At 35.4% G+C, this 119466-nt stretch overlaps 14 protein-coding genes, 1 long non-coding RNA gene and 1 other non-coding gene across 21 annotated transcripts; 4 read left to right on the top strand and 12 right to left on the bottom strand.

Annotated features, from left to right (window-relative positions):
• The first annotated feature begins 493 nt into the window (after positions 1-493).
• On the top strand, positions 494-7640 carry LOC107004852 (translation initiation factor eIF-2B subunit beta-like). Of its 2 annotated transcripts, none has more exons than XM_015203233.2 (11): positions 494-648; positions 721-787; positions 881-1035; positions 2220-2507; positions 2774-2903; positions 4184-4291; positions 4417-4519; positions 4600-4725; positions 6027-6220; positions 6588-6718; positions 7204-7640. In XM_015203233.2, exons 2-10 carry the CDS (start codon positions 744-746, stop codon positions 6676-6678), a joined length of 1239 nt encoding a protein of 412 aa, XP_015058719.1. In that variant the 5' UTR covers positions 494-648; positions 721-743; the 3' UTR covers positions 6679-6718; positions 7204-7640. The 2 variants fall into 2 exon arrangements, with proteins under 2 accessions (XP_015058719.1, XP_027769005.1); XM_027913204.1 differs by having other exon boundaries at positions 7189-7640.
• On the top strand, positions 4732-5733 carry LOC114074938. Its single transcript, XR_003575320.1, has 2 exons — positions 4732-5055; positions 5187-5733. It is a non-coding gene; the product is annotated as an uncharacterized LOC114074938 (long non-coding RNA).
• Positions 7641-8073: 433 nt separating the features above from the next.
• Positions 8074-11219, bottom strand: LOC107005079 (F-box protein SKIP5). Its single transcript, XM_015203567.2, has 5 exons — positions 11011-11219; positions 9429-9573; positions 9270-9348; positions 8933-8991; positions 8074-8643 (listed from the first exon to the last, which is right to left on the bottom strand). The coding sequence occupies exons 1-5, from the start codon at positions 11129-11131 to the stop codon at positions 8250-8252; spliced, it is 798 nt and encodes a 265-aa protein (XP_015059053.1). The 5' UTR covers positions 11132-11219; the 3' UTR covers positions 8074-8249.
• An 18635-nt stretch (positions 11220-29854) lies between these two features.
• LOC107002920 (ribosomal RNA small subunit methyltransferase H) lies at positions 29855-33910 on the bottom strand. 2 transcript variants are annotated; one of them, XR_001454572.2, is made up of 6 exons: positions 33489-33910; positions 32589-32840; positions 32163-32231; positions 31123-31315; positions 30424-30936; positions 29855-30298 (listed from the first exon to the last, which is right to left on the bottom strand). XR_001454572.2 is itself a non-coding variant. In XM_015201128.2 (5 exons), the coding sequence occupies exons 1-5, from the start codon at positions 33864-33866 to the stop codon at positions 30512-30514; spliced, it is 1317 nt and encodes a 438-aa protein (XP_015056614.1). In that variant the 5' UTR covers positions 33867-33910; the 3' UTR covers positions 29855-30511. The 2 variants fall into 2 exon arrangements, 1 of the variants encoding a protein (XP_015056614.1); XM_015201128.2 differs by having other exon boundaries at positions 29855-30936.
• Positions 33911-34331: 421 nt separating this feature from the next.
• Positions 34332-39664, bottom strand: LOC107003117. Of its 2 annotated transcripts, none has more exons than XM_027912644.1 (5): positions 39581-39664; positions 37992-38102; positions 35234-35304; positions 35025-35111; positions 34332-34946 (listed from the first exon to the last, which is right to left on the bottom strand). In XM_027912644.1, exons 2-5 carry the CDS (start codon positions 38050-38052, stop codon positions 34671-34673), a joined length of 495 nt encoding a protein of 164 aa, XP_027768445.1. In that variant the 5' UTR covers positions 38053-38102; positions 39581-39664; the 3' UTR covers positions 34332-34670. The 2 variants fall into 2 exon arrangements, with proteins under 2 accessions (XP_027768445.1, XP_015056864.1); XM_015201378.2 differs by having other exon boundaries at positions 39499-39649.
• Positions 39665-40114: 450 nt separating this feature from the next.
• LOC107005000 (cellulose synthase A catalytic subunit 5 [UDP-forming]) lies at positions 40115-47959 on the bottom strand. 2 transcript variants are annotated; one of them, XM_027913032.1, is made up of 14 exons: positions 47068-47959; positions 45947-46139; positions 45635-45864; positions 45437-45539; positions 45178-45340; positions 44419-44685; positions 43922-44267; positions 43666-43803; positions 42973-43098; positions 42666-42878; positions 42311-42584; positions 41997-42190; positions 41563-41913; positions 40115-41136 (listed from the first exon to the last, which is right to left on the bottom strand). In XM_027913032.1, the coding sequence occupies exons 1-14, from the start codon at positions 47155-47157 to the stop codon at positions 40552-40554; spliced, it is 3273 nt and encodes a 1090-aa protein (XP_027768833.1). In that variant the 5' UTR covers positions 47158-47959; the 3' UTR covers positions 40115-40551. The 2 variants fall into 2 exon arrangements, with proteins under 2 accessions (XP_027768833.1, XP_015058936.1); XM_015203450.2 differs by having other exon boundaries at positions 45647-45864; positions 47068-47958.
• A 6306-nt stretch (positions 47960-54265) lies between these two features.
• TRNAH-GUG lies at positions 54266-54337 on the bottom strand. The gene has a single exon. It is a non-coding gene; the product is annotated as a tRNA-His (tRNA).
• A 1852-nt stretch (positions 54338-56189) lies between these two features.
• On the bottom strand, positions 56190-62748 carry LOC107002924 (WD repeat domain-containing protein 83). Its single transcript, XM_015201132.2, has 8 exons — positions 62501-62748; positions 59997-60099; positions 59421-59528; positions 58524-58633; positions 58305-58412; positions 58167-58212; positions 57876-58007; positions 56190-56704 (listed from the first exon to the last, which is right to left on the bottom strand). The coding sequence occupies exons 1-8, from the start codon at positions 62707-62709 to the stop codon at positions 56621-56623; spliced, it is 900 nt and encodes a 299-aa protein (XP_015056618.1). The 5' UTR covers positions 62710-62748; the 3' UTR covers positions 56190-56620.
• A 1494-nt stretch (positions 62749-64242) lies between these two features.
• LOC107003637 lies at positions 64243-66701 on the bottom strand. The gene is made up of 5 exons (XM_015201956.2): positions 66405-66701; positions 65482-65777; positions 64932-65353; positions 64634-64850; positions 64243-64548 (listed from the first exon to the last, which is right to left on the bottom strand). Coding segments are annotated over exons 1-5 (1104 nt in total). The 5' UTR covers positions 66407-66701; the 3' UTR covers positions 64243-64381.
• Positions 66702-67246: 545 nt separating this feature from the next.
• Positions 67247-79287, bottom strand: LOC107003636. The gene is made up of 6 exons (XM_027912859.1): positions 79021-79287; positions 78370-78579; positions 75039-75334; positions 68319-68704; positions 68019-68235; positions 67247-67928 (listed from the first exon to the last, which is right to left on the bottom strand). The coding sequence occupies exons 3-6, from the start codon at positions 75331-75333 to the stop codon at positions 67618-67620; spliced, it is 1209 nt and encodes a 402-aa protein (XP_027768660.1). The 5' UTR covers position 75334; positions 78370-78579; positions 79021-79287; the 3' UTR covers positions 67247-67617.
• Positions 79288-81230: 1943 nt separating this feature from the next.
• On the bottom strand, positions 81231-82472 carry LOC107004286. The gene has a single exon (XM_015202515.2). It carries the CDS (start codon positions 82298-82300, stop codon positions 81467-81469), a length of 834 nt encoding a protein of 277 aa, XP_015058001.1. The 5' UTR covers positions 82301-82472; the 3' UTR covers positions 81231-81466.
• Positions 82473-84525: 2053 nt separating this feature from the next.
• On the top strand, positions 84526-85507 carry LOC107004204 (citrate-binding protein-like). The gene is made up of 2 exons (XM_015202444.2): positions 84526-84813; positions 84987-85507. The coding sequence occupies exons 1-2, from the start codon at positions 84556-84558 to the stop codon at positions 85365-85367; spliced, it is 639 nt and encodes a 212-aa protein (XP_015057930.1). The 5' UTR covers positions 84526-84555; the 3' UTR covers positions 85368-85507.
• A 54-nt stretch (positions 85508-85561) lies between these two features.
• LOC107003546 lies at positions 85562-86101 on the bottom strand. The gene has a single exon (XM_015201883.1). It carries the CDS (start codon positions 86099-86101, stop codon positions 85562-85564), a length of 540 nt encoding a protein of 179 aa, XP_015057369.1.
• A 738-nt stretch (positions 86102-86839) lies between these two features.
• LOC107005026 (TOM1-like protein 5) lies at positions 86840-98532 on the bottom strand. Its single transcript, XM_015203483.2, has 10 exons — positions 98278-98532; positions 94476-94592; positions 93512-93590; positions 93260-93358; positions 93021-93134; positions 90817-90974; positions 89708-89783; positions 89059-89144; positions 88149-88310; positions 86840-87331 (listed from the first exon to the last, which is right to left on the bottom strand). Exons 2-10 carry the CDS (start codon positions 94574-94576, stop codon positions 87001-87003), a joined length of 1206 nt encoding a protein of 401 aa, XP_015058969.1. The 5' UTR covers positions 94577-94592; positions 98278-98532; the 3' UTR covers positions 86840-87000.
• Positions 98533-103815: 5283 nt separating this feature from the next.
• Positions 103816-106602, top strand: LOC107004965 (probable mediator of RNA polymerase II transcription subunit 26c). 2 transcript variants are annotated; one of them, XM_015203403.2, is made up of 9 exons: positions 103820-104455; positions 104538-104606; positions 104700-104782; positions 104914-104987; positions 105105-105166; positions 105335-105368; positions 105463-105593; positions 106097-106187; positions 106309-106602. In XM_015203403.2, the coding sequence occupies exons 1-9, from the start codon at positions 104063-104065 to the stop codon at positions 106416-106418; spliced, it is 1047 nt and encodes a 348-aa protein (XP_015058889.1). In that variant the 5' UTR covers positions 103820-104062; the 3' UTR covers positions 106419-106602. The 2 variants fall into 2 exon arrangements, with proteins under 2 accessions (XP_015058888.1, XP_015058889.1); XM_015203402.2 differs by having other exon boundaries at positions 103816-104455; positions 106097-106601.
• A 4874-nt stretch (positions 106603-111476) lies between these two features.
• On the bottom strand, positions 111477-117473 carry LOC107003356. Its single transcript, XM_015201674.2, has 3 exons — positions 116933-117473; positions 115106-116471; positions 111477-112818 (listed from the first exon to the last, which is right to left on the bottom strand). Exons 1-3 carry the CDS (start codon positions 117321-117323, stop codon positions 111669-111671), a joined length of 2907 nt encoding a protein of 968 aa, XP_015057160.1. The 5' UTR covers positions 117324-117473; the 3' UTR covers positions 111477-111668.
• Between the last annotated feature and the right edge of the window lie 1993 nt (positions 117474-119466).

The raw sequence follows: 119466 nt of genomic DNA, 5'->3' as shown, positions 1-119466 counted from the left end.
GACGGTATACAATGTTGTTGTATTGGGCCCTTAATTATCTGTCAATTCTGTATGTTGGGCCCAAGCCTGTTAGGGCATAGCTTAGCACTATATATAGACGCTATGGCAAACCCTATTCTGTAATTCTGTTCTTGCCTCTCCTTAATAAAACTGCTCTCCCTCTTCCCGTGGACGTAGCCAATTTATTGGTGAACCACGTAAATCTGTTGTCTTGTTTTTAGCGTTTATATTTTCTCGTATTATCTCGAATTCCGCATAACAATAATTTATCGTCAAAATGACATAAAAGTAAAACTAGATTCATAAAAAATTTAGAAATCAAATCTCGCGTATATATTATTGTAATAAAACCTTTTTTTCCAATCCTAATATCTGCTTGATCTTAAATACCTGAACCCTCATTTTATTAGTGAAAATTCCAGTAACGGTGTCAGTTTTTTTTTAATATAAAAAAAAAGTAAAAGCAAAAGAGAGTAGCATACGCAACTAAGCTATTGTATAATGTGCTTCAATGCTTGTACATCGAATTTGTGCTAAACCCGGATCCAAATTGCTAAGGCACAAAATTCTCTGCTTCACTCTATAAACCATTACCCCTCTTACGCCATTGTTGAGCACAATCCCAAGCTTCAAGCACAGTATTAAACGGTAAGTTTCTTCTGAAATTACTCTGATTATTCAAAATTCACGAATTGCTTAAACTTTTTGGTGTGATTTCAGGTGTAAATTCAACAAATACGGACATGAATGCCCTAGTGAATGAATTCATAATCAAGCTGAAGAAACGGTAATTCCCGCTCTTTATCTATATGTATGTGTAATTATCTATGGAGGGATGATTTTTTTTTGTTTGCTGTATGTATTGAATGTTGTGGGGTAGGAAAATTGAGGGGTCGAAGACAACAGCGAAATTGACAGCGGAAGTGTTACGCTCATGCATATCGCAGCAGAGGCTTCCTCAAACTCACCAGGCTGATGCTCTTATTGATGCAATCAGAGGTATTGGGGAAAAGTTGATTGCTGCTAATCCAGTAGGTATAAGCTTCTGTTTCTTCTTTTTATCCTTTCCGTTCCACTTCTGTAACTATTAATGTTTCTTGTACTTGGATTATCCTATTATTTCGTTGTAGTAGTTACTATTCCTTTTTTAGTATGATCTGTCATACTTTCTTTAGTATTCTGTCTCGTCTTCTTCACTGGTGTTGATCTCTTTTTTCAAACTGTTGTATACTTCTTTTACTTGAGCCGGGGTCTGTATACCTCTCAAGGTAGGGGTATTCCACTTGTGGGATTACATTGTCTATGTTGTTGTTGTTGTAGTTAACAATGTCTGTTGAAGAAAAAAAATACATCAGAAGTGTCATCTTTCTTACAAATTAATGTTTTACTTGAGGTGGTACACACAATTAATGTTGAGTGTGTGCTGTGGATTTAGTTTATGTCTCTGTATGACCTATAAGTCATGGATTTGAGTCCTGGAATTAGCCATGGATGCTTGTGTCAGGGTAGGCTTCCTACACTACAATCCTTAGGGGCGCAGCCCACCTAGGACCCTGCGTGAATGTTGGTATGCTTCGTGCACCAAGCCCTTTTTGTTATATCTACATTTAAGCCTCAACCTAGCTTTCTGGGATCAACTATATGAATCATTAACAACCCTTTTGCTTTATTTGGTTCCACATTTTGATAATTTTCTTTTTGTGGGGGATAAGTTGATAATGTATCACCAACCGAAAAAAATAATAATCAGACATACTCGTTTTTTTATAACCGTGGTGTCTGCGCCAACTTGGGCACACCTCGACTAATTCCACGGGATATTCAACTTTGTCCACCAAGGTTATTACCTAAACATCTTTTGCCGATACATAAAACCCAGACCCAGGCCAACTAATATTTTCAGGTGAAGTGAGGGAGTAAACGTATTTGAGAAGTCAAAAATTCCAGGAAGTACTTGCTCTGGACACTAGAACTCTTAGACAGCAACTGATACCTTGACTTAAGTAATTACCAACGGTTAGAGTGTGTGTTTCCTATCCGAAGACTGAATAAAACAAGGATTTTGTTGAATGGATCTGCTAATATTTTGACTGAAGGGCTTATGATGTTCTGCTAGTTTCAATTTCTTATGCTGGAGGAGTTTATTTTTTGTGTTCCTTCTTCTAGATCTCCTTTCTTTTGCTAATTTAACTTTTGATGATATTGCATGAACATAACAGAGCTTGCCGTCGGTAACATTGTTAGGCGAGTTCTTAATATTATAAGGGAGGAGGATGTATCTTTGACAGCTGCTGCTGTTGGTGGGTTGGGTATATCGGCTGGAAGTGATGATGAAGATGATGTCAAGCAAGACGATCATCAAGGTTTATCTGCCGCTGCTGTGGCTGCTGCTGCTAGAAACACCTTGAGACCACCTTCCTTGCAGACCCTCCTTGAAGACATCCCACAATCAACAGCTGTACCTCGAACATCTTCTTCTGCTGGTGATTCTGAAGGAAAAAGCAAATGTAAGCTGTCTATAGATCATGATATAAAGCATTGTTTTTAGGGGACAAGTTAGATCATGACATTAAACTATTTTGAGGATCTTTAAGATGTTTTACTAATATGTGAGTCAGCAAATTACCACGAGGCCACCAGCTGTTGTGATTGGATTAGTGCTGTGCATGTATTTAAACACTTCATGTCACTCCAGATATTGTAAACTGTTGCTACTGGGATTACAAGAAATGAGTCTTGTCAGGTTGTGACTTGTTTCACATTTTCTTTACAGCTGCTGATAAGAATTCAACGAGCAAGAAACTAAAACATAATGTCATTGAGGCTGTTAATGAACTTATTCAAGATATTGCTACTTGCCATGAACAGATTGCTGAACAAGCAGTTGAGCATATTCATCACAAGTATCTTCTTTCTCACTCTTTTGTGATTTGGCTGTCATTTTTTCCCCTATTCATATTTCTGATATTTGGTGTCAACTACCAAGCTGATTGGGGTCGGCTATATGGAACTAACACAATAAAATCAGCATAAAGTGCTTTACAGGTCACAGCACTTAAAGGCTGTCCTTCCATTTTCAAAGGGTATATATAATAACGCCTAGAATCTGGGAACTATAGTTTACTTAAAACTGGTTGTTATAAAGCATCAAGTAATTGGAATTATTTCTTTGTTTGAGCCTTTGAGGTCAAGTTCAAATATAAGTGCCACATTCTTGTCGGTTATCAATGATTATTGACCTATAGGAACACAAGCAAAATCAGCAAGGCATTTCAATATTATATGAAGTCTTCCATCATTCAGTATTCTTGGACTTCTGCCAATATTTGGTTACAGCAAGAAACAATCCCCATTAGTTGGGGCAGCACTAGTATTTTTGTGTAGTTCTCTCTCTTTCTTGTTCTTTTGATCTGTCAAGTTTATTATTACTTATCCAATTGCATAGCAGGGGCTTTGTTACCCAAGTGGAGGCATTAGAGTGATGGTACAAGTATGAATAAACTACACAAAAATTACTATCCAATTACAATGTAATAACATAACCTTCTACTGATTCTCTTTTTAATAAATAGCCTTTTAATAGAGCTTTGCAAGAGTCTTATGTTAAGCCTGCCTCTTAGATCTTTTATTTCATGTTGAGTATAAAACTTTCTGGTAAGGGATTGCCAATGGGATTGTCAGAAATCTATTGGTGAGATCTGCTTTAGTAACAATATTTTCTGTTTATCATGAAAATGACAACAATTTCAACCAGGGTCTCCTCTGCTACCCGGGGATCGTATTAGTAGTGGTTATCTAGAATTATGATGGTCTATGGTAGCCCCTATACGGCATGCCTGCAAACTAAAAGAATAAGAAATTCAGTTTGGTTGACCTATATGTTCAGTGAAGTCAAACAGATGTGCACTCAACTAGGTAAGTTGGACTGACACATAAAGGGAGCTTATTGTCGCAGTGTCACATTCAAAATTATTTTCAAATACATTATTTAAATTTTCATATAAAATTCTCGCTATTTCTAGTAGCTGTTTACGGATTGAAAAGTATGGGAGGTTGACGCTTTCCTCTCTAATCCAGTTATATGTATTCCAACTCTTTCTTCTCTTATTTATTGCATCCAGTTATATGTATTCCAACTCTTTCTTCACCTTTTAATTGTTGTCTGTTCCTACTTTCTTTTCAGTGAGGTAATCTTAACTTTAGGCAATTCAAGGACAGTGATGGAATTTCTATGTGCTGCAAAGGAAAAGAAGAGATCTTTCCGGGTTTTTGTGGCTGAGGGTGCCCCAAGGTTGGAGAAGTGGCTTATCTTTGATCATTAAGTGTTGTAATACTGTACGGTTTCTGTAGTTTCCTTCTTTTATAATTATCTGTTTCTTCTACTTGTTTGATTGTCCCTCCTCGGTTTTACTTAAGGTACCAGGGGCATGCCCTTGCAAAAGAATTGGTTGCCAGGGGTCTGCAGACCACAGTGATCACTGATTCTGCTGTTTTTGCTATCATCTCAAGAGTCAACATGGTATGTTGGTGCTGTAACTTCTAGCATTTAATAATGAGGCCATAGTCTTTTACCTGAATTCTGATATTTCCTGTGAAAAGGTGGTTGTTGGAGCTCACACTGTCATGGCCAATGGTGGGGTTATTGCACCTGTTGGAATGAACATGGTGGCTCTAGCAGCTCAGAGGCATGCTGTTCCCTTTGTTGTTCTTGCAGGCACTCACAAGGTAATTTAGCATCACTAAGGCATTGGGTTGATCCTTCAGGCAATCAATATATTTTACTCCTACTTCTAGTTCTTTTCAAAATTAAAGAACTAATTCCATAAAACAGATTATGTATATATTGGAATTATCTCCTGCTGACTTTAATGTAGTCCTTGTAGCCTAGAATCTGTTTTTGATGCTGCAGTATTAGCACCTATGATTTTGCCTCTGGAATTGATGGATAAAAGAACTATTTGAGTTTAAGTAGAATTTTACTTGGAAATAAGCAGGAGAGGTTCCCTCACTGGTCAAAGCATCATGGAGAACATGAAGTGCTCTAATTAGACTAAGGTATAAAGAGAGGTCTGTCTTGGTTTGATTTTGTATCCATGAAAGGTCTAGAGCATTTCTTAAAAGCTTTGAAGAGATCATTTTGGGAGCTGGAGTGACCTAATAAAAGGTTAATGTTCGCTATTTAACAGTGTTGTCTATGCAAAAGGATGTCAATAAGCAATCAGTGAATGCAATATTGCATTTTGGTGACATCCATCCGGTTTTATTTCCCACCAAGTATCAACACTGAAGCTGACAACTACAGGACTACCAGGACACATCTTGGCTCCTCAATCCTTACTATCTTAGAACCACAAAAAACACACAAATGCATCTAATCTTCGTGTCATGCCACTATTAGTCTCTAGCCGATAGCCCAATTAGCAGTGATGCCTAAAGAACTATTCTATATATTTCATGGTTGAAGTTGCATTGCTCTAGGGTATTGTTCAATGGGAGGATTATCCAATTATGATATGCCACTACAGAAAGGTAATGATTATATCTCACAAGTCATATTAATAGTTTAAAATGAAACCAGAAACATGAAACTTTATGGGGAAAGGGAACTGGTTTGTACTCTACTACCACTTAAGAGTATAGATTTTACAAATGCTAACTGAAACCTTGCAAGTACAGAACTACAAATTTCCCACCTCGAAAGAAATATATCGTATATTTTAAGCATCATACTATGGCAAATAGATTTGAAGAAGATTACATACCTATTGAGATGGATAAGATAAACAAGACTCTTATAAACTGGACCTGGGCGCATGGAGAATGAAGAAGGCAGCTAAACAAGTCACACTACCATTGTAGGACATGGGTTATTTTGAAAGGCTACTTGGTATTTCTTGGTATTCTCGTAGTTTAATAGAGGAAAAACGATAAAAAGTTGTGAACTGTTTTTCTCAGGACAAATATCTTTTCTTACTACATCTGCTTTAACTGAGAATCATTTGTGTAACTACTTGTTTGTGCAACAGTTATGTCCTTTGTATCCACACAATCCAGAAGTCTTGCTAAATGAATTGAAATCACCAGCTGAGCTTCTGGACTTTGGAGAATTCTCAGATTGCCTGGATTTTGAGAGCAGCTCTGGTTCCCCTCTACTTGATGTTGTTAATCCCGCATTTGATTATGTGCCACCAAATCTTGTTAGTTTGTTTATAACAGACACGTGAGTTCCCCTTACTATTAGTATTTTTGAGAATGTATTTCTTCATGTAAACTCCTTGGTGAATGCTAATTGACGATGATGTAACCCGACCTTAAGATGCATGAGATGAATTTATAACTCAATATGCTTAAAAGCAAGAATAAATATCCATGGGAAATCTGTCTGATCAATATTGAGTGTGCAAACTGATAGTGTGTGAAATATTTTATTTTCTTATATTTTAATATGTTCCCTTTTTGGCAATACGGAATCATATAACGGTGTTTGCAATATCGGTTCTCTGATTTGACTACATGATCTTTTATTACATTTCTGCTTTCTGTTCCCTTTCTTAAAACTTTGCGCTTGTTCTCTTTTGCTGTTTCAGGGGTGGACATAATGCTTCATTCATGTACCGGCTCATAGCAGACTATTATTCTGCTGATGATATTGTGGTGAAACAGAAATCGATCTCTTGAAATAGTATCAAGCTTCAGCTGTCCTAGAAATATTAGCGAGGTATTATACTTTTTTGGTTAAGCTTCTTAGCATCAATGCATTTGTCTAAGTGACGGTGTCCAATAATTTGACTCTGTAGTAGGTCTGTGATGTAGCAACAAGGCTACGTGTGTGGAATTGTTGCATGGAAGGCATTTTCTTTTTCTTTATTCATTTCTTCCTCTTAATTGGACTCACACTTGAAACATCTACTTTTCCTCTTTTATTTGTTCATAGCACTGTGATACTGCAGCCTTGAATCGCCTATGGTAAACCTGTCTTCCACCTGAATGAAATATGTTATTAGCCTTGTTCAACGTTCTAGCTAGTATTGCAAAGTAGTTTGAGCGATAAAAACTGCTGAAATAAGAAAAAGCAAAGAACTTGAATTCCAAGAAAGTCTGTGAATATTAAGTAGTTTCAGCTCAAAGAAAGTCTTGTTAGGTATTGCATCCGAACATTTTAGGTTTCAGTACGAACTAATCCTATAGTTAATTGATGTTCAGGTAACTCATTCAACTGAAAAACAAGCTGCAGAAGGAGTGCTCTCCTTGGATTTATTACAAGTACATGATACAACCATATTCTTCTGTCAAACGTCTACCCAGATGTTCCTGTAAAGACGCCTTGAACAACTGGCGTTATATTAAATAGCACAAGTTCAGTGGTCATATTCCAAGAGACTACACTTACATTGTACTGACTGCAATAAACAGATGAAGAGAACATACCGATCTTGGAGTGTAGATTGATTCTGGAGATCAGATTTGTGCTTAAATTTTGTGCTTTGGGATTATATATGACTTTTTTTATGAGCTTGTTGTGATATTGTCGTGCTATTTGATGACTGAAGTTTTGTCCATTGGTTCATTCATTTGGGTTATCAACAATTTAAACGGTGTTTTGATGAGATTTTGTTTACGTGAGAAAAATGTTTGATTTGCGCACTCATGTGGTTTTTTTTGTTTGAACAGAGGCCTACACACAAGTAGTTTGTATCCAATTATTGGGATATGAATTCGTGGTGGGACGTTCCCAGGGCCTCTTCTAGGTCATTTGGAACCACTTTAAGGCTGTTTATTGACTAGAGTAACACAATGCTTAGTGGTGGGGCGCGAGAAGCTTCCTCTGCGATTGTTTTTTTCTGGCACTTTACCCTTTCTACACATATATGCTTTGATGTCAAGCCCAATACTTTTTCTGCACTTGTACACTTCTCTCTGTCTTTGATGTCGAACCCGATCCCAGTCTTTAAGTCAAGCCTAGCTCTACTAACCCATTGGATTGGATTTACCCCTTGGGTGAACTACATGTGAGAATAGCTTGTCACTTGTAAAATTCAGGAATAAATCCTTATAAAGGAATCGATAAGCTGATGCGGGCGCCATTACCAAGTTGTTATTGAAGAACAAAGAACTCTTGCACAATGATACAGTAAAACCGAGTACATAATTTGAACAATATGTTACAACCAACCCTCTATCAGCCCCTTTCCTCTTTCCAAGATAGGTGGCAGAAAGGATACAACAAATGGAATGGAACGGCAGATTGACTAACTAATTGGCAATTCAACAGGTGCAGATTGCACTGTATTTTTGTCGCTGCCTTCTACCTCAAACCAGAAGAAGAGTGATGTGCGAGTATAAATGACTCGTACTCGTTGCAATGAAAGTGTCCCACTGGTTAGGACAGCTTTGGCACCTCCTTCAATTTGAGTTTTCAGAACCGAAACACCATCACTACAAGTTTTGAGTGCTGAGGGGATGACCTCAGCCGCACCAGCAGTACTGATAATTGCATAGGAGAGATGGTCAAGAGGGTTCGACTCGCACTGAAGAATGCACCCATCAATTGTGAGCTTCCCGCTTCTATGAAGCAAGCAGCAACCAAGCTCTGTCCTCACAGTCAAATTGGCCAGCTTACATGTGGACATGAACTCCAATGCGCTGTTCAGAAAAAAAGAACACACATGCATACAATGGCAAGTGAAAACAGTTCCAAATATCAGAGAGCAAATTCAAATTTGGGTCAACTGTTCGTGTACACACTTGGCAATAGTAGACATCTTTAAAAAGCATTGCATAGACAGAATTGAAGATCAAGTAATGCAATATTGTTATGGTTCGTTTAGTATTTGATCAGAATTGCAAAAAGAATCTGATGCTCTAATTCAAGGCACAACATCAAGTTGATCAAGGAGAAAAAGAAGTAGAAAGTGATGAAGGTCTCACAAACCTGTCTGAGCCGCGGGAGCAAATAAGGGTTGTATCATCAGGACTCTCACCTGCACCAATCTGTAAAAAGGAAGTTGAGGCAGCTAAAGACTAGTGCTGTCTCATATAACTTACATGCATTTATTTTACTCTTGCAAGGCATATGCTTATATGGCAAGGAAGAAAATTTTCGACCCAAGTGCATCATGAGTGGAAATAGCTACTATGTAACTTCATATAAATATATAGCTTTAAAATAACTATCAGAAATCTCAGAAGATTCAAAACACATCAAAAGACCCAACATCTTGTACGCTTTAAGTATATAAAGTAATCTGAGGTTAACATTTTGAAGTTACCAAGCAAAGTGGCTTTTCAATCTGAATATTTGACACATGATGGCTGCCTCCTGCAGCAATCAGTATAGTGTCGCCAGGCCTGAACAGCATCCATATATGAAGCCAGCTTGTAAGACGAAGATCATAACAGAGAAAATAAGATAAAACAAAAATGCTAACCTTGCAGCAGAGACGGCCATCTCAATGTTCGGATAAACTCCAGGCTGAGATAAATCCTTCACAGCACGGTCTACTCGCAACCAAAGCCGAGGATGGCATGCCAAGAATCGCCATCTGTGGCAAACGAGGGCGGTGTTATACCGATCTGCAACTCAACAGCAAGTTGTGACAGAAAAAAAATCACATAGCACTATGAATGTGGTCTATAGTTAAATCTAAAAACAGATGGTTGGAGCATGCTAGAAAAAATGAAGCACAGTGCAAATCCAAAATGAATCCCCCAGCCCAAATAAAACAAAATTAAAAAGTAACAAGACACAAATGACCACCGACACCCACAAGAAGTTCTAAAACTAAGAATGAAATTGATCTCGTTTCTGCTAATCCAATAAATTAAGATAACAGTGGTGCTCGTGCTTAAAAACCACTACTCAGTACTCACTGCCTGTTAGGGATATGAGTACACAAGCTTTTCTATTATTTTTCTCCTTTAACCAAGTAACGATAAGAGCTCTTAAATTTCATTGGCCGCAATAAGACAACTTGCACTATCCAAACCTCAAAACAGAAGTAGATGCATATGGTGAAGTGTTCAATTATATGCTCCTACAACAACATTGAGCTAACACGTTAAGGTTAACCTTGCCTCATAAATGCCTGAGCTTATAAAGCAACAAGGATATTTCACAAAAAGAATATAGAGAATGGAGAAAAAAAGTAAAAGAAAGGTGAGTATACATTCAGGTTATTGCGGCAGCTGGTGAATGAAGACACAGAAATCTATAGTTATCTCTCTCAGAGAACCAATAGAAAAAGAGAAGATGAGCACAAACTTACAGGAAAAATCAAGTTGTTCTCTTGTTTAAGTGCTTCAAAGCCTAAAATTCAGCTATATGGACGGAAATGGGGGAAAGACATAAGTACCTCCTTAAACTATAGTCGGATTTTCAGTTGCACACTTCATTTGTGCAGGTTCAACAATTTTAGAATGGAATTAATAACCACCTCAGTTGATGACCTGTCAACAAGGTCGAATGTACACCCTTTACGGCGTGTGATAAGTGAAATTAGATCTGCAAAACTTCTCTTTGTTGGCCATGTGAATTCGAATTTTTGGCAGCCATTTTCAATCCTTTGAAGCCTTAACTTCGTAACAATATGATTCTGAAATTGTTTTTTTGATTGAAGAGGTAAATCATTTCGGTGCGAATCCTAGTCTTATTATATATGTTTTTCATTTTTTAAGCAAATAAACTACCAACTAAGCTCAAAATTAACAAGGATGAAGTCCATCAGGCCTCAATGCACAGAAAAATCCAATCTTTGCAACTTCTTATTGAGTTGGGTTTTGTAAATCAACTATGATGAGAACAATGAAGCGAATTATCAATTAAGATACTAAATACGAATAGAACTGAGAAACCCAAAAAAACAAAAAACAAAATCAAACTTTCGTAACCTTGAAATGAAGAAAAATAAGAACTGGGGTTTGCAAATTTAGAGCCAAAGTAACAGTAAATTCAGCTGAAACTTGAAACGTGTTTCAAAAGCAAAGGAAATGATAGAGGAATTTGTTTAATACCTGGAATTGGGGAGAGAAAACTGAAGATATGCATAAGGCAGCCATCATCAAGACTGTTGATAAGAGAAAAATCAGTGGAAATCTTAGAGATTCGCCTCCATTTCCGCTTCTGTTCCTCCATTCAATTTGTTTTTTTTTCTTTCTGAAATCTGAAAAAGGAAGGATGATTTTGATGATGAAGAAGACCCGACAATGCTCTACCTCAGTCTTCATCCACTAGTGGGCTTGAAGTTGGACTTTAATAGCATCAAATTAAAGCCCAATCAAGGCTTGATATTGGACTTGAATAGCATCAAATCAAAGCCCAATCAAGGGTATTATAGTCTTTTCGGATAGCTATTTTTTTTGTTTGAAAAATTTAACTTAAATAATGGTCCATCTAAAGATTATTGGAAAATTACGCATAATGATAAACATTTAGAGTATATTATGTAATTTTTCAATTTGTGGCTACAATTTCACGAATTGTTGTTATTTGATTTGTTAATTGTATAAATTCAGAATTTGCATGATTCGGTCTCTGATTATATAAATCCAGAATTTATATAATTCTGAAAACAACATTTTGTATACCGTTCCCCTAACTATTTATACATGATTTACTAAAATTCATAATAAACCCCGAAGCAGGTAAACCACCAATTTTATTATTTTTCAAGTACTATAGTCCATGGATTTTTCGTAATCCAGAATTTCGATATTATTTTGCCCAATTTTTTCGTGGACATCCGTTAAGATGTTATCTATGGAGTCAGTTGACCCTGACGATCAAACCGACCCATTTTCAAGGTTAAACAAGCCCCGAAGCAGGTAAACCTCATTTTACCGATTTTCGTGTATTATAGTCTATGAATTTTTGGTGATCCGGAAAGACGTTAGCTATGGATCTAGTTGGCCCTAATGGCCAAAACGGCCCATTTTCAAGGTCAAACGAGCCTCGAAGCAAATATACTCTATTTTGTTGATTTTCGTTTACTATAATCTATGGATTTTTGGTGATCCGGAATTTTGACGTCGTTTTTGCCCAAATTTTTCATAGATGTCCATTAGGATGTTATCTATGGAACTAGTTGGCCGTGACGGCCAAAACGGAACATTTTGAAGGTCTAACGAGCCTCGGAACAGGTAAACTTCTCATTTTACCTATTTTCGTGTGCTATAGTCCACGATCTTATTTGATGATCCAGAATTCCGACATCGTTTTTGCTAAAAAAATTTGTGGACGTTTGTTAGGATGTTAACTATGGAGTCAGTTAGCCCTGAAGTCCAAAATTACCCATTTTGAAGGTCAAACGTGCCCCGAAGCAGGTAAACCACCCATTTTTTCAATTTTCATGTGTTATAGTTCATGGATTTTTGGTAATCCAAAATTCTGATGTCTTTTTTGCCAAAAATTTTTGTGGACGTCCATTAAAATGTTAGTTATGGAGCTAGTTGACTCTCACGGCTGAAACGACACATTTTCAAGGTCAAATGAGCCCCGAAGCAGGTATACCCCATTTTATCGATTTTTGTGTACTATCATCCATGGAATTTCAGTGATCCAAACATATTTTTTGCCCAAATTTTTCATGGACGTCTGTTAAGACGTTATCTGTGGAACCAGTTGGCCTTGATTGCCAGAATGAACTATTTTGAAAGTCAAACGAGCTCCGGAGCAAGTAAACCCCTCATTTTACTGATTTTCGTGTGCTTTAGTCCAAAAGATTTTCGTGTGCTATAGCTAACCATTTTTTGGGTGATCCAGATTTCGACGTCAAAAATTCCAAAAATTTTTGTGGACGTCCGTCAAGACCTTGGCTATGAAGCCAGTTGGCCATCACTTATTTTCAAGGTCAAACGAGCCCCAAAGCGTGCATACCCCTATTTTGACTATTTTCGTGTGCTATAACAAATAATTTTTTTGGGTGATTCGGATTCGGATGTCAAAAATGCCAAAATATTTTGTAGAGATCCTTCAAGACCTTGGCTGTGCAGCCGGTTGGCCATCACGGCCAGTCCGATCAATTTTCAAGGTCAAACGAGCCCCGAAGCGTGCATACCCCCCATTTAGACTATTTTCATGTGCTATAGTAAACCATTTTTAGGGTGATCCGGATTCCGACGTCAAAAATGCCAAAATTTTTTGTGGACGTCCGTCAAGACCTTGTCTATGCATCCGGTTGGACTTTACGGCCATTCCGACCCATTTTAAAGGTCAAACAAGCCCCGAAGCGCGCATACCCCCATCTTGACGATTTTCGTGTGCTATAGCAAATAATTTTTTGGGTGATCCGGATTCCAAAGTAAAAAATGCCAAACTTTTTTGTGGACGTCCGTCAAGACCTTGGCTATGCAGCCGGTTGGCCCTCACGGCCAGTCCGACCCATTTTGAAGGTCAAACAAGCCCCGATGCGAGCATACCCCCCCATTTCGACAATTTTTGTGTGCTATAGCAAACCATTTTTTGGGTGATACGGATTCCGACGTCAAAAATTTCAAAATTTTTTGTGGACGTCCGTCAAGACCTTGGCTATGCATCCAGTTGGCCATCTCTTCCACTCCGAACCATTTTCAAGGTCAAACGAGCCCCAAAGCGCGTATACCCCTATTTTGACTATTTTCGTGTGCTATAGCAAACAATTTTTTAGGTGATTCGAATTCTGATGTCAAAAATGCCAAAATTTTTTGTGGAGGTCCTTTAAGACCTTGGCTGTGCAACCGGTTGGCCATCACGGCCAGTACGACCCATTTTCAAGGTCAAACGAGCCCCGAAGCGCGCATACCCCCATTTAGACGATTTTTGTGTGCTATAGCAATCCATTTTTTGGGTGATCCGGATTCTCACGTATGAATTGCCAAAACTTTTTGTGGACGTCCGTCTAGACCTTGGATATGCATCTGATTTGACCTCATGACCGGTCTAACCCATTTTAAAGGTCAAACGAGCCCCGAAGCGCACATACCAACTATTTAGACGATTTTCGTATGCAATAGCAAACCATTTTTTGGGTTATCCGGATTCCGACGTCAAAAATGCCAAAAATTTTTGTGAACATCCGTCAATACCTTGGCTATGCCACCGGTTGTCCCTCACGGCTAGTCCGACCCATTTTGAAGGTAAAACGAGCCCCGAAGCGAGCATACCCCCATTTAGACGATTTTCGTGTGCTATAGCAAACCATTTTTTAGGTAATCCGAATTCAGACGTCAAAAATTCCAATTTTTTTTGTGGACGTCCGTCAAGACCTTGGCTATGCAGCCAGTTGGCCATCACAGCCTGTCCGACCCATTTTCTAGGTTAAACGAGCCCCGAAGCTCGCATACCCTTATTTCGACGATTTTCGTGTGCTATAGTAAATAATTTTTTGGTTGATCCGGATTCCGACGTCAAAAATGCCAAATTTTTTTTTGGAGGTCCTTCAAGACCTTGGTTGTGCAGCCGGTTGGCCCTCACGGCCAGTCCGACCCATTTTGAAGGTCAAACGAGCCTCGAAGCGCGCATGCCCCCATTTAGACGATTTTCGTGTGCAATAACAAACCATTTTTTCAGTTATCCGGATTCCGACGTTTAAAATATCAAAAAAAATTATGGAGGTCCTTCAAGACCTTGGATGTGCAGCCAGTTGGCCATCAAGGCCAGTCCGACCCATTTTGAAGGTCAAACGAGCCCCGGAGCTAGCATACCCCCCATTTAGACGATTTTCGTGTGCTATAGCAAACCATTTTTTAGGTAATCCGATTCATATGTCAAAAATTCCAAATTGTTTGTGGACATCCTTCAAGACCTTGGATATGCAGCCAGTTGGCGATCACGGCCAGTCCGACCCATTTTCTAGGTCAAACGAGCCCCAAAGCGCGCATACCCTTATTTCGACGATTTTCGTGTGCTATAGCAAACAATTTTTTGGTTGAGCCGGATTCCGACGTCAAAAATGCCAAAAAAATTTTTGGAGGTCATTCAACACCTTGGCTATGCACCCGGTTGGCCATCATGGCCAGTCCGACCCATTTTGAAGGTCAAACGAGCCCCGAAGCAAGCATACCCCCCATTTAGTGGATTTTATTGTGTTATAGCAAACCATTTTTTTGGGTAATCCGAATTCAGATGTCAAAAATTCCAAATTTTTTTGTGGACGTCCGTGAAGACCTTGGATATGCTGCCAGTTGGCCATCACGGCCAATCGGACCCATTTTCTAAGTCAAACGAGCCCCGAAGCGAGCATACCCTTATTTTTACGATTTTTGTGTGCTATAGCAAACAATTTTTTGGTTGATCCGGATTCCGACGTCAAAAATGCCAAATTTGTTTTGGAGGTCCTTCAAAATCTTGGTTGTGCAGCCGATTGGCCATCACGGCCAGTACGACCCATTTTGAAGGTCAAACGAGCCCCGAAGCGAGCATATCCTTATTTCGACGATTTTCGTGTGCTATAGCAAATAATTTTTTGGTTGATCCTGATTCCGACGTCAAGAATGCCAAATTATTTTTTGGAGGTCCTTCAAGACCTTGGCTGTGCAGCCGGTTGGCCCTCACGGCCAGTCCGACCCATTTTGTAGGTCAAACGAGCCCCGAAGCGAGCATACCCCCCCATTTAGATGATTTTCGTTTGCTATAGCAAACCATTTTTTGGGTAATTCGAATTCAGACGTTGAAAATTCTAATTTTTTTGTGGACGTCCGTCAAGACCTTGGCTGTGCAGCCAGTTGTCCATCACAGCCAGTCCGACCTATTTTCTAGGTCAAACGAGCCCCGAAGCGAGCATACCCTTATTTCAACGATTTTCGTGTGCTATAGCAAGCAATTTATTAATTGATCTGGATTCCGACGTCAAAAATGCCAAATTTTTTTTGGAGGTCCTTCAAGACCTTGGCTGTGCAGCCGGTTGGCCATCATGGCTAGTCCGACCCATTTTGAAGGTCAAACGAGCCCCGAAGCGAGCTTACCTTTATTTCGATGATTTTCGTGTGCTATAGCAAATAATTTTTTGGTTGATACAGATTCCGACGTCAAGAATGCCAAATTATTTTTTGGAGGTCCTTCAAGACCTTGGATGTGCAGCCGGTTGGCCCTCACGGCCAGTCCGACCCATTTTGAAGGTCAAACGAGCCCCGAAGCGAGCATACCCCCCATTTAGATGATTTTCGTGTGCTATAGCAAACCATTTTTTGGGTAATTCGAATTCAGACGTCAAAAATTCTAAATTTTTTGAGGACGTCCGTGAAGACCTTGGCTTTGCATCCAGTTGTCCATCAAGGCCAGCTGACCTATTTTCTAGGTCAAACGAGCCCGAAGCGAGCATACCCTTATTTCGACGATTTTCGTGTGCTATAGCAAACAATTTTTTAATTGATCTGGATTCCGACGTCAAAAATGCCAAAAATTTTTTGGAGGTCCTTCAAGACCTTGGTTGTGCTGCCGGTTGGCCATCACGGCTAGTCCGACCCATTTTGAAGGTTAAACGAGCCCCGAAGCGAGCATACCCCCCATTTAGACGATTTTCGTGTGCTATAGCAAACCATTTTATGGGTAATTCGAATTCAGACGTCGAAAATTCTAAATTTTTTTGTGGACGTCCTTCAAGACCTTGGCTATGCATCCAGTTGTCCATCACGGCCAGTATGACTCATTTTCTAGGTCAAACGAGCCCCGAAGCGCGCATACCCTTATTTCGATGACTTTCGTGTGTTATAGCAAACAATTTTTTGGTTGATGCGGATTCCGACGTCAAAAATGCCAAAATTTTTTTTGGAGGTCCTTCAAGACCTTAGCTGTGCATCCGGTTGGCCATCACGGCCAGTACGACCCATTTTGAAGGTCAAACGAGCCCCGAAGCGAGCATACCCCCCTATTTAGACGATTTTCGTGTGCTATAGCAAACCATTTTTTGGGTTATCCGGATCCCAACGTCAAAAATTCCAAATTTTTTTGTGGAAGTCCGTCAAGACCTTGACTATGCAGCCAGTTGGCCATCACGGCCAGTCTGACCTATTTACAAGGTCAAACGATTCCCGAAGCGCACATACCCTTATTTCCACGATTTTTGTGTGCTATATCAAACAATTTTTTGGTTGATCCGGATTTCGACGTCAAAAATGCCAAATTTTTTTTTTAGAGGTCCTTCAAGACCTTGGCTGTACAGACGGTGTGCCATCACGGCCAGTTATACCCATTTTGAAGGTCAAACGAGCCCCGAACCGAGCATACACCCTATTTAGACGATTTTCATGTGCTATAGTAAACCATTTTTTGGATAATCCGAATTCAGACGTCAAAAACTCTAAATTTTTTTGTGGACGTCCGTCAAGACCTTGGATATGCATCCATTTGAACCTCACGGCCAGTCCGACCCTTTTTAAAGGTCAAACGAACCCCGAAGCGCGCATACCTTTATTTAGACGATTTTCGTGTGCTATAGCAAACAATTTTTTGGTTGATCCTGATTCCGACGTATAAAATGCCAAAAATTTTTGTGGACATCCATCAAGACCTTGGCTATGCAGTCGGTTGGCCCTCACTGCCAGTCCGAACCATTTTGTAGGTCAAACGATCCTCGAAGCAAGCATACCCCCCATTTAGACGATTTTCGTGTGCTATAGCAAACCATTTTTTGGGTTATCCGTATTCCAACGTCAAAAATGCCAAAATTTTTTGTGGAAGTCTGTCAAGACCTTTTCTATGCAGCCAGTTGTCCATCACGCCCAGTCCGACCCATTTTCAAGGTCAAACGAGCCCCGAAGCGCACATACCCTTATTTCGACGATTTTCGTGTGCTATAGCTAACAATTTTTTGGTTGATCCGGATTCCGACGTCAAAAATGTCAAAAATTCTTGGAGGTCCTTCAAGACCTTGGATGTGCAGCCGGTTGGCCATCACGGCCAGTCCGACCCATTTTGAAGGTCAAACGAGCCCCCAAGCGAGCATACCCCCAATTTTGACGATTTTCGTGTGATATAGCAAACCATTTTTTGGGTAATCCAAATTCAGACGTCAAAAATTCCAAATTTTTTTGTGGACGTCCTTCAAGACCTTGGCTATGCATCCAGTTGGCCATCACGGCCAGTCCGACCCATTTTCAAGGTCAAACGAGCCCCTTAGCGCGCATACCTTTATTTCGACGATTTTCGTGTGCTATTGCAAACCATTTTTTGGGGGATCCAGATTCCGACGTCAAAAATGCCAAAATTTTTTTAGAGGTCCTTCAAGACCTTGGCTGTGCAGCTGGTTGGCCCTCACGGCCAGTCCGACCCATTTTCAAGGTCAAACGAGCCCCTTAGCGCGCATACCTTTATTTCGACGATTTTCGTGTGCTATTGCAAACCATTTTTTGGGGGATCCAGATTCCGACGTCAAAAATGCCAAAATTTTTTTAGAGGTCCTTCAAGACCTTGGCTGTGCAGCTGGTTGGCCCTCACGGCCAGTCCGACCCATTTTCAAGGTCAAACGAGCCCCTTAGCGCGCATACCTTTATTTCGACGATTTTCGTGTGCTATTGCAAACCATTTTTTGGGGGATCCAGATTCCGACGTCAAAAATGCCAAAATTTTTTTAGAGGTCCTTCAAGACCTTGGCTGTGCAGCTGGTTGGCCCTCACGGCCAGTCCGACCCATTTTCAAGGTCAAACGAGCCCCTTAGCGCGCATACCTTTATTTCGACGATTTTCGTGTGCTATTGCAAACCATTTTTTGGGGGATCCAGATTCCGACGTCAAAAATGCCAAAATTTTTTTAGAGGTCCTTCAAGACCTTGGCTGTGCAGCTGGTTGGCCCTCACGGCCAGTCCGACCCATTTTCAAGGTCAAACGAGCCCCTTAGCGCGCATACCTTTATTTCGACGATTTTCGTGTGCTATTGCAAACCATTTTTTGGGGGATCCAGATTCCGACGTCAAAAATGCCAAAATTTTTTTAGAGGTCCTTCAAGACCTTGGCTGTGCAGCTGGTTGGCCCTCACGGCCAGTCCGACCCATTTTCAAGGTCAAACGAGCCCCTTAGCGCGCATACCTTTATTTCGACGATTTTCGTGTGCTATTGCAAACCATTTTTTGGGGGATCCAGATTCCGACGTCAAAAATGCCAAAATTTTTTTAGAGGTCCTTCAAGACCTTGGCTGTGCAGCTGGTTGGCCCTCACGGCCAGTCCGACCCATTTTCAAGGTCAAACGAGCCCCTTAGCGCGCATACCTTTATTTCGACGATTTTCGTGTGCTATTGCAAACCATTTTTTGGGGGATCCAGATTCCGACGTCAAAAATGCCAAAATTTTTTTAGAGGTCCTTCAAGACCTTGGCTGTGCAGCTGGTTGGCCCTCACGGCCAGTCCGACCCATTTTCAAGGTCAAACGAGCCCCTTAGCGCGCATACCTTTATTTCGACGATTTTCGTGTGCTATTGCAAACCATTTTTTGGGGGATCCAGATTCCGACGTCAAAAATGCCAAAATTTTTTTAGAGGTCCTTCAAGACCTTGGCTGTGCAGCTGGTTGGCCCTCACGGCCAGTCCGACCCATTTTCAAGGTCAAACGAGCCCCTTAGCGCGCATACCTTTATTTCGACGATTTTCGTGTGCTATTGCAAACCATTTTTTGGGGGATCCAGATTCCGACGTCAAAAATGCCAAAATTTTTTTAGAGGTCCTTCAAGACCTTGGCTGTGCAGCTGGTTGGCCCTCACGGCCAGTCCGACCCATTTTCAAGGTCAAACGAGCCCCTTAGCGCGCATACCTTTATTTCGACGATTTTCGTGTGCTATTGCAAACCATTTTTTGGGGGATCCAGATTCCGACGTCAAAAATGCCAAAATTTTTTTAGAGGTCCTTCAAGACCTTGGCTGTGCAGCTGGTTGGCCCTCACGGCCAGTCCGACCCATTTTCAAGGTCAAACGAGCCCCTTAGCGCGCATACCTTTATTTCGACGATTTTCGTGTGCTATTGCAAACCATTTTTTGGGTGATCCAAATTCAGACGTCAAAAATTCCAAATTTTTTTGTGGACGTCCTTCAAGACCTTGGCTATGCATCCAGTTGGCCATCACGGCCAGTCCGACCCATTTTCAAGGTCAAACGAGCCCCTTAGCGCGCATACCTTTATTTCGACGATTTTCGTGTGCTATTGCAAACCATTTTTTGGGTGATCCAGATTCCGACGTCAAAAATGCCAAAATTTTTTTTAGAGGTCCTTCAAGACCTTGGTTGTGCAGCTGGTTGGCCCTCACGGCCAGTCCGACCCATTTTGAAGGTCAAACGAGCCCCGAAGCGCGCATACCCCCATTTAGACGATTTTCGTGTGCAATAGCAAACCATTTTTTGGGTTATCCGGATTCCGACGTAAAAAATGCAAAAAAAATTGGTGGACATCCGTCAAGACCTTGGCTATGCAGCCGGTTTGCCCTCACGGCCAATCCGACCCATTTTGAAGGTAAAACGAGCCCCGAAGCGAGTATACCCGCATTTAGACGATTTTCGTGTGCTATAGCAAACCATTTTTTTAGGTAATCCGAATTCAGACGTCAAAAAATCCAAATTTTTTTGTGGACGTCCGTCAAGACCTTGGCTATGGAGCCAGTTCGCCATCACGGCCTGTCTGACCCATTTTCTAGGTCAAACGAGCCCTGATGGGCGCATACCCTTATTTCGATGATTTTCGTGTGCTATAGCAAACAATTCTTTGGTTGATCCAGATTCCGACGTCAAAAATGAAAAAAAAATTTAGAGGTCCTTCAAGACCTTGGCTGTGCAGCTGGTTGGCCCTCACTGCCAGTCCGACCAATTTTGAAGGTCATACGAGCACCGAAGCACGCATGCCCCCATTTAGACGATTTTCGTGTGCTATAGCAAACAATTTTTTGGTTGATCTGGATTCCGACGTCAAAAATGCCAAAAATTTTTTTGGAGGTCCTTCAACACCTTGGCTGTGCAGCCGGTTGTCCATCACGGCCAGTCCGACCCATTTTGAAGGTCAAACGAGCCCCGAAGCGATCATACCCCCCATTTAGTTGATTTTTTGTGTGCTATAACAAACCATTTTTTAAGTAATCCGAATTCAGACGTCAAAAATTCCAAATTTTTTTGTAAACGTCCGTCAAGACCTTGGATATGCAGCCAGTTGGCCATCACGGCCAGTCCGACCCATTTTCTAGGTCAAACGAGCCCTGAAGCGAGCATACCCTTATTTCGACGATTTTCGTGTGCTATAGCAAACAATTTTTTGGTTGATCCAGATTCCGACGTCAAGAATGCCAAAAAAATTTTTGGAGGTCGTTCAAGGCCTTGGCTGTGCAGCCGGTTGGACATCACGGCCAGTCTGACCCATTTTGAAGGTCAAACGAGCCCCGAAGCGAGCATACCCCCATTTAGACGATTTTCGTGTACTAAAGCAAATCATTTTTTGGGTAATTCGAATTCAGACGTCGAAAATTCTAATTTTTTTTGTGGTCGCCCGTCAAGACCTTGGCTATGCATCCAGTTGTCCATCATGGCCAGTTTGACCTATTTTCTAGGTCAAACGAGCCCCGAAGCGAGCATACCCTTATTTCGACAATTTTCGTGTGCTATAGCAAATAATTTTTTGGTTGATCCGGATTCCGACGTAAAAAATGCCATATTTTTTTTGGAGGTCCTTCAAGACCTTGGCTGTGCAGCTGGTTGGCCATCACAGTCAGTACGACCCATTTTGAAGGTCAAACGAGCCCCGAAGCGAGCATACCCTTATTTCGATGATTTTCGTGTGTTATAGCAAACAATTTTTTGGTTGATCCGGATTCCGACGTCAAGAATGCCAAATTTTTTTTGGAGGTCCTTCAAGACCTTGGCTGTGCAGCCGGTTGGACATCACGGCCAGTCCGACCAATTTTGAAGGTCAAACGAGCCCTGAAGCGAGTATACCCCCCATTCAGACGATTTTCGTGTGCTATAGCAAACCATTTTTTGGGTAATTCGAATTCAGACGTCGAAAATTCTAAATTTTTTTGTGGACGTCCGTCAAGACCTTGGCTACGCAGCAAAATGTCCATCACGGCCAGTCCGACCCATTTTCAAGGTCAAAACGAGCCCCGAAGCGCACATACCCTTATTTCGACGATTTTCGTGTGTTACAGCAAACAATTTTTTGGTTGATCCGGATTTCGACATAAAAATGCCAAAATATTTTTTGAAGGTCCTCCAAGACCTTGGATGTGCAGCCGGTTGGCCATCACGGCCAGTCCGACCCATTTTTAAGGTCAAACGAACCCCGAAGCAAGCATACCCCCCATTTAGTTGATTTTCGTGTGCTATAACAAACCATTTTTTGGGTAATCCGAATTGAGACGTCAAAAATTCCAAATTATTTTGTGGACGTCCGTCAAGACCTTGGATATGCAGACAGTTGGCCATCACGGCCAGTCCGACCCATTTTCTAGGTCAAACGATCCCCGAAGCGAGCATACCCTTATTTCGACGATTTTCGTGTGCTATAGCAAACAATTTTTTGGTTGATCCAGATTCCGATGTCAAAAATGCCAAAAATTTTTTGGAGGTCCTTCAAGACCTTGGTTGTGCAGCCGGTTTGCCATCACGGCCAGTACGACCCATTTTGAAGGTCAAACGAGCCCCGAAGCGAGCATACCCTTATTTCGACGATTTTCTTGTGCTATATCAAACAATTTTTCGATTGATCCGGATTCCGACGTCAAGAATGCCAAATTTTTTTTGGAGGTCTTTCAAGACCTTGGCTGTGCAGCCGGTTGGACATCACAGCCAGTCCGACCCATTTTGAAGGTCAAACGAGCCCCGAAGCGAGCATACCCCCCATTTAGACGATTTTCGTGTGCTATAGCAAACCATTTTTTGGGTAATTCAAATTCAGACGTCGAAAATTCTATTTTTTTGTGGTCGTCCGTCAAGACCTTGGCTATGCATCCAGTTGTCCATCATGGCCAGTCCGACCCATTTTCAAGGTCAAACGAGCCCCGAAGCGCATATACCCTTATTTTCGACGATTTTCATGTGCTATAGCAAACGATTTTTTGGTTGATCCGGATTCCGACGTCAAAAATGCCAACATTTTTTTTGGAGGTCCTTCAAGACCTTGGTTGTGCAACCGGTTGGCCATCACGGCCATTCCGACCCATTTTGAAGGTCAAACGAGCCCCGAAGCAAGCATACCCCCCATTTAGACGATTTTCGTGTGCTATAGCAAACCATTTTTTGGGTATCCGGATTCCAACGTCAAAAATGCCAATATTTTTTGTGGACGTCTGTCAAGACCTTGGCTATGCAGCCAGTTGGCCATCACGGCCAGTCCGACCCATTTATAAGGTCAAACGAGCCATGAAGCTCACATGCCCCTATTTCGACAATTTTCGTGCGCTATATCAAACAATTTTTTGGTTGATCCGGATTCCGACGTCAAAAATGTCAAATTTTTTTTGGGAGGTCTTTCAAGACCTTGGATGTGCAGCCGGTTGGCCATCACGGCCAGTCTGACCCATTTTGAAGGTCAAACGAGCCCCGAAGCAAGCATACCCCCATTTAGAAGATTTTCGTGTGCTATAGCAAACCATTTTTTGGGTTATCCGGATTCCAACGTCAAAAATTCCAAATTTTTTTGTGGATGTCTGTCAAGACCTTGGCTATGCAGCCAGTTGGCCATCACGGCCAGTCCGACCCATTTTCAAGGTCAAACGAGCCCCGAAGCGCACATACCCTTATTTCGACGATTTTCGTGTGCTATATCAAACAATTTTTTGGTTGATCTGGATTCCGACGTCAAAAATGCCAAAATTATTTTAGAGGTCCTTCAAGACCTTGGTTGTGCAGCCGGTTTGCCATCACGGCCAGTCCGACCCATTTTGAAGGTCAAACGAGCCCCGAAGCGAGCATACCCCCCATTTAGACGATTTTCGTGTGCTATAGCAAACCATTTTTTGGGTAATCCGAATTCAGACGTCAAAAACTCTAACTTTTTTTGTGGACGTCCGTCAAGACCTTGTCTATTCATGGAGTTAGACATCACGACCAGTCCAACCCTTTTTAAAGGTCAAACGATCCCCGAAGCGCGCATACCCTTATTTAGACGATTTTCGTGTGCTATAGCAAACAATTTTTTGGTTGATCCGGATTCCGACGTCAAAAATGCCAAAAATTTTTGTGGACATCTGTCAAGACCTTGGCTATGCTGCCGGTTGGACATCACGGCCAGTCTGACCTATTTTGAAGGTCAAACGAGCCCCGAAGCGAGCATACCCCCCATTTAGACGATTTTCGTGTGCTATAGCAAACCATTTTTTGGGTAATTCAAATTCAGACGTCGAAAATTCTATTTTTTTTGTGGACGTCCGTCAAGACCTTGTCTATGCAGCCAGTTGTCCATCACGGCCAGTCCGACCTATTTTCTAGGTCAAACGAGCCTCAAAGCGAGCATACCTTTATTTCGACGATTTTCGTGTGCTATAGCAAACAATTTTTTGGTTGATCCGGATTCCGACGTCAAAATGCCAAAAAATTTTTTGGAGGTCCTTCAAGACCTTGGTTGTGCTGCCGGTTGGCCATCACGGCCAGTCCGACCCATTTTCAAGGTCAAACGAGCCCTGAAGCAAGCATACCCCTCATTTAGACGATTTTCGTGTGCTATAGCAAACTATTTTTTGGGTTATCCGGATTCCAACGTCAAAAATGCGAAATTTTTTTGTGGACGTCCGTCAAGACCTTGGCTATGCAGCCAGTTGGCCATCACGGCCAGTCCGACCCATTTACAAGGTCAAAGGAGCCTCGAAGCGCACATACCCTTATGTCGATGATTTTCGTGTGCTATATCAAACAATTTTTTGGTTGATTCGGAATCCGACGTCAAAAATGCCAAATTTTTTTAAAGGTCCTTTAAGACCTTGGCTGTGCAGCCGGTTTGACATCACGGCCAGTCCGACCCATTTTGAAGGTCAAACGAGACCCGAAGCGAGCACACCCTCAATTTAGACGATTTTCATGTCCTATAGCAAACCATTTTTTGGGTAATCCGAATTCAGACGTCAAAAACTCTAAATTTTTTTGTGGACGTCTGTCAAGACCTTGGTTTTGCATCCAGTTGGACCTCACGTCCAATCCGACCCTTTTTATAGGTCAAACGAGCCCCGAAGCGGGCATACCCTTATTTAGACGATTTTCGTGTGCTATAGCAAACAATTTTTTGGTTGATCCGGATTCCGGCGTCAAGAATGCCAAATTTTTTTTTGGAGGTCCGTCAAGACCTTGGCTATGCAGCCGGTTGGACATCACGGCCAGTCCGACCTATTTTGAAGGTCAAACGAGCCCCGAAGCGAGCATACCCCCCATTTAGACGATTTTCTTATGCTATAGCAAACCATTTTTTGGGTAATTCGAATTCAGACGTCGAAAATTTTAAATTTTTTTGTGGACGTCCGTCAAGACCTTGGCTATGTAGCCAAATGTCCATCACGTCCAGTCCGACCCATTTTCAAGGTCAAACGAGCCCTGAAGCGCGCATACCCTTATTTCGACGATTTTCGTGTGTTGTAGCAAACAATTTTTTGGTTGATCCAGATTCCGACGACAAAAATGCCAAAAATTTTTTTGAAGGTCCGTCAAGACATTGTCTTTGCAGCCAGTTGGCCTTCACGAGCCCCGAAACGAGCATACCTTCCATTTAGACGATTTTCGTGTGCTGTAGCAAATCATTTTTTGGGTAATTTGAATTCAGACGTCGAAAATTCTAAATTTTTTTGTGGACGTCTGTCAAGACCTTGGCTATGTATCCAAATGTCCATCATGGCCAGTCCGACCCATTTTCAAGGTCAAACGAGCCCTGAAGCGCGCATACCCTTATTTCGATGATTTTCGTGTGCTATAGCAAACAATTTTTTGGTTGATCCGGATTCCGACGACAAAAATTCCAAAAAGTTTTTTGAAGGTCCGTCAAGACCTTGGATGTGCAGCCAGTTGGCCCTCATGGCCAGTCCGACCAATTTTGAAGGTCAAACGAGCCCCGAAACGAGCATACCCCCTATTTAGACGATTTTCGTGTGCTATAGCAAACCATTTTGGGTTATCCGGATTCCAACGTCAAAAATGCCAAAAAATTTTGCGGACGTCTGTCAAGACCTTGGCTATGCAGCCAGTTGTCCATCACGCCCAGTCCGACCCATTTTCAAGGTCAAACGAGCCCCGAAGCGCACATACACTTATTTCGACGATTTTCGTGTGCTATAGCTAACAATTTTTTGGTTGATCCGGATTCCGACGTCAAAAATGCCAAAAATTCTTGGAGGTCCTTCAAGACCTTGGATGTGCAGCCGGTTGGCCATCACGGCCAGTCCGACCCATTTTGAAGGTCAAACGAGCCCCGAAGCAAGCATACCTTCCATTTAGACGATTTTCGTGTGCTATAACAAACCATTTTTTGATTAATTCGAATTCAGACGTCGAAAATTCCAAATTTTTTTGTGGACGTCCTTCAAGACCTTGGATATGCAGACAGTTGGCCATCATGGCCAGTCCGACCCATTTTCTAGGTCAAACGATCTCCGAAGCGAGCATACCCTTATTTCGACGATTTTCGTGTGCTATAGCAAACAGTTTTTTGGTTGATCCGGATTCCGACGTCAAAAATGCCAAATTTTTTTTTGGAGGTCCTTCAAAACCTTGGCTATGCAGCCGGTTGTCCATCACGGCCAGTACGACCCATTTTGAAGGTCAAACGAGCCCCGAAGCGAGCATTCCCTTATTTCGACGATTTTCGTGTGCTATAGCAAACAATTTTTCGGTTGATCCGGATTTAGACGTCAAGAATGCCAAAAAAAAAAATTAGTTCTTCAAATGCTTGGTTGTGCAGCCGGTTGGACATCACAGCCAGTCCGACCCATTTTGAAGGTCAAACGAGCCCCGAAGCGAGCATACCCCCCATTTAGACGATTTTCGTGTGCTATAGCAAACCATTTTTTGGGTTTTCCGGATTCCAACGTCAAAAATGCCAAATTTTTTTGTGGACGTCCGTCAAGACCTTGGCTATGCAGCTAGGTTGCCATCACGGCCAGTCCGATCCATTTTCAAGGTCAAACGAGCCCCGAAGCGCACATACCCTTATTGCGACGATTTTCGTGTGCTATAGCGAACAATTTTTTGGCTGATCCGGATTTCGACATCAAAAATGCCAAATTTTTTTTGAGGTCCTTCAAAACCTTTGTTGTGCAGCCGGTTGGCCATCACGGCCAGTCCGACCCATTTTGAAGGTCAAACGAGCCCCGAAGCGAGCATACCCCCATTTAGACGATTTTCATGTGCTATAAGCAAACCATTTTTTGGGTAGTTCGAATTCAGACGTCGAAAATTCTTAAAATTTTTGTGGACGTTCGTCAAGACCTTGGCTATGCAGCCAAATGTCCATCACGGCCAGTCTGACCCATTTTCAAGGTCAAACGAGCCCTGAAGCGAGCATACCCCCCATTTAGACGATTTTCGTGTGCTATGGCAAACCATTTTTTGGGTTATCCGGATTCGAACGTCAAAAATGCCAAATTTTTTTGTGGAAGTCTGTCAAGACCTTGGCTATGCAGCCAGTTGTCCATCACTGCCAGTCCGACCCATTTTCAAGGTCCAACGAGCCCTGAAGCGCAAATAACCTTATTTCGACGATTTTCGTGTGCTATAGCAAATAATTTTTTGGTTGATCCGGATTCCGACGTCAAAAATGCCAAAAACATTTTTTGGAGGTCCTTCAAGACCTTGGATGTGCAGCCGGTTGGCCATCACGGCCAGTCCGACCCATTTTGAAGGTCAAACGAGCCCCGAAGCAAGCATACCCCCCCATTTAGAAGATTTTCGTGTGCTATAGCAAACCATTTTTTGGGTAATCCGAATTCAGACGTCAAAAACTCTAATTTTTTTTGTGGACGTCCGTCAAGACCTTGGCTATGCATCCAGTTGGACCTCACGGCCAGTTCGACCCTTTTAAAGGTCAAACGAGCCCCGAAGCGCGCATACCCTTATTTAGACGATTTTCGTGTGCTATAGCAAACCATTTTTTGGGTAATCCGAATTCAGACGTCAAAAACTCTAATTTTTTTTGTGGACGTCCGTCAAGACCTTGGCTATGCATCCAGTTGGACCTCACGGCCAGTTCGACCCTTTTAAAGGTCAAACGAGCCCCGAAGCGCGCATACCCTTATTTAGACGATTTTCGTGTGCTATAGCAAACAATTATTTGGTTGATCCGGATTCCGACGTCAAGAATGCCAAAAAATTTTTTTGGGTTCTTCAAGACCTGGACTGTGCAGCCGGTTGTACATCACGGCCAGTCCGACCCATTTTGAAGGTCAAACGAGCCCCGAAGCGAGCATACCTTTATTTCGATGATTTTCATGTGCTATAGCAAACAATTTTTTGGTTGATCCGGATTCCGACGTCAAAAATGCCAAAAAATTTTTTGGAGGTCCTTCAAGACCTTGGCTGTGCAGCCGGTTGGCCATCACGGCCAGTCCGACCCATTTTGAAGGTCAAACGAGCCCCGAAGCAAGTATACCCCATTTTGCCAATTTTCGTGTACTATAGTCAACGGAATTTCGGTGATCCAAAATTCTGACATCTTTCTCGCCCAAATTTTTCATGGACGTCCATTAAGATCTTATCTATGGAACCAGTTGCTTTGATGGCCAAAACAAACCATTTTGAAGGTCAAACGAGCTCCGGAACAAGTGAACCCCTCATTTTACTATTTTTGTGTGCTATAGTCCACAATCTTTTTTGGTGATCCAGAATTTCAACGTCTTTTTTGCCCAAATTTTTTGTGGACGTCCGTTAAGAAGTTAACTATGAAGTTAGTTGGTCCTGACGGCCAAAACGACTCATTTTGAAGGTCAAACAAGCCCCGAAGCATGTAAATCCCCAATTTTACCAATTTTCGTGTGCTATAGTCCATGAATTTTTGGGGATCCAGAATTTTGATGTCTTTTTTGCCCAAATTTTTTTTGAACGTCCGTTAAGACGTTAGTTATGGAGTTAGTTGGTCCTGACGGCCAAAACGGTCTGTTGTAAGGTCAAACGAGTCCCAAAGCAAGTAAACCCCCTATGTCATCGAGTTTTGTGTACGATATATAGTCCATTGATTTTTGGTGATCCGGAATTTCGACATCTTTTTTGCCCAAATTTTTCATGGACGTCTGTTAAGACGTTATCAATGGATTTAGTTGGCCCTAACTGCCAAAATAGACCATTTTGAAGATCAAACGTGTCGTAGAGCGAGTCCACGATCTTTTTTGGTGATCCAAAAATCTGCTTTTTTTGCCCGATTATTTTGTGACCGTCGATTAGGACGTTAGCTATGGAGCCAGTTAATCCTGACGATCAAAACAATCCATTTTGAAGGTTAAACGAGGTCATTCTTTATTTTCTTAAACTTCCTGCCAAATCAAACTAGACCATTCTTTGTGAAATGGAAGTAATTAATGACGTGACCTATCCATAATTAACCACATTAAAAAATATTTTTCAAAACCAAAATTGTTTTCAATTAACAAATAATGACATGAAAGAAAATAATGGCATGAATGAGTGTTTTTTCAAACAGAAACATGATAGACTTAACATTAAATGAATCGAAGTAATCTCAGAAGGCCCGCAATTGCTTGGAATTAATGCATATTTAGCTAATGATATCGTAGGGAAAAAAGGATGCATATATAAGTGATATATACTAATACTTTAAATTCGTGTGGAACTTTTATTACCAGCTTTAGTATTTTTAGATATTTTAAAAATATTTTCACATTATATTTGTTTGTTTGATAGTGTAATATGAGCTTAAATAATGAAATGACCATTCATATTTAATGTAAAGCACATAAAGCACATTAAACACAACAATTGGAAGAAACACAGGTTAGAGAAATGTAGTCCAAAAATGAAACCATATGCCAATAGTGAAAATTCGTAAAAATACAAAGCTCTCAATGAGGTACCTGTTCAAGTGTATTCAAGTAAAGCATAGATCAAAACCTCATGCTATGAAATCACATATCCAGAACGCTGATTTCAAATGTTCAAACCTTCGGGATAATCTGAACTACTCAAAATCAAACATATCTAAGAGCTTGGAATGACAGTGAAGTTCCTTCCTTGCATCGGGTAGAAACTTTCCTCGATCATAAATTTCCTATTCAATTAGTATGCACGTCGATAATCACCAGTAACCTACGGATTGGTGTTTCTGGAATGCAGCATATCAAGGTGCAGGCTTGAACCTTTAAGCTTTGATTCCATAGTCTTAGACCTTGGTTGACGATAAGGACTACAATCTTTTTAGTTGTAAATACAGGGCCACCATTTCCTTGATCGAACAATGTATGACAAGTTCAGAGGAGCTAGAGCTTCATAAGGCTTAATTGCTTGTGAGGAAACTTTTCACGACGAATAAAGCTGAAGGACGATCAAGAAAAAGTTGTGATTACTTACTTTAAATGTTGAACAATTGGTAAAGCTCCTCATCTTCGAGAGTGAAATATCTCCTCAAGGTCCAATACGTCTATGAATCCACCTTTCTTCAGGCTTTCTGAATCACTCTAAGTTTAGCACTCCGACTTCGAGGATTCAGTGTTTCCTCCTTTTCAGATGGTGTTATGGGTCTTTTTGTAAGGATAGTTCCATTTTGCCCTTGTATTACCTGTTTAATCCATACTTCTTCTTTAACAGTATCCAGATTAATTTTCCTCAGCTCACGTAAGCGCTTCCCTTCTTCATCTTCAACCCCACCTCCATCAACTTCACTGCAGTTCATAATATTGAGAAATGCCTGCTTTACTATTCTGTCCTCCAAACTGTGGAATGAAATTATGGCAAGCCTTCCACCAGAAGTGAGAGACTCAAAGCAAGCACGGATGGAATCCTCCAAAGTTATGAGTTCATCATTAACAGCTATCCGCAATGCCTGAAAAACTCTTGTAGCCGTCTTAATCCAACCCTGCCTTCCTGCTTAAGCAAGTATCCAAAGTATGATCACATTTCTTGTTTCCACGTACAAAACTGTGCAGAAGATCATTAAGAATGAAAAAGTACCTACTACACCAATTCCCGCTAGTAATGGTTAAGAAATTTATAAAATTTTAGACTATTTAGAATAAGAATAGCGACAAAGCCACCTAGAACTGAAATCACCTTTCATCCTAGAAGTTGAATTCTGAATAAGGTCTACCAGCTCATTGGTAGAATGTAACCCTCCATGTAGACGAGCCTTAACAATTCTGTTTTGAAGAGAGTACCAATTGCTTTCTTCTCCATATTCTCGCAGAACTCGCCCTACTTCATCAGCTGGCCAAGAATTCAATATGTCTTCAGCTTTTAGAGTTGCCTGTCACAGTCCTCTGTCAGTTAATCAAGGAAACCTCTATGAACATTTTCTCCACATCTATGAAAGATATATAAGAAAATATAGAATGAGAAGCGTTTACTCAATCAGATGTCTTGACTCTTGACATTAGACAAATAGTGACATCAACAACGAAAACTTAATAGGATGTGATCGTGATAACTGATAATTGCTGTAAAGCTTCCTTGTAAATAGTTAGTGTGTGTAGTGACTAGTTGTGTTCAAACATATCCCTACATTTAGAAAACAAGTCTTACAATGTCATCTTGGAATCCATTTTTCTGGAAAAGAGGTCCGATTACATATCAGCGAGGTGACATTTTTTAATCAATGGAAAGAATATGGTTATTAGAACGCGAATTTGAGTACTCACTCAATCCGGAAGATACCTATATCGACGAATACACCCATTTCATGAGGAAAGAATGGAACTACCGTGTTGCAAACGAACATAATTTGGAGATAGACACATATGTCGTCCAAAACGCCGTGCAATTCAAATGTTAGAGCATCTCAGCGAAGAAGACAACCAAATCGTGGGAAGTTGCACGACTCAAATAATGAAAGGGAATAAATTTCCTTGTCTCGTCATGTCAATGTGAAATCAACAGATGTGCAGATTTTTTCTTCTTATAAAGTGTGGTGCTGTACATGCCTTAGCATTAGCAAAGGAATAAAATCACAAAATCAACATAATTTTCCAAAGGGTGGATACTGGAACTCTTACATGAGCCAATGTGAAATGCAGCCTAAGATACTAGTAGCATTTGAGAGCTAGACAAATCAGAATTGACTGTCGAAATTTACACACGATCTGGAAAGAAATTACCTTTGGATTCATTCTCATGTCAAGAGGTCCATTCTTCAGCACGCTAAAACCTCTTCCAGCATCATTTACCTGAATAAAATATGGGGAAAATTCAAGATATTGATATTATTCTCAGAAATATGTATCCTGATAGTCTCTACACATTTCTCCAATATGGTTAACAGGAAGAAATACATTTCTCTGACCCCACCGTGAGAGTAGAAGTCAGTTATCAAATGCATTAATTTTAGCCAGGGGGGAATAGTCTATTACGGTTTTAAAGAAATCAGTGTGACACTGTGACTAGCTTTTCTTCTCAAATACAACCAACTCACACAATAGTCACACACACGGGAAAGAAAGAAAGGTAAGGCCACGGAAACCAGATTATCGAGCAAACAACTTGAAGTTTTACAGTAGTTTCTACTATGCGATTTGAGTACAGACCTGCATAGATGACATACCCAAGTCCATCAAGATCCCATTAACTCCACCAGTCAATAAGTCATCTGCAACTTCACCAAGCACAGACTTGACGTCCTTGAAATTTTTCAAAAAGGTATACACTTTCAAGGCAGACGCTGTATCAAAAGAGTCCCTATCTATAACACTCTTCAGCTGAGATTGAGCCTTCTGATGCGCGATGGGATCAACATCAAGCCCAACATATACTTGCATTTCGGGATGAGCTCGAATTATCTGTATATACAAGGCTACAAGCAAATAACTTTTAAAATTTTCAACATGGAAGACAAATGATCCCATACCACTACCTCAATAAATTATGCAAGTAACTTAATGCAACTAAGTATACATTAGACAACAAATTCATAACAGATGTAAAACCATAACAATCAGTTACTACAACAAAATAATATGATAATTGAAATACAAAAAACAAAGGATACTAACAAAAAACTAAAGTAAAAGAGAGTACAAGAGTAAATATTTCGACCAATGATATTGAAGGATTAGCTAGACAATGTTCTACTACCCGCCAACATACTATCCTAATCCATATCCTCCTCAATTTACCATCTACGGCCATGAACTTGGTAGGTCTTACTCCAAGTACAACAAACAATTGATACTAACACAAAAAAGTACAATAAACTACAAGAGTAAATATTTCGACCAATAGTGTGGAAGGATTAGCTAGACAATGTTCTACTACCTGCTAACATACCACTCTAATCCATGCCCTCTTCAATTTACCATCTAAGGCCATGAACTCAGTAAGTTGAAACAACTTCTATGTCTCGTCTAATCACCTATCCAGATACTTCAAAAAGGACAATAATTGTAGAAGGAAGGAGGTACAACTGTAAAAGCAAGGGATACACTAACCGCAGAGGAATGGCCGGCGGCACCGAGAGTACAATCAAGGAAGGAGCGGAGAGTAACGGAGGTGAAAACATCCAAAACTTCACCGAGCAAGACAGGGACATGTGCAGAATTATCATTTCCATAGTTCTTCAGGAACGTCTCCTCATCCAGCTCTTTCTCCGACCGAGTCCGTCGCTTCACTTGTGAAAGCTTGCTTTGGTTAATTACACTAATATTGCTGCTCTTCTCCAAGTTTTTGCCTTTGTTTTTGCGAGCTTTACTGCGAATTGAAGCAGAAGTGGAGAAACTAAAGCTGCCCGGGAGGCGGAGATCGTGGAATTTGAACGGTGGCGGAACGGCGGATGAGCGGAAGAGAAGATTCCGAACAACCCTCGCCATTGCGGAACAGGATAATTCTTTTAACTAATTAATACTACTATTCCATTTAACTAGATTCCAAAGAATCTTTTTATCACGATTTTTTTTGTTACATTTTAGATTTCATGCTCATATTTATTATCAAAAATTAAATTATTAACTTTGAAAAAATACTATTGATTATATATATTTATTTTATTATATCCAATCATCTTTCGAGAAAATTATATATAAAAAAAAGATAATTTTGAAGTTTGAATCTCAGAATCATTATTTCCTTTACTCTATCTTTTATTTTCATTTAATAAATAATGACAATTATGTTCAAAATGTGATTTAAGGTCTAGAAGTATTAGCCAAAGCTCCTGCTAGAATTGTGGGATTACCAAGTTTCTTAGAGCAAATATATATAAACTAAATAGGTTGGACGTTAAAATTTTGATATTTGAAAAAAATACCGATATTTGAAATTAAGTTGTAATAAAGTAATTTAAAAATTACTAGTATTATATTTAGATAAAGTATTTAAGTTGAAATCAATGGCAGATTCTGTTTCATTTTCTCTCTCAACCAAAAAAAAAATAGTACATCTTTCCAACATTGGAAACTATACTCGTCCACAATCCACTAGAATTTTACGAAAGCTGGCCTCCTTGGCACGTAATATCCTTAGTTTCATCCTTCTTTAAGATACCAACGACCAAAATATGGAACTACTTGTTCTATAAAGCAAGTTGGCATCCCACATGCTGGGCTAATCACTGTTTCTTTTTTGATGAAGTAATTAGTTCTATTGCAAATCACCGTTTCAATGTATGCCCATGTTTAATGGCGCTTCTTACCAGGACCACCACCTTTGTTCTTCTTACCCTTGTTCTTTTTACCGCCCTTTTTCTTCTTCTTCCCTTTACCCGAAGAAAAAGGCTTCTTCCCATCATCAAATGATGCTTTAGGCGCAGAAGGTTTTAGTAACTGTTTAACATCAAGCACACCGTTTCTGAAGTTACCTTCAGTCGATTTCAGCACCCTATCCTCTGGTCTGCGCCTTCCTGCTGCTTTTCTTGAACTACTAGCTCCGCCAAATCGTCCAAGTACCAAATTCTGCAAACCAAATAAGTTAGCAACTTGTGTTAAGTGGAATTTTCAGTAAGCAACTCCAAAGAAAGCTGAGATTTCAACCTCTTCTTGCATTTTCTCCTCCCTTTCCTTCTGTTTCTTCATCATTACTCGTGCTACACTAAGTGGTAATCTCTGTTTCTTCTGAGGCTGCCACAATTAACAGAAACATTATCAACAGATGCAAAAAATATTAAAGTATTTGTCAAAAAATTGCAGAACATACTAAAACAGCCAACGTTATTATTCATAAATTGAAGGTTGTGCCTCACCTTCCCACCAAGCGCAACTACTCTCTTGTTCTCCAACTCCTTTTTTTCCTTCCATGTCATATGCGCGGAGCCTAAAAATAGGACAGAGAACCTAGTCAGTGCCATATTTTACATAAGCTCCTCCCATCAGCATACTGTTAAAATCCAGATAGGACTAGTATAATAATCAGAGAGAATGATTGTGGGGAATCAAACAGCCAAGTTTCGATTTTAGTCATGCTAAGAAAGCTCTTCAATAGGAAGACTGCTATATGAGACTTGTCAAGTAAACCCAGTTCAACCGGAAATCTAAATGTGATGAACCTGTTGAAGTTAATTAAGATAATGTGGCTAAGACAGACACCTGGATAGGGAAGCTGCCAAAGTCACAAGGAAAAAAAATGTCTTGGCAGCGGAAAGTAATTTTGATAATTATGCACTTGAATGCCTTCCGGATGATATAAACCAAGGAAGACTGACACAAAAATGAAAGCAACTTCAATACTGAGTGCACTGGAACCTTTTCCAAATGAGTTGCACATGCTAACTTTTTCATGCAAGACTGGATATCATTCTTCCCTGATACGTAGCAACGAAAAATGCGTATAATTTCAGTTGCTTTGTCTTTGAAGGGCAAATTTTATACTATTAGTTGTTGTGTATGAGATGTTTATTATGCAGCACATGTTAAGAAATATATACCGTAAGGAGGTTGTTTGGTAGAGCTAGTAAAGAGGTAACTTATCCATGTACTGATTTCTGTATAAGTTATAAATACTTGGGAAGTAAATTGTTCATGTATATAATTAATACGATGTTTAGTTCCCAACTTAGAAACCCGCATAACTAATGCATCCCAGCCAAAGCAAGCTAATTCAATTCTAAATCCTTTAATCCATCCCAAACTTTCAGCTCTGTTGAATATCAAGCTTAGTATTTCCATAACAATGATAACCTAATATGGAGAAAGAGGATCTTCTCTGATAAAGAACCCCAACATGAAATCAAGAAAGATGGTATAAAAATCAGTAGATAGCTGAGAACCATTATCTTTCTCTGATAAAGAACTGAGAACCACTATCTTGTCATCTATTGGCCACTTATGATAGGAGCAGCCACCGCCTGCTTCTACCTCACCTCTATAAACATGAGCCTACATCATAATGACCTACCACCACCCAACATCAAGTGCACGGGTGAAGCCTTACCAGTCACCAATAGGCAAACAAAATAGCTGGTCAGCCTAATTAACGTGCCAACTTTCACTTTACAGTTTCAGGTAAACAGTTCATGAGATCATCAACCAAAGAGTTCATTGTTGGCTACACTTAGGCAAGGACAACTGACTCACATAAATCAGGATTGAGTATCTATTTTGTCTATTTCTTGTAATGATTGATCAATATTGACTGATGGCCCATATAGTTTTTGACTCCCTAACTGGTTAGCACCAGTGTTTTCCTTTTTTGCTTTTGTCATGCATTCAATTTTCCACTCCCAAATGAACATTATTTGGGGTGAAGAAAATGGTCTTCAGCACTACCTCTACCAGAAAAAGTGGACGACACTCTATCCATGATAAAGTAGCTACCATTATCTAGGGTAAAGGAATGCAAAGTTCCCTTCATATGGCTTACCAGATTAAGTAAAGGCATTTCTCTTCTTTCTATTTTTTTAAATGGTAACAGCAACTAAAAGCATTTAATCACCAACCACTGCTTCAGTCCTAGAGATGGACCATTTCATGTCAACATTTAAGGATATTGTTGTTATGAAGAAAAGGGAAAGCTATGAAACAGTCTTGTCCTCAGCTCAAATCCCGGATTGAAGTGCTCCTCTGCACTAAAATCCTCCTCAAGTTTGCTAGCATTCACTAGTTTCAGATTTCAAGCACATTTCAGAAAATCTTGACTTCCACAAACACTTCCTACCATTCAGTTCCTCCACAATCTCATGCCCAGTGTATCACAAAGACTTGTAAACTGAACCACATTAGCATAACAATTCATGCAGGACATTGTCATACATGCATAAAACTTAGCTGAATCTAAAGGTCCAATATGAACAAGAGCGTATAGTGAACCAATGAAATGTTTTAGTTGAACAATCACAGAAATTTTGTTAGCCAGATTTTTACCTCATAGTATCAATAGGATGTCATTTCACTAATCAAAAGAGAAGGATATCCTCTTTTATGTTTCCAACTATGCCTGTCCTCGAAGTTTGAAATTAGTGAAATAAGCTAATGCGCAAAATTTGGAATGTCTCTATCAGTAAGTTAACTGAAAACAAAAAGCAATCCACTGTCAAACAGGTAACTTTTTACTGGAGATGTTTATTCTGCTTTTTGTTCTAGAGATGCAGCGAGAGTACAAGCCACCGTTATCACTAAGGTCCCAAATTCTTGTATATAATTAAATATGAATCACGAATACAATGTTTCCCAACATTCAGGCAAAAAAAAAGATATTGGTTAACTGCTTTGAATGATGATTGAATCATTAATGCTAGATTATTGCACTGTCATAAGAACAAAATCCTAATTGGTTCATGAACAATATGGTTACGTAACATATCATTGACGCAAAACTAATGACATAAATTTTGCACATCCCTACTCCTTAGACAGAGGGTTCTTTTCTTTTTTCTTTATTCAAAACCCAAATAACATGAAACATGCTCTACTGAACCAAAACTCACATGAATTACGATTTCAATCAAGTTGGAGTACAAAAATAGTACCCTTAATCAAGAGAAGACAAAAAAAACTACTACTTACCCAGAAATTCAGCCTCCTTCATTATCGACTTAAAATCCATCCTCTGTTCCTTCATGTCCATATTTGGTCAAATCTAGGGTGTTCTTATTTTTCCGTTGTTCCCTTCAGAACCTACAAGTAAAACAATCAAGACACAAATTTATCACTTAGATACAAATAAAGAATGCAAAACTAGAGCCCATTTGGATCAGCTGAATTTAAGTAGCTTTTAAGCAGCAACTGTTGAAAAACTATTTTTAAGTTTGGAGCTGACTTTATAAATAAGCAGTTTTACTTTTAGATAAAAGTGCTCAAGCTGGAAAAAACGATTAGACGTGTTAAACACATCCTAGTATCCACTATAAAAGAGTTGATTACTACAAAGATTTACAACAACATGCCCAGTAAAATCCCACAAGTCAGATCCTTCAGAGGGTGATGTGTATACAACCTTACCTGTACCTTGTAAAGATAGAGAGTTTCTTTGTTATAAATCCCTCAGCTCAAGTAAGCACATAAAAAATCAAGTATGTATAGCATAGAAAATACAGCTACATTGAAAAACATATAACACAATAATCTAAGCTTGAGTTGATTCCAATACAATAATAATTTATATTTCAAACTACATCAACATATGCAATTAGGGCTGGGCATTTGGTCGGTTCGACTTGGAAAAAATGTGAAACCAAACCAAATTGAAATAAATTCAGTTCGGTTTGGTTTGCGATTTAACCAAATTTAATTAACAGTAGCAAAAATCAAAGAAAGTTAATTTATTTATACTTAAGAAGGATGGATAGTAGTCACAAATTTACCATAAGCCTCATTAGGATCAAATGCTTTGATGTCCTCTACATACAAATGCATCCGAAAATAGCGACAACCATGGTTACAGATGCACATTAACAGTAACTAAAACTCTAAAAGATGATAGACATTAGACACTCATGACTCAACACTACTTCATGAATACTTATTTAACACAAATGTCAACAGAGTTGCCTATAAATAACTTAACGCAGTACATTACAGTTCACAAATCACACAAATAATCACATAGTTGCATACTTGCATTCCATGATTTAAAAAACAATAGAGGACGCAATACATATTCTTGCCATGGGTTTTCATCAGATTTTGCTCTTGATGTGTATCTAACAATTTCTTTTGTTGTTTAACTTCAAGAATATCAAACAATGCTTACTTATTTTACTTTGATACTGCTTACTCGTGTTGTTTTCTACAAGTTTATTGGATTCCATTATTAATTTACCAGATTTCCAGATGAGAGTTGGTCTGGAAATCAAAATTTGAAAAAAAAACGTTTTTTTGGTTTTAACCATATTATGCCCAGTGTTATAAGTTATATGCAATCAAGGTGATTCTTCTCATTCTTCCGAACTTTGATGAACGGAGTAATGGGAGGTGGCAGCAATGGCGGCTAAACCCTAAAGGCCCCAAAAAATAAGGGCTTCCAAAGAAGCGAAAAACCTCAAATTCAATAAGCTCAAATACGAAAACATACCGGAAGATGCAGAATTCGAGCAAGAAGCAAAGATTAAACGAAGAAGCAAAAGCACTGAGCAGACAAAAGATGAACACGATACCTACATACACAACCAGTCCGTCCCTATTTAAAAAATGTATTTATTGCTGATGTTTTATTGTTGATGTTTTATAAAATTTATATTGGGGTAAAAGGAAATTATTAATTATGTTTAAGTGGTACATAAAAAATATATTTAGAGGGTTAAAATAAAATAAACAAAATTTAGAGATGAGTTTAAAAGGGTTGTTTATGTGTTTGGCTTTTTTTTTTTTTTTTTACTTTTGTTAATTAATCAATCTTTCTAAAAAAATAATGCAATACATTTATAACAATATATCTACTGAAATTTCGCAAGTCAAGAGTAGAAAAGGTGGAATGTACGTGAAGACATCATCACTATCTTATGGAGATAGAGAAATATATCGGTAAAATTCCACAAGGTTCGAAAAAGGTAGAATATACACGCAGACCTTATCACTACCCAAGGAGGTAGAGAGGCTATTTCTGAAAGACTAGGGTAAAAATAACACAAACAACTCATTGCCTAAAAAAAATAGCACATAAGAACATCACCTAAACAATCTATGAGTTGTAAAATACATAATAACTGCAAAATTTGGATAACCAAAGACAAAAATTGGTTGATTCTAAAGTCCAGATAAACCAGGACATCACAACTTTTGAACTCAAGAGTGTACAAATTTGATGGCCCTTTCACAGAGGGTTAATAACTTTAATGATTTAGTAAGTATTCACTGACAAATAGATTGAACTCCCAAAAGAACAAATATCATGAATATATGTCAGCTCTCTGTGTTTCATATCTACATTGATGACTCTCTTCACCTATACTCCTCTACCTACCTACCCCTTTTTATTCTACCAACAGCCTCTTCTATATAGTATTATCTCTTCCTGCAAAAACCCTCTCACAGTACTACACATCGATGTCTCGTCCGCGAAAGGAAATCCCAATAATGTCTTGCTGGAAATATTCTTGATTCAATCAAGTCTTTGGAGTGTTTAGACTCAATCGTCACAATCCAATCCGCAGACTTCTAGGAGAGGACCATCTTTTGAGACAAACGGATTGACTCGTACCCACAATAATGTCAAGACGGAAGCAAGAAGAATAGACCATACGATGACTATGGTAGGGGTTCGTTCTTGTCTTCCCATCAATCCTTTGAGGAATGGGTAGAGATGAATAATAACCCACAAGGCAAAGAAGAGCCTACCAAATAAGGGTCCCCAAGAGTCATAACCGTTGTTTATTGCATCCGAGATACCAACCACAACTCCAACTATGTTCACTATTAGCAAAGTCGTTGGTGGGATCAATAATGATGTCCACTTGAACATATAGAGCTCCGAAAATTCTCCATCGTCACCTGCTTTGGTGGTGACGGTAAATCTTGTTTCCACACCAGCTAAAACCTTGAACAATCCTTGAAAGAGAGCAAAAAAGTGCGCAGAAGCACCTCCAATAACCCAAAACTGCTCATTTCTCCACCAATCCTCTATACCAACACCACCCCACTGCATTTCAAGGATACCGGTGGCAGCAATAGAGATGAAGAGTGCGATGAATATAATGCTGGCATAATTACTGATCTGTAAATGTTTAAACATACACAATTAGCGGACAGACTCAATTTAACTTTTAGAAAATTGGAAGTGAAGGATCAGACTAAATGGGAAAAAAGTAACAATTCTCAGTAGTTAGAAGTATCAATATTTGCAAGCTTTTCTATATATTGTTAAGCTAATGAAAGTCATAAACAATGAGTCTCATCTTTCTTTCTTGCTGAGGATTTTAGAGAAGTTCTTGCATGAAGTTTCTCAATATAGATCCAGTTATTCCGCTGGAACAGATATATAAATGGTTTAAGTTAAAGACCCGAGCTTATATGAAGACTGACATGACTCTAAGTATACACTTCATCTGCTGAACACTTGATAGAAATAAATTGTTGATTTTTCAGCAACATCTTTTTTTAGATATAACCAGGTCAATAGCGGAATCAGAAATTGAGTTACCTCAGGAACAATGAATTTTCCAGTGATAAGGCAGAGAGCCGGCAAGGAACAGTAGACAATCAAGGGAATGGACGTCAAAGGATACACAACAGAGTTTATGTAAGAGAGCCTCTCAAGCCTCTTCAATCCACCACCATAGCTATACCAGATGGGGCAATGCTTGCTCAACAAAATTTCAACTGATCCCAGCGCCCATCTAAGAACCTGATGGAGACGGTCTGAAAGATTTATAGGGGCTGAACCCTTGAAAGCAGGTAGCTGAGGCATACAATACACGGACCTCCATCCATGGCAATGCATCTTGAATCCGGTCAAGATATCTTCTGTGACAGAGCCATAAATCCAGCCAACCTGGTTGAAGATTAAAAATTTCATGACTCAGAAACCAAATTTACTACATTCTTCCATAACAAAAAGTAATCAATGGGTCTTACCTCCTTCCCCCATTCTGTTTTATCTTCGTAACCACAGCAAATAACATGAACGGCTTCCTGCAAAAGTGACGAGGCACTGGCTTCCTTTGGAACACCACCATTTTCCAGAAGTGTTGAGGCAACAAAAACAGAAGACTGCCCAAATCTTTTCTCTAGTTTCACTTGGGAAGTCGGGCGTGAATCCACATTAGCTTCTGTAATGCAGCATAAGTTAAGACTTTTCACCTCTATTGATCAGTGTATAAGTAACTTCATTGTACATTTTCTGTAACAAGCAACTAGAACAATTATTCTTTAAAACATAAAGATCTAACCTTTAACTCCTTCTTCAATGGTTTCAAGAGCATGTATTTGACTTGATGCCTCCCAGTGCTTTGGCTTCTTCAATTTCTTTGTTTTCCCTTTCTTGTTCGTTTTCGATCTGAAACAGCAACAGCAAGAGCACAATTTCGGCAAGCAGTTGCAGGTCTTGCTAGGTCTCTTCTTCTTGGCAGGAGCATCATATCCATAAAGTGCATGCCTTCTGAAAACACACCCTGTACCAACATATATTGGTCCTTGTATACCATCCAAACCTTTCATGTTAATCTGGAAACAACCTTAAGAATCAGTTTCTTCACAGATGGATTATGGATTGAACTCTAGTTAATGAAATAAGGCTATACATACATCAAAGAACACAACATTTCTGTTTGAGTATCTGTCATGACGATCAATCCCATCAAACCTTTGTGGAAACTGCACATAGCAGATTTTCTTTCCTGAAATGGGGTCCATCAAGAAACACATGGCTTCCCTCAATGCCTTGCTATTGTTGATGTAGTGATCACAATCAACATTTAACAAGAAAGGAGCATTTGATATGACAGCTGAAACCCTCATCTGCATACAGAAAGAAAGACAAGATTGATAAAATCAGAACTCCATGTTCATGCATAACAATTTTCTTGTTGTTCCAATATTTTAACTAACTTACCAGAGCATTCATGGCGCCTGCTTTTTTATGGTGATCAAACCCAGGCCTCTTTTCACGGGAAACATAAACCAGGCAAGGTAAATCATTTCCTTCAACATCGTGGACACCATCATTACCCATTAATACCTGTAGAAGAGTTAATCAGAAAAACTGAGGTATAAAAAGAAAGATAGTACCTAATACCTTTGACACTCATTTAAAGCATTCCACTGAATTTATGTTGACGAGAAAGTCAAAAGATTTATCTTTTTTTGTCTATTTTACACATTCTTATGAAGTTGAAAACAATGAAAGATCCAGATACTCCTGTTGCACAAGGTCCGAAAAAAGTAGTCCTGGATGAACTGGACAGTACAGCTCAGAAGCTGTCTATGCCTCTGGGCTTCATCCAGAGTATCCTTGCTGACTAAAGAGTTTGATGGTCAGTGGCCGAGACCGATAAATTTTCCAAAAGCACTTTTCAACTCACTGAGAGCAGATACCATGCTGTTGGTGGAAATACGGGGAAAATAGAGTAGAGATGGTTAACAACTGGGGAAACCTGGAATGAGAAGAGATCCGTGATACGATTGGCAATCAAATTAGATGGGTAATGCATAACTTGCCAGCAGAATCTATGAAGAACTATGATACAAACTTTGAAGGTAACAGAAACTCGTTTGAGGTGAATTCATCACAATAAATTGTTCTTACCTGGATCATACCAGGATGGTCTCGGACATTGTTCCCGGGCCATACTGTGCCATCCTGCATAGTCCAACCTTCGTCAGGAACCTTTTGAGCAGTTGCCACAAGACCATTTATCTTGACTTTGAATTCTTCATATTCTCTCTGAGGCCATAAACACAAGAAAATATTCAAATCAACAGCCCTAGAAGGTACAAATCTAAGTGCCCCGAAAGGTTTTGATGCATGTCAAAAGAAACAGAGATAAATCTATGCTTCAAACCTTCATGGCACGCCGTTCCCTTACAAATGAAGGATGAACTTTATTTTTCAGATAGTCCATCTTTAGTGAAAAATACCATTCTGGAGCACGAGGTTCAATATTATACTTCTTGCAAAAAGGAACCCATTTTCTTGCAAAGCTAGATGTCTCAGAAAGGGCTTCAAAAGTAAGCATTGCTGCACCATCATCTGACACATAGCATGTAACTTTGTCCACTGGATAATCCACAGCAAGAATGGATAGAACAGTGTTTGCAGTGATTAATGGTGGTTCTTTCAAGGGATCGACTGTGCTGACAAAAATGTCAATAGGAGCTAACTCTGAAGGTTTCCCTTCTTTTTCATACCTGAAATGATAAAGCTTGTGAATACACGACAACAATTCTTTCTCTGAAACCAATGAACCCATTAAGGGTATCCAAAAGTCCAAGACAAATCAATCCAAAAATCTTCTCAATTTCAAGTTGACCCCAAAACATTATAACAGCAGAACCCTACCTGAGTGAAAGCCGATCAAGGTATGTTTCTCGAACTATAGGGCACCACTTCGGGAACTGATCAAGAATCCATGAAGCAGCAAACCATATCTCACAAATAACTGATGTCAACCACAGGCCAGTTGCATCATTTACCGGATGAAGAATTCTATAATGGAAGAAGAGGCCAAGAATTGTGAGACGGAGTATGATTAGAATTCTGTACGGATTAATCTTGCTTGAGGATATGGGCAATTTTCTTGATAGTGGCTGCCTTCCTTCATCCATCCTGAGAGAATGATCATTTATAAAGAAACTTGCTTAAAATATTCACAAATACATTAGTGAATTAGAACCACAGAGAGCAAAAACAAGTCTTTTTTTCTCTCAGGTATGCCTAAAGAATCTCTGTACAAGTACTTTCAAGTTTTTAGAGCTGAATAATACTAGCGACAACCTCACACATAAGAAACCCCACTTCTTCATGAACAGAAACTGGGGAATGAAAGACCTTAAATTTATGATTATGATGCACAAATCCTAATTGTTGGCATTAAATAATTTTTCAATCAGCAATCATTAGCATTCAATCTTTGCCCAAAAAAACATTTTAGTTATCCTTGAGTGCATCTAGTATGCCTTCCATTCAGAACTAGAGCTGTTGAAACAGTATTTATATTTCAAGAAGATTAATAGTATTAACCAGCATATATTTTTAAAAATTTGCACAGGTTTACCAATTGAGCCACTAACAAAATAAGACACAAAAATATTTACATACATAGGCAAATATTGAAAGCTCCCACCACCATCTCCTTGATGCTTGACCATCGGGAGATTCTCATTCTGCTTTTTCTTCCAGTCTTCCATTCTGTCCTTCCAAGAAACACTTCCATAGCCATATAGTGCAATGTCTTTCTCTGGAACCATTGGTCTCGGAAGCACTACGTCATCAAAAAAAAAAAAAGAATCGCATCACTCTCATGTAATCAGATACAACAACCTAGAGAAAATACAATAAGAATGGGCTAATAACTTACAGGATACCGATGACTCAGTACGAGGATTTAGATAAATCCCATTTCCGAAGCCATTCGATGGGGGCACTATGAGAGCATGCTGATTGGAAGAAATCTGAGAATCCTGGATTAGGAAGTTGCAAGCATTAGACTTGTACATATTCCAGATTATGCGAATGATTGCTTTTCTTCTTTTCGTTATTCAAATTAAGGGCTTACAAGAATATTCACCTCTTCACCATAGGTCAAAAGAGGTATTTCCATACCATCAGTTGATGAACCTTGTCTCGAGGACGAGCCATATTCATATGTACCAGCATGACCGCTTCTGCCATAAACAAAGGAAACTGGACCTGAACCTTCGCGTAAAATCTCAACGCCATAATCAAACTCGTGCTCTATGTCATCTGTATCATCCTCTTCCTCATCACCCTCAACGCGTGGACTACCTGAAATCAAAACCCACACATCAATGTCCATAATCAATGCACTTGAGGTTTCTAGTTTTGCACTGAGAGCAAGTTTCCATACCTTTAATCCGCTTGTATCTAGTTTTGCACTGAGGGCAAGCTTGGGTTCCTTCTCTTCTTTCATACTCATAGCAAAGTCTACAAACGGGGAAAGCACATTCATTGCAGGCAACAAACAGCTCTCCATCAGTAGTCTCAAGTTCATCCCCACAAATCTGGCACATTTGTTCACTGAGCTCATGCACAGACTCTACCTGAACAACAGAATAGTCATCAAGAACACTGCAGTCAGCATCAAATTACCAAAAACAAAGTATAATCCTCATAGATTATACAATACAATATATTCCAGAAGGAAAAATGCAAAACTTAGGTTGATTTTTTATTCCCAAAAAAATCAAGATCAATTGATACAGAAGGAAAATGGACAAAACCAAAGGCAGAGATGCCTCAACAAAAATTAGAAAAGGTTCAACATTTTTGAGGCTGCATTCCAAATTATTCTCAAGTAAAAACAACAACAACAAATGGGGTCTAGAGATGGTAGTGTGTATGTAGACTTTACCCCAAACTTGGGAGGTAGAGAGGTTTGTTTCCGGTAGACCCTCAGCTCACAAATTATCCTCAAGTAAAAAGTTAAAAATCACAAGGACAAGAAATTGTAAGAACATTTGGAAAAACAAAGACTGAACCATTGCGATTCCTCCATAATAATTTCATAGTTAAAGAGTACTTGCATACACCAAATTAGCCAACAAAAAGCTGACAAATTACAAGACAAAGTAGCTAAAATCCTCAAAATAATAGATTAAAAGAGTCATTATCAATAAATAGTCCAAAAAACACAGAACTTTCAAAAAGTCAAAAAATATCAACGAAAATTAACAATCACAAAATACAGCTGAAACAAAACCTCCAATCACAGAAAGAAATGAAGATAAAGGGGGGGAAAAGAAAGTACAAAGGCAAAATGCATTCTCAGAAACAGAAATCCTGCAACTCAACAAAAAGAACCAATAATCAAGATACAGAAACTAAGGAAAAAGCATAACTTTTTTTCCAGAAACCCTAATCAAATGGAAGATTCATCCATAAACCAAAACAAGCCACCCCATAGACCAAAATGAGTAATCTTCAGAACTCACAATATAATCAAAATGAAGGATTTTTATAGACACTTACCCTTCCAAATTCATCAGCTTTGATAAGCACAAACTCATTTCTAATGTGAGAACCAGCAATAAGCCTTCCACCAGTATCCATCATTGCCATTTTCCACAATCACTCACAATCCAAATACCAGATAAAACTTTTAAAAAAAATTCCTCAAAAACCCCACTCAAAGATTCAACCTTTCAGTGCCCAAAATCAATAAAGGTGCCACCTTTATGCACTAAAAACTAAATCTTGGAAAACTATGTAACCCCCATCAGAAAATACCCAAACCAAACAACCCCAAAATTAATAAACTCAACATTACATATAAAAATAAGGAAACTCCCACAAGGAAAAATACAATATTACAATATTGTTACACACAATAAAGTAGGAACCCCCCAAAAAAGATGATGCTGGCAATGCTTGTAGTATCAAAATTTCTTCTTTACAAGCTATGTCTTGACTGTAATCTGGCTTAATGTGGGAAAAGAAAGAACCAAAAGAGTGAAAACACTCTTTATCACAATGACACAAAAGTTCAGAAAAAAGTATTGAAATGTGTACACACAACAAAAACAAGAAGGGGCCAAACCAAACCAAAACAAAACAAAACAGCCCCAGTAGAGTGAGAGAATGTGAAGGTAGGCAATCTAGAGAGCCCTTTTTCAACCCCCACACCCCACACCCTGTTAATTTTGATCTAAGATTTGAGATCAAAAAACACCAACTTTGATTCCTTTGATGGATATCTATCTATATATATTTGTGATTTTCTTCTTGTAAGCAAAAATATATAAGCAATTACTCACTCTTTTGTTAAGAAAGAGTGAGATATATGTAGGGCCCAAAGAGTTGGTAGTATATGGAGTGATTAAAGAAGGAAGAGAAATTAGGAGATTTTTCAGAAAAGGAAAAAAAATCAAAAAAGATGATGTGTTTGACAAAACAAAAAGAAAAAACAGCAGAGAAAGAAAAAAAAGTTTGCTAAGTCTTTTTTTTCCTTAATCTTCTTGCTCACTACAACACTTGAGAGTTCTATTGTGTGTCTCTACTATATATAATATATACAAAATATAATCACAACAATAATATTACCGCTAAACGACGTAATGCAGTGAATAAATAAAATTCTTCCTTCTTTAAGAAGTCTTATTTTAAAATTTTGACTTTTAACATGATTATTGTCTTTTATAGGTTTAAAGCGTTTTTGTTCGAATCGAATTCAATAATCATACTGACTTCAATACAGATTAAAAATAAGAAAACAATAAAGAAAAAGACTAATCTATGGAGTTCAATTGGCTTTTTGGAATTCTTTTATAAGGGTGTCACAATTTTAATGTGTATAGTATGAATATATGTTATACTTTTGTGTATATTGTAACAACATTTGTGTTTGTGTGTTACATAGGGACAACATTTGAGAAAATAAAAAATATAATTGGTAATAAGTATTTTTTAAAAACGTTTAATTGGAGATCCTACTTACTAGGTTGGATAATAAGTTGTTTTATAAAAATTATTTTATTCTATGTTTATATTAAGCCTCTAATTAACAAGAATTCAAGATATATAAAGATTGAAAAAAATATCTTTTTTGTAAATAAATAAAGAAGCTTTTTTTATTATTATTATTATTGTCCGAAGAGAGAGAAGTTATTTTACTATAATAATAATATGGAATGTTACAAATGCAGTGAATGTATTTAATTTTTTATTTTGTAATATAAGAATATTTTTTTATACTACAGTACTTGTAACAGTGAATGTATGTAAACATGTAATAATATTTTTTTTTGTACTATAGTACTTGACTATTGACTAGTACGATTACAACGAGATATAAAAGCACAGTTAACTGGCTTTTTACTTGTTAATATTATTATATTGCTTTACAGAAAATCAGGTTGACTTTAATTGAATTTTATTTCAATATATATTTAATTTTTTAAGGAGGAGTAATAAGTAGGAAACTTATATAATTTTGTGAAAACTAACTTATATATGAACTTTTTCTTAATTTAGATAATTTTATAAATCATAATCAATAACTCAAAAATTCCTTGTTTTTTTACTTTTTAATTATTTTGAATACACCGACATCTACGATAATATTTGCTCAATCGCACTACTATTTTAATTTTTATTTATCTTTCTTTATAATAATTTATTTCATTGTAAGATCAATCTAACTAACGTTTATATTTGAATATATGATTTTACGTGTAAAGAGAAAGAAGGAAAATAAAAAAAAAGTTCTAACATATCCAATGTTGTAATAATAATATATAAAAAATTATTGTATGGGGTAAATTCTGAAAGCAATAGGTGGATGAATCAGAAGATGACACGTGATAAAAGTGACGGGCCAAATTTGAGTCAATGAGTAATAATACTCTAGAGGTCACTAAAGAAAAACACATTAATTCGTAAGAAGTTTGTCATGGTTCTATTAATGTCGAGCGTTTCAACAAGGCTCATTTAACTCCGTAGAGGCGGTAGCGGAATATGGATAAGATTGAAGTAATTTTAACATTTTGCCGTTACGCAAAGATGATAAAATTGTCAACAATCATTATACAATAGCGATTTAGTAATTAATAGGTTTTTAATATGTTTTAAGGGAGATATATATTATGAATCTATCATTTAACAAACAATAACAAATTTTATCTTATTTCACTCTTGGATGACATCGATCTAAATTTTAATCTTACACTATTATTATGTGATAATTCTTTAGACCGCTAAGCTCTCAAGTTGATAACACACAATTGTATACCTATATTTTGATTTATATTGCTTAATTATTTGTTTTACTAGTTATTTCTTATAAACTAATTCGTTACAATTTTATCATTTGGTCAAATATTCAATCAACATGTTATTGAATTATATGTATAAATTCAATTATATTATTTAAACGTCAAATAAAGGTTTATATCACCTTTAAATATTTTAGTTACATAAACTTTATATTTATTTAATATATGTACAATAAATTCAAAGAGCTCATTGAATTTTGTAGAAGCGGTACCAGAATATGGATAAAATTGAAATAATTTGATCTTTTTGTCGTTACACAAAGACGATCAAATTGTCAACAAGTCATTATTCAATAGCGACAATGAGTAATTAATAGGTTTTAATGTATTTTAAGAGGACATATTTTATGAATCTCGTCATTTGACAAACAATTACAAATTTTATCTTATTATTTCATTATTGAATAATAACGATCTGAATTTCATTCTTACACTATTATTATGCGATAACTCTTTGGGCTACTATAAGCTCTCATAAGTTGAGAACATACCATTGTATACCTATATGTTAATTCATATCGCTTAATTGTTTGTTTTACTATTTATTTCTTGCAAATTGGTTCATTACAATCTTATTATTTGGTCAATTATTCAACACGCGTGTCATTAGATCAAATATACAAATTCAATTGTATTATTTAAACGATAAATAATTAATCATATAATTATAATATAAAAGATTCATATCACCTTTAAATATTTACTTACATAAACTTTATATTTAATATACATACTAGAAATTCAAAGAGCTCATTTAACACTGTAAGGCGGTACCAAAATATAGATAATATTGAAGTAATTTAAAAGTTTTGTCGTTAATCGAAAATGATTAAATTTTCACCAACCATTTTCAATAGCAATAATAAGAAATTGATAGATTTTTAATACGCTTTAAGAGGACATATTTTATGAATCTCGTCATTTGACAAATAATTATAAATATTATCTTATTTCACTGTTGAATGACATCAACTTGAGTTTTATTCTTACACTATTATTATGTGATAATTCTCTAGGCTACTAAGCTCTCAAGTTGATAACACATAATTATGTCTATATTTTGATTCATATCGCTTAATTATTTGTTTTACTATCTATTTCTTACAAACTAGTTCATTACAATCTTATCATTTGATCAAATATTCAACTCGCATGTTATTAAATCATATATACAAATTTAATGGTATTATTTAAACGATAAATAATTAATCATATAATTAAACCATTATGAAATGCAAATTTAGATTTTTAATTTGAGAATCATATAAAACTCTACTAAAATATAAGGATACTTATAATTCGACTCACTTTGTGTTTGACCAATATTCTAAAAGTGTTTTAATTTTTGAAAAACATTTTTTTGTAACTATTCAAAAATACTTATTCTTCGTCCTAAAAGTTGATCAAACACTTGAGTTTTCTAAAATTATATTATGAAACCTCATGGATACTACAACTCTATAACTCGAATTTTTTTAAAAACATGTTTAAGATCATAAAATTAAATAACATTATAATACACTCTCAATATCTTTACCTTAAAATTATAAATATTCAAAAAAAATTCTTTCGTTTTTAAACTCTATCTTACGTCAAAATTAAATAAATAAATTGAAACGAAAGAAACCGTATTTCAATTGAATTGTGACAATTTTGTAGTCCAATTCAATGTCACTACCACCGACCAAAGCCAAAAAACAACAAGTTGCAATCAAATGAGAGTTTGTTAGTTTCTAGTTTTGTCTGCTTTCAATTGAGCTGACCTACCATACTCTATGAACTATCTAATATGTTAAAAGTGAAGGATAAATATCAATCATGTCTTTTTTTAAATATATAAAGTAAGGTAAATAAAAAGGAAAAATATTGTAGAGAGGGTCCAAATTTGAATATGTAAAAAGAAAATTTATTTGTATTGCAAGAGTTTTTTATGATTAATTACATGAGTTGTGATTATTGCTGATTTGCTTTGATTAAAGAAATTTCTTTAAATCTCCTAACTAGTATTTTAGATTAAATATTGTTGGGATTTTATTAAATGAAAGTAGTGTGAATGAGAAATGAATTTTTTTTTCTATTTGTTTAGTTTTCTTAAATTATATTTTCCATTACATAAAGATAATAAATATACTATACTTCTAGTAACAAAGAAATATACAATGAATTTCACTAATGTGCTAGAATATTGTACTCCTATAAAGGAAATAAAATAATAAGTATACATACTACTATTGAGTTTCCATTTTAGGAAAGAAAAGAAGTGCAAAAAATCAGTGCCCTCTAAACTTCATATAACCTACTAGAAAAAGGAAAGAAATTTTTGTTTGCATGTTCGATATTCACGTCAGAATTCGATTACATTTAAATTTGTATAAAAAAATCTCATATATAAAATAAATTGTTCTCTAACAAAAACGACTCTATATATCTAGTCAATTAAAACTCAAAACCTCTAGTTAAAGATGTTAAAAGTAGAAAGAATATTTATAACTTTACCACAACTGATGTTAAAAGTAGAAAGAATACTTATAACTTTACCATAACTCTCGTTGGACGAAATGAACTAATTAATTACTTTCTCCATCATTTTCCTTCCTTTGTTGATTTATTATTTCCAAAAGCACAACTTAAGAGTTAAGTCACAAGAAATTTGCCATGGCCACCTACAAACTTTTCTTATGTTATTTAATTAAATTAAATATACCTAACTACTTTTAATCAAATGCATGAAAGTTCCCATAGATCCTTAAAAAGTGGGGAAAAAGGGGAAAGTTTGTGATATATTGTCAATTTTAAGAACCAAGCAAGCAAAAGGGGCTTATGTATATGATTAATGAATCACACATGCTCATATTTCACTGGTTTTTCTAAAAAGTTGTAAAACATTATTTCTACTTCTTTTTAATAAATTTACTTTTTTTTGAAATCTTGAAACCAAAGGCTGAATTTAAAAGTAAATTGTTTCCAAAAACTAAAACTTGGGTTGATGTGCAATTTGAGAAAGGAAAAAAGTAAGTGTAAATCATTGTATTTATAAAGTTCCCAATAAATTTCTTACACTTGGCATGGTTTAGTTGAGACCTAACAAATCTTTGGGGTTTAGATTATTTGGATGATAATTTTATATGATAATCATTGAATGATAAAGTTGAAGTAATTTACTTTATAATCAATTAAATAATAACATTTCTAATATTATAAGTACAATATAATTCACTTTCAATTCTCAATAAATAGACAAATCAATGATTGTAAATAGTTTTTTTGTGAAAGTGAAAAGTTATAATAATATTTTAGTTACCAACAATAACAAGAGTCGTAGACTTGTAAAACAATGATGAAATAATATTTTTTCATTATTTAAAGATCTCAAAATTAAAACTCTTCGTATAAAAGATCAGTTTTATTAGAAAGTGGGAAAAATAAAAAGTAATATTTTAGTATATCACTATATATTTATATGTATAACAACAATTGGCACGATTTATCCTAAAATATATTTGCAAAGCATAAATCATAATTGTTTTAATTGTTTCTTTGTCTTTATTTTTCTCTTGTTAATAAAGAAAGTGATTTCCATTGGTTAAATTAAAGAAATGAATCCATTTCCTTTTAGTTATTTTATTCTTTATTTAAAAAAGATTTTTTATTTAACCCCCCCCCCCAACCCCCCACACAAAAAAAAATAAAAAATCCACAACTCAATAAAATAAAATAAAATGAAAAGGAAAGCATGTTACCTTTGGTTGTGACAATTTGAAACATTTAAAATATTTTTTATATTAAAAATATTCTTTAAAAAATTAGAAATTAGCATACGAATATTCTGTTCTTCATAGTTTTAAATTCTAATATGACATGTGTTATAGAAAATGGAGATTTCTATACCAATATAAAAAGAAAATATAAATTGTAGATCTTTAGACACTTTCTCTTTTAGATTTTTTTTTCTTGTATAATATAATATTAGCACAAAAAAGGGTTTGAATAGAGAAATATCAGTATATAGAGTTCTTATTTCATTTATCTTATTAGTTGTTGTTATTATGGTATATGTGCTAAATTTTTGTGAACAAGATGCTTCCGATGTAGTTCTATTGTATTCATCTGAATCTAATATGCTAAATGTGAAATATAAAATTATGTAGAAAAATCGATAAAAAACTACTACATCCAATTTGAATATATAATGAATTCGAAATTAAGAATTTTAAATAATAAACTCTTCAAATAAAAATCTTACTCTCTATATAAACTTCAATATTTGAACTTATAAAGTGTAAATCTTACATTCTTCAATGTAACCTTCATATTTTAATGTTGATTATGTCGGAAAAATATTACTCAAAACGTGCCACATAAAATGAAACGGAGTAAATAAGATTGAAAAAGTTTAGTGTGGCTGCTGGGATTCGAGCCCAGGTCTCCACGGCCACAACGTGGAATTCTTACCACTAAACTACAGCCACTTTGTTGCTTAATTACGAATAAAACTATTAATGATCCTTATACTCAACTAGAACACTGCTGGTTAGAATTATGCACGTATTAGTAATATATAAAGTTATAAAGGAATTTTTATATTATTTTGTGCATGATTTACTTATATATTACGTTTTGATGTTGTTATTGTTTCTTTCTCATAGAGTTTACACTGTTTTTCTTATTAACGATTGTGCTTCGTTCATTGTTTTCTTCTTCTTTTACTTGATTTGATGCATTTGAGCCGATGATCCTTCGAAAACAGCCTTTCTAGAATTCTACTTGAGATAATGATAAAATTTACTCATATTTTATCCTTTTAGATCTCACCGATTATAATTTTCCCGAAAAATGTTATTCTTATACTTATATATTATTCCCACAATGCTAAAGCTTTTTTTGGCATTTTCAGTTCCCTTCGGAATAACTCAACCTTTGCCTTTGGTTTATATTCGATATCAAAAGTTACTAATCTGATTAATAAAATTTTTAAGTATAATTGATCCTTAAATATAAAATTTGAAATATATAATCGAAAGGTAAAAATTAATAAAATTTTTAAATTAAATATAATCAATTTTTTGATTTAAAACTCAAAATATTTAACTAAAAATAAAAAGAATTCGTTCATCACTATATTTGGTAGGTCCCTTTGCACTCTATTTTAATGCAAAGGGAATTATAGTAATAATTTTTTTTTAGTGCTAAAAGTTGCTCATTGTTATATGATTGAGTAGAAGGAATATTAATATTATAAGACCAAAAGAAAACAAGAAGTGTAAAAAGGTGAGCTAATTTAGGCACCATATAATATATTGCCAAAAATAAAACAGCTGTAACGGTCCAATATTTAGTAAGTTGACATGTGACAAAATCGATCATTTTTTTTTTTAGATTCGAATTGATTGAGAAAATAATATTTTATATGTGAAATTTTAGATTTTTTTTAATTTCTCGATCAAAAGTTGATTCACTTGATATTATTTGAAACACATTATATTGAATAAGATTTATTTTATGCGCATTAAAAAATAATAACGATAGATATACAGTCAACAATAATAACAAAAAAGTCTTTCTTTCTATTTGTCCAAGATTATCTTTTATATTTTAGTGCAATATTATATACAATCTCCATTTTATATGTTAGTGCTATATTATATACAGACTTCTGACCGTTAAGTTAAATATCTTAAAAATATTCCAAGCCTACCTACTACGATATTATTATAATATTGACTTTAACTTACTGGTTGGTTTTAAGTGATATATAATATAATATAAGATCACATTTATGTCACAAAAATAAGGTACTTGTCTTTTATTGGATGATAGAATTTAACTAGAATAAAATATTAGTACTGGACGACATAACAAATTAAGTAATATAGATATTATTTAAACACGACTGATCATATGGCTCAATAGTAGACTAATTTATAGGTGATGCTTATATTATTTTTTAATCATATATGGTGAATCTGATAATATTTTTACTATTTGTTTTTTTAGTTTATCCTTCAAGAAAATCAGATAAATATTAAATCAAAGTCAAATCTTAATTTTGTAATCAATATCTGTATCATACTTATGTAATTTGCAAATATGGTGAATTACTCGTACTTTGATGCTTTAGTATTTTGATTATAGAACTCTTCTCCAAGAGTTTATCGTTTTTCTCTATGTTGCATGTTAAGAAATCAATAAATCAGGTTGCTCATTGTCTTGCTTAGATCACATGGTTCGATGGAGTGGGATACTACCCCTACATCTCTCACCACCGATATACTCGCCATTGATTCGAACAGTACATGATGAAAAAACCTTTAAAATGAAATGTTTAAGTAGTCTAAATCTTTGTTTATATTTATCATTGAGTTAGAGGAGTTACATAATCAAGTGAAAAGGGATACTTTCGAAAAAGCTACATCATCCTATCTGAAAAGCACCACCCCCTCCCCAAAACACATATGGGGGGAGAAAAGGTGAAATCAGATGATAAAAAATAATGTCTATAACACAACTATATCACACGAACGATCACGACAGAACCACCAGATACATAGTAGTTAACTTGAAATATAAAGAATCAAACTCACCCATTGCAAGTATAAAACCCAGATTGACACCTTTGTGATGGCATTGAGGTAATTCTCATGCTCAACTTAGTGAGCAGTTTTCTCTCATAAACTGTTGGTTTGATTTGAGTACACATCTTCCTTCATGTGAGGTTGTCAGGAAAAGATCAGATGCGTTTTTTGTTCCATATCTCATGCTTTCCAAACTCGGACTGTGCTATCTACAGAAGAAGTTATCATGCAGTTTTCTTTTGGGTGATAACTTACGCTAGTTACCTGCAAGGAAGCATCACACATTGAAATTACCCCAAATTAGTTAAGTTTTTGTATCATTCCTATAGCATGTCGGGGCACTTGATAGAGGCGTTTGAACATGTAACACCTGAAAATCTCATGCACAATGGGATCAAGAAATCATCAGAGTGAACTGGAAAGTACTGATCAGTGAGAAGGTTAAGAGAGCAGTAATGCATGATTATATTTCGTATATTGTCCAAAAGGGATTTTCTTTCTACTTCAGTAGGTTGGCTTGTACTATTTTTAGATGATAACAACTTATTTAGTTGTCAATGAGAAAACAACTCCAAGGAAAGGTAAGAAGATGGTGAAAAGGAATTTATGAGGATCAAAGAATAACCACGTATAGTGCATTTTATGCTAAATGAAGTCCATAATACGCAGCATGCTGCAACTGAATGCTGTTTCATATGAATGCTAACAGTTTGGAATGGAGCTTATTGATGTAGGGGCAAACAGATTGAGTCCTATGACTCCTATCTGTAAGTATATATTGGATAAAGGATGTTTGAAGCATTCAAAACTTCTATCTTTAAAGCCTTTTTCCTTTTCCAATTTTTACCTTTCTCTATTTTTTCTTAGTGGGTACTTTTACCTGTTTCGGTAGGAATAGCTTGAGTACATGTCACCAATATCCTTATGAAGCATACTAACAAGGTTCTTTTGATTATTTAACTCCTCGATCCATTTAAAAAATAAGAAAAACTACAAATGACCTTTTCTCCTTGGCTAGCGAGGAAGTTCATATTATGAAATAACTGGGATGTAATTGGAAGGTGCTTTGGTGGTTTGAGCAATTACAATAACTGCAGCTACGCCTCAACCCCAAACCCGAGATTGGATTGGTTACGAATCCTCACCAATTATATCTTTCCATTTAAGCTCATCTCAACATATTATACTGTGACTTGAATTATCAAAAGAAACATTAATCTTAATGGGCTCCAACAGATTGTACTAGAAGTGAATGATTATGACGAATGTGAAAGACAATGCTATCTGGGGCAGCAGAAGTAGATAGCACAAAAGTATAGAATAAGGTCACGATCAAGAGAATAGAATGATATTTCCTAACTGGTTTGGGATCTTCCAGAAAATAGAATATATTTTGTAGCTAGTTTGCTAGATGCATCTATAATAAATACTTTACCACTAAATCATGTGCTCGGAAGCTGGATACAACTGACGCATCGACCAGATCCCAGAAGTAGATATAGCCATCTTCCGAGCCGCCAGCAACATGGGCATCACTGTTTGTAAGACAGCAGTCCGTTTTGAAAGACTACAAGAAGAAAATAGTTTAACAGAATGGTCAGTGACTATTACACTGTTAACTGTTTTACCAGGAAAGTAGACAAAAATCAAGAAAAGAAGAAGGAGATAATTGTTGTAGCCTGTAAGAACAATAGACCACCACTTGGAACCAGGTTTCCATCCTAACCTTGCAAATATGGCCCTTATATTCTTGCAATAGTTCGCCACTAGACCTGTTGAAAGCAATTAGAAGCAAGACAGTATGAATTACAAGGCTACCAAAAGCAAAACGGAAACAAGATGACAGATTTGCAAAAGAAATTACCTGTCCAGAAGTCGAAGGGTTGAATCCAGGCAACTTGCTAATATACAGTTGCCATCATTTGAAAGAGAGATACAGTTGACAGGCTGACCCAAATTATCAGATATCTCTCTACAGAGAACATATACATTACATTACCTAACAATCTTTTTCGAATATAACATCCCAGAACAGAAAAGAGAAAGGAACTAACAATGTTAGAATATAGGCAGTAGTACATACCTACCAACTCTGATGTCAAATGTTCGAACTGTTCCATCAACACTTCCAGCAATTATCTCAGTTTTTGTGAGACAAATTGACATCACACTATCTAGAAAGGTATCAATGATCTGCAAATTAAACAAACCAGCTCAAATATGTTATCTGTTAAAAGACCAGAAAGGAAAAACAAAAGATGGCACCAAGGGCCTCGTAATAAAGGAGTAAAATTGAAATTTTCTCGACACCCAAGTAGGCTAATTCAACAGTCCATAGTGAATTTCTCATTGAGTCAAATTCTTGTCTGTAGGTCAAATAAATGGACCCCTGTCTTGAATGTCCAGACAAAGAGCAAGGCAAGCATAAACACCCTCTATAGCTTCTATTATCATCATATGACATGTTCATTCGGTTCCATATATTCATTTGGTGGAATCTAGCATGTCTTGGCCAAACATTTCTCAGGAGATTGATGTTTCAGTTTATAAATCTCTCTCTCCTCTCCTCTCCCCTCCAGTCCATTTTCCTTGGTCTCGTTTGATTAATTGTGGAGGTTGACACTAAAAATAGTCCATGGATTGCATCTTATACTACATATTGAGTTTATTCCCCTTGTAAGTTTTTCCTGTACAGTCCTGCCAGTCAAAGATCAACTGGTTTATGCAGTGTTACGGGACATTGAATTAGAAGATAAAATACTCTCCCAAGGAAGCAACGGATGGGTGTTTTTGAGTTCAATTGTGGGACAAGTCCTTCCTTCCATCTGAAACACTGTAAGAGATTGCACACTTGATTGTCCACCCAATTTATTTCCTCATATCCGACTTATTTGGTTTTGCAGAAGCTTAATCCTAACTTTTAGTGCTACTGAAGATGTTTACCCAGATAGATCTTGCAAATCAAAGGGAACTTAATTACCTGAATTGGTTCAGTGCTGCGAGATTTGCAATCCCAAACACGCAATGATTTATCATATCCTGCTGATACTACAACAGAAGCATATTCATTAAACTTCACAGCATTCACCTGGCACAGAAAAGAGGAAACTGTTAAACAAGCAGTGGATGCACTGCTGAATCAGTTAGATGCAAGGTAGATGATTGAGTTGCAGCAGCTTCAGGAAATATAGGTTGGCACTAAAGCTATACTAGGCAGTGCTGGAGTGGTGATGGTGAATTAATGATGATAGGATTAGTTATAGAAGGCTGCATTAATTTCTATCTGCGGATAGTGATAGCCCATGGCAATACTAAGTGATGGTAGTGGCAGAACTTTTCCACATATTGTTTTAATGGCTATAACTGATAATTTCTCACAATCTATTTTTGAAAAAGATCTGCATCCATATAGTATTTTTTTCGGACAAAGGTAACAAAGTGCCTCCATGTAGTATTTACCAACTGATTTGAACAGACCTTCATGTATATACTCGTTAAAATTTTTCAATGAAGCTTTCTTTGCATTTTGAATTTAGGAATAAGAATTTGTATCAACCTCACTGTCATGGCCACGAAATTTGCGAATGACATGACCTGTTGAGACATCCCAATAAAATACTTGTCGATCGCCACCACATGAACAAAGTTTTGAATTGTCCCTACAATATTAACAGTATAAGCATGCAAGCCATCAAAAATTTTGCATCATTAAAAAGACTTTGGAATTAGGCCAAAAGCATATCAAACCGCATAATCTAAATTGTAGAGACTTGAACACTTGATTCTAAAGAAAGATATAATGTCCAACATAAACATATAAATGCACACAAAGTTTAGTTCTTTGCATTAACTTTTGCCTTTTTTAATCTGTATATTGACTTTAGACAGGAAGCAGGAAGCACATGTATTCATTTCGTAGCAAGTTTAATGATATTGTGGTTTCTCACTTGGAAACGGAAGGGAAATTAGCTTTTGTGAAGGCGCTTGTTGGGGCACTCTCCTTTAAAAGACTTGTTTCGAGCCTTACAACATATCTTCTCAATATAATGCTTAGAGAGTTGAGTACTGCTCAAGGAAGGGATCTCTTTCTAAGAAGAAACTTGATGATTAATAAAACTACTCCGAACCAATTAACGATTGATTCCGTTACCTGTAGGGGTCAAGCAAATGGTAACTTTTCAGACAAATCATGCTACAAGTTGCTATCTGCTTTTGACATGAGATATTTTGGCCTTGGAAGAAGATTTGGCACATACGTGCCCCTGAAAGTACTTGTTTCACTTGGTTAGTGGTTGGAGAAGTCTAAACCACTCAAACAAACCTTCAAAGATGTGATTTCCAACTTTGTAGCAGATGCCCCTTTGCGAAGATCATCCTGAAGATTTCAGTCATTTGTTCTTGCACTGTAAAAGCTCTATGGGATTCTGGGGGTAGCTTGATTTTGAAGAGCTGGATCAGAGAGATACTACGCATTCACACAAAAAGAATATAGAACACGATTCCTATTGCTATTTGATGGACAATATGGACAGAAAGAAACTACAAAGGTTTTGAAGGTAAATCAACAAACATACTATTATACTTGGCCTTAAGTTTAGAACTCTTTCTTTGTTAGCTTTTGGTACTACCTGGTCTTTATAAAAGATATGGATGCACAATTTGTAACTACGTTTTGGCATACTAGCTTACTATTCTTCTTTTTAATAATATCTTTTACTACTGATGAACAAAAAATAAGCTTTTTACCAAGTTTGGCAGCAATATGAAACAGTAACTCATATTATATCTTCAGGTGCTGAACCTGGGACACTCTGCCTAAGAAAATTTAGTTTAAATAGGAATAGAACTCAGGCTCAGGTTCTCCTCACCAGCTTTTGTAAAAAAGCCATGGATCTTCTTATGCATTAACACCATGCTTGATTGGAATAAATGAGGAAGGGTGGATGGAGAATGTACCTTTAGTTTCTTTCTGGAGCACCCATGAGGTCTCTAATTGTAAATAAGAATGTATGGCTTTTGTATAGAATCATATAATGGTGTAGGTTCTCTTCTTTTTCTTATATTTCTGGTGTAGGTAAAAGAGGAGGATAAGTGAAAATGTTGATGGATTAGATACCTCTCAATATTCAGCTTTTTTCAATCCCTCCAAAGGTGGATACAGAGGAAGAAATATATAAACTCCCTCCTTGTTTCAAATTGAATGACCATACATATATATATATATATGGTTCTACAAGGAAACCCCTTTAACAATTGTCCAAGCAATTTTCTCTAGTTTATTCTAGAAAACCAAAAAGCTTACACGTGACCATACATTCTTTTTGAAACTGTACGACTAAACATTCTCTCAACAAATACTACGCAATGCAGGATTTAACCTTTCTTCACCTACCTGAGAAATCAACATTAGACATTCCATTTAAAACAAAGGGAGGGATCTTTTACTCTCTTTCCAACCATCCCAAATAGCTAAGGCTAAGCTAGCGTTTGGTCATAAATTTTGAAAAATTATCTTCAATTGTCTGTTTGGCATGAAATTTAAAAATTTGATCTTCAAATATTTGGGACCTCCGCTAACAAAACTTCAAACTTTTTCCCCACTAAAATGCATGTCCAAATACAACTTCCAATTCCAAAAATCACAACTTCAAAAACTCAACTTTTCAAGTTTCAACATCAAAATGTATGACGAAACGGAGAATTCTAAAACATCACCCCCCAAGAAGTAAACAAATAGCTCCCCCCACCTATCTTTTCCATCCCCTCACCTTTCCTCAAGGCTCAAACCAAATACAATTTAACAAGTAAAAACGACATAACACACACAAAAAGAAGAAAGCTTTTTCCACCATCTATATTGTAATGTAATGAAGAACCAGTACAAAAGAATGTGATTACTCATGTTCTTCAGCTGAACATATGATGATCCTTAGGCTGATTTTGTTCAAATGCATATTCAAAAGAAAATTACATAAACAATTCACAATATAATAGACAGCAAAACGCAACTCTACAGATACTAAAAAAATTGAGAGAAGTAGGAAAAGATAAGAATGTTACTGAGTGACATGGACATCCCGGACTTCACGGCCGTGAGCTTTGTAAGTTTTGATGTGAATTCCACGATGAGGATTCCATAGCCGGATGGTACGGTCTTTGCCGCAGCTCAGTGCGTACTCGCCGTTGCTATTGAACCTCGCCGCCAAAACAGCTCCGGCGTGTCCTTCCAGCACATGTACCTTGTGCTTCGGCAGTTGTACAGCGGTCATCTTCGCCGGTAACAAGGCTCTGTAAGAGCAAATCAAACAAATATAAAATGGGCTTTATAACACAAAGGTATTGGGCCTATCATGATATAAGCCCATACACTATTATATAAGGCCTCGTTACACAAATAGCCGGACAAAATTATTAAATACCTTTTTTTTCAGCAAATTAAATATGTGCAAATTAACCTACATTTGATACATTTATATATATAAAACTTACATATTTTCTTCTTACAATTCTTCTTTAAAACATGATATACAATATTATCAAAATAATTATTTTTGATAAATCGATTGAAATGATCGAAGATGAATAATTAAAATTAATCAGATTTTAATGTGGATATCAGACATCGAATGATAAAATAAAATAAAAATATGAAGAGCTAACCTATGAGATTAATTTCTCATTCAATGTTCACTTTATTACTATCCCATTATTGTATACGTATTAATCATCCCAAGGCTTTTGAGTTTCATGCAATAACACCAAATACATAAGTTTCAAAAAAATGTCATTTACTCAAAAGAGTCCCCTCCTCTCCCCCCTCTAAACTCCCTATAAAATCCCTTAATTAACTTTAAACTTTTCTCATCCTAATTTTCTTTTTCAACAATGGCTTTGAATTGTTACACTTTCTTCTTAATCATGTTAACTTATTCAACAATCACAAATTTAAGCCATGTTAATTCATCTAGAGACATACCAATATTACTTTCAAGACATGATGAATCAACTACTCAAGGAAGTATAATGGAGTGTTTTAATGCATTGGCTGAGATAAAATCATGCACAAATGAGATAGTTGCTTACTTCACAATTGGCACAATTGATATTGATTTGCCTTGTTGTCAAGCCATTTTTGTCATCACACATCATTGTTGGCCTAGTATGCTTACTACACTTGGTTTCACCCTTGAAGAAACTAATATGTTGAGAGGTTATTGTGATGCAACTCATCATAATGTTTCTCCTAATAATTTTGGTCCTGCCCCTTCTCCATTGGTGTTACCTAATTTGGATATTATAAATGAGTGATAATATTATATGGTTCCAAGTATGCCACTCATGAGTTATATGTAGTTTTATCTAAAATGTTAGTATATCATGTTTGGGAAAACCTTGTATTTTTCCATAGCTCCAATATAATGGTGGTTGTTAATTTGTGAAGATCGATATGATGTTGCCTGATTTTTCTAAATAAATTTGGTTTATGTATGTATGTATCTTGTTTATTAAAAAAATGCTCTTTATGTCCCATTTTAACGGTCATTTTAGTTTTTTTTCTTCGTTTTATTAATAAAACAATAAACACAAAATAGATCTAAAATTCTACCAGAAACCTGACTTCGATTCAGAACCTGACCTAGACTTTGATTCGATTGTGACAATAACCATAGCAATGTAGTAAAACAACAATCTACAAACCAATGGAGTAATATCAATAATGAAGCTAACAACTTTGGTTAAATAATTCTCAAACAATACATGAAATTTGATATAAGATCCCCATACATTACAATTCCAATGTCAAGTGTTGCAAGTCCTTTAGGCTGCAGCATGGCAATACTTTCTTCAAGAAAATCAATACACCATTGCTTTTTCAGTTTAAGCACATCTGTGTCTTGCATCTCCGCTGAGTGTTTAGAAGTTGATGCCATTTTGTTGTCTTCAGGTGCCACAAGGCTCTTTGATACTGCGCGTGGATACATAAGTTGAACTCGAGTTTATGAATGACTTTATGTCTTTCTTTCCCTCAACTTCAACCCATTTGTCATCAACCCAATCTCTTGAGGTCCTCACGTTCTTCCTTTCAGTCTCCAGTAATATGTTCTCGCCTATTATTGACATAAAAAAACACCTAGGGGCATCAGTCTATGACCAACATCGATCATTTACTTAACTTTTTAAGTTATTACATACCAGGGAAGTAAACCTGAAGCTGATAGCTTCCACGGACATCACATCCAGCAACAACACCTTCCCACCATCCGTCAGACCACCAAGCGTCAACTGCAGCTCCTACTTCAAAAGAATAGTCAGAAGAATCCACCAGAGGTCGGGGCCTAACTGTGAGGCGTCCTGTGCATCTCATGCCCAATTTATCAGAGACTGCGACTCTGTAGGAAGGAATCCATTCCTATAAATAAAGGAGAGGTGATTAGGAAGAAGGGTGAAGGGAGAATGACATTATAAATTATAGTCACGATGATTAAGGTACCTCGAGCTTTTCAGGACCATCACAATCCTGGATGTCATCATATTGAACTTTTAGACGTTTTTGAGATACCCGTAAGACCTTACACCTAAACCAGCAGCCTCTCATGCCACTATCGTTGCAAAGAACCTCTAAGTTGTCATCAACTTCAAAAGACAACTTATTTTGAGGCTCAACAAGCTGAATTCCAACCGGTCTTACACTTGGAAATTTTATTTTCAACTTCGGGTAAGCTGGTGGTTTGGATTTTGATATCTGGTTACCAGGAATTGACTTTCTGATACCAGAATGGCTACTCACATCGACACTTCTACTCCCACTAGATCTTTGCGCTGAAGGATCTTCTCGGGTTATATTTTTTGAGACCTCATCAGATATGCGCCCAGCCGTTAAAGCACTTCTTCTCTTTTCACTTCTTGGGGTATCTACAAGATAACAGGGATTATCCATCTCCGGATGCAAAGAAATGAGAGCATTTGATGTACATATACGCCAATAAATACTGCAAATCTCATGTAACAGAAATCTTAGACTGCTACATGTTTATTCATACCTGAAATAGGTCGTGATCGGTGATGCTTTGAAATCAAAAACGTCAGCCATTCCTCTACCTCTTTTTTTGTACGCCACTTCGTGTCAGAATTTACGGTACTTGTATGCCCAAAAGCATCCAAATAATCCTCTGAGACAACATATAGTATGTGCCTTGTACTTCTTTCAGTACCCACCACAGCAAGGAGTAACTCCCCTGAGGTATCCTTCAAGTAGTAGTGAACAACACGACGTCCCTTCCCCTGAGAAACAACGTGCTCTTCCCACGATATAAATACATGATTATCTGTATCCATCCTGATGCCACAGAGAAACAGTTTGGATTAATCGAAAACAGTCCAGTTCTTAGCACACTCATCCAGAAACATAAACAAACATTTTAGGTAACAATCATTTCGGAAAAATAACAAGAGTAACAGAAGTACAAGAAATAACAGATAGTACTGAAAATCAAAGGATAAGAAACAACAGGGGCAATAGCATGACTACTAATTTGAATGGACAGGAAGAGTCATGAGCAAACATAATCCTCTCCTCAGTTCTGCTACAATTTAGGAACCGGTCGAACAAACAGAAATGATTGTAATTAAGAACATCGGATACAAAGAAGAGATTTTTCTAACGATTAGCTCCTGATGACCACATAAACAATGAAAAAACAGCATCAAACCACATCTGCAGATGAAACACAGACAGAATCTAGCAAAATCTAAAGATAAACTAACCTTGATTCCAGAAAGCTCAAAGAACAAATATTATATTTTCGAGAATTACCAAAAAAGGACCAAAATCACAATGAAAAACAACAATGAAGCCCAAATCTCCGTGAAAAACGAAAAAAAAAGATTAACCATTAACAAGAACAAGAACAAAAACACAGAACATTGAACCAGCATTGAGCATACATCAAGTGATCACACTTACATCAAATAGTTTTGTGTTGGAAAAGAAAACAAGAAGCAAAAATGAACCTGGAATTCAAGAAAAAAGCTAAGCACGTAACTAGTACTGACTGACCTCAAAAATAGCAAAAGCTTGTTGCTTTATGGAGAAACTGAGCTAGAGAAAAAGCCAGAGAATGCTGAGTTGTTCTTTTTGTTCTACAAGCAGTGGCAGTTAGGGAAAAGGATAGAGTAAAGAGTAAAACAACAAGAATTGAAGAACGAGAAGGGACGGTGGGGGGTGGGAGAAAAAGCCAAATGCCGTTGTTGACAAGTGACAACACAAACAAAAAGGGAGAAACACAAAACTGAAGCTTTTGAGTTTTGGCCTTACACTAACAAAATTAATGTTACAACAATATTAGTCACAGATACTTTTTTCCAAAATTAAACTTACAAATCCAATCTTGCATCCATTTCACGCTCATATCAGGTCGAGGTACAGAAAACCCCCTGCAAGATTAGGTCCAATTTATCACAATTGTTAGTTAACATGTTGGTTATATTCAGAAACACGGAAAATATCATTGGCTCATCAAATCACTTCTTCATTATTCGTTGAATGCTATATAAAACACCCCCATTGCAACAACAACAACATACCAGTGTAATCCCACACCATCGTTTAACCCCATTCTCATTTAGGATGGAAGTTCAAAAGAGGTGAGATTGCGCCTTTGCACGTTAGAGCAAGTATGCCAACAACGTACATTCTTCATCAATTATCTCGCTCATTAACTAGAGCAATGACTGATTAAACAAAAGGCCGAGAACTGTAAACCCCCTTCCCCTTATGTATCAAAGAGCTAAAATAGACTGTATAAGGAAAAATAAGAGTCACTTATTCATCATTCTGTTACTGGGAAACTTCAGGGCAATGCAATAGCAAGTGATTTACAGTCTCGAAGAATATCAGATACAAAGAAGAGAGTTTTTCTAACGATTAACACCTGATGACCATATAAACAATGAAAAAAACAGCATCAAAGAACAATAATACTAGTGTGTTTCCACTGCTGATAAACTGTAACACATACTCATAGGAAACTTCATAAAGTTTCAATTTTTATGCATAACCGATAAGAGAAAGTGTATACAGAACAAGAACATGCCAACTTCTTGGCAAAGAGTGCTTTCTATAAGAGGCCTATTCCATATTTTGTTGTCAAAGACCTATACATTTGCAAAGGAACATATCAGTTCTTGTTATCTGCAAGAAAATCTATTTCCCATCGCTTTTTCAGTTTAAGCACATCAGTGTCTTGCTTCTCTGCTGAGTGCTTGGAAGTGGAAGTCATTTTGTTGTATTCAGGTGCCATAAGCCTGGGAGCCATCTGATTTTCGCAGCTCTCAGGCTCGTTGATATTAAACCTGGATGCATAAGTTAAGCTTGAGTCTATGAACGACTTTATGTCTTTCTTTGGCTCAACTTCAATCCATTTGGCATCTACCCAGTCTCTTGAAGTCCGCACGTTCTTTCTTTGGATCTCCAGTGATATGTTCTCGCCTATTATTGAGATAAGAAAAAACACATTGGAGCGTCAGTCCATGATCAATATCGATCATTTAAACTTACGGACAACAAATTATTTCTTACCAGGGAAGTAAAGCTGAAGATCACCGCTTCCAGAGACATCAAATCCAGTTACAACTCCTTCCCACCACCCGTCCGACCACCAAGCATCAACTGCAGCTCCTAGTTCAAAAGAACAGTCGGAAGAATCCTCCAGAGGCTGGGGCCGAACTGTGAGGCGTCCTGAGCTTCTCATGCCCAATTTATCAGAGACTGCAACTTTGCAGGAAGGAATCCATTCCTATAAATCAAGCAGAGGTGATGAGAAGACAGGGTGAAGAGAGAACGGAACAGTCAATATACGTAAGTAAGTGGTTAAGGTACCTTGAGCTTTTCAAGACTTTCACAATCCTGAATGTCGTTATATTGAACGTGCATACGTTTTTGTGATACCTGCAATACTTTACACCGGAACCAGCAGCCTTTCATGCCACTATCGTTGGAAAGAACCTCTATATTGTCACCAACATCAAAAGATCGCTTACGTTGAGGCTCCACAAGCTGAATTCCTACTGGTTCTATGTTTGGATATTTTATTTTTAACTTTGGGTAAGTTGGTGGTTTTGCTTGTGCTATCTGGTTACCTGGAGTTGACTTTCTGATACCAGAACGGCCACCCTCCCTGACACTTCTACTCCCACTAGGTCCTTGCATCGAAGGATCTTCTTGGGCTATCAAAGCACTTCTTCTTGTTTCTCTTCTTGGGGTATCTGCAAGATAAGGGAAGTCTAAATCATAAGCAACTTTGCAGCATATACAGCAATTTTCTTCATGTGCATATAACCATCAAGAAGAACAAAGAATTCATTGTTGAAATATGGCAACAATATTATGACAACATTTACCAAGTACATCAAACCAAAGGCTAGTATAAATGATCCTGAGCCACCTGGCCTACAGTTCTTTATAGAAAATCTACTCTAAAACTGGCTAGTAATTAATTGGGATATACATGAACATCAAACCACAACACAAAACATATACACCAATGTTAATTAAAAGCAAAGCACACAGAGGAAGTCGAAAAATGCATCAACAGCAATAGGATTACCAAACATGCATGATATTAAGGATCAAATACAGACGCATAAGGGAAAATGAAAAAGATAAAAGGAAAATCGAAACTGCATACTGCACATTTAAACGATAGATCCTTGCAATATCAAGATATAAAATAAATTGTTCAAATGAAATTCAGGAAGACTTTGTTATTCGTTGAACGCTATATAAAACACCCCCTTTGCAGCAGCAACAACAACAACGTACCAGTATAATCCCACACCGTTCTTAACTCTACCTTGTAAAGATAGATAGACCCTCAACTCCCTTGCCCCCACCACCCAACTTAAGGGACAACTGACCTTCTCTTTACCTCAAGGATCATTTCTAGCGTTTAACCCCTTCCTCATTCAAAATGGAAGTTGAAAAGAGGGAGATACATTAGAGCAAGGATGCCATCAAGTTTTATGATACCCACAGAAAAGACTAAAAAGAAAGGAGAATAGCATTAACACCACATTCTTCATCGGTTATCTTGACAATTAACAAGAGCAAGAACTGATTAAACAAAAGGCTGAGAATTGTAAACCTCCTTTCTGTTTTATATCAAAGAGCTAAAATTGACTGTATCAGGAAAAAGAAAGATATACATTCTAGACTTTTATCAGGGGAAAACAAAGATGACATAGTGCAGTAGGAAACTCTTATGTCGATTTCTTTGTTTCCCTTTTCAGTTGTTAAAACTTTTACCTCGGTCTGTCTGCAAACACTATGAAAGCTGAATATACAGGAAAGACGTCATCAGTTATCTCGCCAATTAACTAGAGCAAGAACTGATCAAACAAAAGTCCGAGAACTGTAAACTCTCTTTCCCTTTTATGTCAAAGAGCTAAAATCAACTGTATCAGGAAAAAGAAAGATATACATTCTAGATTTTTATCAGGACTCAGGAGAAAACAAGGACGACATACTGTAGTAGGGAACTCTTATCTCGATTTCTTTGTTTCTCTTTTCAATTGGTAAAACTTTTACCTCGATCCCTCCGCAAACACTATTAAACTGAATATAGAGGAAAGATGGACTCAGAAGGTTAGATACAACATTGAGAATACTAAGATGCTAAGTAACAGTTGTATGTACCTCAAGTGCAGTAAAACACACGGAAGCAGGTATTCTTGTATAACACAATTCTGTGTGCATTCTGGTATTACAAAGTTCCACTAAAATTATCAGCGCTTCATGCGGGAATTTATTAAATAATACTTACGTAGTAACAAACATAAATAATGTACAGCAAAATGAAAATTACTACATCTTATCATTTATCCTTAATAACATAAACATAAGTTAATGATTATAAAAATACATACCAGGTAAGTCACTCAACAGGAGCAAAGTAAACTAATATTTAATTGTGAAGAAGAAGAAGAGGTGGTTCAGAAACTTTGTTATTTTAAAATGAGAGAAAATCTCCCTATTTATAGACAACAAAGGGTAGTGTGAACAAATATTTATTGTGCCTTATCAGAAAGGTTACAACTATTTCGAAAAGTTGCAACCCTTCGGAAAGGTCGCAACCTTTCATAAAAGTTACAACTCTTCATAAAAGTCGCAACTCTTCATTAAAGTCGCAACTCTTCATAAAAGTCGCAACTTTTCATGAAAGGGAAAGACTTGTTTTGGATATAAATAAATTATTAGGGAATTCTGGATTGTGGTGGCGCCATGTAGGCGGGCCTAAAGTTCTCTTTAATATATATGATATGATATTTGATATGATATAGGACATATTATGATATGATTCTATGCACAGGTAAATATTCAAGTAATCTAATACTTCAATGGAAAACATTTTCCATCATATCGCACACAGACTTAAGAAAGAAGCAGCGGCAAGAAGATAGATATTCATCAAAAAAGTAAAAGGCAATGTTAGTGCCTAAATTAATTAAGAGCTTGAAGTTTCCCCTTTAGCTATTCTTTCAAACATTGTCCCGTCCAAGTCTTTTAAGGGCCTGTTTCACTTTTTCTTTAAGTTGTATTCCGGAATCATGTTTGGACATAGTATTGTTAGAGTACATATTTTCACATTTTCACTCCAAATCACTCATAAAAATTTGGCATTTTCCCAAGCTGTGTTGACGTCCAAATACAACTTAAATTTCCAATTACCACTTTCCAATTTTTTTTCAAATACTACTTTCTTTCTCTTTTATTTTTACAGATTTCACATATTAATGTCCCAAACATCCACTAAAATAGTATAAGCCCTTCTAGTATCTAAGTACCGATGAAAATTCCCTCCAAGGGAGGAATTAAAGTTTTGGTTACAGGTTTGGCCAAACCCAATACCTTTGGTCCAAACACTAAATTTGCGTTAAAATATTCATTGACTATGGACAAATTATTAATTCAGAAACCAATAACTTAGAAGGACTAGAATCCCAGACCAACAAACTTAAAATCCTGGCTCTGCCTCGGAGTTTCCCTCTCACCCCACAATAAAAGTTTACTGACACGGCAAGTCGATAAGATGAACAAGAGATAAGACCATGTTTTATGAGCTTACCCCCTTCTTTTATGCTTTTTCTTGAAGAAAAGAAGGAAATGACCTAGTTAAAACAGCTATATGAATGCGATATTTCAATTCACCTCTATACGGACCTGAATCCAATATTCAAAGCATTCATTTGGGATGAATTTTTAGCTGGTCCTCCACCTAGTAAAACCCTCTTTGGATCTTCTTGTTTAACTAGTCACAGAGTTCCCATACAATTTTAATACATTCATGAAATTGTGTATTAAAAAGAGCATTTTATCGTTTATACTGTAGCTTTCTATTAATGGCAGCTCAAAACTCGACATTCAAAAGGCTTATGACCACCTCAATTGGAAGTTCCTGTTGGAGACTCTTTCTAAGAGGAGTTTCGGAGGTAGATGGTTAAGATAGATGAAGTTTTGCATCAGCACTGTGAAATTGTCGGTGCTAATAAATGGCTCTCCTACAGGTTTCTTCTCTTCGCAGAGAGGTTTAAGACAAGGAGATCTATCATCTCCCTTCCCTTTTATTATCGCTATAATCGGGCTAAATGAATTAGAAGATTCGGTACCTTAATGACATCAAAGAAAAGGAGTTTCCTAACACAATGATTAAAATAAGATTCAAAACGTAAAATGTAAGGATGTGCAAATTTTTATGTTGGCTGCTATATATAAATAACAACAAAACCAACTCCAACATCTTAGTGGCTGCGCGCAGCTGTTCGATACGGGTATGGATCTAGAGGTCGGAAACTTCATGATCTAAATTTTTAAAATTTAGGGGCATTGATTTAAGTACAGATACGGGGATTTGGCTTAAGTAATTCAAATATCTAAAGTAGAGTTTTAGTTTCAAATTACGAGGCATTAAATGAAAATATTACAAGGTGTTATGAGGAAAAGCTATTGATCAAAAAGAAGATTTCTAGAAGGAGATATATGGAAAAGCACTAACATAGAAATTTCTATATACAAGGAACTCATTTTATTCAATTTCACCTTAGCTTTTGTTTTGATTATAGAAATCATTGTTCTATCTCGAATTCCTCCATTGATTTTGGTTAGATATCCAAAATTAGTTGATCAATCTCACGCTCGCACCCTATGTTGCTCGGAAGGGGCGGACCTAGAGTCAGTCGAAGGGGTTCACCCGAACCCCCTCAGCAAAAAAATTTATTGTATGTTTAAGGTAGTTTTAAGAATTTTTATGTTTATATATTGATTTTGAACCTCCTGAATATAAGATTAGAGGTTGACTTAGTGGTTGAAAGGTTCAAATCTCAAATCTTAAGCACTACTCTCTTTTTTATCGAACCCCCTTAAAGGAAATTCTGAATCCGCCACTGTTGCTCGGGCTCTTCAAAAATATCAACGGATGCGTGCTGGTTTCTACAGAAGCATTGTGTATTTTTGACGAATCCAACACGGATGCAACATCAAAAGTAGAAAGTACATGCAACTTAGCCCACACCCATATCATGTCGCCATGGGTGCAACACCGAAAATGAAGAGTCTAAGAAGTTAAGTAATGTGAGTACATCCAGTTCTTGGTCCCTATGTTTTATGATGTGATAGGAAATAATGTATCTTGGCACTCCAAGTTCAAAAATTGGTGTGTTGGATCCATAAGCAATTGCTTCTAATCCAATTGATTATTACATGTTTCACTTACAAAATGTAAATTTGCTTTAAGCAATTTTCTTCTCTAGTCTCCATACACATTTTGATAATCACCTAAATCAACGAAGAAGGGGAAGGGAAACGCTATGTCGGGACCGGGGACAGAAAAAGAAACAACTCTGAATAAAAGAATTAGGGTTCCTAATGCTTCTCCATGCTCAATGAGATGCGCCAACCTCGGGATGCTTTACTCCTAATGCCACAAGGTTTCAATATGGAGCTTAACATGAGTCTTTGGTTAAAAAGAGAGATGATATACATTCTATGCGGAACAAAATTCCATGGATATTTTCATCCGATCGTGATGGAGGACATAACTTACGATCATCGTTTTTGCTTGACGATCGGGAATGTATTTCTTTATTCTTGACAACAAAAATTATGCAAACATGATGAATACCGTTTATATAATAGGGAATAAATTTAAATTGAAAAGATTGTATAGTTACTACATCAAAAATGATCATTAGCAGCAGTTAATTCTTAATTGCCACAAAATATATATTTTTAGCGCCAATTAGCACTCTTTGTATATGTTCCTAAAGCTTTTAGCGACATTGATTCTAATGGCACTTAACTAATGCCGGTAAAGACTTTAGCACTCTTTATCAATGTCAATTTTAAATGCCGCTAAAAGTTGTTTTTGTTGTAGTGAGTACACCAGTTGTCTTAGTTAGATAGTAAGAAGTATAGCCTAAAAAGAATAACGAATATCAATTAATCGGATAGTTTAATCCTAACAAGATGAACAATATTCACCCTTAATCTTCTCATATTAATTGAATATTACAAATCTTACAATTCATTTCTACCACTAGGTCATACTCTTGGGAGCTAATCTCGTCATATTTGTTATGTGATGATAGTGAGGAAACCCATAATCTCTATGACTATTTGTCTATTGCCTGGTGCAGAGAGTACACAGGAGCCTCTCAACAAGGGCGGGATAAAATACATTGTGAAAGTTCCTTTTAAGGTGGTATGCTTTTCTTGGCTCGTAGAAAGAAATGATTGTCTCTCACAGGATAAAGCTCAAAGAAGGGAATTTCAATTGTGTTCTAGATGCTTTTTGTGCGGAGCTGCTAGGGAAAATAAGAGTCACTTATTCATTCATTGTCCTGTTACTGAGAAATTATGGCGACTATTCTTGAACATGGTAGGAATCAGATGATATCATTTATAAGGGAAAGGTTGTTCCAGCTATAAAGATTCAACAAACATTTAGATTTAAAAGAGCAAATGGGAGTTGAAGTCCCATCATGACACTAATTGTTTTGGCACATAAAACACATGTTAGCCGCTGGAATGCCTCTTTTTCTCATGTCCAACGGAAACCCTTAACTTTGGGGGGGGGGGGGAGGGGGGGGGTTGTATTCCAGACCACCGTCCAGGGACAAGGTGTCATCATTCCATCTGTTGCATTCAATTGAATCCAGACCACCTTCCACGACATAATGTAGTTTCTTTCCTGTCAAAGCTTAAGATTCTTTCATCTACAAACTCATCAAAAAGGGATGTTTCATCTTCAAATTAGATTAGCAAAGCACTGTAGCAAATGAATATTTCACAAAAACCGAAACTGATATCAACTTGATAAAGTTTGGTCATTCACAGAACTTGAACATAGTTGCTTTTAGACATGGTCACAAGACATCGTCCGTCTCTAGATTGATCGGGTGTAGCCAGCAGCCAATATTCTATTATCAACTTCTTCAGGAAATGCTATAAATACTAGAAATGAGAGAATTTGATGTACATGCACGTCAATAAATACTGCAAATCACATGTAACTGAAATCTTAAACCGCAACATGATTATACATACTTGAAATAGGTGGTGATTGGTGTTGCTTTGAAATCAAATTTGTCAGCCATTCCACTACACGTTTTCTTGTACGCCACTTTGTGTCAGAATTTATGGTACTTGTATGCCCAAAAGCATCCAAATAATCCTTTGAGACAACATATAGCATGTTCTTTAAGCTTCTTTCAGTACCCACAACAGCAAGGATTAAATCCCCTGAGGTATCCTTCAAGTAGTAGTGCACAACACGACGACCCTTCCCCCGAGAAACAAAGCGCTCTTCCCACGAACTAAATACATGACTATCTGTATCCATCCTGATGCCACAGAGAAACAGTTTGGATTAATCGAAAAACAGTCCAGCTCTTAAACACCCTCATCCAGAAACATAGAATCATTTTAGGCTAAAGAATCATGAGCAAACATAATCCTCCTAAGTTCTGTTACAGTTTAGGAACCGATCAAACAAACATAAATGATTGGAACAAAAATCATCAGATACAAATAACAGTTTTTTCCAACAATTAGCTCCTAATGGTCATATAAAAAATGAAAAAACAGCATCAAACCGCAACCCCAAAATGAAACACGGACAGAGTTTTGCGTATCCAAAGATAAACCAACCTTAATTCCAGAAAATTCTGAATACAGCTCAGCTACTAAGAACAAATGATTTTTTTCAATAATTACCAACCAAGGATCAAATTCACAATGAAAACCTACAATGAAGCCCAAATCCAAGTGAAAAATGAAATAGGGTTTGCTGATTTTCAAAGATTAATCATGTACAAGAACAAAAATATAGAACATTGAACCAGCATTGAGCAGACATCAAGTGATCACACTTACATCAAATAGCTTTGGATTGGAAAAGCAAACAAGCAGCAAAAGAAGAACCTGGAATTCAAGAAAAACAAGCTAAGCATGTAACTAGTACTGACTGACCTCAAAAATAGCAAAAGTTTTTTTCTTTATTGAGAAACTGAGCTTTAGAAAAAAAAAAAGCCAGAGAATGCTGAGTTGGGTGTTTTGTCTAGAAGCGGTGACAGTTAGGGAAAAGGATAGAGTAAAGAGTAAAAGAACAAGAAAAGAAGAAAGAGAATCGGGGAGAAAAAGCCAAATGCCATTGTTGCCAATACAAGCAAAAGGTTTGAGCTTTGGTTTTTTGTTTGAACTTCTTTGTGACAGGTGGAAGCAACAAGAAGGGAGAAACACAAAACTGAAGTTTTTTGAGTTTTAGCCTTTACACTACACAAAATTTAGTGTTACAACAGTATTATTCACAAATAATGTATTCCAAAATTAAACTAAAAACTCTGATCTTGAACCCATTTCATGCTCATGCCAGGTTGGGGTAGTACAGAAAAAAAAACCTTGCGAAATTCTATTCAATTTAATATGTTGGTTTATCTGTATTTTTAAACATGAAAAAATTCTTTGGCTTATCAAATTATGTGTAGAGCCGTGAAAAAAATTGAACAAAAGACAAAAACAAATCACTGTTCGTGATAGAAACTTCAATATGTTCACAATATTAATCATATTTTCTGATAAATAGCTCTAATCAGCAAATTTTGAATTGATTGATCCAGAGTATTAACTATCAATCCAGTTATGAGGCCGTTCCACAGAACTAAGAATAAACGGCGCATTACTCGAAGCAATCAGTATTAAAAACTAGACAAAGAATAATATGAGAAGGAGGTTTAACAACTTATTTTCATAGCAAATAAAAAGCTCATGCTGTTTCTCTTTGAGAACATGAAAAAACAATCTGACAGCTTGAGTAATTTTTTTTTTATGACAAGGGAAACCCGGGTCGCTACCCTTTGGGTGCGCACAGGGTAAAACCTCGCTCCTATGCAATAGCTCGCAAACCACATAGGAGAAGTAAGCCGCACTAGGTAAGCCCGGTGCGACGAGCTCGACCCAGACGGCAAACCCCTTGCTTTTGCTGGCAAGAGGTTTCAAACTTGATACCTCCAACAAGGAAGTCCCAAGCCCTAACCACTGGGCCACCCCGAAGGGTTCTCTGACAGCTTTAGTAATTGAAACCAAAAAATAAGCAATCAAAAGAATCAAGAGGTAACATGATAATTGAAAAATCAGGCAACAATATTTCTCTGTTCACTTGATTTGAAATACGAAATGAAACCACAAAATAATTTGTTTTGAAATGCCTTGTCTGCAAATGCCAAAGAATGCATAGCAGACAACACATTCTTAATGCCACAAGGATGTGTATAAGTTTCTCTCCCGAGACCACTTTTCAGTGCGAAAATTTCATTAGGTAGTTGGTAATCATCTAATTCACCACCATATTTGACATCGTGAATAATAAGGATCTTATAACTGCCGCTAGTTGAGTCATAAAGGCAATCCTGAAATTCCTCCAGGAGAAATCGTGGATGTGGAAGTACTGTTGATTCTCTTGTGGAGAGATTACATAGCAACAGGTTGAAATTCTCGAAATCCACATTATTATCACAAAACGTGATAATAGTCAAGCCATTGCAAAAACAATTGATTGCGCAAAACCCTGGTTTAGAGTTTGAAGGGCAATCAAGTTACTATACATCATCGACAAAACACATGCGACTGTGGTTAGAACAAGAAACACAAAATATACTTTTTGATGACAAAAACAAAGCATACTAAAGTAATTACTGAGGAGGATAAGTTCCCATTTATTCTTCAAACAAGGATTATCCATCTCCGGGATTCAAAGAACGACCATCAGTACACCACTCGGCACTCTAGTTTTAATCCAGATGCACAACTAAATTCAGCTTGTGCTGGGAAAACTGAAGTGAGGAACAAAAATCACAAAATTAAAATGGAACTGGAAATAACTTTTCACCATCTCCACTGCTTCCTCCCCGAAAAATCCACGGGGGAGGCTTCTTTATAGAAAGATAATCGCAACATAGCTTAGTTTCTTTCCTTTCAAAGCATAAGATCTTTCATCTACAAACTCACCAAAAAAGGATTTTTCATCTTCAAATTAAATTAGCAAAGCACAGTAGCTGATGAATAGTTCACAAAAAGTGAGACTGATATTAACCTATCAAATTGATAAAGTTTGGACATTCATTGTACTTGAACATTGTTGCTTTTAGACATGATCATAAGACATCTATCATCTCTAGATTGATCGGGTATAACCAGTACCCAATAATCTACAATCAACTTCTTCGAGAAATGCTAAATACTAGAAATGAGAGCATTTGATGTACATGTACGCCAATAAATATTGCAAATCTCATGTAACTAAAATCTTAGACAGCAACATTATTGAAATAGATGGTGATCAATGATGCTTTAAAATCAAATACGCCAGTCATTCCACTACCTCTTTTCTTGCACGCCACCTTGTGTCGGAATTCATGGTACTTCTGTGCCCAAAAGCATCCAAATAATCCTCTGAGACAACACATAGCATGTGGCTTTAACCTACTCCCCTGATGCATCCTTCAAGTAGTAGTGCACAACACGACAGCCCTTCGCCTGACAAACAATGTGCTCTTCCCACAAACTAAATACATGAATATATGTATCCATCCTGATGCCACAGAAAAGCAATTATTTTAGGCTAAAGAGTCATGAGCAAACATAATCCTCCTAAGTTTCGTTATAATTTAGGACCCAAACCGAAATGACTGTAACTAAGAACATTAGACATCAGTACATCAAAAATGATCATTAGCAGCAACATTCTTCGTATTCGTCACTAAAGTCCTTAACGACATTGCTTCACTTACACTAAAGTCCTTAACGACATTGCTTATAATGACACTTCATTAATGTCGATAAAGACTTTAGCCCTCTTTATTAATGTCAATACTTATTGCCGCTAAAAGTGGTTTTTTATTGTAGTGCATAAAGAAGACATTTTTCCAGCAATTAGCTCCTGATGACCATATAAACAATTCAAAAACAGCATCAAACCACAACCCCAAGTGAAACACAAACAGAATTTTGCTTAAACCAAAAATAAACTAACCTACTTCAAGAAAATTCTCAGTACACTCAGCTACAAAGATCAGATTTTTTTTTCAAGAATCACCAACCAAGGACCAATAAATCCCAAACCCACATGAAAAACGAAATGGGGTTTGCTGATTTTCAAAGATTAATCATATACAAGAACAAAAACACACAAAAATAAGCAAAAGTTTGTTGCTTTACAAAGAAACAGAGCCTAAACAGTATCTTTCTAGTTATGGTAGCAGCCGAGGTCTTGCCTCTCTTATTTTGGGGCCATCTCTCAATTGATTTTGCCACTTTTATATAATATAAAGTCGAAATATATATATATAATTATATTTCGTTAGTAAATCAATTGTTTTTGATTGACGAATTAAAGTAAATATAACTTGCACGTACACTATATCTAAGTTTTATATAGGCTTTTATTTTTACATGTCGATTTGCAATTTAATTTTAGATCAATACAAACTTATGAGTTTGTTCCTTTTTTTATTAATTACTTTTATAATATAAAGAGAAATTTGATGTTTTAACCTCTTTCGTATTCATATCATATCAACGTACTATATAAAAAAGAGCAAAATTCAATTCCATTTATCTTAATTAATTAGTTAACATATTGGTTATATAGAAAATAATTTATTGACTTATCAAATTATCATAATGTTGATCCGTCTAATAATAGTAAGACAATGGAGGTGAACTGTCTTATACTCTATTCATTTCATATTACTTGACATCGATACTGAAAAATGTTTGTTCAATTTATATAATCATGAAAATTATGTTATATTTTTCTTAATCCATCAATATTATTGAATAACTACGCAAAATAGTAATAGTCAAATTTAGAGTTTCAAATCATCGTTAATAAAGATAATTTAGTAAAATTCACATTAAATTTTTTATTAAAAAATCCACAAGTTTTACCTTCAATTATTTGGGCTTCTAATAATTAAGCTCATACATTGTACTGAGTGTACGTTTTAAACATTTGGATACTGAAAAGAAAAATAGTTTCATTTTTCTTGTATTGACTTTATATTATAGGCTTATAGCTACGTAAAGAAATTGTAATAGTCAAATTTAAAGTTCCAAAATATCATTTATAAAGTTAGTTTTATAAAATAAACTTTTAATTAAATATTTCTTAAAAGATGTGTCAAGTCAATATGAGTCAAGTAATATAAAGCAGATAATATATTAGTTATACAACAATTAAACCGATACAAACCCTTGAGATGCCAATGTTTTAATTGATCCACTAATCATATCTTTGATTAATTTCCCACATAATATATCGGTTATGCAAAAATTAAACCTCTCATGTACTTGATTAATTTCCCACATAATGATATTAACTCTTCACCTTCCTATCATAAATCCCTATAGCACTATATAATCCCACACGTCCTCCATAGTTTTTCTTATACAATTATTACACGAATCCCACTAATTTTTTTTGCTAATTAACTACATGATGCATAGTACTATCATGATCTTCAAAATTGTACTATTACTTACCCTAATTTCATGGATTAATATTCTTCAAGCTCGACCTTTAACCACATCTAGTATTGATCGTACTACTACACTTATGACACGTTTAAAATTACAAGATGATAAAGAAGACTCATCAGAATGTTGGAATTCATTATTCGAGCTCCAAGCATGTACGGGAGAAATCGTGCTTTTCTTCGTTAATGGTGAAACCTATCTAGGTCAAGATTGTTGTAGTGCTATAAGAATTATTGAAAGACAATGTTGGCCATCTATGCTTGATTCTCTTGGTTTTACTTCTCAAGAAGGTGATATTTTACATGGATATTGTGATGCTAGTGAGTCTCCAACTCCTAATTTGGCTCCATAAGTAGATTAATTAATTTTAATGTTGCAAAAATAAATTGAAAGGGTTTTAAAGAATTGTTATGTAACACGAATATTATCGAAGAATATATTAAAATGCAATTTTCTTATTTGAATTCAAAAAAAAAGTATACCACATAAATTGAAATAATGTCATATTACAATTTATCCAATTTTCTTATTCGAGTTCTATATCCCTCCATTTTGTTTTATGTTAATTAACGTTATCAATACACACTAAAAAAGATTTATGAATTGTGTAACTTAAATAAAAAACGTATCATATAATGTATTAAAATGTTTAAAATTTTGTGATAAAAATTGAAATTAAAGAATTAATTATTATTATTAGTGCTTTAAAAAAGTATGATGGGAAATTATATGAAACAACAAAATGAAGTGAAAGAATAGACTAATTTCTCATCTCCAAAATGGAACAATTATTTTCATTTTCGTTGCTCTTTCACAATTGTGAATATTCGAGTAAAAGAGAAATATAATTTCTCACTATTTTCTATTTCTGTAAAACATTGAAATTCCTCGAAAAAAGACAATTTTACCCCAGAAGAAACTCGAGATTCACAGTAATGCCCCTAGAAATCATCTTCTCCGCCGTTACGCCGGACACTGTAATTACTCTTCCACATCCGGCGATACTGCAGTTTCCGATGCTTTCTAGTAACTCTTGAAAATCGTCCATTCTTCACCGCCGACGCAGAATGCCGGCCAGATTTATGAGCGAAGGGCTCCACTTTCTCCGGCGCAAAAAAACCTTTTCCCATCTGGCTCAGAGTGTCCTCATACATGTTGAATCCAGTGAGAAGAATCCCATCTAACCCATGAACAACAAATCTCGACCCGACAAAAATATTTGGATCCGTAACCCGAATTCCATCAACAGTGACGAAATCGTCGTCGCCCCTGCTCTTTTCCACCAAAATACTGTAATGGGGAAGAAGGGTATCGAGGTATGGAGGAGTAAGGTTACGGAGTTCAGTGATTGTGAGTCGGCGAGAAGGGATGACGTGTGATCGGAGTGCCGCCACGTAAGCATCAGCATCGGAAGCCATATCGAGAGTATATAGGAAATGATCTCTCGGTGCGAAGATAGTGAATGATCCCGCCGGCATCGATGAAGCGTCGGCGAGCGTAGTGTGACCGGTGAGAATCTGAAATTGGATATCGGAGGTGTCGATTGCGTTGCTAAAAAGAGGGTAACCACTGTACCTTAAGACACTCAGAAGGCTGTCCAGTTCATACGGGGAAATGGAGTATTTCGTGCGGGCGGTTTTTGTCGCCGGTTTTCTGGAGTGGACGGCGGTGGAGACTATATCAACGGTGGCGGTCGTGTTGGTGGCGGAATCGGCGGCGGCGGCGGCGGCGGCAGTAATGAAGAGGATGAGGAAGAGAGTACGGCGGTTAGCCATCGGAAAAACGGTTTTTCAGTTTTGGCGGTTTTTTAAAATTGGAATGAGAAGTTATAAAGTGTGGGAGTGTGTATTTGTAAACAATTTCTTCAGTGGATTGTGGCCGTCTGATTAGATTTAGCAGAGTGGACTTGATGATAGTACCATCTATATATATTTACCAAAATTAAGTCAAACATCTATCGAAAATAATATTAATTACGTATATTTTTCTCTTTCAAGTCCCTATTCATAAAATTATATTTAAAATGTTATTTTGTACATAAATATGTTTTTAATTTATATTTATGTCTTTTAACTTTGAATTCGGATAAATAAGCACTTAAACTTGCATAAAATTTAAAAAGTAAAGACATGTATTTTATATGGCATAAATATATGTAGGACGTCATTTAAGACACAAATTGCTTATAAGATGAATATATATCTATTTTATCTTATTTTATACAAATTTAAATATTTACTCGTGCACGCCTTAAAAATATAACTATAGAAATGGTATTTATGAACAATATTGCTAAATACATATATACTGTTTGTAGTTTGTACTCATATGATTTAATCCTCTTGATATTGATATTGCTTCATTTAAACTGATATCAAAATTAAAAGTTTAGTTGTTTAAAAAAGTAATTTTAATATAATAGAGGTAAGTTACATATTAGATCGATCTGTCAAATTAATTATATGCGCTAGTCAATTATATAAGATTATTATTCATATTTCCAAACTCGAACACAATATACCATCCATTTAGAGATGATATTATCAAGAATTGTGTGAAAAAATGGAGAGTAAACGATCGAAAATGCATTTTATATATATTTCGAATTTTATATTTGACTTTTTAGATAAATGAGTTTTCTAATTGAACTATTATTAAATGTTTTTGGAAATATCAAATATTAGTTGTTTACCTTTTCATGGTGACACATATAATTAACATCATTGGGACATATTGCATGAATTAATATGAATTGATAAGACTAAGATTGAGTCTTTGCCACTTGGTTTTGTACGTTTCTTTCACATTCAATGATTTTGAATGGACTAATGAGAGAAGTCTAATTGATGAAACGTACAATGGCGTATGCAGGATTTTTGGTCAATAGTATCGGCTTATTTTGGTGAGTTTAGGTCTAAGCTATTCTGGTGGTAACACTTTACTTGTTATATGTAGTCTTAAAATTGATGTATGATTTGTAGAATATTATTTGGATAATGTATTTGGCATAAATTTTCAACATATCCAATTGTTGAATATGTCATATGCACATATTTTAGTTCTTTTTCTCCATAAGAATCAAGAGTACGATTATTTAATCCTATAAATTACAGGTGAAAATTATTTATACCCATGAATTTTATTTATAAAATCAAATTCTCTGCGTTAACTTTGAAAAATAATCATGCTCCTTCTTATCATAATTAATATTTTAATTTTATTTTGGAGTAATTACTTCTAAACTCTTCTGGAAGGTTTCTTTGAAGTTTGAGTAGATCCACTACTGACTAGACTATCAATTTCACACTAATCATGTGGGCTGGCTGCTAAGTGATTGGAAAAGCTGACTTTTTCCGATAAATATATCCGGAAAAATAATTATTGATATAAATATTTTATTAAATTTTTTAATTAAATAATGTTTAATATTAAGTTTTGAAAAATGAAAAATAAGTATTTGATGGTGATGATAAAACACCAAGAAAAAATTAATTATCTTTTTTTTATATTTGAAAAAAGTAACAAGTAGTGACAAGTAAAAGTGAACGGACGAAGTATTATAGAGATATTTATTATTTTCTCTATTCATATTTATACGTCTATCATACTATTTTAAAATGTCTAACAACACTAGGATATACCAATGCATTTTCCTAATAACATTCTACAAATCAAATATTAATTCAAGTCTTACCTCCAAAATAGTTTAGATAGACCAAAACTCACCAAAATAAGCCGATGCTATTGAATAAAAATCTTGGATACGCCATTATTTCATGAATTAGACTTCACTTTGATTTCGTTAGTCCATTCAAAATCATTGAATGTAATTAAACGTACAAAACCAAGTGGCAAAGACTAATTAACATGCACACTCAATCATACTCCTATCAATTCATATTCATGCATTATGATCCAATAAGTCTTAAATTTAAGTGTCACCATCACATATTTTCCCCTATAAATAGACAACTTTGGTACTCAAGTTAATATCATTCCACAAAAATTGAATCTTTTGTATAAAGAAAACATGGTTCACTCTTCTTCTCATATATTATTCACTCTTTTCCAATTAATTGTAATTCAAAACCATTTAGCTGATCCTACTGATGGTTTCACTCCCATACCTATTAGCCAAAGCAATTTCGAAATTCAAAAGCCTTATGATGTTCCTGTGAATCAAAGGTATTCCTTCATTGATGGAGTACACAAATTTTGGGTTTTCAAGACCGACAAGCCTCATACCACATCTAGCCAAACAAAACCCCGTTCTGAAATTCGTATAAAGGTAAAAAAATACATCAATTACTTGTATATTGATAATTACTATGTCATCATAACATGACATAGTATTTTGTTTCAATGGTCTTGATTTTTACTCAAAATTCTATAGCTATTACATGTTTTTTTTTGTAGTGAAAGTATCTAATATTCTAGTGATTTAATGTTATTATTATATAGGGTAATGATTATTCATCAGGTGTACGACAATTTGAGGGATATTTCTATGTGCCAAGTGGTTCATCAGGTGTGTCAATAATGCAAGTATTTGGAGCCTCACCATCATCCACAACTTTAATGTTAAGAGTTTATGATGGAACACTCTATTACTATAGAGAAAAAGTGATTGAATCAAATATTTATAATAGATGGATTAGATTAAATGTGATTCATGATGTTGGTGCAAGTAAATTAAAAGTTTATATTAATGGAATTCTCAAGCACGAACCATTAGGAAGAGGCGGAGATCATCATTATTTCAAATTTGGAGTTTATACGCAAGATGATGAGTCTAATCGAATGGAGTCTCGTTGGAGAGGAATTAAACTTTTCAAGAAATAAAACATTAATCACTTGATTAAGAAATATAATGTATTATGACAAATAAATCATCCTCTTAGATTTATGATAATGAGGTTGAGTTTGAATAAGATTTTATTATAAAAATAAATGAGAAAGTAAGTATGATTTATTGAAATATCAATAATTTCTTTTGATTGAAAAACAAATTAATTTACAATGATTACATAAACGACCTATTTTTTAATGAGTTGTTCAGCAATTTTTGCCATTAATACAAGATCAAACTGTTTTCTACTTCTATCTACCATTTCACGCGTTGTTTTACTACCGAGTACATTCTGGCAGTCGCTTACAAATTGGGGACACTTAGCCAGGTCATTTTCCAAGCCATTGTAATCCTTGTTAGTTAAGGATTTAGCAGCATCTTGAAGCACGGTTATCAACAACCCATAACTGCTGTCACAAATACTATACAAGTCTTTGGTCTCTTTGTCTTTTGCATTTGTTATAGCTTTCTCTACGAAAGCACGGTTGTCATTAGCATTTTGTAATGATTTGGTGATAGCAGCTCGGGTTACTAATTCAGGAACATATGGATGAGAAGGTATGATTTGTCTAAAAGTGATCAAACAAAACTGAAGATCTTGTACTTGTCTACATATACCTGTTATTAATGCCTCGTCTGCATTAATGTCACATAAAGAAGTTTGAAAGTTGAAAATGGTTGCGATAAGTACTAAAGGAAGAAAGTATGAAGTAAAGAGAGAAACCATTTTTATTTCTTCAATAATTGTTACTCTGATTTTTTAAGTGAGTGCAAATGAATATATCTATATATAGGGATGACGTTAAAGCAAAATAGGAATAAACATAAATTTTATTACATTATTATCTATTTTAAAAATCTCTGACATATATAGGAATAATGTTATGCTATTACTTCTTCAGCTTCCAATCATATATAGAAATAATGTTAAATTTTAATATATCTCTTTCCAACTGACTAAGTTATTTCTTCATATGAATGAAACATATTTAGTAAAAGCATAATAATTATTAACAAAATTATTTTTAGTTCTTTTTCAAAAACATACTTTTATTTCAGGCATAAACCCCCACCCCTATACTATTTCACTTGGCTTTTATTAAAAATATTTTTTTCAACTGTTTAGTTTAACAAATCAAAAGATTTTTTTTTCCTCCCAATATTATCTTTATCACTTAATAATTATATAAACTAATAATAGTCCAACTTAGATTTTCAAAACATAAATAATTGCTTCCAAAACATTATCTTAGGCATATCCTTCCATTCTATTTTCCTTCCAAAACATAAACTTAGTATCTTGTTATTTATTAATGTTATTATTATATAGGAGAGTGATTATTCATCTGGTGTTCGACGATTTGAGGGATATTTACCTCGGTGTTTTCTTTATCCTTCGCTGAGTTTTGAACCTGAGATAAAAATCATGTATAATGGGGTTTCCTCAAGTAGAAAACTAAGAAGCTGCAGACAAATTTTTGTTGTATAGTATATGTATGTAACAGATTGTCAAATTTAAACTGGCATATAAGAATGTTGTTCCAACCCTCAACCCTCACAATATCCACATACATATCTTAAAATAGCACTCAAGAAGAAAGCTTGACGCAGGTAAAAGAAAGCATACTATTCACTGAAATCAATGCTGCCACTGCGAGAGCTGCTGGCGTTGCGACTATGTAAGGAGAGGCCCCTCATGTGACTGGACGGAGCCGAGCCATCAGACTTGTTATCCTGGAAGAACTTTTCTCTCTCAGCATGTTTTGCGGGTGGTGGAGGAATTGCTACAGCAGCTGTTTTTTCAATGTTGTTTTCTTGCTTCTGCTCTGTAACCACCGGTCTTATAAGGGGACGATGTAGCATATCCCCTGGAACTGCAGATCCTAGCAAGCCAAAAGGACGTTCTACTTTGCTGCCTTCATCTTCTGGCTGTAACCGAGCTTTTCCTTTTCTTATCCTATCAAGTAGAGCTTATTGTTGAAAACCAAACAATATCCATCTAAGTACAAAAGACTGGTTGTTATGAGGTGGGTAAAAGCGAGAACTGTAAGGGGTCATTTGGTTTGACCGCAAGTTATGATGAGACCAGTTATAGTGGGATTAGTTATTCTGGTATTATTTCTTATTCATGGTGTGGTTTATTGTATTAAAAGGATCATGCATTGCTTAGTTTCTAAGAAGAAACTGTTTGTAACAAAATTACCCTCCACCATATTTAGTAGAGAAAGGTTTGAGAGACCTCAGGGGTATTTTTGTCATTTTCATTGTTTTATCCTGGATAACTAATCTTCATACTATTATTCCCCCCTCTGGAATAAATAACTTATCCCGGTAAATATACTACACAGGTATAACTTATCCCAGAACTAATAACCAACAAGGGATAATGTTGTACTAAAATTTTATCCCAGGACTATTTATGCTTGTCGAGCATACAGAACGGACCCCTTACAGTTTTGGGCTATTTCACAATACTATGAGAGTGACACAAGTACATAACACTAGTGTTCACTACATCATGCAATCATATCTGAGCCTAACATCAAGACAAACTTAATGGAACAAACCAGATTGACTAATGGACGACCATGCATCTGTTATAATACAGAGAAACCATGCTTAATTACCATCATGTGTAGAAAACTAGGTGCAGCAAAGTATACACCACCTCTTATCAGGAGTCATGCATCAAAAAATGTTCGTTCATAAAAAAGAAACTACCAGTGTATTTCTGGCAGTTCCACGTGAAGTCTGGTATTCTAAAAAGGCGTTACCTTCGGAAAAGCTGCTCAGGCTCCTCTTCTTCTGATGATTGGCCATGATCATGCGGATTTGATGTAGCGGTTGGTCTAACAGTAAGAAGTGCATCATGTCTTTTGAGAACTCTATCAAGTTGCTCGTTCAGCTCGGCAGCTTGGGAGACCAGCTTTTCGTCCCTGGAATATTCGAGTATGGATTAATCTTCAACATCATATGTGCAGTGATGGGTGGTTGTGCAAAATGTGCAAGTCCCTCTTATCTCACTGATGGGTGGTTGTGCAAAATGTGCAAGTCCCTCTTATCTCACTGAACTTTCTTTCTACCTCTATTAGATAGTTTCAGGATATTCAGATGGTGATGCAACTATATCTTAAACTTGCACGTACTTCTTCATATTTGTCAGTTGGGGGGAGGGGGATTCTATATCTTGTGAATTTTCAATATCTTATCCAATGTAGAGGAGAAGATGGAATGTTGCATCACGGTTGTGCTTCTTATTATACTTCCAGAGTTGAACAGTGAATTCCAGTTTATTCATTCTCTGTTTGTTCTACTTGTTCTTTAGTTTTTACTTTGGCTGTAGTAATTGAACAAACATAGCGTTCCCTTCCCATCTAAAAGAAACCTAAGCAATAAACTATCTGATATATCATATGGAATAGGAAAGAAACAAAGCAAACTCTAAGGAAATCATATAGCAGAGAAGTTGTAGAGCCAAACTCATGCCTAATTTTGCATATCCCCCCTTATGAAAATGCATCTTAATATGGCGCTCCTTTTGTCTGTCACTAACTCAGTGAGTCAGTGTGTTTGGTAAAAAATAAAAGGGTCTATCAAGATGTCATTTGTGCAAATAAGGTGGTTTTCCTTGCTTCTAGATTGACCAGAATATAGAAATTGAAGTCAGGAGTCAGGAAGCATTACCTGGAACTAATAGCAAGATGCATTACTCGTTGCTTTTGAAATGAACATTGCTCCACAAGATCAAGCGTGAACTCATCCTTTGCTCCCTTTGGGGAAAAAATAAGAAGAAATTAGAGTCCATATCTCAGCACCTCCTGGGTTCCAAACCCAAATAACATTAGATTACCTTCTCCAAAAAACACAGGAAAAGAAATTAGAGTCAAAACTGCTTATCAGATAGGAATGACTGAAAGCTGGAAACAATACTGCCAATGTGTATAACTAAGACCTATGTAACTCAGACGAAAAATGGCATGTTTGTATGCACATTAGATATTGACGGTGCAAATAAAATAACTCAAAAAATATTTTTTCATGCCAAAAAGATCATCTAAATACAAAATCTACTTTCTTCCTGGTAAACATATCTTTGACATATATATTTACATTTTACATCAAGAGCAAATCAAACAGAATTGCCTGGACAGCAGCTTACTTTATCCAAGTAAACCGTTTATTTCAAAAGCTACAATAGTTCACTAAAAATAGAAAATTAGGTAGATTTGTCAACGGTAACTTAAGAAGAGAAAATGATTCCATTTGCACCAACCACAGTACATAACCCTGTTAAAAACGTAAAACTTATGAATGTTAGATTACACAAACATACCTCAGGATGCTGAGGGTCGACAGCATCAAGGACTTCTCTTAGAACCTCCAGAGCAGTGGCAGCCTTCTGCAGGATACTGCACAATATAGAAGCTCTCTTGCTAAAATACTTTTTGACTTCTAAAGATAAAACAAAATAGGCTATCTATGGATATTTTGGTTCACCTAGGACTATGGAGAAGCAGCAACTCAAGAACATATGCAAATAATTTGATGAAGGAAAGAAGCTATGAAGGGAGAAAAGTGAAAGGAAAATGTAGTTCATAAAAAAGTGAGAAGAAGAACGTAAACTATACAATAAACACTGCAAGGCAGTAAGAGGACAGGAGTGCTATGAAACTATAATAAGGAGGGAAGAAATGGATGATAAACAGACCTCAAACAAGTGAAGAAAGTTGATTTTTCAGGCTTGCTGGACTTCTGATTTTCTGACTACTTCATTAGACGGGAAGAGTAGACTATCTATGGATATTTTGGTTCTGTTTCTTCTTAATACTTGTGTGTTTACGCAAGATGGATTTTCTTGGTTGGGTCTTTGTTGAAATAAGGCTATGCAACAAAGTAGACTTGTCGAACCCCCTTCAGCCTTGGGCACAAACACATTTAATTTCACTTACTAATTAATAAGTTCATCTCTATGAAACACAACAGCTGGTTGGACCAAAGTGTGAAATTTTTTATACTACAACATACTATACATCATTTTTAAGTTTCCAACTGGAATAAACTTCTAACGATATCATCAAAACATATAGCTACAGAGAGAGGAGTTGAAGAAAATTGTTATAGAAGTTCTATAGGAGCCTGAATATGTAATAGGAGCTTTCTTTCAGAATATACAGGCTCTGTCTGGGTAGAAGTATCCATGGAAAGGTTAAGCAGGCACTCAGCTTGCACCAAGAGTGAGGATATAGAACCAGAAAAGGGAAAAAATAAGGAATTCTTCTCCTCCATTCAGGCCACTACTACTCAACTGAGGAGACAGCTAACTTTTAATTCATCAACGTCTTTAACCACTAATATTACCTGTTATGCCAAATTCTGAGAGAGAAGTGTAGTAAAGAATTCTTTCTTATTCTCCCAATAAAAATCTGACGCTATGACATTTACCTGTTGTCCGAAACTTTTTGAGGCGCTGCTTGTGGGAATTTCATTTCACATCTAGAAGAAACATGGTCGTTGTCTCTTTGATTATTTCTATTCTCATTTGAGGGAGCAGGCGGTTCGGCGGAGACAAGAGATCTTTGAGGGAACTCCACGCCTGCACTCTGAAAAGTCAAATCTCAAGCATTACCAGGGTATTCTGAGGTTTACACCATCACAAAAATAGCAATGGTGCAGACAATACTTCATTGTAAAGAAAAAAGAACTGCATTCACAGAATTTACAAGTAACTCATATTACACATTCTAAAGATATACTTCACGAATTTTTGACAGATTCATGTTAGATGACCTCGCTCCTTGCGCCGTTAAGATTACAAAGTTAAATAATTCTTTGAGTAAAGGTAAAAGGCCTTCAGAAAAAAAACTATGACAGTATTGGTCCAACTTTTATAGCAATAATACGAGAACCATATTCTTCACCCTTTCAAATTAAAAGATGGAATATCCAATCAAACCCTGTAAGCAAACAAATTGATGTTCATAAAAAGAAGTACTCCTTCCATCCCAATTTATGTGGCACCGTTTAACTTGGCACATAGTTTAAGAAAAAGAGGAAGACTTTTGAAATTTATGGTCTTAAACAAATCTTAGGCTAATGTGTGGCTCTGTAAAAAGGCAATTTTAAAGTTAGGTGATTTCTAATTATAGAAAGGTGAGATTCTTCTTGGGACTAAAAAGGAAAGTGTGCAACATAATTTGGGGCAGAGGGAGTAACAGTCGACAAAAGAAATGAGAGGAGGCACTGCAAAATCGATCACCATGCAAACTTTACGAAGTCAATATATGACTTCCCCTATCTGCTTACCAAACCCCAGCCCAACCCCAGTTTCTTTTAGAAGGGAGTGGAGTCAAATATTGGGCAGTACTGGAACAGATCCTATGCTACTTAGAAGGAACCCCTGGACTTGGTACATTATATAACACCATTGGGCATTCTGGCATGGGTGTTTTGCAGATACTTAATTGGACTAGATCAAAGATTGATAGAAGATCTACTGCTGGTAATTGTGTCTTTGTTGGTAGAACTTAATATGACAGAGAAGCAAGAAACAAAGTGTTGTATCTCGTTCCAATGTAGAATCTGAATACCGAGCAATGACACAATCCACATGTGAGATTATATGAATACATCATCTTCTAACTGCAATTGGGCTGACGCATCCTACTCCGGCACAACTTTGGTGTGATAACAATCTTCCCTCTCTATCGCCTCAAATTCGGTGTATCATGAAAGAACCAAACACATTGACGTTGTCATTTATTTCGATAGAAAATACAGGAGAATTCGAATTTCACTTGCTACATGAAGCACAGTTGGACTAGACATTGCTAATTCAATAAAGCCAGCACTTGGGTGGGGGTGAACTGCAGGCAATTTCCTATTCTGGTTTCATGCATTGCTCTTCGTAGTTGCATACAATAAGGCAGGCTTCCATTCTTAATGTGGAAAGTGTGATGAGCTTGTCAAATGAACTATTGATTAATGTGTAGATAGGGGAAGAAGGTTTCCAGCCATTGATGTATTTGTGTTTCCTATAGTGATGGTGAATTAACTTTTTGAAGACGAGAGAGCAAGTAGATGATTTATTCACAAAGGCATCGAACGGATCTCAGGTTGATAACCTTTGTAACAAGTTTCGCATGATCAACATTATGCTCTAGTTTGAGGGAGCATACGAAATCAAGTAAGTTGTAATTTCCTGATACAAAATATTGTAGCTGATTCAAGGGATTTAGATATCTAGTTACCATAGTTAACCTATTTTTCACATGTATTTAGAACGTTTTATTCTTTGAGTAATGATAAGAGGAAGTCTCCCAAATATTTTGCTTTACATAAACCACTAAAAGAATCTCTTACCAGTTACGAAAATCTTTTAAGCCATCATCTGGTCAACTTTCTCACTTTTTAATACTGAGTTTACATAAAATAGATCTGCTATTTATGGGTTTGCATAAACACTGGATGTAGAATGAAGTAGCTAAGAAACAGATGATGGCAATCCTCAAAATTAGGAAGATATTTTTTAAGGATTACATGCGGCATCTTGTCTCATCAACTCTTCCTTTTTTTCCCAATAGAGTGCAAAAATTCGATATTTCTCAATAGGATACAGTTATGTGTAAGGTTAAGGTGAGTTTACTTACCACTAATTCATAATATGCGGAATAATACTGAGGGAACCTCCCAGAAGCTCCGCCAAGAGAAGTTTGTGCAGCATCTAGAAGAAGAAATATCTTCTCTCGTACAGGTAGATCTGACTGTATAAAAAGAAAGAAAAAAACTAATACTTCCTTAGATAATAGGAGAATTAGCAAGACCTAAACATGAAAAGTTAAATAACACAAAGAGGGGCAATCAAAAATAAAAAGTGAAAATACCAGACCTTTTTCTTTACTATCTTTACAAGTATTGGAAGGATTCCTGTATCAATAACCTGCTTATGAACAGGTTCTCCGATGTTGTTTATCAACATTTCCAGCAACTGCAGTATTACGTGAAAATCCAATAAGTATTAACCAACAAATGAACTATCTGTAAAAAGGCTACCAAACCAGCAAAAAAATTGTTATAGAATGAATGGACAACATTATTCCTAATGAGATGGAAAAACGTTGGAGAATCTAAAAGTACTGACGTTTACTGAGAAGAGTTGTGAGTTCGGGCTTTTACTTCCCAGCCGTTTCTTTATAGCTTTAACGACATCTCTAGCTTGCCTGTTCAAATCAAAGAAATATCACGTCCTTGAGTCATCAATAAGATGAAAGTTGAATGCTTGGTTGAAAAGTAACGAAGAATGCCAAGTCATAGTTCTGTTAGAAAACTTATTCGGCACAAAAATTGAAGGTCCACCCCAGACTAGCAAGAACTTGGTTTTAACAAGTGAACCGGAGATTTTTAAGAAATATAGAAGTTGTATAAGTTTCTCTCATCAATCCTTATAAAAATAAATTCAGTATGTGGTTACTACTTCGGCATGTCCCAAGGACCATGCAAATGAAGATTAACCATGTATATTAACTAAGGTGCCATAGAATAGCCACCTCATTGGTGCAATAGAAAAGAAACTTGCAAATTTGTTGTCTTTTAAAATATTAGGGAGGAAAATAGTTTTCAACTACCGTAGCAAAATATGAGCTCAGGGAGCTCCATTATTTTTCCCCCTTTTTTTGGTAACTTTCGACACTAAATACTACTCCCTTCGTCCCATTTTATATGACAATATGTAAGCACAGAATTTAAGAAATACTTTTGAATTTGCGGTTTAAAACAAGTCATAGACATTTGTGTGACTATAAATCATCTCATTAAGGATAAAATGAAAAGATTTAAAAGTTGTTTCTAAATATAGAAGGTCTCGTTCTTTTTTAGACATGCTAGAAAGAAAGTGTGCCCCATGAAATGAGACAGAGGGGATAATATACTCAAACAGTGAAGTCTCTATTTGAAGGAATGATTACAAATGCTGTAACAATCAAAGTAAAAAGAAAAACCTAAGTATGCCAGATAAAGACTTTAGCTAACAGATCTAAAACTTCCAATATAATATGCACTACCGTTAGAATAATAATTTGAGAGAGAGTTGAAAGAAAGTGCCATACTTGTGATCACGTGCGACCAATTCACATATTTCAATATTTTTTGTCCAATCTATTTCAGTGAGTTTGTCACTTGTTGCAGAGTTGACAAGCTCTACCGCCATTACACTTGTTTTCCAGCTGGAGAATAAGAATTTTATCAGAACCTTCAAAATCTTTCAGGAAACACGTATAATAGAAGTAAATAGGCTCATATTCGGAAGCCCAGACCAAGGAACATGAGTACAATCTCAGTAATAAAGATGAAAAAACAAGCCCAGAGCTTCCTTTGTGCATTAGAAGCATATAAGTACTTGCCTTAAGGTCCCATGTACTGATAAAAACTAAAAAATTGTTGGATCGGACTTAATATCATGCTATGACAGTCTGCAATATATAATGTATAAGCATAGGTCCGATTATAACAAGTAATCGCTTAGGTGCTAGCACATTTTCCCAACATGATTATATGTGATTTACAGTAAACTGAACAATATTTCCCCATGCATCACATCTGACATGACAACCAAAAGTTAGGACTTCTTCAACACAAATAGCACAAAATCCTTTCTTCTTTCTGTTTTTAACTTTCAACAGAAGGAAGTCCTTAATATTTTTTAAGAGGAAATGCAATGTAGTCTCTGATCAATTGACTTCCTGCAATTTAGTCACCCAACTTCACTTTGTTTTGGATCCCAAATTCATTCATCATTCATCAAGATCAGCCGTGTAAGGCCCTTCCATGTGATCTATCCAATTCTGACATAAAGACTAGAGAAAGAGATAAAAGCTCCAAAGGTTCATAAGATATGCACATTAGGACCTCAACCCCAAAAGTTAGTACATGAAGTGAGGATTTCCTAAGACTATATAAACAGAGTCTATCATGCATCCGTGTGGAAATTCTAACACCCCCTCCACCGCCACACTCAAGACTACAACTGGCGTATGGACAACATATATGGGGATCACTAACATGGGATAAACCAAGAATTAGGATTGGCCCGACACTGATACCATTATAAGGGATGGACCTTGGGCCTCTAGCTCATGAAGTTAGTATTGATCAGGACCATACAGAGAACCAAATAACACATCCACAACCAATGTAGAATTCTGATCGAGATCATGCATGCATTAGGGGCAACTAGAAAAAACTGCGTTAAAATATTATCTGGAGAACAACTGGATCATCTTGGTTGTTAAGTTTGGATCTGATGAGAGTAAGGCCAAATAGAGATGAGGGACTAAATATAACTTTTATTGCATTGAACTTTTTAAAAACATTAGGGAACTTAATCTTTATTTTTCACTTATGTCATAGCAGCTCAGTAATCATGTCTACAAAATCTAGGGAAAATCTGGATAACGTCAAGAAATTAAAGTGCCAGAGTCTCAGCAGATACAAATGCCAGATAAGAACATGCAACTCACATATCAAAAGACACTGTTTTTCTTTTGCAAAGTGGGCATTAAACAGATATATTTGCACAGAAATCTACATCCAAATGCGAGTAAATACAAGAAACTATTATAATGGAAGTTGCTCATTCTTGTTTGTTGGGTGAGAGAGGGGAGGTGGAGATTGAGGTAGAAGAAACACAAAAAGGAATTCATTGCAAAAGTAGCATTGCACCTAGTAGAAGAAGCAAACCTTCAAACAATTGTGTGTGCCAATTTTAAGAAGGCTTATTAATAAAGAATGAGTGAATGACAAGTTGAAACAAATGCTAATGACCCTTGCTTACAGAGTTTTTGTGGGTTGCCACCCACATTCCACCGCCTCAATCAATAACCCTGATGTAATTTGTTCCACCTTCCTAGACAACCGGTGGGGCGATACCAGTTAATACTATGTCATTAATTATGAAATCCCCAAGTGACACCTAATTCTACATAGGAGTAGCGAATGTGGGACCATAACATTAATCACCAACCACTAACTTTCCCCACTTCACCTTCTCCCTCTGTCCATCAAGAAACCACAACTCATCTTAAACAACAAGACATACACATACAGTAGCACCACCAGCTTCACTAGAACTCAACCACGTCCGCTCCTCATTTCCACCCAAAGTGTTCATATACACAAAGAAAACCACCATCAACACAGATCCGCAGACTTCCCTTCAGATTACTTCATAAGACTTGGTATTTGGTCTTTCATTCCATCTAGGTAAATAATTATAACATTCAACCAAGTGCACCGTTTAGCCTTCTTGTAGCACAGGTGCCAAGAGATAATATATACCCAATTTTAGAAAATATATTCATAAAATATCTAGTTTTGCGGAAAGACCACGGGTTCACAAGTCCCACTTTTTGGCTACAAGTTCGCCCTGAACTATGAATTGTAGATAAGCCATAAATCTACAACATAAAGTCATAAATGTCTTCCAAACAATTCACATGCTTCCAGAATCCAGACAAAACTGGTATCAGAAAAAGATAAACAATACTGCCGAAAAGAATCACCACCAACTTTATTTTCAACCAAACATCCTATATTTAGAAATGTTTTCCTCAGGTGAAACATTTGAAAATATTTTCCATTAAAAAATCATTTTTCTTCATCCATATAGGGCTGTTATCAAATCAAGATAATGATACTACCTAAAAGAATCACCATCAACTTTATGTCCAACAAAACATCCTATACTTAGAAATATTTTCCGCAGCTGAAACATTCTGTTAGAATATTTTCCATTAAAAATCATTTTATTTCATCCAGACAAGGCTGTTGTCAAATTAAGATAACAATACTATCTAAAAGAATCACCACCCAGAATCATTTGACTAATTCAGCAAGTAATCCAAAAACTAGATGCTTATCAAATTAGCAGTCAACATCAAAGCTTAAATATGATTATAATTGTCATCAAACAACTTATCAAAAAATTTTAAAAAGGCCAAATACATAAGGGCCCCTTAAAGTTGACACACGTCTTCATTAACTAAGGTTGATACCTATTAAGCACTCCAACGTGATTCAAAGTGTATCTATTATACAAAAAATATGGAATTGAGTAATATTTAGTGTGATTTGCTTAACTAAATGGAAATACAATCATTGCTCAATCATTTGTCTAATCTACCTAATTAGATGAAGAATGCTGACATGGGCAAAAAAGTATATCTCACTTCAACTAGGCAGGAGTGATACCAAAGTCATTTCCTTTTTTCAAATCACACATTCTTAACCTGAAACAACACTACAAAACTTGCTCTCCTTCACATTTCCTACAAAACCACCAGTTACACCAATCCAAAACACCACAATTGTTACAATCTCAGGAAAACCACACCCCAAAGGCGCAATAGCTATACAAACCCCATCTAGGACTAGACCATAACAATAATCAACAACCATTAACTTACCCCTCTTTACCTTCTCCCTCTATCCATCAAGAAACCACAAATCATCTTCAACAAAAAAACATACATATACAATCCCACTATCCAAAACTCAACCACTTCCCCACCTCATTGCCACCACCAAAGACTTCATATACAGAAAAAGAAAACACCATCAGAAGAAAACCACAGACTTCCCAATGAAAAGAATCAAAACCACCCAAACCCATAAATCTACAAACAATTCACAACCTTCCCCTCTCAATACAATCCGATACACATTGAAACTTGAACCCCCTCTTAAATTTCAAGAATAAAAATAAGATCTTGAAAATTTCTCATCAGCAAGTAAGCTTAAATTGTATAAAAACAAAAACCCACAAAGCAAAAGGTGTACAGATAAACTCTAAGTTCCAATTTCATGCTAATAGTTCAAGTTAAGAAAAAAAGACAGCTTTTTTAATAGAATCACCTATATTTGGGTGTTGCTGAACTTCTGCTCTGTTAAACTAAATGGAAGAAGAGGTAAAAAACACACAGAAAGAGCAAATCAGCAAATGCTTCCAGCTAATCAACTGTCAACAACACTCAATACAGCCTCTCTAATTTTTTGTATGAATCATTGCATACACCTGTGTATATATATATATATATATCTGGCTGGCTGTATACAGAGAATCTTTGATAAACTAAGGTACAAGGCTTCTTCTTTTCTTTTCTTTTTTTTCCTTTTGAAATGTTTTATATTCTTTAGTTTTAATAAAATTTATGTGGCACAAAAAAAAAGGAAATAAATATTATAAATTATTTTTAGATTAAGAAAAGAAAATATTTTATATGAACAACTTTTACAACTAAATGAATCATTTTTATTAAAAAAAAAAATAGGATCAAAATTTAAGTTTTCAGAATCTTTAAATAATATTTTAAAATGAAATCTATAAAAGGAGAAAAACATATTCTGTTCTACGTTAAATAATAATTTAATTTTAAAATATCATATTTTATCTTTAATAAATAATTTATAGTTAAATAAATATATATTACTTGTTTTAGATAGTAAGTTTTAAATTTTTTTTTTTAGAACTGTGTAAAATTAAATTAAATTCATACTTTTTTACACATTTATTTAAGTGAGAGTTTTATGACAGGCACCGACCCTGTCCCTCACTCTGGGCTAAGGCTGTCCAGTCGGTTAGGAACATTCTAATCTTTGATTTCGATTTGATTTGAAGTTTTTATTATATTAACTTATAGTTAAATTATATAAATTTTGATTAATATTTTAAATTTAATTTTTAATTATATTACTATGAAAAATTTAGATTTTATTTTATTACTTTTTGAATAATTTTTAAATTTTAATTTTAAGTATCTAATTAATTTAATTTGATTTAACATAAAAAATTAATAATTTGACTCTCCATAATAAAAGTGACAAAACGTACGAACATTTGTAATTTTCAAATAATAGTCCATCTGCAGTAAAAACCTTTTTTATGAAAATTCTAATAATATGAAAGCACCATTAAAAGAAAAAAAAAGATTTCTAAAATATGATAGCACTATTAAAAGAGAAAATGTTTATGAAAGTATTATTTAAAAAGAGAAGAAAAAACATTTAAGTAATGATATTTCATGTAGGTCGGGCTTTATATAAAAAAATTAGTTCTTATCGATAATCGATTGTTTTCAAACATGTTCAACTTTTTATCTCATGAAATATATATGCAACTCATAGTCGGTGCATAATAACATGATGAAATAAACCATACAAAATCATATTTTTAAAAATTTTAACTTTCCAAGAACATGCATAATCATCATAAGGAAATCATGGAACACATAACACACATATATGACTCCAAAACATAGAACAAACCAAGAGGAACTCATTACCTCAAAGTTAGAGTAGGAATAGAAGGAAATAGATGAGGATATCGGGACATCATAATGGCCTCGACCTCCGAAGTAGCATTCTCAACTAAGTGATAATTCCTTCACAACACTTTTTATGGAAGCAATTTCCTTATTCCTTAACTTCTTAACTTGTCGGTCCAAAATCTCAACTAGAACTTTCTCATAAGAGAGACTTTCATCAACTTGCAACCCTTCTAGGAGAATTATGGATGTCAGATCTCCAACACACTTTTTAAGCATGAAGACATGGAAAAGCGAATGTATTGATGCCAACTCATTTGGCAAAATCTAACTCATAGGTAACCTTACAAATACGTCTCAAAATTTGATATGGGCTTACATACCGGAGACTAAGCTTTCCTTTCTTACCAAATCTCATTACACCCTTCATGAGTGTGATTTTCAAGTAAACTTAATCGTGAACATCAAACTCAAGAACCCTTCTTCTTACATCGGCATATGACTTTTGTCTACTTTGAGTCGTTTTCAACCATTTCCTAATTAAACTAGCTCGCGACCTATCAAAGCAACTTCCCCCCACCTCAAACTAACCTATAGGAGACATTCAAAAAGTGATTTTCATATAAAAGATATTGAGATCAGTTGAACTCGTTGATTATATGATATATATCGAGTACAAATAGTTTTATTTACACATTTGGTTTGATTAAATAGAAAAATTACATTGCTAAAATAATTAGGAATTTTCAATATATATGACAAATTGGAAAAAAATTCAAAGGTTAAAACTAAAAAAGAAAGAAAAAATTATTAATTAGAATGTCAAAAGTATTATCAAATTTTAGAACGAAAAAGACAAGAGATAGATATAAGATTTGAATTTTTATCCTTACTTAGATAGGTGCACTCAATCATAATCGTAGTATATGATACCTAATTGTGAGTTCACAAATTTATATTTAAGTGTTTTTTACTCTATATGTCCAACAATACTTGTTCATTATTGATTTTCCACATTTCTTAAGAAAATATAAATAGAAAGATCATTTTACTATTACCCTTAGAATATAATAAATATAATGTCTTGAAAATGTAATAGAGAAAATAATTATAATTAATGATAAGGGTAAATTAGGAACTAAGTGTAAAATTTACCATTGATTTCATAAAGCGGAGTATTGTTTGACTTCCCAAAATGATATAATGGAATACTATCATTGAACGAAGGGAGTAAAAAATAGTAATATTATGCTATATAATCTCAAGAGGAGAGCATAGTTCACATGAACGCAATGACCTACTCCTAGATAGACCCCTATTTCAAATATTCTAATTTATAGAGAATATTTAAAGGAGAAGTATTGAAAAAACCTCAAAACACAACGTAAATTATTAGTTTCATCCTCAAAACTATTGACAACCTTGAAAACTCTCATTTACTTGACTTATTGAACTTAAATATATCTTCTATCTTGAAACATGAGGGAAACACCCTAAATTCTCGTCAAATTTAGGGGCATTTACAACACTTCTCTGGATTTTTTATCACGGGTCTCATGCTCATACAAGAGTTTAAGACCACTTATGTCATGTGACAAGTCGAGATATATCTAAATTAAGTTAATCGAGTAAAGGGATACTTTTAAAATTGTCAATAATTCGATGACGAAACTAATAATTTGCGTCAAAATTTATAATAAATACTTTATTTATATGGATACTCACTAATTGTAATTTCATAATTTTTTTTTTGTTTCTCCATTGTGTTTCGACTTTTTTATGACCTCAAATTCTTAATGTTATGTCTTCCACCTTCTCCATAATATATTTTTGTACTTTTCATAAATAATGTCATGTTATAATAATCTTTTGTATGTCTTTTATCAACAACATAAAAATAAAGGTACAAGAGCTTACATTCTATGTACTTGAATATATTTGTCTCCTATGTTATCTCTCTATTGCTTCGTAGTAGTATTTTGTCTCATATTACTTTCATTTTATGTCTTTTACCTTTTTCATGATTTTTTCCTTTAATTTTTTTATAATTAATGTCATATTATAATCTTTTTCTATGTTTCTATGAACACTAAAGATATAACACTTAAAAAGTAAAAAAGATAAAAAAGCACTCTTCTTTCATTTTTATTTTCATTCTCTTCATCTTTTAATATTTTATTTTTATATTCAATTTTGAGATATTTTTCAGTTTTACAAAATCATCAAAAGACAATAATTTATTATAAAAATTGTATATAATCTCCTTTATCTCCTAATTAGATTTTATCATTATGTTCCTTCTTCTTCATGACCTAAAATTTTTAATGCTATATCCCCACCTTCTTTATGATCTTTCGCTTTCACTATCATGATTAATTAATTTCATATTATGACAATATTTTATATATTTTCTATAATAGAGGATTACAATTTTATTATCGTTTTCTATGCACTTTAAATAAATATATCATGTAAAAGAATTAGACAAATTTATTAATATTTTTATATTACTTTTATTTTATAATATGTTTAAACTTTTCAACACTAATTGTTATTTATTGTCATTAAAATGAAATTGAATTAAAAAAAATGATGACGATGTATTGTGATTCAGTCTTCTTTTATTTTGGTCAAATAATGGGTCTCATAAATTACAATAAAAAATGTAAATTGAAATTATCAAATTATACCATAACAATCACACCTCGAATCTAAATAGATTATTATTTGTTCATGAATTATCTTTTTTTTTTTAAATGTCAAAATTTAAAAATTGATCCATACCAATTTTGGGATGAACACTCAAAAAAAAAATCTTTTATCTTTTTCTAAATAAATAGATGTCCAAATACAATTACAATATCCACAAATTATTTTTCTAACTAACTTCAAAATCTTTTTTTAAATTAAAATCTATAATCAAACGTTAACTTAAAAATTAAATTATTATTTTATCTATTCTAACTAATAAACACTCTCTATTATCTATAGTTACTTATCCAATATACTATAAAATTAATGTCCAATAATATTTTTCCAAATAATAAGCAATGAACAAAATTATTATTGAATAACATTTCATATTTTTATGTTTATCATATCGTAAAACACACATGTGTCAAAAGACTTCAATAAAATGGTCAAACTTATCCAAATAATCCAATTTTATATTTATATTTTCAATAAATAGAAACCAATTTATATTACTCCCTTATTTATAATATTCATTTTTTAAAAACTTTTTTTTTCCCTTTTTAACTTTTATAGAAAAAATACATAATTGGAGGAAAGTATTTTATAAAGATAAGTATTAGCCCGCCAACATAAGAAGCCAAATCCACCAATCCCACTTGCCTAATACACTTTCCATAATATACAAACAAAAATGCCCACTACATTCTAGTGAGAGAAAATATATATAAATATATAGAGAGAGAAAACACAAAAGCATCAAGAACCATTTGCTGCTTCACAGCTCACCCCTTAGTATTAATTAAAAATGACTAATTTTACGTTTCAATTAAAGCGTCTTAGTTTAAGTTCATATAAAATATAAGAATACATATTTTTTGAAATGTTAAATTAAAATCATGTATTTCCTTTTTTCTATATTTTTATTAATAAAAAATGTGTTTTTCAACATATTTTATGTATATTTTTGAATATAAATTTTTTAAAAATCAAATTCATTTAATTTAATTTTAAAATTAATCATACCAACTCTCAAAAAACGCTACGAATGAAGCCTTAATTATCATATTACATTTTTCGAGAGTCAATTTAATTAATTTACAAATTTAATTAGATATTTTAAATAAAATTTTATACATCTAAAAGCTATACATAAAGTCTATAAATTATAACTTAATCAATATGATAATGAATACATTATACAATATTAATCAAAATTCATGTCATCTGACTCTAAAAAAAGAAAACTATTACAACTAAAAAAACAGACAAAATATTGAAATATTCTTCAAAATTAAAAAAATAAAAACACATACTAACATTTTATTTAAAACTTAGCCAAACTGACTCTCGAAAATCAAAACGTGATAAAGTTAATCACTTTAGCTTCCCAAAATTTTTGTCATAATTAACAAAGTAACCTAAAACATAAGCCCAAAGAGAAAGAATAATAAAAATTATTCCAAAAAAATCCTCCATATTCTTCTCCCCTACCCCTCTAGTTATGTGCTGTTCTCTGTCTGGTTTGTGAAGACGACTCGTAAAAATCATCTAAAAAATTCCCATAATCAGATCTAACAAAAATGCTTCCTATTACGGCGTCGTTTTCTTCTGATTCATCCATGGATCTACTCATGTAAATTTTCAATAACATATTGAACAAATTTTCCGGTAAAGTATTCCTAATGGATTTGGATGAATTCCGGTTGATACTATCGGAGTCCAAGGTAGATGTATGGACGATGATTGATGCGGCGATTTCTGTTGCTGCAGTTGACTGTGCCGATGAATTGAAACGTCGACGTGATGGAATCGTTGAAAAACTCTACTTCACGCGCTCCCGGAGCTCAGATGACGTTGGTAATGGTCAGCATAGGTTAGATAACGGTACTAGAAATGTGGAGATGATGATGAATAAGAGTCCGTTAACACCGGAGTCTAATCAACGGGAGAAGGAGAATAGTAATGACAAGAATGAAGAAGAGGAAGATGCAGATCCGTATGGAGGATTGTTTGATGATGATGATGAACAAACTCAAATTCTAACAATCAAACAACAGCTTGAAAATCCACAGCTGGTAGATTTTTTTATCATTTATTTTACCTTATGTTTGAATTGATTGATTATTGATGAATGATGAGCTGAAACTTATGAATTAGTCGGATGAGGATGTGGTTGACCTGCTTCAAAATTTAGCAGATATGGATATTACATTCCAAGCTCTTCAGGTGACTATTTTTATTTTGCTTTTTGTTTTTTTTGTATTGATTTATTGTTGTTTCTTCCATTAAGTTAGTGTTTGGATTGAAATTATTTGTTAGGACACTGATATTGGAAGGCATGTGAATCAATTGAGGAAGCATCCATCAAGTGAAGTTAGGAGATTGGTGAAGATGCTTGTGAGGTTTGATTTTTTCATGAATTTTGTTGTGATTTTCTAGACATGAAGTAGTTGAAGAGTAGTTACAGCTGCAAGATTATGTGATCCCCTTTTTTTGGGTGAGTTGATTTTAGTTTTCTTCTCTTTTGTGCCAGAAAATGGAAAGGAACTGTTGATGATTGGGTTAGGCTCAACCCGCCTGAGCAACATGAGTCTGCAAATCTTATTGGTAATTTATCCACACAAACCAATATAGTCTCTGCTTTGTGTTTTTTGTCTCACGAAAACACGGACTAGAAGATGATGAAGATACTGATGAGTTATTTTTGGTATGGTAATGGGGCAGCTGCTGATGACGACTCGCCCCAACAGAGTGTACGGAGGAATCAACAGAATGGTAATCATCAGGTAAATTTAAGGATTTTACTTGTGTCTAGTCTGTTTTCTCGGTTGTTTAAGAAAAGCGCGTGGAGGGCAGATTGAAAGAAAGAGCGTATGGTCGGAGGTCCATTCGTTGTGGATTCTAAGTTTGACATTCTGTATTAACTTCTTTGTTTTTCTTTTTGAATTTTACAGGTTCCTGACTTTGCATACTCACCGAATCCTCGAAGTGAGTATCAGTCTAACACGTCATTTTTGTCCGTTTGCCTAATACTTACTCTAGTATGCATTTGATCGTCTTTGACCAATCGTTTTCCTTTTAGATGGGAGTTCGAGCTCGGACAGGAATAATTCAGAATCAGAGTACAAGCCTAAACCAGTTCCCCAACGGAATGTAACCCCTACTAGACCACTGCAGTCTGCTCCTAAACCTGTTTCGGCTCCTCCCCCAAGTGTATAATGCTCAACTCTTGTATACTTGCATGGTTTAGTACGACATTCATTATTACTATAGTATGCTTTTCACTACTAGTTAAAGAAAGTGTGTTGATTAATAATGAGATGAAGGGTTTCCTGCTGAGGGTAGTGTATAGTGAGTGACTTGAAGCTCTTTCATTGTTTGACTAAAGTTAGGTTGGTATAGTTTAGCTCAACTACTTCCCAAATAATAATAGTAGCAGGTCGGCAGGTCCAATATGTATACAGTTGACTACTATTGCATCATTCATTTTCACATGAATCTTTTTCCATATTAGAGATGGTGATTGCTGCAGTATCTATTCCTCAATCATCCACTCGTGTGATTGCAATATGACTAACTTGGTTCTTGAATGTGTGATTTTTAGCCGTCTTTAGCCTGTAGGTGCTAATTGATATAGAAATACAATGCATCCAATCTAGTTATTGTTGGTTAGGTGCACGACAACATTATGATTTATGTTTACTGGGTATTTGCAGAGACCTCTTCCGAGGGAATCCGCTATAGATATTGAGAGGCTGAATTCAGCAAGAAGGCGGCTTCAGGAGAATTACCAAGAAGCTCAAAATGGTGTGGTTTTGGATTTTAGCATATTATACTGCCGTATTATTAGCAATAGCAAAAGTAGAGTTAGTTGCTCTAGTTGGATTTTTTATCGACTGTTGATGTATTGTTTTTGCTTTTTGTGAAGCTAAAAAGCAAAGGACAATACAGGTGATGGATATTCATGAGATTCCAAAACCAAAGAACGGCTTCATTGCCAAGAATAAAGGCGGCTTTCAGAGCAGGCATCATCGTTGAGATAAAAAGCCCCCTCCCTGTCTGTGTGTACAATACTACTGTTCCTCAGCTTTAAAGTTCAAAACTCTGCATCTTTTGTGATAACAGGGATTTTACCCAAACCTTTTTCTTTCCAATCAAAAAACTATTTAGTCCTTCTATACTTTTTTGGGTTAACTAATCTATATAGCTTTTGTTCGAACGTTATTTGACACTTGGATTTTAAAATTTTCCTCTTTAACTGCTTTTGAAAATGATCACTTTTGGACTTCAAATATATATATTTCACTTCTGAATTCGACTGTTACTTGAGTCAGTACTATCATCTAGGTGTCATTTCCACATTAGACAAAATATTTGTTTGCTAAATATGTGAAAGACACAAGTTACTCCTTTGAAATTTTTTTAAAAAAAGGATGGCAACTTATTTTAGCTTTTCTAATTTCAAATACCCCTTAACCATGTAAACTTCTTACTAAAACATATCATTAATTTGTCTTAGAAAGTCTATATTAAAAAAGTATTTATTAAATATAGAAAAGAAATAAATGTTCATCAAGTCTCATTTCAGATTTAGTCTTAATTAAATCAGATAAAAAGGGAGTATCTTTTATTCATCCTAATTGAAAGCCTAATTTATTTCTCTCTACACGCGATTAGACATAAATTTTATTGTTGGACAGACATCAAAGCATTAATGAATGGATCTTTAAAATTTATTAAATATTAACATACTTACAAATATCAAAAGAAGGAAAAATTTCATAAATTAATACATTTTAAAAAATAATTACTTATTTTAGCGATACTTTTTGTTTATTACCATTTATAGCAATATTGTAATAAATCTGTAATATGTATTCAAAGTGAATTATATATTCAATATATTTGAATTATAATTGTTTTTGAAACGTATTATGTTTGTTTGGTAAAAAACTGTCACATTGCATTATAAGTGTATTAAAATGTGGGATAAATGTATTATCCATCATTAAAACTTGTATTATATGTGAATAATAAATTACTTTTTGTAATATTTATTAAACTTGTATTATATATGAATTAAAAGTGTCAAGTGAAAAAAAAATGTTATCGCTATAAATGGTAAATATTTTTTTATTATAGTAATATTTATGTAAGTTTTCAAAAAAAAAAATATGTTCTCACTTATAGAAAATTTATTTAATCATCTTGATGTGATTAGGTACTGAAAATTCAAATTATGTAGGAATACAAGAAAATTCATATTTGGCTATTACAAAATTAATTTACACACACTATCCCATGTTAAAAATATCTTACAGAAATTATTTTAAAAAATTAAAGTGTTTAATAGGTATGAGATAAAATTAAAATGCCTAAGTGAATTTTTCGAATAATTATAAATGATTATTAGTTATTTTTTCTTATAAAAATAAAAATAAACATTGAGGATGAGATAACAAGTTTGGTTTACATAAAAATGTTCCAATTATTATTCTTGGAACAACTAAATATTACTTTTACATGTTGTGTTACATAATGTAGGACATTTCCCTGTTTTATTTTTATTTGTTCACCGCATTATGTTAAGATTTTTAATAATATTTATTTAATTTATAAAATTAATGAAAAATTTATTGAATTGTGATTATTTTATCTTTGCTATTAAATACTATTAAAAAATTTATTAATATTTAGATGACTTATAACTTCACTGTACATTTTACTTATCACTGTTTAATGTTAGATTTTGAAAAATAATTTGAATAATATGTATTTAATGCTAAGAATAAAAGATGGGAAAAAAATAAGCGGAATGACCTGGAATACCCTTGTACTTAATTGACTCCGTTCGTCAATTGAACCCTTCTACTCGTCATTTTGCCAAATGAACCCTTAAATTCATTCAAACCCAATATTTTAAACCTCTTTCCCATCTATTGTGTGTGCGTATAATACACTCTTTTTAAACATCAAACACCACGTCATTTTATTATTATTATTATTATTATTATTTCAATGACAGATCAGAAATCAAATTTTAAAAAATAAAAAGTGCAATTTTCTCTCTTTCCCCCTTCCTACTTCATCTTCTTCATTCTCATCCATCCTTAGCCTCACTCCGAAAAAAAAATTAAAATTTATTATTATTATTGTTATCATTTTGTCTTATAATTTTAATAATTTTTAAATAAAAAATATTGCATTCACTTTCTTTAAAACGCATGTGGTCGATCTCATATTTGTCCAACTCAACCATTTTAATGTCACATAAGCTCGGTTAATTGTCAGAAGGGTTTAGAAAATTGAGTTTAATCAAGTTTAAGGGCTCATTTGGCAAAGTGATGAGTAGAAGGGTTCAATTGACAAACAGCGTCAAGTACAAGTATCTCCCAGGTAATTCCGCCTATTTTTATATAATTTAAGAAAATTTAAAATTTTCAAAAGATTTAAATAAATAAAAAATCATTTGAAATCCAAGAAGGTTTCAGAGTTCAATTTACATTTCGAGAAGTTGTTAAGCATTGAAAATGTTTGCTAACTTGCAGTTGACCAACAACTAGACTAAATTTTTTTGACTAATCTTAGAAGATAATTAAGTAATAAAAATCCATTTTTTATTCGGAAGGAGACTTGAATGAAATTTTTAGGGAAAAGTAACATATTGTGGAAAGACAAATAATAAAATGTAAATATTTGTCCTTCCCTTTATATTTTACTATTTGTCTTTCCACCATAAGTATAAGTGGCAACCTACTAATAATACATATAAAAGTCGCGGCAAGTGATTATGGTACCTAAAAGGGTAAGTATTAGTGTCAACTAATACCGCCACCAATACAAATAAAGTCGCCGCAAAAAATGGCAAAAACAATCGCTTATAAAATATTAGCCACTAAATTTCTTTTTCGTGTCAGCAAGAACCGCTGCAAAATGCCATATAAGTCGCAACTAAAGAGTTATTAGTGGCAAAAAAGTCGCCGCTAAAAGCACAGAATTGTCGCCACTAATGAGACTTTTAGCGGCGAAATTCAAAAGTTAGCGGCGGGTGTAGTCGCAACTAAAAGTTACTTTTAGCGACGACATTCATAGTTTTGCGGCGACTAAAGTCGTCACTAAAAGACACTTTTAGCGACGAAATTCATAGGTTATAAGTTATAACGGCGGGTAAAGTGACTTTTTGCGACGACATTCATAAGTTTTAGCGACGGTACAGTCGCCACTAAAAGTGACTTTTAGCGACGACATTCATTAGGTTTTAGCGGCGGAACGTCGCCGCTAAATGTTACTTTTAGCGACGACATTTATAGGTTTTTGCGGCGACTAAAGTCGTCACTATAAGAGAGTTTTAGCGACGAAATTAATAGTTTTAGCGGCGGGTTTGTCGCCACTAAAAGTAACGTTTAGCGACGATATTCATAAGTTTTAGCGGCGGGTATAGTCGCCACTAAGTGACTTTTAGCGACGACATTCATAGGTTTTCGCGGCGGGTATAGTCGCCACCAAAAGTGACTTTTAGCGACGAAATTCATAGTTTTAGCGGCGATTGTTGTCGCCACTAAAAGTAACTTTTAGCGAAGACATTCATAAGTAAGAAGCGTCTTTTAGCGACGAATTTCAATGGCTCTTACCGGCAGTTAAGGTCGCCACTAATAGAGACTATTAGCGACGAATTTCATAACTTTTAGCGGCGGTTAGGTTGCCACTAAAAGCTAAAAATTTGCCATGGCAACTCTATTCGCTGCTAAAAGCCGTCGTCACTAGAAAACCTTTTTAGTGGCAAGAGCACTCGCCACTAAAGTCATTTTTTTGGCAACTATAATCGCTGCTAAAAGTTATATAAGTTATTACTAAAAGCTATATTATTCACCACTTAACACATAATCTCATATAATATCGTTCTTATGAGTAGCCAACGTCCAACGGTTGATAGTCCAGTTGAGCAAAGCCTTGGCCTTTTGGTTCATGAATGCCTTGGGCAAGGTTGTATAATCACTTGATTGATTCTTAACCCAATACACATTGGTTGGGTTATAAAAAATCACATCTAGCATACGTGACCACTTCTATACCCTATTTCTATCCAATTTAGAATACAGTTCTCTAATGAGGACAATGTTTCCCTCTCCCTTAGGTCCCTTAGCAAAGCGTATCCAACCTTTTTTCTCAATTTCTACCATGAGTAAGTATAAGTGGCTACTAAAATTTCGATAGAAGTCGCAACTAAAACAAAGTATTATTTAGGAAACTCATCATAGATGCATATCAACACGAAAAAACACAATAATGGAGACTCCTTCTCATTAAACAAGAATTCAACTAAAACATGCATAACATAAAGCAATGAAAAACTCGTTAACACTCCAAGTCTCAAGCTTGAGTAGGAATAATAACGAATGATGTTTTCAATTAAAAATAACACTTGAGCATTTATTTGTGCAACAATGATGTTTATAAGTCAATTAAATGAATTGCATTATGTAAGTCAAGTGGGAGGATATAAGATTTTGCTCATGTGTGTCATAATTATATAGTATTATTTGATAAACTAGTATGAGCAAAAAATTTTAATAGCATAAATTGGAGAAAGTTAATTTTGGTTATAACTCTTTCACTATTTAGTATGATAACGGTCAAAAACACATTAAAATTACTTTAAAAAAATCTTTTTTTAAAAAAAATGTTATAAAAGAGAGGTGTATATTTCTCAAAGTAATACGTAATAGTTTAAATATAAACGTTACACACTCAATAATTCAAGTATAAAACTCAAAAAAGTGAATAGTAGTATGAGTGTATTTTTTATCTTCATTTATTGATCAAAATAAATCATATTTAGGCTATCTACCTTCTTCATTATTATCTTCTTACGCGCAAAAATATCCCCCATTAATCAATTTTGATAACAAATTCTATTTATTTTTCACCGTTTTGATTTATGGGGTTTACTTTCTAACCCCAATAAAAATAGTGACTTGTGTTATAGGCCGCTGAGTAGTCGTAAGATAGCCATAGGAACATAAAGTTCCAGCACTTGCAAATGTGTGAATCTAATAGTGGTATCAACATTGTAAAACCCTAACGAAACATAGAAAATTAAGAGTAGAAAACAATATAAATTTCTCTTCTGAAAAAGTTCTCTAATACACTAGCCTATTATAATCATATATCATAGATAAATAGCAAAATATTAGAGTAATGTGTGTTCTATTTGCTAACTACATATCCTATAAATTCATGTAAAGAAGCCAAACCACATAAATGATCTTCTCTTCTCAACCATCAGAGCTACACCCTCGTCTCAGGCGACTTCTCGCCTGACTTCTTTAAGCTACCCAATATACCATCAATCAACTTATCTTTAGTGTCCACAGGTTGGTCAGTCACAAATGAATAAGTCTTCTGTTTTCTCCCAGAGGGAGAGTTCTCCATTTGGTCAACTGATATTGATGTATCTAATTTTGAACCATCGATGGAAGATTCTAACGTCCCATCAACATCCTTTCTACCGTACCATGAATCAAGAATCTGTAACAATGAGCTATCTTCATCCCTCATTTTCGACTTACCAGTGTCCAGTTTTGTGGATGATGATGTGTCTTCATCGGAATCAGACAAGTCACGATCCAATGGGGCTTCATAGTTTCCATGTGTTAGTTCACTTGATTCATCTTTGGCTTCTCCATCAGAACCCAGTTTTATTCTATTATTGGAAGGGCCTGCCTTAGATACTGGACCTAGTTCCTCCCAACGAGAATCAAACTCGTTATCTTTCCCAGGCAAACTTGATGATTCACTATCTAAATTAGTTCCAGTAACACTGAGATCACTTTCTTGATCAGACGGCTCGTCTGTTTTTAGACCTGGACTTTTCAGGACTTTAGCAGAAGGAATAATGTAAGTAGACTCTATTTTTACCCCAGGCATTATCTGAAGAAGATTACTTAACTTCGTGTAGCCAAGCTTATTTACATCCAGTAAATATCCATACTTTTCACGGAATAGAGACCTGAAAGAATTCATGTTGAATCCTTCTGGATATTGCTTTACAATGTCATCCACCAGCTCTTGACAGTCAGTAAGCACCTCATTTCTAGACTTACCAGAACAACTGCCCTGAATGATCGGTCGAGAAACTCCCGTGTGAGGGGGATTTTGGTGTATTTTCTCGCCATCAAGTTTTTGTGAGCTCTTCAAATTAGATGTATCTCTCGTATTCCTAAACACAGAACTCAACTCATTCGAATTGGAAGAATTACTGTTGATTGAAGCTTTGACTGCTGGCTGAATGAGCTTGTAAGGGAAGGTTCGGGAAAGACATTCATCCACCCATTTCTTATCTGAGATTAGCAAGTCTACCAGACGAAGAGCATCACCTTCACTTAGAGAATTCAGAAACGAAGGACCTTCTTGTTGGAGATTCTGTGCCATCTTGGCCCTGAAAAAAAAAACAGTAGCACAAGATCAGAATCCATTATAGAAAGATATGATGTGTCAAATTCAGAAAAATATTGTTTGAGACGAAGCATAAAAAGGAACACTAAGCTGATTCCCACAAGGAAACCACTTTCTGGTGGGAAGGTGGTAAAACATTAGAATTTAGAAATATCCAAGACACGGATGGAAATTATACTACACATTTGAACAAAACCACTCAACTTCAAATGCAAACAGAAGAAGTGGGTAGAATATTTGGCACTGTAAAATCAATATCACAAATTAAATACATGGGGAAAAAGTTCAGAGAGGTGATCTGCCAAACATTTTTTGATTAAGGATAAACATTTCGCATAGCTAATCCAACTTTGGGTTTCCAACATATAACTCTATGTTACTAATGCAAAATCAGCATAATGACTACACAGTTCAGTTTCTGGTTAGGGATGGCAACGGGGCAATGTGGATTTTGCCTTATGCGGGGTGGTGCGGGTCCAACTTTATGGGAGTGTGGGGCGGTTAATATTCAGTAAATTATTTGTCTTGTTATCTACTCAATAATATGTAGCACTCTCAGTTACATTAAAAAAAAAAAGTTCACACTGTTTTCTGAACTTGAGCTCGAGCTTCAAGCTCAATTATGGCTGTTGTGATAGAGAACAAGATATTCGGGAGAGAAAGAATGGTAGCATAATATATTTAGTAATATACACACCACTGATCTTCACTGATTAATTAGCTTATAACAAAAAAAAAGAAATTTAAGATATTTTATGTGGAACGGGTTGAAAACAGAAATTTTTTCTTTGCAGAGGGGCAACTAGACACACACATCCTACAAATCAGTTCAAGTGTATCTCACACGAATTGCCACATAGGACGTGACTGTCTACTTGCTTAAATTTATACAAGTTTAAGTGCCTACTTGTGCACACCAAAAGTTGGAGGGCATAGATGCCTGTTGAGGTCAAATTAAAGGAAACGTCTATGTATTATGCCCATCCTAGTATGCAAGATTATTTTGTTTTAGCCAGTCCCTATACTAATTTTCTTGCATAACTACCTACCACTCAACGCATATAATAATATCCAACAACTGGGTGTAGCCTAGTGGTCAATGAAGTGGTTGAGAACCATAAGCTCTCAAGTTCATTTCCCAGCTGAGGCAAAACTACTAGGCGATCTCTTTCCATCAGTCCATACACTTGGTACTTGTTGGTGGGAGGTAATGGGATGGAACTAGTCGAAGTGCACGCAAGCTCGCCCAAAGACCAAGGTTATTCAAAAAATACAACACCTGAGTTTTAGCCTCCACATTTTCACCAGGTAAAAGAAAAAGAACAGATTGAAACAAATAAATTAACCAAATGATCATTCATTATGAACGGAAAAATAAAAATGGTATTTTGTTGTCAGTTCAATGGTCAGTATTGGTAGAATGGAGGAGTGAAACTGACGAAGAAGGTGATGAGGAGGTCTTGAAGCTAACAAGGAGGTACCCCAGTCGTAATGGTGGAAATAGAAGAAACGATGGGAAGAAAAGGAAAAAGCAAAAGTGAAAAAAGAAAAGAAAAGAAAAAGACAATGTAGAAATTTAGGATTAGACTAAACACAAATAATTGAGCGTTTACGTGTAACATCCAATGAGAAAATTGGCAACCGTACATAGAGTGCTTCCAACAGTTTCTCTACTTTTCGTGCATTTTAAGAAGGTGAACTCAATTTCTTTGTCACGCCGCCTCTAAGGGTATACTGTTTCCACTTTGGACAAGAATAGGGGGGCGCCTGTCAAGTTAAAGTGTGTAACATGACTTCTCCGGACAAGTTTAGGGTGCCAACTTATGTATTTTCCCTAGAAGAAATGAAGGGGAGAAATGCAACTGAACATACAGAGAGACCACAAAAATTATTGATTACCAATATATTACTACATCTCAAAGAGGAAAGAAAGCAGGGAAATGCAACTCAACACATGGCCATACTAGGTAAAAGTAAAAACACACATTAACTTTTACCTTTCTCAAGAAAAAAGAACACGAAAGAAAACTTCCCTAACGTCTATGTCAAGGTGTTCATCACAACTCATTTAAGACCATATATTACATTTAATTAGAAGAAAAAAATATATTATCCAACACAAATGGACCAAACTTCAATGTTGTCGACACGGACAAACAGAGGCATTAACTGTGGCAAAGAAAAGAAGGGAAAAGCTAGCAGAATTATGAAGCAAATTGAAGCCAGATAGACCATAAATACGAAGGCAGAAAACATGTTAGAAGGTGTACCTAGTTCTTGATTGCAAGATAAGCACTGAACCATGGCTTGAAATTAAAAATGATCCCAGGTCTCTCCAAAAGGACTCCTTTGAAAATAATTCCTCTGCCTCAGGACAAAGTTCTGTCTTCTTGAATTCTTCATCGGATTCTAATCCTGTTTCTTTCAAGAGATTGGAACTTCTCCAAGATCTACACCAACTCTTAATATTGTTAAGAAGGTTGGACTGCTGGTTATGCTTATCCGTTGTATCCTCAGAATGCATAGAGGATAAATCTTTGGAACTGGTTTTATTACCAGAAGCAAAAGAAGGGGAGCCCTCTGAATGCTGAGAATGACTCTTTAATTCTACATCCTTCAAAGCAGTTTTTGACTTTACATTTAAGATCATTTCCCCAGAAACAGTCTCCTTGTTCCCGAACCACCTATTCCATAACCTTTTCAAAAAGCCAGTTTCAGGTGCGGAACCATGCTGCTCTGTAGTCTGCAGTCGACCCTCACTTGCTTCAACAACCACATTCTCAGGTGGGGGCTGCTGAACTTCTGTACATGCCTCCTGTGCTCTCTGGGGTCCCTGCAATTTTCTTAGGGATGTTTTCACTTTTCGTTCAGGGGATTGAGGTACATTCTTGCCCTCCATACAACTGCCTGTGCCTGTCTCACCATTCAATATAGGATTAACAGCAAATTCTGCCTCTCCATTAGGTTCAGGCTCTACACTTATGCTTAAATTGTCACCCTGTTCAGGAACTTTAGGGTTGGTGGTCCGCACCAAATATTTCCCATCACTTACGAACTGGAGTTTTAAAATATTTGGCATGGCCAAAAGAAAACGAGAGAACTTCTTATATCCGTACAAGTCTTTGTCTATATTCAAATTGCTTCTTGCTAATTCTGCGCGAAGTTCCGTAATACTAACTCCTTTGGGGTAAGAATTTAAAATATTGCGGATATGCCTCACTATTGACTTTGGAATGGGCCGACATTTCTGCTCTGAAACAGTTTCGGAAACTTCCTCAGAACGAAGATTTGTGGGTTGTTCAGTAACTGCAAAAGGGTCATCAAGAGGTGCTTTGTAATGCCCATACCAAGAACCATAGGGACCATCTGGTGGCTGGTTAAAATGCTTTCCTACAAGGTTTTCACCCTTCAGTAACGCATTCCATTGCCACATGATACTAGCTGCACTATAAAGAACGCTAGGAGTATTTTCTGGACTAGCTAAAAGAATGTTGTAGTTGTTCATTCTCAGCCTGTGTAGTATTCCAGCAAAATCCCTGTCACCTGAAATCAATAAAAGGTGTGCTGGCGGAGGATTTTGAGAAACCCAATACATCAGATCAACAAGGAGAGACCTGTCAGCACTGTTCTTTCCACCTGAGATTAACATAACAAAATGATCAGTAAAACAGTCACGACCAAGGAAATGATGATTAAATAACATGCTACTCGTGAGCCTAACAACTGTCTCGTTTTAGAAATCCTTTCGTTTACATTTTGAGCACAACATATGAATTTAGAAATTCAAATACAAAACTAGTTAAAATTATATGGGGGCTAACGATAACAAGAACATAACTATAACACAAAACCAGCATCAGCCACATAAAATCCTCTAACCCCTTTTTCTTAAATACCAATATTTGGTAAGGAACTGAATCTGTTAAACTCAGCGAAGATTATTAATACAATTGTGTAAGTTTACAACTTAATTAGTCATCTCAGTTGAGAGTACCCATTGAATTGAGTTAAGTAGGGCACTTAAACTAACTACTAAAACACATCTTAGAAAAATGAAAATGGTAATTAAATAACCATAAAAATGAGAACTTTATTACCATTAGGAACATGAGCAAGATTAATCCCAGTAGAAGAAAGTGCTTCCTGATTCATCCTAGACAGCTGCAATACATCACCAAAAGCAGTAATATTTATAGGACCCTTAATCCCATTTGCCCTAATAGCCGCAGTAATACTCTGTGCAATCTTAAAAACATTAACACCAGCTGGAGGAGAGCAATTTTCGAAATCCCACCACACTGATACCTTCACATTACGGCTCTCCTCTTCATGACGCCGAGATGGGTATGAAGATTGACCTTGATTTTGAAAATTAGTACTGAAATGAGCGATTTGAAAGCAGGTTCTTGGGTTTGCAATGGTAGTAGTAGTAACCGTGTTAGTGAAGAGAGAGATTGTAAAAATGGGTCTCGGAAAAAGGGGTTTCATGGTGAAGATTTTGGGAAATAGGGTTAGGGTTCGGAGAGGAAATTGATGATGTTCATTTCAGATTGATTGCTGCCATGGGAGAAAACTGGAAAGCTTTGAAAGTCGATTTTTAAAGTACTAAAAGGGTTTCTGGTGAAGAAGAAGAAGAAAGAGCTAAAACCCTTCAAAAATCTCCACACGTGCACATCACGTGATATAAGTATGATTTTTATTTATTTATTTATTAGTGTTTGGTAGGTGAACAAAAAATATTACTTCATCCGTGTAATTTTGATTAATTTGATTTGATATGAAGTTTAAGAAGATTAAGAAGTCTATTTAATTTTGTGGTATTACACTAAAAACATTTAAAATGTATCTAAAAAATCTCGCATTTTTTTTAGATTTTAAAGATGTCGTATAAAAAATTGAAATTAAAAAACTGTTAAAAGGAAAGAGCTCTTCTAATTGAAATGGACTAAAAATGAAAGAAGGATAAATAAATCGAGATGATTGTACATATGCCCGCTTTCAAATTAATTAATTATTCGAAGGAGTTGGGTTGAGATTTTAGACCAAAAAAATATTGATTTAACGAGTTCAAGAACTTACAATTTAAATTACTACTATGAAATTAATTACAATATGCTAAAATGGATCCATAATCATAAAAGAAAATGTGACCAATTCAGCATCTTATTTTGAACCAAAATTTTGTTAAGTAATTTATGTTCTACTCGTTAAGTCAAGTTAATAAATACGTCACAAACTCAACCTATTTAAATGTGGAAAATTTACGTAAATATATTATATTAAGAAAATATTTATTATTCATAACAATAATTTATATTGTTTTCATTGATCACTTTTAATATATTTATAGTACATTTTTTTACACATATTACAAAGAACAAATAATAAAAACACACATAATACAAGATTTATTGATGAATAATACAATCAAACATTTTAATATAATGCGTCAATTTCTTACCAAACAAGTATAATATATTTTAAAACTATTATAATACATATATAAGTCACTTTTAATACATATTATTTATTTATCACAATATTATTATAAATATTAACAAATAAAAAGTATCATTAAAATTAATAATTATTTTTACTTTATTAAAAGGTACTTATTCAAGTAATTTTTCTTTTAAATATGCACGCCTCTTCGTTCTCTCTCTCTTTTCTTTTTTTTTGAGAATAGAAGAATAGTGGGCTGATATTTTTCAAAGCCCATTAAATACCTGATAAATGAATCTAACTGGACTGTCACCTTATGAAAGCCCATCAAAACTTTGAAAGGCCCAATAGCAGAGAAAATGAGCAAAAGTGACATTCGTCACGGGTGAAGTATCGATAAATTCAATAATTTTGATTCAAATTTTAAATTTATACTAAATTTTTTATCCAACATATATAATATAAATAATCCATCAAAAATATAATAAGCAAAACAATAGATTGAAAATATATAACTTAAAATTCTTAATTTCGCTTTTCGATTCGTGATTAACATAATTCAGATAATTCTTTATCGGATATTAGTGCCTTTTAAGGCACGGGTTAAATAAAAAGAAATGAACAGCATAAAATATAATAATGAATTTGTTCTTTAAAGTACTTTTAAAATATATTTCATACCTCTATTATGTGGTTAATGCCCTATTTACTTTTGACTTAGTAACTCTTTTTTCTTGTTTTAAAGAGTTTTAAATTGTATAGATAACGATCAGTTGTGGGGCTTTTTTTCGTAGTAAGATTTATTTAATTTTTTTCAAAAAGGAAAAGTAAATTTTATCAAGTAATAAACAATAAAAACGTCATATCATATTTTTAAAAAGTTGAAATCTAGAAGTTGAAATAAATTCTATTGACGTTAAAAAATAATAGGTTGTTTTGATTGATATTAAAAGTTTTTATTTCGTCCATATATTTGGAGTCAATTATTTGTATCTAATTTCACTATTCATTTGTATTTATCACTTATTTCTAAAATAGATTCTTATTTTTTTTATTCGTTACGTTTGACCTATCAAGAAAAGACAATAATCTTTTTAAACATTTACCCTCAGCATTGAATATTTACTTCGAAATGATTTTTAAAGACATTATTTAATAAAAATAATTTGATAAAATATTTATATCTATA

This window comes from Solanum pennellii, chromosome 11 (genome assembly GCF_001406875.1).
Source record: "Solanum pennellii chromosome 11, SPENNV200".
Taxonomy (NCBI): domain Eukaryota; kingdom Viridiplantae; phylum Streptophyta; class Magnoliopsida; order Solanales; family Solanaceae; genus Solanum; species Solanum pennellii.
This window is presented reverse-complemented; position numbering and strand designations above follow the sequence as displayed.

What these genes read in the sequence shown, in the direction of transcription:
- LOC107004852 (XM_015203233.2), top strand. Translation starts at nt 744, where the DNA reads ATGAATGCCCTAGTGAATGAATTCATAATCAAGCTGAAGAAACG. An exon ending in GATTGCTGCTAATCCAGTAG is followed by an intron (nt 1,036 to 2,219) that starts GTATAAGCTTCT and finishes TGAACATAACAG; the next exon opens with AGCTTGCCGTCGGTAACATT. An exon ending in TTCTGAAGGAAAAAGCAAAT is followed by an intron (nt 2,508 to 2,773) that starts GTAAGCTGTCTA and finishes TTTTCTTTACAG; the next exon opens with CTGCTGATAAGAATTCAACG.
- LOC107005079 (XM_015203567.2), bottom strand. Translation starts at nt 11,131, where the DNA reads ATGGAGGAACAGAAGCGGAAATGGAGGCGAATCTCTAAGATTTCCACT. An exon ending in ATGGCCGTCTCTGCTGCAAG is followed by an intron (nt 9,349 to 9,428) that starts GTTAGCATTTTT and finishes GATGCTGTTCAG; the next exon opens with GCCTGGCGACACTATACTGA. An exon ending in TGCTCCCGCGGCTCAGACAG is followed by an intron (nt 8,644 to 8,932) that starts GTTTGTGAGACC and finishes TTTTCTGAACAG; the next exon opens with CGCATTGGAGTTCATGTCCA.
- LOC107002920 (XM_015201128.2), bottom strand. Translation starts at nt 33,866, where the DNA reads ATGGCGAGGGTTGTTCGGAATCTTCTCTTCCGCTCATCCGCCGTTCCG. An exon ending in TGGGTATGTCATCTATGCAG is followed by an intron (nt 32,232 to 32,588) that starts GTCTGTACTCAA and finishes TATTTTATTCAG; the next exon opens with GTAAATGATGCTGGAAGAGG. An exon ending in TTCAACTTCTAGGATGAAAG is followed by an intron (nt 30,937 to 31,122) that starts GTGATTTCAGTT and finishes TTGCTTAAGCAG; the next exon opens with GAAGGCAGGGTTGGATTAAG.
- LOC107003117 (XM_027912644.1), bottom strand. Translation starts at nt 38,052, where the DNA reads ATGGACATGAAGGAACAGAGGATGGATTTTAAGTCGATAATGAAGGAG. An exon ending in GAAGGAGGCTGAATTTCTGG is followed by an intron (nt 35,305 to 37,991) that starts GTAAGTAGTAGT and finishes TCCTATTTTTAG; the next exon opens with GCTCCGCGCATATGACATGG. An exon ending in TAGTTGCGCTTGGTGGGAAG is followed by an intron (nt 35,112 to 35,233) that starts GTGAGGCACAAC and finishes TAATTGTGGCAG; the next exon opens with CCTCAGAAGAAACAGAGATT.
- LOC107005000 (XM_027913032.1), bottom strand. Translation starts at nt 47,157, where the DNA reads ATGGCAATGATGGATACTGGTGGAAGGCTTATTGCTGGTTCTCACATT. An exon ending in AAGCTGATGAATTTGGAAGG is followed by an intron (nt 46,140 to 47,067) that starts GTAAGTGTCTAT and finishes TCTGTTGTTCAG; the next exon opens with GTAGAGTCTGTGCATGAGCT. An exon ending in ACCATCCTGGTATGATCCAG is followed by an intron (nt 43,099 to 43,665) that starts GTAAGAACAATT and finishes ACTCTTCTACAG; the next exon opens with GTATTAATGGGTAATGATGG.
- LOC107002924 (XM_015201132.2), bottom strand. Translation starts at nt 62,709, where the DNA reads ATGACCGCTGTACAACTGCCGAAGCACAAGGTACATGTGCTGGAAGGA. An exon ending in CGGGATGTCCATGTCACTCA is followed by an intron (nt 60,100 to 62,500) that starts GTAACATTCTTA and finishes TTAATATTGTAG; the next exon opens with GGACAATTCAAAACTTTGTT. An exon ending in GCAGCACTGAACCAATTCAG is followed by an intron (nt 58,634 to 59,420) that starts GTAATTAAGTTC and finishes TTTAATTTGCAG; the next exon opens with ATCATTGATACCTTTCTAGA.
- LOC107003637 (XM_015201956.2), bottom strand. An exon ending in CCGATCACGACCTATTTCAG is followed by an intron (nt 65,354 to 65,481) that starts GTATGAATAAAC and finishes GTTATCTTGTAG; the next exon opens with ATACCCCAAGAAGTGAAAAG. An exon ending in GCTTCAGGTTTACTTCCCTG is followed by an intron (nt 64,549 to 64,633) that starts GTATGTAATAAC and finishes TGTCAATAATAG; the next exon opens with GCGAGAACATATTACTGGAG.
- LOC107003636 (XM_027912859.1), bottom strand. Translation starts at nt 75,333, where the DNA reads ATGGATACAGATAGTCATGTATTTAGTTCGTGGGAAGAGCGCTTTGTT. An exon ending in CCAATCACCACCTATTTCAA is followed by an intron (nt 68,705 to 75,038) that starts GTATGTATAATC and finishes CTTATCTTGCAG; the next exon opens with ATACCCCAAGAAGAGAAACA. An exon ending in TCTTCAGCTTTACTTCCCTG is followed by an intron (nt 67,929 to 68,018) that starts GTAAGAAATAAT and finishes TCTCAATAATAG; the next exon opens with GCGAGAACATATCACTGGAG.
- LOC107004286 (XM_015202515.2), bottom strand. Translation starts at nt 82,300, where the DNA reads ATGGCTAACCGCCGTACTCTCTTCCTCATCCTCTTCATTACTGCCGCC.
- LOC107004204 (XM_015202444.2), top strand. Translation starts at nt 84,556, where the DNA reads ATGGTTCACTCTTCTTCTCATATATTATTCACTCTTTTCCAATTAATT. An exon ending in GTTCTGAAATTCGTATAAAG is followed by an intron (nt 84,814 to 84,986) that starts GTAAAAAAATAC and finishes ATTATTATATAG; the next exon opens with GGTAATGATTATTCATCAGG.
- LOC107003546 (XM_015201883.1), bottom strand. Translation starts at nt 86,101, where the DNA reads ATGGTTTCTCTCTTTACTTCATACTTTCTTCCTTTAGTACTTATCGCA.
- LOC107005026 (XM_015203483.2), bottom strand. Translation starts at nt 94,576, where the DNA reads ATGGCGGTAGAGCTTGTCAACTCTGCAACAAGTGACAAACTCACTGAA. An exon ending in TTGGTCGCACGTGATCACAA is followed by an intron (nt 93,591 to 94,475) that starts GTATGGCACTTT and finishes TGATTTGAACAG; the next exon opens with GCAAGCTAGAGATGTCGTTA. An exon ending in CACAACTCTTCTCAGTAAAC is followed by an intron (nt 93,359 to 93,511) that starts GTCAGTACTTTT and finishes GTAATACTGCAG; the next exon opens with TTGCTGGAAATGTTGATAAA.
- LOC107004965 (XM_015203402.2), top strand. Translation starts at nt 104,063, where the DNA reads ATGGATTTGGATGAATTCCGGTTGATACTATCGGAGTCCAAGGTAGAT. An exon ending in TTACATTCCAAGCTCTTCAG is followed by an intron (nt 104,607 to 104,699) that starts GTGACTATTTTT and finishes ATTATTTGTTAG; the next exon opens with GACACTGATATTGGAAGGCA. An exon ending in TGAGTCTGCAAATCTTATTG is followed by an intron (nt 104,988 to 105,104) that starts GTAATTTATCCA and finishes GTAATGGGGCAG; the next exon opens with CTGCTGATGACGACTCGCCC.
- LOC107003356 (XM_015201674.2), bottom strand. Translation starts at nt 117,323, where the DNA reads ATGAAACCCCTTTTTCCGAGACCCATTTTTACAATCTCTCTCTTCACT. An exon ending in TCTTGCTCATGTTCCTAATG is followed by an intron (nt 116,472 to 116,932) that starts GTAATAAAGTTC and finishes TGTTAATCTCAG; the next exon opens with GTGGAAAGAACAGTGCTGAC. An exon ending in ATCTTGCAATCAAGAACTAG is followed by an intron (nt 112,819 to 115,105) that starts GTACACCTTCTA and finishes TTTTTTTTTCAG; the next exon opens with GGCCAAGATGGCACAGAATC.